Below are 142,380 nucleotides of genomic sequence, written 5' to 3' on the forward strand. Positions count from 1 at the left end.
TTGCGGCACATGCATGGAGTACTAAATATAGACGAAAAAAAACTAATTACACAGTTGGTCGAGAAATCGCGAGACGAAACTTTTGAACCTAATTAGTCCATAATTAGACATTAATTACCAAATACAAACGAAATGCTACAGTGAGCCAAAATCCAAAAATTTTTGGATCTAAACGCACCCTATGATGACATGCAGGGCTACGTCTCGGATCCGACTACAACATCAAGTCCACCACGTCGAGGAGAGCATTAAGACATGCAAACTACCAAAATTTGCATGTACTCACGAGGCGCACATGTACAAACAAGCTACAGCACCATGCGTGCTTCGTGATCCAGCGAGCAAGCAACGACCGACTACTCGGCCACCAAGGTCAAGATAACGCCCGGGGGCTTAACACTTTACATCACGTCGACTTCTTCACGTGGCCGTCAATCAAGCTAAGTCATGGTTTAATATTTTTTTAAATATTCTTTAATCATCATATATCTTCGAATATTATCCATATGCCTCCGCGGCTCTACTACAGTTGCATCCCCGACTACTAAAGTCTTCTCTTAATGGTTGTTAATTTACCTGGGTTGCTGAGGCCTTAATCCGTAAAGCCTACTCACCGGAAAGGTGCGAGAGGTGTTTAAACGTACCAGGCTACCTACCTAGAGAAATTACATAGCCTAGTAAGAGCAAGACACGAAAAAATTTAATATGCATTTTATAATGTCTTCTCTTAACGGTTGTTAATTTACCCGGGTTGCTAAGGCCTTAACCCGTGAAGCATACTCGCCGGAAAGGTGCGAGAGGTGTTTAAACGTAACAGGCTACCTACCTAGGGAAATTACATAGCCTAATAAGAGCAAGACGCGAAAAAATTTAATATGCATTTTATAATACTGGGACATACTTCCAACTTAATATCTTGTATATCAATTATTATATACTTTCGTATGATTACTTTGCAGGGAACTATTTTCTGGACCACGTCGTCAAATAAGGAGCTCGCCCACCGCTGGCTGTCTTACTTGGCAAGATCCTACATATCCTCAGAAGAGGTTTTCAGTTCTTTGAACAACTCAGATTCAAGACCCTTCAACTTTTTGTTTCAAATAGCAAGAGGCTCGGGGGCTACACTCAGTGAGTGCACTTTTTCTTCAAAAAGCGCACATCACTCTCAAAAAAGCACACACCATTTGAAGATCCCAAGAAGCGCTATATGGTTTCACTCAAGAAAGCACTCAGGCGACGCTTGTTCCTGCTCGGCAAGACCTGGAGGAACAAGACAAGACTTCCGGAGTTCAACCATGAAGTGCCCAGGGGCTTGTCGATGCGGGACCCACGGGATACACCGCAAGAAAGAGAGGAGATCTAGTTTGATTAGGATTCCTCCTATGTAATCCTAGTAGTAATACTACCCTGTAATTCTACTAGGACTCTACATTATAAATCGATTAGGACTCTGGCCTCCTGACTATATAAAGGAGGGCGGAGTTCCTAGACAGAAGCAACATAACACAAGGCAACATAACACATTACAATCAATCCAATGTAAAAGCTAACGCCGACTAGACGTAGGGCTATTACTCGATAACGATCGAGGACCCGAACCAGGATAAATCGACTGTCTCTTGCATTTACCGTCGAGTTCTGCATACGCTGAAACCCGAACAAACTGCCCCGGGTACCCCCGTGGTAGGCTATCGGTGGTGAAACATCGACAGCTGTGTAATTAGTTTCGTAATTAGATGGTGTTCGGATCCAGTGACTAAAATTTAGGAGGTGTGTCGGGAGGAGGTTGCATGGGATGTTCGGATACTAATAAAAAAATAAATTACATAATCCATCAGTACTCCACGAGACGAATTTTGTAAGCCTAATTAATCCATCATTAGCATATGTTTACTGTAGCACCACATTGTCAAATCATGGACTAATTAGGCTTAAAAGATTCGTCTCGTAAATTAGTCGTAAACTATGCAATTAGTTTCGTAATTAGTCTATATTTAATACTTCATATATATATATATATATATATATATATATATATATATATATATATATATATATATATATATATATATAGGGAGAGGCTATTCAGTAGCCGGCTACAAAATAAGTTATTCTGTAGCCACCTCCATTTACTATAATTTTATATACTAATTTACCATAATGTCAATACATATTTACGATAGTTGGGTTACTATAACACATGAGGATATTTACCATAACATTATATTAAAACACTTAGTAAGGAGTTACTATAATCTCGTAAATTAACATAGTAATTATCATAACTCAAAGTGGCTACAGAATAAGTTATTCTGTAGCCAGCTACATGATAGTAGTTCTATATATATATATATATATATATCCGATTAGACAGCGACTAAAATTTATAAGGAGAAAAAATACACCCCTAAGTTTGATGGCCAATCGGCGACCCCCCTCGACCCGTAGTAATTTCTGCAACTGCAACTGTGCAGGCTACACAAATGCCATCGCTGCTAGAAAATGAGCAAGCAAAGAATTGATGCGGCTGCAGGGCGGGTACAGCGTACAACCCGGTTCGCTCACTTCTGCACAAGAGCAGAGAAATGTGAGAGCCGTGTACTGAGCCGTTGGTACTTCGCCAAGTCGCCGGCAGCTGGACCTGGATGTCGTCACAGTCTGACCACTCTGCATCGGACTATCATCGGTCGATCGATCAGTGCCCAGAAGGTGGCGAAGCTTTAAACTCTTTCACCAAACAATCGCCAATGCTTCTAAAGTTCTCATTACTCAAGTCCTAGCAAGTACTGTACTTGCTAACGTGCAGCGTTACTGCATAGTTCGAGTAGGGCTCGCGTGCACCTATGTCACTGTCAGTGTGTCTTCGTGCTTGTTCAACTAACCGAACTGTTTCGTTGTTACAGAAAAATATTGCACCTTAACTAATAAGTCGTGCCTAGACCCCTCTATAAATCACACTGCCCCGGGGTGAGCATGGACGTGGAGCACAAGGATCACATCCTCGCGTTCAGGCGCCACGCGGCGCTGTACCTCGTCCCGGCCTGCGCGATGCTGCTGCTGTGGCGCTTCAACAGGCGCACCGCGGCGGCGGCGGCGGACGACGTTGGCCTCGTCGAGTTCTCGTGCCTGAGGCCGCCCCGGCGGCTGCGGATCCCGATCCCGGGCCTCCTCGAGCACCTCCGCCTCATCGGCTGCTTGGACGACGGCAGCGTGGAGTTCATGTCCCGGGTCATCGAGGCGTGCGGGATGGGCGAGGAGACCTACCTCCCGCCGTCGTGCACTACATCCCGCCGTCGGCGACGCACGCCGACGCCGTGGCCGAGGCGCGCGGCATGTACCTCCCCACGCTCGACGCGCTCTTCGCCAGGACGGGCGTGCCGCCGTCGGCCGTGGACGCGCTCGTCGTCAACTGCAGCGGGTTCTGCCCGGCCCCGTCGCTCGCGGCCCTGATCGCGGGGCACTACCGCATGCGCGCCGATGTCAGGACGTTCAGCCTCTCCGGCATGGGCTGCGCGGCGGGCGTCGTCGGCGTGGACGTCGCGCGGGGCGTGCTGAGCGCGCACGCCACCGTCAGGTACGCCCTGGTCGTCAGCGCGGAGATCGTCACGGTCGGGTGGTGCAGCGGCAGGGACCGCTGCAAGCTCCTCCTCAACTGCTTCTTCCGCACCGGGTGCGCCGCCGCGCTGCTGACGAGCACCGGCGGAGGCGGAGGCTCCGCCGCCGTCTCGGTGCCGGCCAATTACAAGTACCGGTTCGTCACGCTGGCGCGCACGAACCGGACGGCCGACGACCGCAGCTACGCGTCCGCGGTGCGGGAGGAGGACGGCGAGGGCATCACGGGGTTCTCCATCGGCCGCGGGCTCGGCGGCGTGGTGCGCGCCCACCTCCTCGCGCTCGGCCCCGCTATCCTGCCGTGGCACGAAAAGCTGCGGTACGCGGCGGCGCTGCTGCTGTTCCGACGTCGGCAGCAGAGGTTCAAGAAACTCCAGGACGACGGCGACGAGAGCACCGACGGCCCGAAACCGAACTTTTTAACCGCGGCGAGCCACTTCTGCCTGCCATCGTCGGGGAAGCCGATGATCCGGAGGCTGGCGGAGGGGCTCGGGCTTGTTGAGCGGGAGGCGGAGGTGGTCCTGATGACGTTCCACCGGTTTGGCAACCAGTCGGCAGCGTCGCCGTGGTACCAGCTCGCGTACCACGAGGCGACGGGGCGGGTCCGGCGCGGCGATCGGGCGTGGCAGCTCGGCATGGGGAGCGGGCCGAAGGCCAACAGCGTGGTGTGGGAGCGCGTCAGCGAAGACCCAGAGCCCGCAGCCGCGGACAATGGCCCCTGGGCCGACTGCATCGACCGATTCCCCGTCAGAGAATGAGAATCCTAGCAGCATTGCACATTTGCCATTGTTCAGCCTAAAGTTACTTCAGAATGTCTAAAATTGACGGATATTTCCGGCCGCGCGAGATTGACATTATTGATGCCATAACATAAACTACTGCATTTTAACCTCTGCACCGGTGCACAGGGGCGGAGCCAGGATTTGAGTATAGGGGGCAACGGATAAAGCAAAGTAGAACCGATAGCCATGCCGGCTTGTTTTAGTCACGTATAATAGTAGTATATTTGATGATAAGCAGCAAGATCATAGGTTATAATAATATCATCAGTACTATTTGATACAACCAATTCCTTCTCAGTATAAATTACCATGTACTATCGCGGAAATCCATCTCCAATTGTACATGGAAGGAGAACGATGATCGGCCTGTTCGCTGGTTGGTTTCTGGGCTGGTTTGGGCTGGCTGATGCTGGTTTATTGTGAGAGGAAAACACTGTTGGCTGGCTGGTTTGGGCTGGCTGAAACCAACAAGCGAACAGGCCAGATGATTGTTGACAGATAAGATGATAAGCAGGTTGATGAGGACATGACACCCATACGATCATGTTTGACGCATGGTATGGAGGGGTAGGAGGTCAGTAAGGATGTCCAAGTCAAGAAGGAGGTCCGAGGTTAATTCGGTTTGAGTCTCCGAGGTGGAGACCCAAAGCAACTCAAGTTCGAGCCTACCTCGGCCTCCAGGACCAGTCTGCCTTAAACTGGTCACTCAGGACACATACGGACTCCGTTTTCGACGATCTACATATGGTTGGAAAGCTAATTTGATAAGGAAGCCAATACAAGTAGTCTCACGTCAAAAGACCTTCAAAATCAACGGGAATCGTTGAAACAAGTCAGCGTCCAGAATCTGCCAGGGCGCTGCGACACCATCTTTTGATCCGTTGGACCGTGTATCGTGTTTGGGCCCATTAGGGGGCGCATCCAAGGTAGGTGACGACCCTAAGATCTTTATAATCATACGCCGCCGCCATCATTAGGTTTTGGGTTTTGCTTAGATTATTCTGTCAAGAACAGTTTCGCCGTTCATCGGTTTGTGAGACCCCAACTTTAAAAGATTAATCATTCATCTGTAATTTGGTTGCGTTCTTTCTTGTTCTTGCTTGTGTTCTTTGTTGCGCAGGTAGGGATTAGCCTTCTTGGCGAGGTCAACCTGGTCCGAGACGCGGTTGATAACCAGAGGAGCTATGGTGCTAAGATTACAGGGTTCGATCTTTCGATCTGAAGCCGGATCGATGTGTCATTTTCCGCCACAATGATAGTTACCACCACTGACGGAAGATCGGGATTCTCGTTCCCATTGCAGGTCGTCATTACCTCATTTACGTACTGCAGCGGGCCAGCGGGTAGTGGGCAACGACGGCGTCCGGCAACGGCAGGTCGGCAGGCGGCAGCGTCTCGCGTCCGGCGTCTGGCAGCGGCGTCGGTGGCGTGCCGGCATCTCCAGGAGTGAGCGAAGGAACAAGGTGTGAGGCCGCTATGGGAAGCTGAAGGGGCAAACACAGAACAGAATACGAGCAGGTCCAGCGATCGAGGGTGACGCTTCACATTCACGAGATTGTTTTTGGAGCCGCCGGAGGGGTCTAAATGGGCTGCTCCTAACTGAGTAACTGGACCTCAAGAATAGTTGACGTTTGGGCTAAATTAGGAGGGACAAAACAGCATTGAAGACATAAACTAATTATACTATATATCGGGGGGGGGGGGGGGGGGGGGGGGGGGCCGCCGGTGCATGAGTATAGATGTTGCTTCATTGCATCGATTTAATCCTTCTCACTGATAGGCATCGATGATATTGATCGACAATAAAGGAAAAACGATGAAACAATTCCTTGTGTGCCATTTAAAAAGACAGTCGGCATTGAAAAGTTCATTTCACGTACAGTATAACACCGTTTTAGCTCATCAAAACTAACGGAAGGGCCAAGAAATCAAATAAAATTCATTTTAGGCTAAATAAGCAAGTTCAAGAAAAAAGGGCCAAGAAACTAAGCAGCACTTTTTTTAGGGCAAAGAAAATAATTTCCTCTAATTTGATTCATTCACCATATTCACCGTTTGGCCAGACTTGAAGCGAACTAAGAGCCTGTTTGGATCGTAGCTACTAAAAATTAGCATTGTGTTCGATGCTAATTGGAAGGACTAAACGTGAACTAATTTTAAAACTAATTGCATAAATAGTGACTAATTGGCGAGCCAAATCTATTAATCCTAAGCCTCCTGTAGCACCATATAAGCTAATCATGACCTAATTAGAATTAATAGATTTATCTCGCTAATTAGTCACCGCTTATGCAATTAGTTTTGAAATTAGTTCACGTTTGATCCTTCTTTTTTTGCGAAAACACGTTTGATCTTTCTAATTAGCACCTAAACACAGTGTGCTAATTTTTAGTACTAAGGCCATGTTTGGTTCCTACAGGAAAATTTTAGTCCCTGTCCCATCGGATGTTTGGACACATGCATGAAGTATTAAATATAGACAAAAAAATAACTAATTGCACAGATTGTGGCTAATTTGCGAGACGAATTTTTTAAGCCTAATTAGTCTATGATTTGACAATGTGATGCTACAGTAAATATGTGCTAATGGTGAATTAATTAGGCTTAATAAATTCGTCTCGTAAATTAGTCTACATCTATGTAATTAGTTTTATAATTAACTCATATTTAGTTCTCCTAAATAGCATCCGAACGTCCAATATGACATGGACTAAAATTTAGTCCATGGAACCAAACACCCCCTAAAGATCCAAATAGACTCTAAAATGCACATTTGCTTAGAAATAAATGCCTTCAGCCGTCTTGCGGATCATTCGTCCACTACTTTGTTTCTGTTTGGTATGCTACCGCCCAAACCCCCTTCCCCAAATGGACAAGGACTTGAATCTTCGTGATTATATGAAAATCGAAATTAAAAATTATGTTCAATGTCATTTCCTCTGATTCGAAAAGTTTTGTTACTACCGAGTACAATGCCTAGGCATCATGACAGGGGAAATTCAGCGGAACCTACTTCTGAGAGATTACCGTAGGATTACAAGATGTGAAGAAATTTAACAAGTTTCATTCTAAAGTAATAAACTAGCACAATGCAGTGATGTATAAACCCGAACGTGTAAATCAATGTCCATCCAGTTAAAGATTCTGCAAAATTCACTAGTCTATAATATATTGGTAGTCTAGGAATAGGGTATGCCCAATATCTAGCCTATCTAAAGTGACCTTCACTTGCTACTCAAGAATGAGAAGGGGTCCGAGAATTAGCGGTGAGAGTTGATGGAGGAAATTAAGGTGGGGATTTGACTTTTAGTCCTAATCCCTAGTTTGGTTTGTAGAGGGAAACCAGAAGAGGAGTCGAAGAGAAAATTCATATCTCTTGCCACGGGTTTTTAGTGCGAAATTATATAACAAGTCATGATGGACGGTGATGATGCCGTCATCTTTCGTTAAAAATAACGTCCCGCCCAATTATCATCCCCTATGGAATTGATTGTAGATGTTGTGTCTCTAGACTCACATTCCCGTTCCAACCGAAACTCTCGCTCCCACTAAACAAACACAAGATTTCTAAACCTCCTAACTCTAAACCTCCGGTCCCTGCTTTCAGTTACCTTCTACCAAAATGTGCCGGAGATCAAGTTCAGATCAATGTAAAAAATATCGTTTTTAGAAGGGATGATTCCATAAATTCATACCCGTAACGAGTGATTTTTTGTAATTTTAACATTTTTTTTATAACTAATTTTAAATCTAACATTGCAAGTTTTTTTTAAACTAACACTTTTGGCCGCGCCTATTGCCCTAGCGCAGCTGAAAGCTCTAGTTTGGTTTTGGTAAATTGATGAGACCCTAAGTGCTAACCTAGTTTATCAAGTGATCATGAGATAGGTAGCACACTTCAAGTGGAGAAGCTAATGAAGATCATATCATGACAATGGTGATGGCATGGCGATGATCAAGGGCTTAAACTTGAAAAGAAGAAAGAGAAAAACAAAAAGCTCAGGGCAAAGGTATAACTTGTAGCAGCTATTTTGTTTTGGTGATCAAGACACTTAGAGAGTGTGATCACATTTAGGTTTGATAGCCGTACTATTAAGAGGGGTGAAACTCGTATTGGAATGCGGTTATTAAACTGCCACTAGATGTTCTAACTCATTGCATATGCATTTAGGATCTAGTGAAATGCTAACACCCTTGAAAATATTTGTGAAAATATGCTAACACATGTGCATAAGGTGATACACTTGGTGGTTAGCACATTTGAGCAAGGGTGGAGAAGTTAGAAGTGAAAAGGAGTTCGTTACGAAGACGCTGGCGTCGGTCAACTGACTGGACGCTAGGTCTGAAAGCACCGGACGTTGGCTACTTGCGTCCGGTCGAACTGATAAGACATCACAGTGCCTAGGGTTAACCACCAGACGCTGGACTGTGTCCGGTCGAGGTGGACCGGACGCGTCCGGTCAAAAAAATACGCCTCGGGGAGCTTACTGGAAACGACCGGATGCTGGGGCTTCAGCGTCCGGTCAGTTTTACCAGAGCGGCCGGTCAGCTTCGTAGCCGTTGAAATCTAACGAACAACGTTTGAAGCTGGTGACGCGTGGCGTCCATCGGGCGACAGGACGCTGAGGGCTAGCGTCCGGTCAGTCTGACCGGAGCGTCCGGTCACCCCGTGTTGTGCCCAGTGAAGGGAAACAACGGCTCTATTTCGTGGGGGCTTCTATTTAAGCCCCATGGCCGGCTATGGCTCATATCTTTGACTATTTTCATTGACATAGCAACCTTGTAAGCCTAGCCAAAGTCCTCCCACTCATCTTCATCATTGATTCATCATCATAGTGAGATTGGGAGTGATCCAAGTGCATTGCTTGAGTGATTGCATCTAGAGGCACTTGGTGTTCGTGTTTCACTGCGGATTTTGCTTGTTACTCTTGGTGGTTGCCGCCACCTAGATGGCTTGGAGCAGCAAGGATCGTTGAGCGGAGGGTGGTGATTGTCTCCGGCTTCGATCGTGGTGATTGTGAGGGGTTCTTGACCTTTCCCCGGTGGAGTGCCAAAAGGTACTCTAGTGGATTGCTCGTGGCTTGTGTGATCCTCATCTTGTGTTGGTTGTGCGGCACCCTATTGAGGGTTTGGCGTGTGAAGCCAATTAGCGCGTGAACCTTCAAGTGAGTGAATCGCCACAACGAGGACTAGCTTGTCAGCAAGCAAGTGAACCTCAGTAAAAATCATTGTGTTCATCATTGATTCCAAGGTGATTGGTCTTCTTTGTTATTCATCTTTGTGATTGATTGGTTCTTTCATCTACACGATGGTATAACCCTCTTGATCACTCTCTTTACTTTACCGTAAACTAGTTGACAAGCTCTTTAGTGTAGCTAGTTATGAGAGCTTGCATGCTTGGTTGGTGTGGCTCTTTAGTTAGCTTTTGAGAGCACACTAACATAGGGTAGTGTCATAGCTCTTGTGTGAATTGACACTATCTAAACTAGAATTGTGGTAGGTGGCTTGCTTTTTGAGTAGGCTAGTGCAACACTTGCTTTGCCTCATAATCGTCTAACCATTTGGTTAAGTGTTGTTGTAGAAATTTTTATTAGGCTATTCACCCCTTGTGGGGGTATTAACCCCTATACCCTTATGGCTAAGCTTGGGCCGGCCCGGATCGGTGGGTCCGGTCCACCAAAAGACGACATGCGGCCCGGCCAACCTGATCGGAGTCCCGCGCAAGGAGTCAAGGCGGATTTGGCGATCAATCAAGATCCTGGTCGGTTAGAATAGGAATCCTTATCCGGCCACATATGGCAATTGTAACTGGCTAGGATTAGTTTCCAGATCTGTAACCCTGCCCCCCGGACTATATAAGGCGGGCAGGGGACCCTTCTAAAAAACATCTCTCATTGACATAGAGCAATACAAATCAGACGCAGGACGTAGGTATTACGCCTTTTTGGCGGCCGAACCTAGATAAAACCTCGTGTCTGTCTTGCGTCATCGTCTTGTTTGTGGCTTGCGCATCTATCTGCCGACAATCTACTACCTTAGGCATACCCCTAGGTAGACTGCCGACCATATTTCGTCGACACCCCCCCCCTCTAGCCATTAGGACCTTTCAAGTGGTATCAGAGCCGAGGTCACCGTTATTTGAGGCTTAACAACCTTCGGTGTTAAAATGGCTCAAATCAACAACACTAAGAAGCCATCCCAATTCGATGGCTCTAACTATCCTTATTGAAAGGCTAAGATGACAACATATATCAAGTCAATCAATAGAAAGATTTAGAAGGTGGTAGAAATAAAAATTGAGATAGAAGATGAAGAGGCTCCCACCGCCGCTGAAGAATTGCTATTCCAAAACAATGACATTGCTCTTAGTGCCATCCATGATGCTTTGGATGAGAGAATATTTGAGCAAATCAAGAACATTGAGAGAGCTCATGAGGCATGGAAGAAATTGGAAGAATCATTTGAGGGCACCAAGGCAATCAAGGGTGCAAAGGCATACATTCTCAAGGATAAATTTGCTAGTTTCAAGATGAAAGAAGATGAGAGTGTGCCGGACATGTTCCATCGGATGGAAGTGATTGTAAATGATCTCAAGGCACTTGGTGAGAAGATAGAGGACAAGGAGTTCTCAAACAAGTTCTTGAGATGCCTACCCTCAAGATTTGGTACATTGGTCACTATTCTAGTAAGGAGTGGTTTGGACACCATGACACCAAACCAAGTCTTAGGAGATATCATGACCGATGATGCCTATAGAGATGATGATAAGAAGGAAGAAAAGAGGGAGAAGAAAGATGAGAAGAAGGAAGACAAGAAGAAGAGTGTGGCATTCAAGGCCACATCATCCAAGGGCAAAGCAAAGCAAGAAACATCAAGTGAGGATGATGATTCATGGGATGATAGTGATGATAAGAAGATGGCTCTCTTTGTCAAGAGGTTTGGCAAGTTCATGGTGAAGAAAGGCTACCATGCAAGAAGAAAGAAGTCTTCATCCAAAAACAAAGATGAGTCAAGAAGATGCTTCAAGTGTGGAAGCAAAGATCATCTTGTTGCTCAATGCCCATATAATAGCGACAATAATGATGACAAGAAGAACAAGAAAGAAATGAAGGAGAAGAAGGACAAGACATTCTTCAAAAAGAAGAAGGGTGGATCATATGTGGTCACTTGGGATAGTGATGCTTCCTCAAGTGATGATGATGATGATAGTGATGATCACAAGACCACCAAGAAGAAGGTTCTTGCAAGTATAGCAATCAATGAGAAGCCTTCTCTCTTTGACTCTCCATCATGCTTCATGGCTAAGGCCACTAAGGTACAAACTTGTGATGATGGAAGTGATAATGAACATGATAGTGATAGTGATAATGATGATGATGAACCTACTAAAGATGAATTAATTGACATGCTAGAAGATGCTAGAGAACACTTTGACATCTCAAGAAAGGAATACAAAAGCTTGCGTAAGGAACTAAAAGCCCTTAAGCAAGCATTTGATGAGCTCAATGCATCTCATGAGAGACAAGAGGATGCCCATAAGAAGCTTTGTAAGGCTCACAAAAAGCTTGAAAAGGCTCATTCCTCTCTACTTGATGAGCAAAATAAAAAGAAGCATGTTGAAACTTGCAATGTAGGTTTAACTTATGATCTAATTGGTACATCACTATCAATGCCTATCATTGTTGCTCCTACTAACCCTTCTTGTAGCACTTCCACTTCCACCTCATCTAGTAGTGCTGGTCTCACTTGTGATACCTCACTAGTGGTTGAGAATGAGAACCTCAAGAAGGAGGTAACTAAGCTCACTCACACCTTGGCTAAGGCTTATGGTGGTGAGGACTACTTGCTTATTGCCTTGGGTAGCCAAAGAGCTTCTCTCTACAAAGAGGGATTAGGCTATACCCCCAAGAAAGGCAAGGCGGCCTTTGCTCCTCACAAGACAAGTTTTGTGAAGAACAATGATCGGTTTTGCACTAGTTGCAAGTAAGTTGGTCATAGAGAGCATGAATGCACCAACAAAAGCAAAAATGCTAATGTATCCTCCATTAAGCTTAATTCTTTCTATATGCTTGTTAAGGGTACAAATGGTGTGAAGGCTAAGTTCATTGGCAAATCATGGATGGGCTCAAAGAAGAAAGCCATTTAGGTGCCAAAGAGCTTGGTTACTAACCTTCAAGGACCCAAGTAAGTTTGGGTACCTAAAAGAAATTGATCTTCTTTTGTAGGTCAATTACAAAGCCGGAGGAAGGCATTGGGTTCTTGATAGTGGGTGTACTCAACACATGACCGGTGATGCAAGAATGTTCAACTCAATCAACACCAATGGCAATGATGGTTATGATAGTATCACATTTGGTGATAATAGCAAAGGCAAGGTCAAAGGGCTTGGTAAGATTGCAATATTCAATGACTTGAGCATATCCAATGTGTTGCTAGTAGAGAGCTTGAACTTTAATTTGCTATCAGTGGCTCAATTATGTGATCTTGGATTCAAATGCATATTTGGGGTAGATGATGTAGAGATCATAAGTGTAGATGGCTCCAATTTGATCTTCAAAGGTTTTAGATATGAGAATCTATACTTGGTTGATTTCAATGCTAGTGAAGCTAGATTATCTATATGCTTGTTCACTAAGTCTAGCATGGGTTGGTTATGGCATAGAAGGCTTGGTCATGTTGGAATGAAACAATTGAATAGATTGATTAAGCATGACTTAGTTAAAGGCTTGAAAGATGTTGTGTTTGAAAAGGATAAGCTTTGTAGCTCTTGTCAAGCCAGCAAACAAGTTGGAAACACCCATCCTAAGAAAAGCATGATGAGCACTAGTAAAGCATTTGAGTTATTGCACATGGATTTGTTTGGGCCAACACAATACACTAGCATTGGTGGAAATAAATATGGCTTTATGATAGTGGATGACTACACTAAATACACTTGGGTATTCTTTCTAGTGGATAAAAGTGATGTATTTGGAACATTCAAATCATTTGTCAAAGGCATTCACAATGAGTTTGAAACAACCATCAAGAGAGTTAGAAGTGACAATGGTAGTGAGTTCAAGAACACTAGAATTGATGAATTATGTGATGAATTTGGAATTAGACATCAATTCTCGACCAAGTACACACCTCAATCAAATAGCCTTGTTGAGAGGAAAAATAGAACACTCATTGATATGGCAAGGTCTATGCTAGTGAGTACAATGTGAGTCAATCCTTTTGGGCCGAAGCTATCAACATGGCTTGCTATTGTAGCAACCGCCTCTATTGTCACCCATTGAAAGAGAAGACACCCTATGAGCTCTTGAATAGTAGAAAGCCCAACATTGCATATTTTTAGGTCTTTGGTTGCAAATGCTATATCTTGAAGAAAGGTATTAGATTGGGCAAGTTTGACAAGAAATGTGATGAAGGATTCCTACTTGGTTACTCTACTACAAGCAAAGCATATAGAGTTTGGAATTTGGATAGTGGTACTCTTAAGGAAGTTCATGATATTGAATTTGATGAAACTAAGGGTTCACAAGTAGAGAATGAAAACTTGGAAGATGTTAGAGGCATTCAACTTTCAAATGCCATGAAGAACATGGATATTAGTGAATTGAGGCCTAGGCAAGTAAATAATGATGAAGATGATCAAGTGCAAGTACTCTCTAACTCAAATGAGCAAGATGATACAAATCAAGCTAGTACAAGTGGCTCTCATGATATTAATCAAGATCAAGTGGTTAGTACATCATCTCAACTCAATGATCAAGCAAGTGCAAGCAATCAAGTTCCAATCCTCCAACCAACTAATGTTGCAAGAGAACATCCATTGGACACTATGATTGGTGATATTACAAGAGGTGTGCAAACAAGATCAAAATTGGCATTATTTTGTGAACACTTCTCATTTGTGTCATCCATTGAACCAAAGAAGATAGATGAAGCTTTGAAGGATGTTGATTGGGTGAATGCTATGCATGAAGAATTAAACAACTTCATAAGAAATTAAGTATGAGAATTAGTAGAAAGACCAAAAGGACACAATGTGATTGGGACCAAATGGGTCTTTAGAAACAAGCAAGATCAAGATGGGATAGTAGTAAGGAACAAAGCAAGATTGGTAGCACAAGGTGTGGGGGTATTAACCCCTATACCCTTACGGCTAAGCTTGGGCCAGCCCGGATTGGTGGGTCTGGTCCACCATAAGACGACGTGCGGCCCGACCAACCTGATCGGAGTCCCACGCAAGGAGTCAAGGCGGATTTGGCAATCAATCAAGATCCTGGTCAGTTAAAATAGGAATCCTTATCCGGCCACATATGGCAATTGTAACTAGCTAGGGTTAGTTTCCAGATCTATAACCCTGCCCCTCGGACTATATGAGGCGGGCAGGGGACCCCTCTAAAAAACATCTCTCATTGACATACAGCAATACAAATCAGACGCAGGACGTAGGTATTACGCCTTCTTAGCGGCCGAACCTGGATAAAACCTCGTGTATGTCTTGCGTCACTGTCTTATTTGTAGCTTGCGCATGTGTCTGCCGACAATCTACTACCTTGGGCATACCCCTAGGTAGACTGCCGACCATATTTCATCGACAGTGGCGTGCCAGGTAGGGGTGTGCGTACTGCTCTCCAAGCAAACAAGATGGTCATCATCTCTGGCTCCATGGCTACGCCGAACGGCCTCATGTTCACCGTTGGCTAGATCACCTAGACCACCGGCTCCAACGACTTCATCGCCATGACCCTGGAGGAGGCATGGATTCAGTCTGCACCGACCACTGCTTCACCTGCATCGGCTACGGCTCCGACCACGATGGATATGGCTCCGACCATGACGGATACGGCTCCGACCATGGTACATCTAGCTCCGACCATGGTACATCTGGCTCCGACCATGCCTGCATCACCTTCAGCCACGCCGACAACTCATCATCCGCTTCCCCGCTACAAAGGAAAGTAGATCGACAACACCGACCTGCTCGACTCCATTGATCGGGCCAGCACCAAACTCGCTGAAACCCTAGCTCTGGTAAGTACGATTCAAAGTCAACCTAATGAGTAGGTAACCGCTCCCCAAAATAGATCTACCCGACTAGCTTGGACCAGTCATCCTGCATGACTTGGTATAGATCTCGTGGTCACATCTACTCCTAAAGGGCGCTCTGCTCGTCGCCGGCCAGCCTTCGCGACGGATCTTCATCTCTCCGAGTATGAGGCCTCGATGGAGAACCACCAGGTCTAGCCCTATGGCCTGCTAAACGCTACCTCTAGCTACGTGTACAACCTACAATGCCGCTTGGACCTATGTTTTATGCACCGACCTCGGGCGAACCCACGCAACTTCGTCAACATGATCCGGATTGAAGATTATCAAGAAGGATCCGTCTACATAGTCCAAGAGGGCGACTCTAGCTCCTCATCTGGCACCACATCTAATGCATCTATCCACACCGTGCTTCAGCATCACGAAGATGAAGGCATCAAGTACGATCTGGATATCCCAGACCACGCCCTGGGGTTCTCACAATTCCCGTCTTTCCTGCCAAGATGAGGAGATTTGATCCATGTTGTCAGCAATGATGAACCACCAGCAGTTGGCGAAACAGAACAAGAAAGGACTGCACGCGAAGCATGCAATATTGACCGGTTTAATCGCCGACAAATCGAAGTCAAAGTAGACCAGGAGGCACGACGCATAAGAGTCCAGCCATGTGACCTCAACGATGCTTTCGATAGGGTGGGGGACAAACAGGTCTTCAGGACTCCAAGTGCCAACATAGCCGTCGCCATGGCGACAATGCAACGGCTACCCAACACCCCAGAAACCCAAGCAGTTCGCGATGAAATATAAGCCTATCTGATGGCTGCTATGGCCCAGACCACGAAGATTGTAAACCAAGCTCAGGCTCCATCTGTCTTAGTCGAGTCAAGCCACAGCCGCCAGCACCCAAGTCGCTCATAGCCACTCAACCAACGTGGCTCGCGCAACAACGACCCATCAAACAACCATCAAGGTGGAAACGGTGGCCATGATGGTGGCTAGGATGACAACCGCCGTCAGGACGACAACCGCCGCGACGTCCAGGATGATAACCACTAGGACAACTATGATAATCGTCGTGATAACCATGGTCGTAGGGCTAATCTAGATGACAATCGAGATCGCCACGATGGCAATAATGATCTCCGCCATTACCTTGGTGGACGCGATCTGCGCGCTCGCATCAACTAGAGAGCCGATGATCGAGCACCCCTTGAAAGTTATCGCCGTATGAAATATGACACTGCTCACAGCCCGCCAGGTTTGAAGCAGTTTACTCCACACCTTTGCCAAGTCATATGGCCCAAGAATTTAAAGCTCGAGAAACTTCAGAAGTACAACAGTAAGGAAAACCCCGAATTATGGGTCATGCTCTACGAGACTGCATGTAGATCAGCCATGGCTGACGAGCATGTCATGTCTAACTATTTCCCAGTCGCTGTTGGCCATGCAGGTCACCAATGGCTGGTTAGCTTGCCGGTGAACTACTTTGACTCTTGGTAGGAGCTCAAGCAAGCCTTCATCGACAACTTCATCACTACTTGTGAACAACCAGGCAACAAATACGATCTGCAATGGATTCGAGATCGAAAAGATGAGCCACTGCGTGAGTACATCCGGCGTTTCTCGGAGATGCGCATCAAGGGCATAAGGTGATCCAGCTGGTCGACGGTGATCCCAGCAAAACGGCCCTTATCGGGGCCAACCTGGATCCAAAATAGGAAGACATGCTCGTCAGGTTCTTGAGGAGCAACATGGATGTGTTCACATGAAAACTTGCTGACATGCCCGGTGTACCTCAGAACTTGATCGAGCACTCCTTGAATGTCAACGGCAAGGCCAAACCTATCAAGCAGAAGCTACGACGGTTCGCTCGCGACAAAAAGGAGGTGATTAGGGTAGAAGTTACATGGCTTTTGGCAGCCGGATTTATCAAAGAAGTGTATCATCCGGAGTGGTTAGCCAACCCAGTTCTTGTATGCAAAAAGAATAATGAATGGAGAATGTGCGTTGATTACACTGATCTCAACAAACACTGCCCTAAGGATCCCTTTGGCTTACCTTGCATAGACGAGGTCATAGATTCAACCGCCGGTTGCGAGCTCCTTTCCTTTCTCGATTGCTACTCTGGTTATCACCAGATCGCTCTCAAAAAGGACGATTAGATCAAGACATCTTTTATCATGCCCTTCGGTGCCTACTGCTACACGACCATGTCGTTCAAGCTCAAGAACGCCGGGGCTACCTACCAACATGCTATACAAGCTTGCCTCAAAGACGAGATAAAAGATGACCTCATCGAGGCTTATGTTGATGATATAGTTGTCAAAACCAAGGAAGCTCATACCCTTGTTGACAACCTGGAACGCACCTTTGCAGCCCTTAATACATTCCAGTGGAAGTTAAACCCAAAGAAGTGCATCTTTGGCGTTCCTTCTGGCATACTACTCGGCAACATCATCAGTCACGACGGCATATGCCCTAACCCGGAGAAAGTCAAAGCTGTCTTGGACATGAAGCCGCCCAAAAAGGTGAAGGATGTTTAGAAGCTTACCGGATGCATGGCCGCCCTCAGCCGTTTCATATCAAGATTAGGCAAAAAAGGATTACCGTTCTTTAAACTACTCAAAGCATTCGAAAAGTTTGTGTGGTCGAAGGAAGCAGACGCTGCCTTCACACAGCTAAAACAATACCTTACATCACCTCTGATCCTCACTGCTCCAAGAGAAGACGAAATACTCCTGCTATACATTGTGGCTACTAATCGAGTGGTCTCCACGGCCATGGTGGTCGAGCGAGACGGGCCTGGCCACATCTACAAGGTACAGCAACCAATCTATTTCATTAGTGAGGTACTCAATGAGTCCAAGACCAGGTACCCATAGATTTAGAAGTTGATCTACGCCATACTGATAACATCCTAAAAGTTGAAACACTACTTCGACGGATATCATGTGGTGGTCATGACTGAGTACCCTCTGTGAGACATCATTAGCAATAAGGATGCGAACGGGCGCATCGTCAAATGGGCAACGGAGCTATGCTCCTTTTCCTTGGAGTTCGCAAGCCGCACTACAATCAAGTCTTAGGCACTCGTCGATTTCATCGTCGAGTGGACAGACTTAAGCACGCATGCCTCTCCCGGATCCGATGAGTATTGGATGATGTACTTCAATGGCTCTCTCAACATTGATGGTGCGGGAGCAGGAGTCCTTTTCATGTCACCATCTAAGGAGCAGCTCCGGTACGTCCTCGGGATTTATTTCCCAGCATCTAATAATGCCGTCGAGTACGAAGCATGCCTACATGGTTTGCGCATTGTAGTTGAGCTTGGCATTAAACGTCTCTACGTCTATGGAGACTCTGCTCTGGTCATCAACCAACTCAACAAGGACTGGGACACAACCAGTGAAAAGATGGATGCATACTGCAAATTGATCAGAAAGCTGGAAGGCAGGTTCTATGGCATCGAGTACATACACGTGGTCCGGGACAAGAATCAAGCAGCGGATGCACTGTCAAAGTTAGGATCGTCCCGAGCAAAAATCCCACATGGCGTATTCGTCCAAGACCTGCTCATGCCTTCCATCGAAGAGGAAGATTCCACGGTAGACAAGCCTCCAGACTAGCAATTGGTGTCTACAGTTCTGGCGTCAAGCATCGCTGAGCCCCCTCCGACCACTCATGAGCCCGACTAGAGAATACCTTTCATCAAGTACCTAACAGATGGCAGCAGTTACACTGATTGGATAGAGAATGAGCGCCTGATGCGTCGCAGTCAGCAGTACCTACTTGTCGATGGCAAGCTATGGCGCAAGAACGCAAAGGAGGAAATCTTGATGAAGTGTATAATCTAGGAGGATGGCGAACATCTCCTAGACCAAATCCACTCTGGCTCCTGCGGCAACCACATGGCCTTAAGAACGCTGGTCGGCAAGGCTTTCTGAGCAGGGTTCTATTGGTCGTCAGCAGTAGCCGATGCAGAGAAGCTAGTTCGCCACTGTGAGGGTTGTCAGTTCTTTGCCAAGAGAATCCACGTACCAGCACATGAGATCCAGACAATATCAGCCTCCTAGCCTTTTGCATGCTGGGGACTAGATATGATCGGGCCCTTCAAACCAGCTCTAGGGAAATTTACATGCGTCTTTGTGCTGATCGACAAATTTTCTAAGTGGATAGAATACATGCCTTTGGTATAGGCATCCTCAGAAAAGGCTGTCATGTTCCTCGACCAGGTCATCCATCGTTTTGGCATACCCAATAGCATCATCACTGATCTAGGTACTTAGTTCATCGGGAATGCTTTTTGGGACTTCTACGATGAAAGGAGCATAGTAGTAAAATACGTCTCGGTGGCGCACCCTAGAGCTAATGGACAAGTTGAGCGGGCAAATGGCATGATCTTGGACGCGTTGAAGAAGAGGATGTATAGAGAAAATGACAAAGCTCCCGGAAGATGGCTCAAAGAGTTACCAGCCATGGTCTGGGGACTCAAAACTCAGCCCAGTCGTAACACCGGCGTCTCGCCATACTTTATGGTTTACGGCGCTGAGGCAGTCCTCCCTGCAGATATAGCTTTTAGATCAGCACGGGTAGAGAACTTCAACGAAGGCAAGGCTAATGAAGTACGGGAGCTAGAAGTGAATAGCGCAGAAGAGAAGTGGCTCGATTCTTGTGTACATATGGCCAAATACCTTACTGTTTTGCGTAGGTACTACAACAAGAATGTTAAAGAGTGGTTCTTTGTGGTTGGGGACCTGGTCCTGAAGTGGAAGACGAACTAGGCTAGTGTCCATAAACTCGCAACCCATGGGAGGGGCCCTTCATGATCAAGGAGGTCACACGACCAACGTCTTACAGGTTAGCTCACCTGGATGGTACGAACGTACCAAACTCATGGCACATCAACAAGCTTAGATGTTTCTATGCTTAACTACTAAGATATGTACCCCTCTTGTACTTTCAATTTACTTCAATAAAGCTATTATGATTTCTCTGATCACTCTAATGTGTCACTTCGACTTTTATGGTTATTCTAACTTAGCCAGTAAAAGCCGACCACCACTCCTTTCGGAGCAGGACCTATCTCTGGTTCCTCCCAACATGTGCATGGGATCTGCTCTCTACGTTATGGGTGATCAGCAGGTCCCCCTTAGTTTGACTTGTCCGCGTCTACGTGTGCACAGGTCACGCACCTCACACTCCGACCACATGGCAAACTAGGGCCACACAAACTTTTCGGGATGATGTGTTGAGCAAAATGGTACAACTAAACAGAACATTATCATGTTCTCACTTAGTTACACCAACATAAGTTTCAAGCTTAAATACGTTTTATACAAAGCAAACAAGCTTATAATGATATATAGTTACGTTATTACAAGCTTGCCAGAAGAGGCCCAGGTTTACAATAACACAACTATGTCCTCCTTCTACAGCTCTAAGCCTATTACATTGGCTGGTCAGGGCGCGCGGCACCTACTGCTCGCTGCTTCCGATATCCTACTCGAGTCTTGGGGACTCTTGTGCTAGTCGAGCTGAAGGGGATGGCCCCGCTGATGCCTGGCTAGTCGAGACCGCAGGTTTCATCGGTTGGCTTGCAACTGATGGCGTTTTTAGCTAACTTGTCGATGGCGTACCCTATATAGGTGCTGTCCCACCTCCACACAGGTTAATGTCGCCAATTATCTTTGATGACAGGTCCAGCTGGGCCATCCGAAGCTCCTCCACCTTGTCTGGGTCTACCTCCTTCGGGTATCCAGCCTCCAGGTGCTTGAGATCGATCAGGGGGTAGTGGGCACGCACCATGCTTAGCACATGGGCACCCGTGTACTCACCTGCCTCCTTCACGAACTCTTGGAACCATCCCCATTCTTGTCTGCATCTCTCGACCAGTCCGAGCTAGGGCGTCCTTGGCTCTTCCTCTGTGAGCGCCGGGTTGATAAGGTCGAGGACGGGCAAAATGCCAATTGCCACTTCCTGGCACCGGTTCTTCCATGTGTCCCGATCCTCGATGGCCTTGAGGCATCGTGCTTTCCAGCCATCACGCTCTTTCATCACGGCTTCTAGATGCCTCTTGGCATTGACTTTTAAAACTGCACACCATATAAGACATCAAATGTAATGGCACAACAAGATAAGGCGGGCAACAGAATGAGAAAGGTGGTCTAGAATACTTACTCTTCAGTTCCTCCTTCATTTTGGTGGTGTGGTCCTGGAGTTGAGACTGGTTGCGTGCCAGTTTTTCGTTGTCCTCCTTTAGACGACCACACTCTGCGGTCATGTGGCTATTCTCCTCTTGGAGGCGGGTTACTTCAGCTTCTAAGCCTGCACTACAGCTGTCACTACCAACAAAGCAACAACACGTGTCATACACTTGCTGTGATAAAATGACAACTTACTTGTTTTTTCCCGCTCTTTATTATTGAGCTAGCCAACCAGGTTTTGGTTCTGTGCCTCTCGCTCTGTCCTCTCCTAGTTGGTAGCTTCAAGTTGGCGGCGCAAGTGTTCCACCTCGGCCGCTAGTTCTCTATTGTTCGCCGTGATTCCCTCAATCTGGTCGAAGCACCTCTTTCGATACTTTGCGGTCTTCATCAAGTCCTGCATATAAACAAGCTAAGTCAGACAATTCAACTACATAACAGGGTCAAGTGGTCAAGCCAAACATACCTAGACTTCTGTCACCAGACGCTTTGCCACTCGTTCAACTTTTAGGGTCTCTTCAACCTCTAGGATTTCTTCATGCATAACCCACTCGTCGTTCCACCAGCGCGACACATATATATGTTGTTGTTTGTCTTGGGGACAGCTTAGGATCTCTTCGACTTCATCCTCTTCAGCCTCTTGTTCAGGGGGCAGCACTGGTCTAGAGTCTGTAGTCTCCGCGACCACTATGGCTTTCCCATGAGCCATAGCATCAGCAAGCGTGCTCTGTGCCAACTCCGATTGCTGCTCCTCGGCTTGGTCTAGTTCCCTTGGCGCCAAGGTATCTACCTTAGCAGGGTTAGTGCTCAGAGCACTTGTACTTTGCTCGGCTATCTTCTCGACCAGCTGCTCAGGGACTATCGTCTGGCTGATCGTCTGCTGAGGTTCTAGCGGAATTTCTTCTATAGGTTCCTCCACAGCCGGCTGCTGAGCAGTTCTTTCCATCGGTACTGGCAAAGCCGTGCCACACCCGGCTAGCTGGTCGGGATTTTCGGTGGACGCTGACCTAATATACCAGAGAAAAGTTCAAAAGACAATAGTATTCAATATAAATTATAAGCTTACATCAAAGTTACAGATACTTATAGCTTGGAAGCATGGAATGACATGGCGAAGGAGCGTCTCTTCGACCGCGCCAACTCCACGTGCTCGGTGGGTTCCACTGGGTCTTTTTCCACCATCGGTACTAGCGCTGGGGTTTGGTGCTCGACACTTCCCCCGCTTGTCCTTTATGTTGTAGTGGTCGGTGATGCGATCACTGCTGGCACAGAGGAGCCACCCTGCTCTATCGACCCCATTTGTCTCCTCCTCTTTTGAGGGACGAGTCAGAAGATGTCCGCATCCTCTATTTCATCGTCTGAAAGGGGGAAGATGGCCTGGCGACGTTTGTTGGCAGCCGGCCGCTTGCCAGCAGCTCTGGCCATTGCATCCTCCCCAACCCCAAGTACCACCTAGTCGACGTCTTCGGTCCTGGCACTGGTCTAGGCGGTTGGGCCGGCAATTTGCGGCCAATCCACACTAGGGGGTAGAGACACGAACACTGCCACCCGATCACAACCATTACTCTGGGAAACATAAAGGATACAATAGTAAATTTTTTGTTACAACATAATTCTACATGTACAAGGAAGCATCATTTACCTTTGGGGGAGGTCGGGCCAGCTTGAAGGCGTGCTGGATGTCATTTAACCTGACATAATTGGGATCGGCTAGGTTGAATAGCTCCCCAATCCTGGCCTTGACTTCTATCTTGTCGAGCGCCTCTTTTCTGGTCCCCGTTGGATCTGCGCTCCCCTGGTACTCAAAGCCAGGATGTACCCTCTTCTGGCAGGGCTGGATCCTTTGGCTGATGAAGTTCCCAACCATGCTTGGACCATCTAGCTTTCCCCACAGGATCATCCCGAGCAGTTCTGCGATCTGCTCCAAGTGCTCGGGCTTCTCCGACCAGCTGTTCTTCTTCTCCAGAATCAACCCCACGTCGCATAGGGTGATCGTGTTTGGATCTTCACGGATGTAGAACCACTTCTTGTACTATTCATCTAGTGAGGTGTTCCAGGGGCAGTGCAGGTACTGGGCCTTCATACCGTCACATAGATTGAGGTATACACCTCCGGCTATCTTCGAGCCACCGATCCCTTTCTTCCATAGACAGAACAGATGGCGAAAGAGGTCGAAATGGAGCTGGAAGCCACCATAAGTTTCGCAAAGATGGATGAAGGTGGAGACAAGAAGAATCGAGTTGGGATGTAGATTGCAAATCCCAATCTTGTAATACAAGCAGAGCCCCTAAAGGAAAGAGTGCACTGGAACCCCAAAACCCCACTTGAAGAAATCCTCAAAAACCACAATCTCACCTGGTTGTGGATCGGGGAAGCTTTCTCCTTTCGGCGCATGCCATCCCGCGAGTGCCTTGTTGTGGAGCACTCCCATGGCGACAAGGTCTTTGATGGTCTGCTCATTGCTCCTTGACTTCCATCACTCCTTCACCATGACTCCACCTTTCTTCTGGGCGTCTCTCTTCGCCATTAATCTACCCTTGCTAAGGGGGTGACTGTGGTGGAGGGGGGATTGGTGATGATTTTTGGAGGAATAGGGTTCAGCAAGAGGAAGAAGAAGGTTGCGGCGGCGAATGACAATGGGGATTGGTAAAAAGTAACTTACTAGTTCTATATTATAAATAACCAAGAGCTTCGTCATTTCGTCCACCCGAGATTCTTGGGAGATGTGCGCACACACTGCAGACAGTTGTTTTCACAACCTCGAGATCTATGCCAATAAACGCGCCCCTTCGTTTCTAGTGTACGTGCCTCTTCATTGATAATGTGAGAGGGCCTACACTGACGCACCTCCATACAGGTGCCAAGCGACTGTTTGCCAGAAAGAGTAAGAAGGCAGAGTGATGTGTTATATCCATCTGCTTTTTTGACCAGATGTGGCAGATTGGACTTGACAGAGTAAGGAGATAAATAAATACACCAAATAATAATACAAGCGGCATTCGTTTTTTTGCTGCATGTCTTGTGCTTAATGATGGACCAGACCACTGCCATGCTTGAGGACTGCCCAGACCACTGCTGTGCTCGGGGACTGCCCAGACCACTGTCGTGCTCAGGGACGGCCCAGACCACTGCCGTGCTCGGGACCGCCCAGACCACTACCGTGCTCAGGGACTGCTCCGACCACTGCCGTGCTCAGGGACTGCTCCGACCACTGCCGTGTTCGGGGACTGCTCTGGCTACTAATGTGCTCGGGGACTATCCTGACCACTGCTCAGAGATCGCTTTCCTCGGCTACATGTGATTTGTACTCACATACAGTTGAGAGACATTTATTTAGACCTTGCTACAAGGCTCATACTTCGCCTTCTAGCAAGCTCAGGGACTACATCGGTACGATGCACCTACCGGTGCATCTCGTATCGCCTGTACGACGATTGGATTCTTAACTTCAATGGAAATTCTTTTTTAGACCCTGGCACCATGTGCCTGCTTCACCTACTACCAGGCTCGGAGACTAAGTGGGCACACTTCACCTTGCGGTGAATGTGTTTGTTTAATCGACCCTTATGCTTTGACTGATTGTAAGAATTACTATCGTGCTCGGGGACTGTCCCGACCACTGCTCGGAGATCATTCTTCTCGGCTGCATGTGATTTGTACTCATATATAGTTGAGAGACATTTATTTAGACCTTGCTACAAGGCTCATACTTTGCCTTCCAGCAAGCTTGGGGACTACATCGGTACGATGCACCTGCCGGTGCATCTCGTATTGCTTGTACGACAATTAGGTTCTCAACTTAACTGGGAATTCTTTTCAGACCCTGGCACCATGTGCCTATGTCACCTACTACCAGGCTCAGGGACTAAGTGGGCACACTTCACCTTGCAGTGCATGTGTTTGTTTTTCGACCCCTACACCTCTGATGATCATGGACGCTATGCTTCAAGACGCACTTACATTTCTGTTTAGAAATACAAGTGGGCACACTTCCTAGGACGGAAATCTTTTTCTTTTTTCTTAAGAGCACCATACATTCTTCGAACAACCTACTACTTCGGCGACAATGGTGGTCAGAGATGTCAAGGACTCAAGCCTTACTTGTCGGAGAAGGTTAAAATGGCGTGTCGTAGCATAATACATGGTGCTCGGGGACTAGCTGTGGGGGTATTAACCCCTATACCCTTACGGCTAAGCTTGGGCCAGCCCAAATCGGTGGGTCCGGTCCACCAAAAGACGACGTGCGGCCCGGCCAACCTGATCGGAGTCCCGCGCAAGGAGTCAAGGCGGATTTGGCGATCAATCAAGATCCTGGTCGGTTAGAATAGGAATCCTTATCTGGCCACATATGACAATTGTAACTGGCTAGGATTAGTTTCCAGATCTGTAACCTTACCCCCCGGACTATATAAGGCGGGCAGGGGACCCCTCTAAAAAACATCTCTCATTGACATACAGCAGTACAAATCAGACGCAGGACGTAGGTATTACGCCTTCTTAGCGGCCGAACCTGGATAAAACCTCGTGTCTGTCTTGTGTCACCGTCTTGTTTGTGGCTTGCGCATCTGTTTGCTAACAATCTACTATCTTGGGCATACCCCTAGGTAGACTGCCGACCATATTTCATCGACACAAGGCTATACTCAAGTTGAAGGTCTTGACTTTGGAGAAACATATGCCCCAGTTGTTAGATTGGAAGCAATAAGAATCTTGCTATCCTATGCTTGTGCCCACAACATCAAGCTCTATCAAATGGATATTAAGAGTGCATTTCTCAATGGCTACCTCAATGAACAAGTTGTCGGGTACCTTAGAACGGGGTACCCCGAGCGAACATCAAAGGGGTCGCTAAAGTCCCATAAAAAATAAAGCTAGAAGGTAAGCCGTGGGCCCCTCACCCACCACGTCCAAGCCCACCAGGCCCTCCGCCTTGCCTTGAGCCTCACGCAGGAGGTCTTGGCATCCTAATGTAATCTCCGCCTCGTGCGAGGCTCTCCATGGGAGGCCTCGGCAGGGAACACGATCTCCGCCTCGCGCGAGGCCCTCCACGGAAGGCCTCAGCAGGGAGTCTGATCTCCGTCTCACAGGAGGCCTCATTCTCCATGTCATTCGAGGCCGATTCGTCTATAGCCCGTTGCCCCCCGCCTCGACCGACCCTCCCAATAGCGCGTCATGTCTCATTAATACTTCAACCACTCTCGCAATCTCAGCCGGACGATGGCTCGATGCCACAGAATGGCCGATGGGACCCGAGGTCGCATCAGCGCCATACCGGCTGGGACAGGGCACGGTGGGGATTACCGGCCACTGTGTTCTGACGCTGTGCCCACGATCAGCGCCCACACTACACTGTGTCCCACGATCCCTGCCTCGAAAACAACATCGCACAGACAACTTGGCCCGAGTCATCACCGCCTCCAAGGCGGCGCATCAGATCAGCCGCCCACTCAAGGCCTCGGCACTGTGCACCAAGGTCTCAGCTATCTCGGGGTTTGAGCCCGCCGAGACCCCCCACTGCGGTGCAGCCTCGACACCGACCAAGCCTCAGCCTCGCGCACAGTCCGTCCGTAGCGGCTTGCACATTCACCGCCGCACCCACTCCGAGGTAGCCTAGGGGCTCCCATGACGCATAGGGTCGGACGTGACCAGCACGTCGCCCCAATGCTCTAAGGACAGACCACTCCGACGACCACGCCGCCACAGGAACAGGCCATAGGGCTTGGACACACCGCCCCTATTGGCATGATGCCGTATAGTCAGCACATGTACTGTCCTTGTCCTCCCTTTAACTATAAAAGGAGAGGACTTGGGCCACTTAGAGGGGGGGAAGAAGAGGAGAACACCTTGTAACACACACACGCGCACATCCTAGTCGCCTGAGAGCAACGTCTCAAGCAGCCCACACGACACCTTGCCGAGACCTAGGACTAGCTCTCTCTCTCCCCTAGCTTGTAACCCCCTACTATAAGCATTTCGGTGCAAGGAATACAAGATCAATCTCTCAGACTGGACATAGGGCATCAATCGTCGGAACTAGTATAAACCTTGTGTCTCTTTGCATCACCATCCGGGATTAGGGGCACACAGTTCAAATTCACTGGTTGGTTGAGGACCCCCCGGTCCGAAACACCGACAGTTGTGTCGGTGTTTCGGACCGGGGGGTCCTCAATCGACTAGTGAATTTGTTCTGCGTGCTCCCGATTCCAGATGGTGATGCAAAGAGACACAAGGTTTATACTGGTTCAGGCAATCGGCGCCCTACATCCAGTCTGAGGGATAGAACTTGTATTCCTTGCACCAAAGTGCTCGTAGTAGGGGGTTACAAGCTAAGGGAGAGAGGGAACTTGTCCCAGGTCTCGGTAGGGTGTCGTGGGGCCGTCTGAGACGTTGCTCTCAAGCGGCTGGAAGGTGTGCATGTGTGTGTGTGTTCTCCGGGCGTCCCCTCTAAGTGGCCCAAGTCCTCTCCTTTTATAGTTAAAGGGGGGACAAGGGCAGTACATGTATTACTATGTGGCGTCGTGCCGCCAGGGACGGCATGTCCAAGCCCTGTGGCCTGTTCCTGTGGCAGCGTGGTCGTCGGAGTGGCCCATCCTTAGAGTACTAGGACGGCATGGTCGTCCCATCAGATCCTGTGCGTCGTGGGAGCCCCAGGAATGCCTCGGAGTGGACGTGGCGGCGACCATAAGCCGCTGGGGACGGACTATGCACGAGGCTAAAACTTGGTCGGGGCCAAGGCTGGTACTGCGGTGGGGGGTCTCGGCAGGCGCGGACCCCAATATTGTCGAGGCCCTGATGTACAGTGCCGAGGCCTTGGTGTATAGCGCCGAGGCCTTGAGCGGGCGGCTGATCGTGGACACAGTGGTAGGTCACAGTGGCTAGTAACCCCCGCCATATCCTGTCCCAGGCGCTGACGGCAGCTGATCATGGTCATAGTGTTTGGACACAGTGGCCGGTAATCCCCGCCATATCCTGTCCCAGGCGCTGACGGCGGCTGATCGTGGTCACAGTGTTTGGACACAGTGGCCGGTAATCCCCGCCGTGCCCTATCCTAGCCGGTATGGTGCTGATGCGACTTCGGGTCGCGTTGGTCTTTCTGTGACGTTGAGCCGCTGTCCAGCTGAGATCACAGGAGTGGTTGAAAGCATTAATGGGACGTGACCGGCTATCGGGAGGGTCGACCGAGGCGGGGGGCGACGGACCGTGGGCAAGCCAGCCTCGAGCGACATGGAGAATGGGGCCTCGCGCGAGACGGGGATCAGGCTCCTTGCCGAGGCTTCGCGTGAGAGGCCTCGCGCAATACGGAGAACGCGCCTCCTGCCGAGGCCCTCTGTGGAGAGCCTCGGGCGAGGCGGAGACGGCGTTCCCTGCCGAGGCCTTCCCTGGGGAGCCTCGCTAGGATGTCGAGACCTCCTTCTCGGGGCTCGAGGCGAGGAGGAAGAGGAGGACCCAGTGGGCCTGGTCGCGACGGGGATGGGCCCACGACTTACCTTTTTGCTTTTATCATCGTTATTTTTTATATGGGACTGGGGCAACCCATTTGATGTTTTGCTTGGGGTACCCCATTCTAAGGTACCCGACAGTAGCCCCCGAGCCTCGGGGGGAGTGCGCGCACTCCCCCTGAGGGTTTGCCGAGGCTTGGTTCATACCTGCCCCGTAGGAATTGAGGCTTGTTTTTTGAGGTTCTGGTGGGTGCGCGCGAGCGCACTCATCGGGTGTAGCCCCCGAGCCCCTGGGGGAGTGGAGTTACTCCTCCAGGGGCTTTCTTCATTTCCGTGTCTGAACGAGTAGTTCTTATTGCATTTGCCAAGCCCCCAAGCGCAAGTTCGGGTTGCGGGGGTCTCGGCGAGGCTGTAGGGAAAAAGGCCTCTAGCCTCTGCGCGGAGCAAGAGGTTCATCAGGGGCCCCCTGACTTTGGGTATGATCCTCATGCTTCCTTTCGCTCGGAAGGAGGGGTGAAACGTGCCATGCTACCCTCGATGGGCATGAGCGTGGACACTTTCGGTGAGCTGTTAGCGGGTAGTCCGAGTGGAGGCCCAAGCCCCGTTCGCTGGGGGATGGCTAGTGGTCCAGGGACGCACTCCAAGAGTACTAGGGGGTTTCTCTAGTGGGTGCCGAGGCTGTTCACGGGCCTCGGTGGCTTGGTGCCTCCCTACGGTGGGATCTCGTTCGGATACTTCCCCGCCGGTCTCGGACACGACTTAGGACGCCCCGAGCGACCGTTCGCTCGGGTCTGGGCCATTCGTAGGCTCGCCCCGATGTCGTCCCTGACTCTGTTGCCCTGGGGCAGCTGTCGAAACCTTTTGGAGGCCCAGCCTTTGAACCCCTAGACCATAACGGGCTCGGCGTCCTTTTATCGTGTTTGTAGCGAAACCTCTAGCGCGGTTTTGGACTGTTTGTCTTTGCCTTGGGTGTTCTGGCCCTTTTATCTGGTCTTCATGTGTCCTTTTCATTCGAACGGAGGGTTAGTTTGCCGAGCCCATTCTGGTCTCAGCAAGGTTGCAGGAAGAGCCCCTAGCCTCTGCGTGGGAGGGCCGTCGGGAGTTCTCCTGACTTTTTATACGCCCCTCGTGCGTGAGGGTTTGTTTACCGAGGCCCCTTTGGGCGCGAGCCCGGGTCATGAGGTCTCGGCATATTTGCAGGAGGAGCCCCCTAGCCTCCGCATAGGGCGAGAAGGCCGTCAGGGGTTCCCCTGACTTTTTATGTGACCCTCGCGCTTCCTTTTCACTCGGAAGGAGGGGTGGAACGTGCCTCGCTACCCTCGATGGGCACGAGCGGTGGCACTTCCGGTGAGCTGTTATCGGGTAGTCCGAGTGGAGGTCCGAACCCCATTCATTAGGGGACGGCTAGCGGTCCAGAGACACACTCCAAGAGTACTAGAGGATTTCTCTAGTGGGTGCCGAGGCCGTTTGTTGGGCCTCGGTGGCTCGGTGCCTCCCTACGGTGGGATCCCATTCGGATACATTCCTGCTGGTCTCGGACACAATTTTGGGCGTCCCAGGCATTTCGCTCGCTTGGGTCTCGGCCCCGTATAGGCTCACCCGCAGTTGCCCCTGACTCTGTTATCCTAGGGTGGCTGTCGAAACCCTTTGGGGTCCAGCCTTCGAACCCCTGGATCATAACAGGCTCAGAGCCCGATTCCTTCCTATGAAAGGAACAGGCCACGGGAAATGTCCTCCCTATTGGCTCGGCCGTGGGTGGCGCGCCTTTTGAGGCGGTTTCACGAGGAGGCAAAACGACGCCTGCTGCCATAGTGGGCGAGCGCGACGTGATGGACGGGATGTAACTGTTCACGCATTTAATGCGGGAGACGTGGGCGCGTGAGCCGCCGAAATCGGCTCGTGGTTAACCGCACCGGACGGGGAAAACCTCCCTGATTTCATCGCCCGTTCGTTTCACCTCCTCCCTGCATAAATACCCAAAGAGTCTCGCCCCTCTTTATCTTACCTTGCCTGCCACCTCCATCGAGCCGTCGCCAGAGCAGCGGGTGCCGGGAAGAAGAAGAGAGAAGAGCGAGTCTAGGGAGAAAGCGAGAAAAAAGCGAGAGCGTGGAGGGGGAGAGAAAAACTCACCGCCACGCCTGATTCCTCCATCGCATTCATGGCCGGCAATGTCGTCGTTGTTGAGGCGGACCCCTGGGATCCGTCGGACGTCACTGAGGAGATGCTCCAGTCGCTTGTCGACGGTGGACTCCTCCGCCCAGTGACAGACCCTAGCAGGCCGGAGTGGATTGCTCCGTACGGCGTGCTGGAGCCGAGGCCCCACGATGGCTACGTCGTGAGCTTCGTCTCCTTCCACAAGCGCGGCCTCGGCATTCTGGCGGACCGGTTCATGCAGGCGCTCCCGCATTACTACGGAGTGGAGCTCCACAATTTTAATCCCAACTCCATCGCTCAGGCGGCTATCTTTGTGGCCATCTGTGAGGGGTATTTGGGGATCGCTCCCCATTGGGATTTGTGGCTCCACCTGCTCCGGGCGGGGCATACTACCAAGCCGACGGGCACGTCGGGCAAGAGGAAGGCATCGAGGGCCGGAGGCTGCACTCTCCAAGTGCGTCAGGACCGCCTGCACCTCTACATCCTGGCCCAACTCGCGTCCTCCAACCGCCGATAGTACATGAGTTGGTTCTACCTCCGCAACGACGATGGGGGACTTCCCCCTTATACTGGGCGGATTGTGGGGAGTTGCCCGGAGAAATGGAAATGGGGCGTCCTGAAGGTCGACCAGCCCAAGCTGGAGCCGCTCCTGGAGGGGCTGGCAAGGCTGCAGAACCATGGCCTCACCGTCGCTGTGGTCGTGGCCGCCTTCCACCGCTGGAGGGTGCTGCCGCTGATGGGTCGATGGCGGCGGCTGTTCGAGATGAGGCCGGGTGAGCCCGTCGAAGGCACCCGGATGTCTTCCTCCGCCCTCTCCAACGAGGAAAGTCACCGTCGGGTGGGGGAGACGGTAGATGTGAAGTTGAGGGGCGGCAACCTGACCCCCTTCGCGATGCGACCGTTGCGAGGGTTTCTTTCGCTGGTAAGTCGAGTGCCGCTGCAGCCTCTGAGCCTCCTCAATCTCCCTTTATCCCTTGTTTCCTTATGCGCGTTTGTGGTTTGTTCAGGGGATGAGGGACGTGCGCTCCTCCCCGCCGCCCATTCCCGAGGACGCAGGGCAGCGGGCGATTAACCGTGCTCATGCCGACGTGTAGAAGAAGCGGAAGGATGCTAAGGCAGCGAAGCGCACGAAGCACATCCTTGCGCGCGAGGCATTGGATAAGCGCCGCCGTCAGCAACGGAAGGAAGGTCTCCCGTTGGAGGAGTCCCCGTCGATGTCGTTGTCGACGGAGGCCTCGGACGGGAATGACAAGGGCGAGGTGGGGCAAGGCCCCTTAGACCACCTTCCGGACATCAAGGAGGTGGTGCCCGGGGTGTCGGTAAGCAGCCCGGCACCCCCGGGAAGGGGAGAGGAAGTGGACCCGGGGCCGGCGGTGGCCCCCTCCGGGGCCGTGGCCGACACGCCCGAGGCGCGGGCGTTAGGCAAACGCGCCGTCAGCCCGGTAAGCTCGGTGGTCGCAGCGGAGCCGGTGGCGGTGGAGGCGACGCCACCGGCCCCGCAGAGGATCGAAGGGGCGCCGGGGTCCGCTGAGGACCGACCGACGCCGGTGGATACGGATGCGACGCCACTACCGCCGTCTCCGCCGTTGCGGAGGAGGTTTGCTGTGGCGAAGCTAGGGCTGCCCCATTCAAAGTAAGTGTGTTTTTGGTAGGGTTATGGTGTCTTCCATTCGCTTTTTTAGTCTCGTGCTGACCCTGTAGGTTGATTTTCTTTAGTCAGAAGCGGCCTACGGACGACCTCCCCTTGGCGCCCCTTAAAGCGCTTAAGGCGAGCCCCGGCTCCTCTGCCCACTGGGTGGCGGAGGCACAAGCCGCCATCCAGCGCGGCGCGGCGTCGGCGAGGGTTGACCCACAGGAACCAGCTGCCCAAGGAAGGGTTGCCGAGGCGGCCCCTACACGGTCGGATGGGGCCGTCGTGCCCTTTGTTGCCAAGGCTCCCGGGGCCTCCGGGGCTGAGGCGATGGGGGCCCCGGCGCCCATGACCATCGAGACCGCAGTGTCCGCAGCCGGCGCTTCTACGTCTGCCGAGGCCATAATGACGGAGGCCAGAGCCCCCGAGACTGCCGAGGCCATGACTGCAGAGGCCGGAGCCCCCGAGGTCACCACGGCCATCGTGATGGCAGCGAGGCCATCTGTGCAGGAGGCAGAGATGTCGACGGCGGAGGCCTCGGCCGTGCCCTTGGCTCAGGGCCCGCCGTTGTTGCGGGAGAGTGCCCAGGAGATGGAGGTCTATCCGATCTCCTCCGACGATACTTCTCAGGCACGGGAGGTGGTTGGCGCCGAGGAGACCGATGCCGTGGAGCAGCCGGCGCCGCTCTTAGACGAGGGAAGCTTGGCCCTTGTGCGGGTATGACCCGAGCCCCGCGGGTGGGATCACCCGTGGGTACTGTGGCGGAGCCGGGACGACCCTGAGGGGGAGCCTTTGTTCGCCCTCGAGGACACGGACGAGGGCGGGCACTGGAGTACCTTCGAGCAGTACCGTGAGCTGGTGGAATGGTCGCTACGGATGGCGCTGTCCATGGTGGCCGATGAACTGCCCGGAGTCGCTCAGGTTTGTGTTTTCCTTTCTCGCGCGACGTTGTTCTTTCCTTGGTTTTGTCACAATCGACGACCTCTGCTCTGCCTCCTTAGGAGCTCGAGACCTGGTCCCTCGGGAAGTTGGTCTTCCTCCGGCGGGAGAGGGGAATCTAGGACCAGCTTCAGAGGCAGAGGGGCCTTCTTGCCAATGCTAATGAGCTTCTATCGGCCCGAAGTGCGGAGGTGGAGGACCTCCGCCTTCGCTGTGCCGACGCGAAGGTCGAGGCGGCCACGGCCCAGATGCAGCTCGCCCCCTTGGCGGCGCGGATCATGGAGCTGGAGGAGGAGCTTACCCACGCTGTCAACGACCGGGATGCCTTCAGGTCCTGGGCTGAAGAAGCGATGACCTCGGGCAAGGCCCTCGCCGGGCAGCTGGGGGCAGAGGAGAGTGCGCACTGGCTAACCAAAGGCACTCTGAACGAGGCCCTTGCTGCGGCTGAGGCCTCGCAAATCGAGGCTATGGTTTTGAGGGGGACGGTCGAGGGTGAGTTTGAGTCCCCTTGTTTTGTTTTCTTCCCCTTATGTTCGCTTCCTAACTTCCTCGTATGACACAGAGCTGGGGAGTAAAGCCTCCAGGGTGGCCGAGGCCTCTCGAGTCGAGGCCCAGCGGTTGAAGGCGAAAGCCGAGGCCTGCCAGGCCGAGACCCGATGCTGGGAGCTGAAGGCCAAGGGTGAGCTCCGTGGGCTCCCATCCCTAACTTAGGTTGTTTTTTCTCTGGCTCGACCTTATTTCATTTTCCATGGTGTAGAGTCAGAGGCAGAGGTCGTTCGGGACCGAGGCTTCTAGCGCGGTGCAGACGGTGCTCGAGACCGAGATCGGGGAGCATGAGGCGCTAAAGCGTGCTGCCCTTTCTGCCTGCGAGGCCCTAGAAGTCAAGGGGGTTCAGTCGGGCAGCTCCCTAGGGAGCCGCTTGATTACGCTGAGCAGCCAGATGCGCAAGCGGCTTTGAGGGGCGCTGCACACGGGTGTCAAGTGGGCGATGGCCGTCATCTCCTCTCACTACCTTGGCGTCGACCTCCCAGCCATCAGTGATGGCTACGTTCTGCCTGATGATGACGAGGAGGCCCACGTGGCGGTCGCGAAGCTGCTGGAGGCGGCGAAAGGCCCTGGCACGGCGCTGGCGACGCTCTTTGAAGATGAGGTGGTTCCTCCCCTACCCTCTGCCGGTGCTGGGGGCCCTAAGCCTTAATCTGGGCCCCGGGGGCTATGTAAAGATAGAATAGGGGTTATTTTTGTATCATAATGTTTATGGCCGTTGAGGCTTTTATTTCTGATGTATTTGTGTTTCTTAGTTGTTTTTCTCATGTTTCCGAGCCTTTGCCCTCTGTTGCTCCTGATCCGATTTTGTTTGCAAAACACCCCTTTGGGGCCTAAGCCATCCCTTGAGCGAGAGGTAGTGAGGGAGTGCCGTAGCCCGGGGGCGTAGGCCGTCTCGCGACTCAGCCGGCCTCTTGCTTAGGAAACAGACCTTGGTCCGAGGAGTCTCTACAAATGATTCATCAGAGCCTGCTAGAGACTTGGCGTAGGAATTTTTTCGAAAAGCAACTAAAAATGGTGCGTGGGACCTAGGGGAAGTCCCCCATCTAGCCCCCGAGGGAGGCTTGGTTCTGCTAAGGCAGAGCCGAGTCTCTCTTATTGTGTTTATTGTACTACCGAGACCTACTATGGGCTCGGGGGGTTTCTCGAAAAGTAAAGACCAACTAAAGAGCGCTTTTTAATTGCATTTCGAGAAACGATATATACAACGCTTGGAAATTTAGGGATAAAAGTGACGTAGCTGTTCTATGTTCCAAGCGTTGGTGAAGATTTTGCCCTTCTCGTTGGCCAGCTTGTAGGTCCCGGGCTTCAGGACTTGGGCAATGATGTACGGTCCTTCCCATGGCGGGGTCAGCTTATGGCGACCCTTGTTGCTCTGTGCTAGCCTCAGCACTAGGTCGCCTACCTTCAGGTCTCAGCCTCAGACGCGTCGGGCCTAATAGCGCCGCAGGCTCTGCTGATACTTGGCCGAGTGTAGTAGCACGATGTCTCGGGCTTCCTCCAGCTGATCGAGGGCGTCCTCTCGGGTTGTGCGGTTGCTTTGTTCGTTATAGGCTTGCAGCCTCGGGGAACCATATTCCAGGTCGGTGGGGAGGATGGCCTCAGCCCCATAGACTAGGAAGAAAGGTGTGAACCCCGTGGCTCGGCTCAAAGTGTTCCTCAGGCTCCAGATGACCGATGGGAGCTCGACGAGCCATTTCTTGCCATACTTTTTCAACCGGTTGTGAATTCTTGGCTTGAGGCCTTGTAGGATCATGCCGTTGGCACGCTCTACTTGGCCGTTGGTCTTTGGGTGTCCTACGGTCGACCAGGCCACACGGATGTGGTGGTCGTTGCAAAACGTCAGGAACTTTTTGCCGGTGAACTACGTCCTGTTGTTGGTGATGATGGTGTTGGGGACCTCGAACCGGTGGATAATGTCAGTGAAGAACAGCACTGCCTGCTCGGATTTGATTCGATTGATCGGATGGGCCTCGATCCATTTGGAGAACTTGTCGATTGATACCAGTAGATGGGTGTAGCCCCCGGGGGCCTTTTGCAGAGGCCCGACCATGTCAAGCCCCCACATGGCGAACGGCCATATGATGGGGATGGTTTGCAAGGCCAGGGCTGGGAGATGTGTCTGCCGAGCGTAGTACTGGCATCCTTCGTAGGAGCGTATTAGCTTGGTAGCGTCGGCGACCACCGTCGGCCAGTAGAACCCTTGGCGGAAAGCGTTCCCTATGAGCGTCCGAGGCGCCGCATGGTGCCCGCAGGCGGCTGCGTGTAAGTCCCAAAGCAGGGCTTGGCCCGCCTCGGAACTGATGCATCGTTGAAGGACGCCTGAGGGACTTCGCCTATATAATTCGCCATTGTAGAGGGCATAGGTCTTGGCTCAGCACGCAAGCCGTCGTGCTTCAGTTCGGTCGTCGGGAACCTCCCCCCGGTCAAGCCAATCGAGGAACGGGACTCATCAATCCGTGTCCTGATCATTCTGTGGAGGCTCGGCGTTGACTTCCATGACCTCGGGCTTGGTCGAGGGGGTCTTGGCAGCAGAGGGGGTGTTTGGCTTTGCCATGGGTTCCCCAGGTGGGCCCTCCTCTGTTGTCAAGGTGCAGCCGATGGATGGTTTGTGGAGGTCTCTGGCGAAGACGTTTGGGGGGACCGGGGCCCGTGCTGAGGCCATCTTTGCCAGCTCGTCGGTGGCCTCATTGTACTTTCGCACGACGTGATTTAGTTCGAGACCGTCGAACTTGTCTTCTAGGCGTCGCACCATCTTGCAGTAAGCCTCCATTTTAGGGTCGAGGCAATTTGACTCCTTCATCACTTGGTCTATGACGAGCCGCGAGTCGCCTCGGATGTCGAGGCGCCGTGCCCCAAGCTCGATGGCAACTTGTAAGCCATTGATGAGGGCCTCGTATTCGGCCACGTTGTTGGAGGCAGCAAAGTGGAGCCGCACCATGTAGCGCATGTGTACTCCAAGGGGCGAAATGAAGAGCAGACCCGCGCCTGCCCCAGTCTTCATCAGGGATCCGTCGAAGTATAGGGTCCAGCACTCCGTCTGAATCTGAGCAGGTGGCAATTGAGTATCTGTCCATTCAGCCACGAAATCGGCCAAGACCTGAGACTTGATCGCTTTTCGAGGCACAAAGGTCAAGGTTTCCCCCATAAGCTCGATAGCCCACTTGGCTATCCTGCCCGAGGCCTCCCGGTTATGAACTATCTCGCCCAGGGGGAAGGATGATACCACAGTCACTGGGTGTGACTCGAAGTAGTGGCGCAGTTTGCGCCGGGCCAGGACCACGGCGTAGACTAGCTTCTGGATGTGGGGGTAGCGCGCTTTGGTCTTAGAGAGCACCTCGCTGATGAAATAGACCGGTCGCTGGGTAGGCAGAGTATGCCCTTCTTCCTGCCTCTCTACTACTATGGCGGCGCTGACCACTTGGGTTGTTGCGGCGACGTAGAGTAAGAGGGCCTCATCCAAGGTCAGGGGTATCAGAACGGGAGGATTGGTGAGTAGCCTCTTGAGTCTGTCGAGGGCTTCCTCGGCCTCAAGGGTCCAAGAAAAACGCTCAAACTTTCTCAAGAGTTGGTACAGAGGCAAACCTTTTTCTCCGAGGCGCGAGATGAAGCGGCTCAGGGCCACAAGGCATCCCATGACCCTCTGCACTCCCTTGAGGTCTCTGATTGGTCCCATGCTGGTTATAGCCGAGACCTTCTCTGGGTTGGCCTCAATGCCGCGTTCCGAGACTATGAATCCCAAGAGCATGCCTCGGGGGACCCCGAACACACACTTCTCGGAGTTGAGCTTGATGCCCTTCTCTCTAAGGCATTTGAAGGTCACCCTCAAGTCATTCACGAGATTTTCAGCCTTTCTAGTTTTGACCATGATGTCGTCTACATAGGCCTCGATGGTCTGCCCGATGTTGTCACCAAAGACCTGGGTCATGCACCGCTGGCACATGGCACCCGCGTTTCTAAGGCCAAAGGGCATCGTCACATAGCAGTACATGCCAAACGGTGTGATGAAAGAAGTCACGAGCTGGTCGGACTCTTTCATCTTGATCTGATGGTAACCAGAGTACACATCGAGGAAAGACAGGGTCTCACACCCTGCGGTGGAATCAATGATTTGATCGATTCGAGGTAATGGGAAGGGGACCTTTGGACAGGCTTTATTCAGACCGGTGTAGTCTACACACATCCTCCATTTCTCGTTTTTCTTCTTGACTAAAACGGGGTTAGCCAACCACTCTGGGTGGGATACTTCCTTGATGAACCCGGCTGCCAAGAGTTTCTGTACCTCCTCTCCGATGGCCCTGCGCTTTTCTTCGTCGAAGCGGCGCAGGCGTTGCCTCGCCGGTCTAGATCCAGCCCGGATGTCCAGGGCATGCTCGGCGACTTCCCTTGGTATGCCCGGTATGTCCGAGGGACTCCATGCGAATATGTCGGCATTCGCACGAAGAAAGTCGACGAGCATGGCTTCCTATTTGATGTCGAGGGTGGCGCTGATCCTCAGCGCTCGGTCGTCGGGGCATGCGGGGTCGACCGGGATGAGTTTGATGGTTTTAGCGGGCTCGAACGCCCCCACGCGACGCTTGGAGTTAGGCACCTCGCTGCTGAGTTGGTCGAGGTGGGCGATGAGGGTCTCGGCCTCCGCAAGAGCCTCGGCGTACTCTATGCACTCAACGTCGCAGTCGTATGCATGTTCGTACGTGGACTCGATTGTGATGACACCATTAGGGCCTGGCATCTTGAGCTTGAGGTAGGTATAGTTGGGCACTGCCATGAACTTGGCGTAGCACGGTCGCCCTAGAATGGCATGGTAGGCTCCCCCAAACCCGACCACCTTGAAGGTGAGGACTTCCTTGCGGTAGTTGGAAGGGGTGCCGAAGCAGACAGGAAGGTCGATGCGCCCGAGGGGTCGCGTGCGCTTCCCTGGCACGATGCCGTGGAAGGGTGCGACATCGCCTCGTAGCCTTGACCAGTCGATCTCCAAGAGCTCCAGGGTGTTGGCATAGAGGATGTTGAGGCTGCTGCCTCTGTCCATCAACACCTTGGAGAGTCGGGTGTTGCCGATGATCGGGTCGACGACCAGTGGGTACTGCCTGGGATTCGGAATACGGTCGGGGTGGTCACCTCGATCGAAGGTGATCGCCTCTCGAGACCAGTCGAGGTACTGGGGGGTGGCCACCTTGACCGAGAAGACTTCTCGGTGTTCCCTCTTGCGCTATCGCGCCGTAAGGCATGCCGAGGGCCCACCGAAGATCATGAAAGCATTGCGTACCTCGGGGAACCCATCGTCCTTATCTTCGTCCCGACCGCCGGCGCCTTTCTGCTTGGCGTCGTTGTTGGGGAGCCCGAGCCTGGCGTAGTAGCGCCGCAGCATGGTGCAATCCTTGAGAGCGTGCCTGACCGGGCCCTGGTGGTAAGGGCAGGGTTTCTTAAGCATGTCGTCGAAGGGCCTAGGGCCTTTGGGGCCTCGAGGATTCTTGCGCTCTGTGGTCGCGACCAGATTAGCCTCCAGGACCTCCTGCCTCCCCAGGCGCCCCTTTTTCTTTTTCTTAGGGAGGTGGGAGGCTGAGGCCTCAGGGGCCTCTTCCCTCCGCTTACCCTTGGTATCGGCGTCGGGGAAGATGGCTCCGATAGCCTCTTCTCCTGAGGCGAAGCTGGTGGCGATGTCGAGGAGCGCGGCAGCAGAGCGCGGGACGTTGCGACCTAACTCTCGGACCAAGTCCCGATAAGTGGTGCCGGAGAGGAAAGCCTGGATGATCTTTGAGTCGCCAACACTGGGTAGCTCGGTGCATTGTTTGGAGAAGCGCCGGATGAAGTCTCAAAGAGACTCGTCCGGCTTCTGGCGATAGCTCTTAAGATCCCAGGAATTCCCAGGGCGCACGTATGTGCCCTAGAAGTTCCTGACAAAGATCCTAACCAAATCGCGCCAGTCGTGGATTTGCGAGGGAGGGAGATGCTCGAGCCAGGCTCGTGCCGAGTCCGACAAGAGCAAAGGGAGATTGCAGATGATGAGTAGGTCATCATCTGCGCCACCTAGCTGGCAGGCCAGGCGGTAATCGGCAAGCCAGAGCTCCGGGTTGGTCTCACCGCTGTACTTCGTGAGATTGGCCGGCTGTCGGAACTGGGGGGGAAAGGAGCAGCACGGATGGCCCTACTGAAGACCCAAGGGCCTGGTGGCTCAGGGGAAGGACTACGGTCCTCACCGCTGTCGTAGCGACCGCCTCAGTGTGGGTGGTAGCCCCGAGCGGGCCCCTCGTTGTTGTGGCGTCGTCACCTGCTGACCACCTCATGGTCTCCCTGCACCTCACGTCGACTGCCGAGGCAGTCCAGAAGCACGGGGACCCTGTGGGCTATCGGCGCTCGGTCGGGGTCGGGATGAGCCGAGGCTTCCCTATCCTACCGCGGCGGTGCTGTGAGAAGGTTCGAGGCGCCCCCGCACCGTCGGGAGGCGGAACTCTCGGCCTGCTGAACCACAGCGGTCTCTAGGAGATCGCGGAGCTCGCCACGGACCCGCCGCCCCTCCGTGGTAGAAGGCTCGGGCATTGCGCGAACCAGCATTGCCATAGCCGCAACGTTCTGGCTGGCACGATTGAAGACTGGGGGTTGCTCGCTCCCCTCGTCGTCATGGATGTGGTGATACACATCGCGAGCTCTTCGTCGGGCTCCCCCACCTTTGCTGTGGCCTCGCTGTTCCTGTTCGAGAGAGTCTCAAAGCTGCTGCAGAAGGAGTTGGTCTTGCTCGACCTTGGCCTAGAGCTCACGGAGTTGCTCTAGGTCTGGGCGCTGAGGTCGTGCAAGAGCGACGTTCTTATTTCGTGCGGTCGGCAGGGCATTGTGTGGGGGCATGACGGCGCCCACCCCTAGATGAAGTGGGGAGCGGCTACCTGCCCCCTCATCCTCTTCACCTGCCCTCGGCATCCCGAGCCCGATGTGAAAACACTCGCAAGTGGGGTCGTAAGTGCCTTCGTCGTCGAAGTCGGAGTAACCGAAGCAGTAGTCGCTTGCGGCCAAGAACTGGCGCAAAGTCCCAGGGTCGTGGAGCCTGGAGAAATCCACTCCAGGCCATGCCTCGTCCTCATCCGAGGAGTCAGCGTGGGTGCTTAGGTCGAGACCGAAGCACTGGCAGTGTTCTGAGGGACCCTCACGAGCAGCAGCGTATGCGTAGGTGTAAGAAGCGACGGCATTTTTCAACCCAAAGGGGTATGGGGATGATGTCGTTGCCAGATTCTGCTCCGCCGGGGTCGATTCTTCAGGGAGTGGTGGAGCGGAGCTTGACGACTGGGCATCATCGCGAGCCACCGGCAATTTCCCTTTGTCCAAGCTCAGGCCAGACAGGTCCCTAGCCAGGGACCCCGTACCAACAGCTGGTCGTAGGATATCGGCGGGGAGTGGCGTGCCGCCCCGGGTTCGCGTAGCGTCGGGGTGGTCTTGCTCGTGTCGTGCCTGGCGAGCGCGGCGAGAGCGGCCACCCGGGCGCCGCCTACGCCTGGGCTGCCAGTGCGTAACTTCATCGTCGGGCGGTGGGGCTCGAGGAGCGAGGAGTACCATGTCGTACTCATGCCCTAGAGACATGAACTCTAGGCTCCCAAACCAAACTACGGTGCCGAGACGCAATGGTCGCACGGGGTCTGCCATCCGGAACCTGCTGGGATGACGAAACTGACACGCAGACGTCCCCTACCTGGCGCGCCAACTGTCGGTGTTTCGGACCGAGGGGTCCTCAATCGACTAGTGAATTTGTTCTGCGTGCTCCCGATTCCGGATGGTGATGCAAAGAGACACAAGGTTTATACTGGTTCAGGCAATCGGCACCCTACGTCCAGTCTGAGGGATAGAACTTGTATTCCTTGCACCAAAGTGCTCGTAGTAGGGGGTTACAAGCTAAGGGAGAGAGGGAACTTGTCCCAGGTCTCGGCAGGGTGTCGTGGGGCCGTCTGAGATGTTGCTCTCAAGCGGCTGGAAGGTGTGCGTGTGTGTGTGTGTTCTCCGGGCGTCCCCTCTAAGTGGCCCAAGTCCTCTCCTTTTATAGTTGAAGGGGGGACAAGGGCAGTACATGTATTACTATGTGGCGTCGTGCCGCTAGGGACGGCATGTCCAAGCCCTGTGGCCTGTTCCTATGGCGGCGTGGTCGTCGGAGTGGCCCATCCTTGGAGTACTGGGACAGCATGGTTGTCCCATCAGATCCTGTGTGTCGTGGGAGCCCCAGGAATGCCTCGGAGTGGATGTGGCGGTGACCATAAGCCGCTGGGGACGGACTATGCACGAGGCTGAAACTTGGTCGGGGCCGAGGCTGGTACTACGGTGGGGGGTCTCGGCAGGCGCGGACCCCAATATTACCGAGGCCCTGATGTACAGTGCTGAGGCCTTGGTGTACAGCGTTGGGGCCTTGAGCGGGTGGCTGATCATGGACACAGTGGTAGGTCATAGTGGCCAGTAACCCCCGCCATATCCTGTCCCAGGCGCTAACGGCGGCTGATCGTGGTCACAGTGTTTGGACACAGTGGCCGATAATCCCCACCATATCCTGTCCCAGGCGCTGACGGTGGCTGATCGTGGTCACAGTGTTTGGACACAGTGGCCGGTAATCCCCGCCATGCCCTGTCCTGGCCGGTATGGTGCTGATGCGACTTCGGGTCACGTCGGTCTTTCTGTGACGTTAAGCCGCTGTCCAGCTGAGATCACAGGAGTGGTTGAAAGTATTAATGGGACATGACCGACTGTCGGGAGGGTCGGCCGAGGCGGGGGGCGACGGACCGCGGGCGAGCCGGCCTCGAGCGACATGGAGAATGAGGCCTCGCGCGATACGGAGAACGCGCCTCATGCCGAGGCCCTCTATGGAGAGCCTCGGGCGAGGCGGAGATGACGTTCCCTGCCGAGGCCTTCCCTGGGGAGCCTCGCCAGGATGTCGAGACCTCCTTCTCGGGGCTCGAGGCGAGGAGGAGGAGGAGGACCCAGTGGGCCTAGTCGCGATGGGGAGGGGCCCACGACTTACCTTTTTGCTTTTATCATCGTTATTTTTTAGATGGGACTGGGGCAACCCATTTGATGTTTTGCTTGGGGTACCCCATTCTAAGGTACCCGACAAGTTGGCATGCTAGGTAGGGGCCTCTGCGTGTCAATTTCGTCATCCTAGCAAGTCCTGGATGGCAGACCCCATACGACCATTGCGCCTTGGCACGGTGGTTTGGTTTGGGAGCCTAGAGTTCATGTCTCTAGGGCATGAGTATGACATGGTACTCCTCACTCCCCGAGCCCTACCAACCAACGATGAAGTCACGCACCGGTAGCCTAGGCGCAGGCGACGCCTGGGTGGCCGCTCTCACTGCGCTCACCAGGCACGACGTGAGTAAGACCACCCTGATGCTACGCGAATCTAGGGCGGCACGCTGCTCCCTACCGATATCCTACAACCAGCTGTTGGCATAGGGTCCCTGGCTGTGGACCTGTCTAGCCTAAGCTTGGACAAAGGAAAATCACCGGTGACGCGCGGCGATACCCAGTCGTCAAGCTCCGCTCCACCACTCCCTGAGGAGCCGATCCCGGCGGAGCAGAATCTGACGACGGCACCATCCCCATACCCCTTTGGGTTGAGAAATGCCGCCACCTCTTATGCCTACGCTTATGCTACCGCTCACAAGGATCCCTTAGAACACCGCTAGCGCTTCATTCTCGACCTAAGCACCCACGCTGACTCCTTAGAGGAGGACGAGGCATGGCCCGGAGTGGATTTCTATAGACTCCACGACCCTAGGGCTATGCGCCAGTTCTTAGCCGCAAGCGACTACTTCTTAGGCTACTCCAACTCTAACGACGAAGGCACCTATGACCCCACTCACAAGTGTTTTCACGTCGGGCTTGGGATGCTGAGAGCGGGCGAGGAGGACGAGGGGGTAGGTAGCCGTTCCCCGCTTCGCCTAGGTACATGCGCCGCCACACCTCCACGCATTGTCCTATCGACTGCACGAAACGAGATCCCCGCCCTTGCGTGACCTCAACGCTCTGACCTGGAATAACTCCGTGAGCTCTAGGCCAAGATCGAACAAGACCAACTTCTTCTGCAGTAGCTTTGAGACTCTCTCGAACAGGAACAGCGAGGTTGCGGCGAAGGCGGAGGAGCCCGACGGAGGGCCCGCGATGTGCATCACCGCATCCATGACGACGAAGGGAGTGAGCAACCCCCAGTCTTCAATCGTGCTAGCTAGAACATCGTGGCTGCGGCAATGCTAGTCTGCGCAATGCCCAAGCCTTCTACCACGGAGGAGCGGTGGGTCCGCGGCAAGCTCCGGGATCTCCTAGAGACCACCGCGGTTCAGCAGGCCGAGAGTTCTGCCTCCTGACGGCACGGGGGTGTCTCGAACCTGCCCGTGGCACTGCCTTAGTAGGACAGGGAAGCCTTGGCTCATCCCAAGCCCGCTTGAGCACCGATAGCCCATGGGGTCCCCATACTTCTAGACGGCCTTGGCAATCGACGCGAGGTGTAGGGAGACCATGAGGTGGTCAGTAGGCGACGACGCCATGACAACGAGGGGCCCACTCAGGGCCACCACCCACACCGAGGCGGTCGCTACGATAGCGAGGAGGACCACAGTCCTTCTCTTGAACCGCCAGGCCCTCGGGTCTTCAGCAGGGCCATCCACGCTGCCCTTTTCCTGGCCTGGTTTTGGCAACCAGCCAATCTCATGAAATATAGTGGCGAGACCAACCCCAAACTCTGGCTTGCTGATTACTGCCTGGCCTGCCAGCTAGGTGGCATAGACGATGACCTGCTCATCATCTGCAACCTCCCCTTGCTCTTGTCAGACTCAGCATGAGCCTAGCTCGAGCACCTTCCTCCCTCACAAATCCACGACTGGCGCGACTTAGTAAGGATCTTCGTCGGGAACTTCCAAGGCATGTACGTGCGCCCTGGGAACTCCTGGGACCTTAAAAGCTATCACCAGAAGCCGGACGAGTCTCTCTGAGACTTCATCCGGTGCATCTCCAAACAGTGCACCGAGTTGCCCAGCGTCGGCGACTCAGAGATCGTCTAGGCTTTCCTCTTCGGCACCACCTGCCGAGACCTGGTTCGAGAGTTAGGTCGGAATGTACCATGCTCTGCTGCTGTGCTCCTCAACATTGCCACCAACTTCGCCTCGAGCGAGGAGGCTGTCGGAGCCATCTTCCCCGACAGCGACACCAAGGGAAAGCGGAGGGACGCGGCCCCTGAGGCCTCGGCCTCCTACCTCCCCAAGAGAAAGAAAAAGGGGCACCTAGGGAAGTAGGAGGTCCTGGAGGCCGATTTGGTCAGGGCCGCAGAATGCAAGAACCCCTGAGGCCCCAAAGGCCCTAGGCCTTTCGACGACATGCTCAAGAAACCATGCCCTTACCACCAAGGCCCGGTCAAGCACGCCCTCGAGGATTGCTTCATGCTGCGACATTACTATGCCAGGCTCGGGCTCCCCGACGATGACGCCAAGCAGAAGGGCACCGGCGATAGGGACGAGGACAAGGACGATGGGTTCCCCATGGTACGTAATGCCTTCATGATGTTCGGTGGACCCTCGGCGTGCCTTACGGTGCAGCAGCGTAAGAGGGAACGCCGAGAAGTCTTCTCAATCAAGGTGGCCACCCCCTAGTACCTCGACTGGTCTTGAGAGGCGATCACCTTCGATCGAGATGACCACCCTGACCATGTTCCGAATCCCGGGCAGTACCCACTAGTTGTCGACCCGATCATCGGCAACACCCGACACTCCAAGGTGTTGATGGATGGAGGCAGCGGCCTCAACATCCTCTACGTCAATACCCTAGAGCTCTTGGAAATCGACCGGTCGAGGCTCCAAGGCGACGTCGCCCCCTTCCACGGCATCGTGCCAGGGAAGCGCACGTGACCCATCGGGTGCATTGACCTTCCCGTCTGCTTCGGCACTCCCTCCAACTATCGCAAGGAAGTCCTTACCTTCGAGGTAGTCAGGTTCAGGGGAGCCTACCACGCCATCCTGGGGTAGCCGTGCTACGCCAAGTTCATGGCAGTCCCCAACTATACCTACCTCAAGCTCAAGATGCTAGGCCCCAGCGGTATCATCATGATTGAGTCCACGTACGAACATGCATACGACTGCGATGTTGAGTGCATCAAGTACGCCGAGGCTCTTGCGGAGGACAAGACCCTCATCGCCCACCTTGACCAACTCTATGGCGAGGCGCCTAACTCCAAGCATTGCGCGGGGGCGTTCGAGCCCGCGGAAGCCATCAAACTCATCCCAGTCAACCTCGCCTGCCCCGACGACCGAGCGCTGAGGATCAGCGCCACCCTCGACATCAAATAGGAAGCCGTGCTCGTCGACTTTCTCCGTGCAAACGCTGACATATTCGCATGGAGTCCCTCGGACATGCCGGGCATACCGAGGGAGGTCGCCGAGCACGCCCTGGACATCCAGGCCAGATCTAGGTCGCCGAGGCAATGCCTGTGCCGCTTCAACGAGGAAAAGCGTAGGGCCATCGGTGAGGAGATACAGAAACTTTTGGCGGCTGGATTCATCAAAGAAGTGTCCCACCCAGAGTGGTTGGCTAACCCCGTGTTAGTCAAGAAGAAAAATGGGAAATGGAGGATGTGCGTAGACTACACCGGTTTGAACAAAGCTTGTCCAAAAGTCCCCTTCCCATTACCCCAAATCAATCAAATCGTTGATTCCACTGCAGGATGCAAGACCCTGTCTTTCCTTGATGCGTATTCTGGTTACCATCAAATCAAGATGAAAGAGTCAGACCAGCTCGTGACTTCTTTCATCACACCATTTAGTATGTACTGCTACGTGACTATGCCTTTCGGCCTTAGAAATGCAGGTGCCACGTACCAGCGGTGCATGACCCAGGTCTTTGGCGACAAGATTGGGCAGACCATCGAGGCCTACGTGGACAACATCGTGGTCAGGACCAGAAAGGCCGAGGATCTCGTCGATGACTTGAGGATAACCTTCAAATGCCTTAGAGAGAAGGGCATCAAGCTCAATCTTGAGAAGTGTGTGTTTGGGGTCCCCTGAGGCATGCTCTTGGGGTTCATAGTCTCAAAACGCGGCATCAAAGCCAACCTAGAGAAGGTCTCAGCCATAACTAGCATGGGACCAACCAAAGACCTCAAGGGAGTACAGAGGGTCATGGGATGCCTTGCGGCCCTGAGCCGCTTCATCTTGTGCCTCGGCGAAAAAGGTTTGCCTCTGTACCGACTCTTGAGAAAATCTGAGCATTTTTCTTGGACCCCCGAGGCCGAAGAAGCCCTTAACAGACTCAAGAGGCTGCTCACAAATCCTCCCGTCCTGGTACCCCCAGCCAAGGATGAGGCCCTCTTACTCTACGTCGCCGCAACGACCCAAGTGGTCAGCGCTGCCATAGTGGTAGAGAGGCAAGAAGAGGGGCATGCTCTACCCACCCAACGTCCTGTTTATTTCATCAGCGAGGTGCTCTCTGAGACCAAAGCACGCTACCCTCACATCCAGAAGCTGGTCTACACCGTGGTCCTGGCCTGGTGCAAATTACGTCACTACTTCGAGTCACACCTAGTGACTGTGGTATCATCTTTCCCCCTGGGCAAGATAGTTCATAACCAGGAGGCCTCGGGTAGGATAGCCAAGTGGGCCATCGAGCTTATGGGGGAAACCTTGACTTTTGTGCCTCAAAAAGCGATCAAGTCTCAAGTCTTGGCCGATTTCGTGGCTGAGTGGACAGATACCCAACTGCCACTTGCTCAAATTCAGATGGAGTGCTGGACCCTGTACTTCGACGGATCCCTGATGAAGACCGGGGCAGGCATGGGTCTGCTCTTCATTTCACCCCTCGGAGTACACATGCGCTACATGGTGCGGCTCCACTTCGCCGCCTCCAACAACGTGGCCGAGTATGAGGCCCTCATCAATGGCTTGCAAGTTGCCATCAAACTTGGGGCACGACGCCTCGACATCCAAGGCAACTCGTGGCTCATTATAGATCAAGTGATGAAGGAGTCAAATTGCCTCGACCCCAAAATGGAGGCTTACTGCAAGTTGGTACGACGCCTAGAAGACAAGTTTGACGGTCTCGAACTAAAACACGTCGCATAGAAGTACAACGAGGCCACCGACGAGCTGGCAAAGATGGCCTCGGCATGGGCACCGGTCCCCCCGAACGTCTTTGCCAGAGACCTCCACAGGCCTTCCATTAACTACACCTTGATAACAGAGGAGGGCCCACCAGTGGAAACCACGGTGAAACTCGACGCCCCCTCCACTGTTGAGACCCCCTCGACCAAGCCCGAGGTCATGGAAGTCAACACTGAGCCTCCATAGACTGATCAGGACGCAGATTGGCGAATCCTGTTCCTCGGTTGGCTTGATCAGGGGGAGCTTCCTGGCGATAGAATCGAAGCACGACGGCTTGCGCGCCGAGCCAAGACCTACGCCCTCTACAAGGATGAATTGTATAGGCGAAGTCCCTCAGGTGTCCTCCAACGATGCATCACTGCCGAGGCGGGTCGAGCCCTGCTTTGGGACTTGCACGTAGGCGCCTATGGGCACCATGCGGCGCCTCGGTCGCTCGTGGGGAACGCTTTCCACTAAGGGTTCTACTGGCCGATGGCAGTCGCCGACGCTACCAAGCTAGTACGCTCCTGCGAAGGATGCCAGTACTATGCTTGGCAGACACATCTCCCAGCCCTGGCCCTACAAACCATCCCCATCACGTGGCCATTCGCTGTGTGGGGGCTCGACATGGTCAGGCCTCTGTAGAAGGCCCCCGGGGGCTACACCCATCTACTAGTATCAATCGACAAGTTCTCCAAATGGATTGAGGCTCGTCTGATCAATCGAATCAAATCCGAGCAGGCGGTGCTGTTCTTCACTGACATTATCCATAGATTTAGGGTCCCCAACACCATCATCACCGACAACGGGACGCAGTTCACCGGCAAAAAGTTCCTGACGTTTTGTGATGACCACCACATCCGTGTGGCCTGATCGGTCGTAGGACACCCAAGGACCAACGGCCAAGTAGAGCATGCCAACGGCATGATCCTACAAGGCCTCAAGCCAAGGATTCACAACCGGTTGAAAAAGTTTGGCAAGAAATGGCTCACTGAACTCCCGTCGGTCATCTAGAGCCTGAGGAACACTCCAAGCTGAGACATGGGGTTAACGCCTTTCTTCCTGGTCTATGGGGCCGAGGCCATCCTCCCCACCAACTTGGAATATGGTTCCCCAAGGCTACAAGCCTATAACAAACAAAGTAACCGCACCACCCGAGAGGACGCCCTTGATCAACTAGAGGAAGCCCAAGACGTCGCGCTACTACACTCGGCCAAATACCAGCAGAGCCTACGGCGCTATCAGGCCTGACGCGTCCGAGGCCAAGACTTGAAGGTAGGCGACCTGGTGTTGAGGCTAGCACAGAGCAACAAGGGCCGCCACAAGCTGACCCTATCATGGGAAGGACCATACATCATCGCCCAAGTACTGAAGCCCGGGACCTACAAGCTGGCCAACGAGAAGGGTGAAGTCTTCACCAACGCTTGGAACATAGAACAGCTACGTCACTTTTATCCCTAAATTTCCAAGTATTGTATATGTCATTTCTCGAAATACAATTAAAAAGCGTTCTTTAGTTGGTCTAATTTTATGAGAAACCCCCTGAGCCCATCGTAGGTCTCGACAATTTAGTAACACGGCAAGGGAGACTCGGCTCTGTCTCGGTAGAACCAAGCCTCCCTCGAGGGGCTAGATGGGGGACTCCCCCTAGGTCCCATGCACCATTCTTTAGTTGTTTTTCACAAAAATTCCTACGCCAAGACTCTAGCAGGCTCTGATGAATTAGTTGTAAAAACTCCTCGGACTAAGGTCTGTTTCCTAAGCAAGAGGCCTGTAGAGCCGCGAGACGGCCTACGCCTCTGGGCTACGGCACTCCCTCACTACCTCTCGCCCAAGGGATGGCTTAGGCCCCAAGGGGTGTTTTGCAAACGAAATCTGATCAGGAGCAACAGAGGGCAGAGGCTCGAAAACATAAGAAAACAACTAAGAAACACAAATACTTTAGAAATAAAGGCCTCGATGGCCACAAGCGTTACGATACAAAAATAACTCCTACTCTATTTTTACATAAGCCCCTAGGGCCCAGATCAAGGCTCAGGGCCTTTAGCACCGATAGATGGTAGGGGAGGAACCACCTCCTCTTCGAAGAGCATCGCCAGCGCCGTGCCAGGGCCTTTCGCCGCCTCCATCAGCTTCGTGACCGCCGCGTCAGCCTCCTCATCACCATCAGGCAGGACATACCCATCACTGATGGCCGGGAGGTCGACGCCAACATAGTGAGAAGAGATGATGGCCAATGCATGCTTGACACCCGTATGCAGCACTCCTCAGAGCCGCTCGCGCATCTGGTTGCTCAGCGTGATGAAACGGCTCCCTAGGGAGCTGCCTGACTGAACCCCTTCAACCTCTAGGGCCTCACAAGCAGAAAGGGCAGCACGCTTCAGTGCCTTGTGCTCCCCGATCTCGGTCTCGAGCATCATCTGCACCGCGCTGGAAGCCTCGACGGCCCGAGTAACCTCTGCCTCTGACTCTGCACCGTTGAAAATGGAATGAGGTCGAGCGAGGGAAAAAAATAACCTAAGTTAGGGGTAGAAGCCCACGGAACTCACCCTTGGCCTTCTGCTCCCAGCGTTGGGTCTCAACCTAATAGGCCTCGGCTTTCTCCTTCCAGCGTAGGGCCTCGGCCCGGGAAGCCTTGGCCTCCTCCTTCAAGCGCTGGGCCTTGACCCGAGAAGCCTCGGCCACCCTGGAAGCTTCACTCCCTAGCTCTGCGTCACACAAGGGAGTTAGGAAGTGAACATAAGGAAAAGAAAACAAAATGAGGGGACTAAAACTCACCCTCAACCGTCCCCCTCCAAACCATAGCCTTGGTTCGTGAGGCCTCAGCTACAGCAAGGGCCTCATCCAAGGCACCTTTCGTCAGCTAGTGCGACCCCTGTTCTGCCCCCAGCTGCCCCGCGAGAGCCGTGGCCGAGGCCAAGGCCGTAGCTTCAACGGCTCGGCCCCTGAAGGCATCCCGATTGCTGACTACGTGGGTGAGCTCCTCCTCCAACTCCTTCACCTGCGCTGCCAGAGGGGCGAGCTGCGTCTAGGCCATGGCCACCTCAACCTTCGCATCGGCACAACAAAGGCGGAGGTCCTCTACCTCCGCGCTCTGCGTCGATAGGAGCTTGTTGGCGCCGGCAAGAAGGCCCTTCTGCCACTGAAGCTAGTCCCAGGCGCCCCTCTCCCACCGAAGAAAGACCGACTTCCTAAGGGACCGGGTCTCGAGCTCCTAGGGAAGCAGAACAGGGGTCATTGATTGCAACAAAACCAGAAAAGGACAACATCGAGCGAGAAAGGAAAACGCGAACCTGGGCGACTCCGGGCAGTTTGTCGACCACCACGGACAGGGCCGTCCGTAGTGACCGCTCCGCTAGCTGGCGGTATTGCTCGAAGGTGCCCCAGCGCCCGCCCTCGGCTGCATCCTCAAGGGCGAACAGAGGCTCCCCCTCAGGGTCGTCCTGGCTTCGCCACAGTACTCGCAGGTGATCCCACCCACGAGGCTCGGGTCGCGCCCGCACGAGGGCCGAGCTTCCCTCGTCCAAGACTAGTGCTGGCTGTTCCATGGCACCGACATCCTCGCATCGACCACCTCCCGCGCCCGGGAAGTATCATCGGAGGAGATCGGATAGACCTCCGCCTCCCAGGCACTCTCTCGCAACAGCGGCGACCCCTGAACCAAGGGCGCCACCGAGGCCTCCATCGCCTTCTTCTCCGCCTCTTGGACAGACGGCCTCGCCGCCATTATGACAGCCTTGGTGGCCTCAGGGGCTCTAGCCTCCGCCATCGTGGCCTTAGAGGACGTAGAAACGCCGACCGTGGCCACTGCGGTCTCGGCGGTCTTGAGCGCCCTGTCCTCCATCGCCTCAGCCTCAGAGACCCCGGGGGCCTCGGCAACCAAGGGCACACTAGCCCCATCTGACTCATGAGCCTCGTCCCCATGGGGTGGAAGCGCTCCCTCCCTCATCTGTGTAGGGGTGGCCTCGACAACCCCTCCTTAGGCGGCCAGCTCCTTTGGGTTGACCCTCGCCAACACCGTGCTGCGTTGGCTAGCGGCTTGTGCCTCCACCACCCAGTGGGTGGAGGAGCTGGGGCTCGCCTTGACTAAGGAAAAATAACCTACAGGGTCAGCGCAAGACCAAAAAAGGGAACGGAAGGCACTATGACCCTGCCAAAAATACACTTACCTTGAACGGGGCGGCAATCGCTTCGCCACGGCAAACCTCGTCCGCAATGGTGGAGGCGGCGGCAGAGGCGTCGCCTCCGTATCCATCGGCACCGGTCGGTCCTCAATGGACCCCGGCGCCCCTTCGGTCCTCTGTGAGGGCGGTGGTGTCACCTCTACCGCCGCTTGTTCCACCACGGCCGCCGAGCCCACCGGGCTGACGACGCATTTGCCCAATGCCCGCGCCTCGGGTGTGTCGGCCTCGGCCCTAGAGCGGGCAACCGCCGACCCTGGGTCCACTTCTCCTCCTCCTCCCAGGAGTGCCGGGCTGCTTGCCAACTCCCCGGGCACCACCTCCACTACGTCAGGAAGGTGGTCTAGGGGACCTCGCCCCACCTCGCCCCCGTCATCCCCATTCGAGGCCTCCATCGACAGCGACGTCGATAGGGATTCCTCTAGCGGGAGACCATCCTTCCTTTGTTGACGGCGGCGCTTATCCAACTCCTCGCGCGCGAGGATTTGCTTCATGCGCTTCGCTGCCTTGGCCCTCATCCCCTGCAGGAACGACGGATGCGCATAAGGAAACACAGGGTAAGGAGAGATTGAGGAGGCTCGGAGGCTACAGCGGCACATGACTTACCAGCGAGAGGAACCCCCGCGATGGCCGCATCACGATAGGGGTCAAGTTGCCGCCCCTCAGCTTCGCCTCTACCGTCTCCCCCACCCGACAAAGAATTTCCTCGTCGAAAAGGGCAGAGGAGGACATCTGGGTGCCCTCAATGGGCTCACCTGGCTTCATCTTGAACAGCCGCCACCGCCGAGCCATCAGCGGCAACACCCTTCGGCGGTGGAAGGCGGCCACGATCATAGCCATGGTAAGACCGTGGCCCTGTAGCCTCGCCAGCCCCTCCAGAAGCAGCTGCAGCTTGGGCTGGTCATCCTTTGGGACACCGTACTTCCATCTCTCCAGGCAACTCCCCACAATCTACCCAGTATAGGGGGGGAAGTCCTCCATCATCATTACGAAGGTAGAACCAACTCGTGTACCACCGACGATTGGAGGACGTGAGTTGGGCCAAGATGTAGAGGTGCAGGTGGTCCTGGCACACTTGGAGAGTGCAGCCGCCGGCCCTCGTCGCCTTCCTCTTACCCGACATGCCCATTGGCTTGGTAGTGTGCCTCGCCCGGAATAGGTGGAGCCACAAGTCCCAATGGGGAGTGATCCCTAAATACCCCTCACAGACGGCAACAAAGATAGCCACCTGAGCGATGGAGTTGGGATTGAAGTTGTGGAGCTCCACGCCGTAGTAATGCGGGAGCGCCCACATGAACCGATCCGCCGGGACGCCGAGGCCATGCTCGTGAAAGGAGACGAAGCTCACGACGTAGCTGTCGTGAGGCCTCAGCTCTGGCTTGCCGTATGGAGCAATCCACTCTGGCTTGGTGGGGTCTGTCACCGGGCAAAGGAGTCCACCGTCGACAAGCAACTGAAGCATCTCCTCGGTGACGTCCGACGGATCCCAGGGGTCCGCCTTGACAACGATGATGTCACCGGCCATGGGTGCGATGGAGGAATCGGGTGTGGCGGTGAGTTTTTCTCTCTTTCTCCCATGCTCTCGCTTTCACCCTAGGCTCGCTCTTCTCTCCTCTTCTTCCTGGCACCCGCTGCTCTAGCGATGGCTCAGCGGAGGCAGTGCTAATGCAGGCAAGGTAAGACGAGGAGGGGCGAGACTCTTCAGGTATTTATGCAGGGAGGAAGGTGAAATGAACGGGTGATGAAATCAGGGAAGTTTCCCCCTCCCCTGATCCGGTGCAGTTAACCACGAGCCGATTTCGCTAGCCCACGCACCCACGTCTCCCTCATTAAATGCGGGAGTAGTTACGTCCCATCCACCACGTCACGCTCAGCCACTACGGCAGCAGGCGTTGTTTCGCCTCTCTAGGAAACTGCCTCAAAAGGCGCGCCACCCGTTGCCAAGCCAATAGGGAAGAAATTCCCCACGGCCTATTCCTTTCATATGAAGGAACTAGGCTCTCAGCCTATTATGGTCCAGAGGTTCGAAGGCTGGGCCCCAAAAGGTTTCGACAGCTGCCCTAGGATAACAGAGTCAGGGACGACCGTGGGTGAGCCTATATGGGGCCGAGACCCAAGCAAGCGAAACGCTTGGGACGCCCAAAGTCGTGTCCGAGACCGGCAGGAAGGTCTTCGAATGGGATCCATCGTAGGGAGGCGCCGAGCCACCGAGGCCCAGCGAACGGCCTCGGTACCCACTAGAGAAATCCTCTGGTACTCTTGGAGTGTGTCTCTAGACCGCTAGCCGTCCCCTAGCAAATGGGATTCGGGCCTCCACTCGGACTACCCGATAACAGCTCACCGGAAGTGCCACCGCTCATGCCCACCGAGGGTAGCGAGGCACATTCCACCCCTCCTTCCGAGCAAAAAGGAAGTGTGAGGGTCATACAAAAAGTCAGGGGAACCCCCGACGGCCTTCTTGCTCTATGCAGAGGCTAAGGGGCTCTTCCTACAACCTTGCCGAGACCTAGCGACCCCGGCTCACACTCCAAGGGGCTTGGCAAAACAAACCCTCCTTCCGAGCAAAAAGGAAGTGTGAGGGTTGTACAAAAAGATAGGGGAGCTCCTGACGGCCCTCTCACCCTGTGCAGAGGCTAGGGGGCTCTTTCTGCAGATACGCCGAGACCCCAAGACCCAGGCTCGCGCCCAAAGGGGCCTCGGCAAACAAACCCTCACGCGCGAGGGGTGTATAAAAAAGCTAGGGGAACTCCTGATGACCCTCTCACACAGAGGCTAGGGGCTCTTCCTGCAACCTTGCCGAGACCAGAATGGGCTCGGCTAACAAACCCTCCATTCGAATGAAAAGAATATGTGAGGGTCAGATGAAAAAGCCAAAGGACCCCTAACCGTCCTCCTGCTCCTGGCGGAGGCTCGGGGGCTCCTGCACCCAAGACAAAGACAAACGGTCTAAGTCCACGCTAGAGGTTTCATTACAAACATGATAAAGGGCACCGAGCCCATTACGGTCCAGGGGTTCGAAAGCTAGGCCTCCAAGAGGTTTCGACAGCCGCCCCAGGGCAACAGAGTTAGGGATGACTTTGGGGCGAGCCTACGAATGGCCAAGGCCCGAGCGAACAGTCGCTCGGGGCATCCTAAGTCGTGTCCGAGACTGGCAGGGAAGTCTCCAAATAGTATCCCACCGTAGGGAGGCACCAAGCCACCGAGGCCCAGCGAACGGCCTCGGCACCCACTAGAGAAACCCTCTAGTACTCTTGGAGTGCGTCTCTGGACCACCAGCCGTCCCCTAGCAAACGGGGTACGGGCCTCCACTTGGACTCACCCGATAACAGCTCACCGGAAGTGTCCACGCTCATGCCCATCGAGGGTAGCCTGGCACATTCCACCCCTCCTTCCGAGCAAAAAGGAAGCGTGAGGGTCGTACCCGAAGTCAGGGAGACCCCTAACGAACCTCTCGCTCCATGTGGAGGCTAGAGGGCTTTTCCTACAGCCTCACCGAGACCCCCGCAACCCAAACTTGCGCTTATGGGCTCGGCAAATGCGATAAAAACTACTCACTCAAATGCGAAAATGAAAAAAGCCCCTAGAGGAGTAACTCCACTCCTCCAGGGCCTCAGGGGCTACACCCGGCGGGTGCGCTCGCGCGCACCCACTAGAACATCAAGAAACAAAACCCAATTCCTACGGAGCGGGTATAAACCAAGCCTCAGTAAACCCTCAGGGAGAGTGCACGCACTCCCCCGGAGGCTCGGGGGCTACTGTCGGGTACCTTAGAATGGGGTACCCCGAGCGAACATCAAAGGGGTCGCTAAAGTCCCATCAAAAAATAAAGCTAGAAGGTAAGCCGTGGGCCCCTCACCCGCCACAACCAAGCCCACCAGGCCCTCCGCCTCGCTTTGAGCCTCACGCAGGAGGTCTCGGCGTCCTGACGCAATCTCCACCTCGCGCGAGGCTCTCCACGGGAGGCCTCGGCAGGGAACACGATCTCTGCCTCACACGAGGCCCTCCACAGAAGGCCTCGACAGGGGGTGCATTCTTCGTATCGTGCAAGGACTCTCGCGGAAGGCCTCGACAAGGAGTCCGATCTCCGTCTCGCACGAGGCCTCATTCTCCGTGTCGTTCGAGGCTGATTCATCCGCAGCCCGTCGCCCCCCGCCTCGACCGACCCTCTCGACAGCACATCATGTCTCATTAATACTTCAACCACTCCCGCAATCTCAGCTGGACAATGGCTCGATGCCACAGAATGGCCGACGAGACCTGAGGTCGCATCAGCGCCATACCGGCTGGGACAGGGCATGGCGAGGATTACTGGCCACTATGTTCTGACGCTGTGCCCACGATCAGCGCCCACACTACACTGTGTCCCATGATCCCCGCCTCGAAAACAACATCGCATGGACAACTTGGCCCGGGTCATCTCCGCCTCCAAGCCGGCGCATCAGATCAGCCGCCCACTCGGGGCCTTAGCACTGTGCACCAAGGTCTCGGCTATCTCGAGGTTTGTGCCTGCCAAGACCCCCCACTGCGGTGCAGCCTTGGCATCGACCAAGCCTCGGCCTTGCGCACAGTCCATCCACAGTGGCTTGCATGTTCACCGCCGCACCCACTCCGAGGCAGCCCAGGGGCTCCCATGACGCACAGGGTCGGACATGACCAGCATGTTGCCCCAATGCTCCAAGGACGGACCACTCCGATGACCATGCCGCCACAGGAATAAGCCATAGGGCTTGTACACACCGCCCCTATTGGCACGACACCGTATAGTCAGCACATGTACTGTCATTGTCCTCCCTTCAACTATAAAAGGAGAGGACTTGGGCCACTTCAAGGGGGGAAGAAGAGGAGAACACCTTGTAACACACACACGCACACATCCCAGCCACCTAAGAGCAACATCTCAAGCGGCCCACACGACACCTTGCCGAGACCTAGGACTAGCTCCCTCTCTCCCCTAGCTTGTAACCCCCTACTACAAGCATTTTGGTGCAAGGAATACAAGATCGATCTCTCAGACTGGACGTAGGGCATCGATCGCCTGAACTAGTATAAACCTTGTGTCTTTTTCCATCACCATCCGGAATTAGGGGCATGCAGTTCAAATTCACTGGTTGGTTGAGGACCCCCCGGTCCAAAACACCGACACAAGTATATGTTGAGCAACCTCCCGGTTTTGAAGATGATAAAAAGCCCAACCATGTATACAAGTTGAAGAAAGTTTTGTATGGTTTGAAGCAAGCACCTAGAGCTTGGTATGAGAGATTGAGGGACTTCCTCCTCTCTAAAGGGTTCACAATAGGCAAGGTTGACACCACTCTTTTCATCAAGAAGATTGGAAAAGATCTATTTGTGTTGCAAATCTATGTTGATGACATCATATTTGGATCAACAAATCAAGATTTTTGTGATGAGTTCAGAAAGATGATGGCTAATGAGTTTGAGATGTCTATGATTGGAGAGTTAAGTTACTTCCTTGGTCTTTAAATCAAGCAATTGAAGAATGGTACATTTGTAAGTCAAGGCAAGTATATCAAGGACATGATCAAGAAGTTTGGCATGAGTGATAGCAAAGTCATTAGCACACCAGTGGGAACCAATGGTAACTTGGATAGTGATGCAAGTGGAAATATGGTGGATCAAAAGTTGTATCGGTCTATGATTGGAAGCCTACTCTATGTGACCACATCAAGGCCAGATGTCATGTTTAGTGTATGCATGTGTGCAAGATTTCAAGCCTCACCAAGAGAAAGTCATTTGAAGGCTACAAAGAGGATATTGAGGTACTTGAAGCATGCATCAAATGTTGGTTTATGGTATCCCAAAGGAGCAAAGTTTGAGCTAGTTGGTTACTCTAACTCGGACTATGCAGGATGCAAGGTTAAAAGGAAGAGCACCTCAGGCACATGTCAATTGCTGGGAAGATCACTTATTTCATGGTCATCAAAGAAGTAAAATAGTGTTACATTATCAACCACCGAAGTCAAATACATATTCGCTGGTAGTTGTTGTGCACAAATACTTTGGATGAAGGCCACTTTGAGTGACTTTAGAATCAAGTTCAAGAAAGTGCCATTGCTATGTGACAATGAGAGTGCAATCAAGCTAACCAACAATCCAGTTCAACATACAAGAACAAAGCACATTGATGTCCGCCACCATTTCATAAGAGATCACCAACAAAAAGGGGACATTTGCATTGAGAGTGTAGGCACTGAAGATCAACTTGCCGACATATTCACCAAGCCATTGGATGAGAAAAGGTTTTGCAAGCTAAGGAATAAGTTGAACATATTGGATTTCTTAAATATGTGTTAAAGCACCCCCACTCATATGACATGCCTCTCCTTCGAGCAATCCAAGGTAAGAGTTGATTGGCATGACATGCATCTTTGCTAAGGACATAATTAGTGCATCTAGTCACATTTTCAATTTTATTAGGACCTTTCAAGTGGTTCTATTTGATTAGGCTCATTCATGAAAATCAAATGAATTTAATGTTTATATGATATCACTATTGCTTCTATACTTGATTTGATCTAGTGATAGCATATAAAATGTTTGTGGGCTTGTAAACCTAGTGTTTAATCTAGAAAATGAATTATAAGTGTTTAACTCAACATGGTACAAGATAACCCTTATTTGGAGGTGTGAAGAAGCTTGTCCTTAGATCAAACCAAGTTAAATATCTTTGGCAAATAATCTAGATTGGACCAAATTTGGGAAAATGATTCTCACCCCATTGATTGACATTGATAATCTCGACCCTACAAGTAATACTATCTATATTTAGAACCTTTGTGGTCATTGATGACAAAGGGGGAGAGAAACAAAGATAGTAGCAAAGATAGTGAAAAAGGGGAAGAAATATCATAAAGGAAGTGAAACATAAAGATATCTTGATATATGACATAGGGGGAGAGATATGACAAAGGAAAGGGATCAACTAAAATTTTTGAGCACACAAGTAGGGGGAGTAAGCTCATGAACTTGTATGGTGCATTTGAATGTACATTTCATATGTTTACTTGCATGGCACAAGTATTAAATTTAAACATCCATGCTTGTGTGATGTATGTTAGTTGTAAGATTAAATGATGAAATAAAATCACTAGATAACTTTCATTTCCAAGAAAGTCTTTACAAGTGGTATCTTTCTAAAGTATGTTTCCAAGTGATATTAAGCTAACCATGGTGCTAAGGATGGTATATTGGTGCACTCCAATTGGTATCATGCTTCAAAGGTCCATCTTTTATACCTTAGCATCATGTGGTAGACATTGACTCCTATATTTCCTATCTAAGCATATGTGCAAGCTACAATCCAAACTCTTAGCACATATGTAGGGGGAGCAAATTGCTACCATTTGGGGTTCATGAAACTTGTCCATATCCATTTACACATGGTAAATATGCTTGGGCAAGCAACATGGATTCAATTGAATTTTATTTCATATCTTTGTATCAGGGTTGTCATCAATTACCAAAAAGGGGGAGATTGAAAGCTCTATTTTGATTTTGGTTAATTGATGAAACCCTAAGTGCTAACCTAGTTTATCAAGTGATCATGAGATAGGTAGCACACTTCAAGTGGAGAAGCTAATGAAGATCATATCATGACAATGGTGATGGCATGACGATGATCAAGGGCTTAAACTTGAAAAGAAGAAAGAGAAAAACAAAAAGCTCAAGGCAAAGGTATAACTTGTAGGAGCTATTTTATTTTGGTGATCAAGACACTTAGAGAGTGTGATTATATTTAGGTTTGATAGCCGTACTATTAAGAGGGGTGAAACTCGTATTGGAATGCAGTTATCAAACAGCCACTAGATGCTCTAACTCATTGCATATGCATTTAGGATCTAGTAAAATGCTAACACCCTTGAAAATGTTTGTGAAAATATGCTAACACATGTGCATAAGGTGATACACTTGGTGGTTAGCACATTTGAGCAAGGGTGGAGAAGTTAGAAGTGAAAAGGAGTTCATCGCAAAGACGCTGGCGTCGGTCAACTGACCGGACGCTGGGTCTGAAAGCACCGGACGCTGGCTGCTTGCGTCCGGTCGAACTGGTAAGACATCACAGTGCCTAGGGTTAACTACCGGACGCTGGACTATGTCCGGTCGAGGTGGACCGGACGCGTCCGATCGAAGAAATACGCCTCAGGGAGCTTACTAGAAATGATCGGACGTTGGGGCTTCAGCGTCCGGTCAGTTTTACCAGAGCGTCCTGTCAGCTTCGTAGCCGTTGAAATCTAACAAACGGCGTTTGAAGCTAGTGACGCATGACATCCATCAGGCGACCGGACGCTGAGGGCTAGCGTCCGATCAGTCTGACCGGAGCGTCCTATCACCCCATGTTGTGCCCAGTGAAGGAGAGCAACGGCTCTATTTTGTGGGGGCTTCTATGTAAAACCCATGGCCGGCTATGGCTCATATCTTTGGCCATTTTTATTGACATAGCAACCTTGTGAGCCTAGCCAAAGTCCTCCCACTCATCTTCATTATTGATTCATCATCATAGTGAGATTGGGAGTGATCCAAGTGCATTGCTTGAGTGATTGCATCTAGAGGCACTTGGTGTTCGTGTTTCGCTACGGATTTCACTTGTTACTCTTGGTGGTTTCCGCCACCTAGACGACTTGGAGCAATGAGGATCGTTGAGCGGAGGGTGGTGATTGTCTCTGGCTCCGATCGTGGTGATTGTGAGGGATTCTTGACCTTTACCCGGTGGAGTGCCAAAAGGTACTCTAATGGATTGCTTGTGGCTTGTGTGATCCTCATCTTGTGTTGGTTGTGTGGCACCCTATTGAGGGTTTGGCGTGTGAAGCCAATTAGCGTGTGAACCTCCAAGTGAGTGAATCGCCACAACGAGGACTAGCTTGTCGGCAAGCAAGTGAACCTCGGTAAAAATCATTGTGTTCATCATTGATTCCAAGGTGATTGGTATTCTTTGTTATTCATCTTTGTGATTGATTGGTTCTTTTATCTACACGGTAGTATAACCCTCTTGATCACTCTCTTTACTTTACCGTAAACTAGTTGATAAGCTCTTTAGTGTAGCTAGTTGTGAGAGCTTACATGCTTGGTTGGTGTGGCTCTTTAGTTAGCTTTTGAGAGCACACTAACATAGGGTAGTGTCATAGCTCTTGTGTGAATTGACACTATCTAAACTAGAATTATGGTAGGTGGCTTGCTTTTTTAGTAGACTATCGCAATATTTGCTTCGCCTCATAATCGTCTAACCATTTGGTTAAGTGTTGTTATAGAAATTTTTATTAGGCTATTCACCCCTCTCTAGCCATTAGGATCTTTCAGCGGCCAAATGCCTGTGCCGCGCCATGCATGGTGGCGCGGCAGAGGTCTGACGTGGCGACGATCGATTTCGGTGACCGTTGACGTGGTAGCTCTTGCCGCGCCACCGACCTTGGCACGGCAGTGTCGCGCCCTGATCCATGACGCGGCAGAGCCGAATAAATATCGTGTGGCCGGCCGCCCGCACGCACACACCCTGCCCGCCAGCCTGTCGCCAACGCTCGCACTCGCCCATCCGCCGCCAGCCGCCACGCCGTGCCCGACGCCAGCACCCGTCCGACCACGCCGCGCCCGGCCACTCCGGCCGCGCAGCGCCCGCGTCGGCCGCGCCATGAACACCGGCGCGTCAAGGCCGCCCACTCCTAAGGTACCTCCTCTCGATTTCATTTTTTTTTGCTTATTATTGATTTAGGATAATTAGTGATTTAGAATAGTTAGGGTTAATTTCATTTTTTTATTATTGATTTAGGATAATTAGTAATTTAGTATAGTTAGTAATCTAGGATAGTTAGGGTTTTATGATTGATATTGATTTATGATAGTTAGTGATTTAGGATAGTTAGGTTAGTGAATTTGTTTATGATTTACGTAGGTTTGAGGTTGTGTGTTCTAGTATAGTTAGGATTTTAGGTTTAGAAATTGTTTATGTATTTATTATTTAGTTTATAGTTAGTTATTTAGTTAGGGATTTTGGGCATAGATACTAGTTTACTCTAAACCCAAAAGGGTTTAGGTATTTTAGGGATTGATTATGTATTTATTATCTATTATAGTTAGGATTTTAGGTTTAGGGATTTAGGATAGTTAGGTTAGTGATTTGTTTGTGAACTTACTAATGTTAATTTAAATTTTGTTAATTTGAATACTCTAACATTTTGTTTATCAATTCGTAACAGGATGGCTCCTCCCACGCAGCACCCGTTGTACCCCATTCTTGAGGTGGAGTACGACGACCAGCACCGAGCACACATCTTGAGTGACAATGACGTAGAGGTGGCCTTGCCTCCTTTGAGGCCCCGCACGCACACCAGGGCGCACCAGTGGGACGAGCGTTATGCGCCGTATATACGGCGCGCCGGCTTCCTCGAGCTTGTCTGTGTTGTCAACTATGGTCTTCCGTCCCTTGACCCAGCACTACTTACTGCAGCTGTAGACAGGTGCGAGTGCATTCTTTGTACGTAAACTTTCTTCTAACAAATTTGAGGCAACTAACAGTCGTTCTATTCTTATAACAGGTGGAGGCCTGAGACCAACACGTTTCACCTACCTTGTAGCGAGATGACCTTGACGTTGCAGGACGTGAAGACTATTTTAGGCCTTCGGTTGGGGGACTTCCAGTGATAGGAATAGTTGACAGCGATCACTGGAGGGTGTTGGTGGCTCAGTTTACTGGCTTTCTTCCACCAGACGACGATGCTTCCAAGAAAAATAAGTGAGTAATTCAAGCCTATTTAATACTTACATTGCTTTCCTGCAGCCATGGGGTCTCATTTTCTTTGGTCAATTTTAGGAAAAGTTCCGAGGTTTCGTCGTCCTGGATCACGGAGCGCTTTGATTACTTGGACCCACAGGCTGAGGAGGCTCTGATCGACAGGTTCGCTCGTGTGTGGCTCTGGCACTTTCTTGGTGTTTTCCTCTTCCCAGACGCCTCGGGCAACACGATCAGCTGGATATTTTGCTTGGTACCTAAGGACGACCAGTGGGACGATTGGCCGCAGGACGAGATCGGCATGTCTCAGCTAGGTGGTGCCCCGCTTGGTACCCAAGGAGCCTCACAGGTACTATCAAAGATAGTTTATTTAAATACGTAGGCTACATGAACTAACGATCATAAAGAATTATAAGTAATCGTGCGTATCATATACTTGCAGGGTACGAGCCGTATGCACCGTCGACCCGACCATACCGACGTTGGCTACACTCCCAATGTGTTGCCAATAAATCCGAAGAGACAGAGGCGTCCGAGTGATCCTTACACTCCTAGGTCTTAGTTTGTTAGGTCAAACAAATATTGACGTCCGAAACTTGAGGGATTATTTGGTTATATTATGTCAAACTTATGTCAAAATAATAAAAATATTATGTGGCAGCTTATCAACTTGCGCACGAACTTCATTTATCTATTTTATATTCGTTTCTTTACGTCGCGACAGCACTGCCCGCGAGATTAAGTACCAACTAGTTTGGAAACCGGTAGTCCCGGCATATCTCAACGCCAATGGCAATTTTTTATAATCGATTAGTTAAATTAGTGGTTAACCGTATTATGAAAGACGGAAAATAAATCATTGGCTTATCAAATTCTCTATTCGGCCATTAAAAAATTCAATAAAAGGCATAAACAAATCTACTATTGATTTTACGTCAAGCAATACTTAGAATAACTCCCACTATCGCGCGCGACGCATTCGGATTAAACCGTTCAGGTACCGCCGACCGGGAGGTGGGCGCGGCGGCCAGGCGGACTTGCTGCTCGGGCAGGTGGGACTGGGCGCGATATTTATTCGGCTCTGCCGCGTCACGGATCAGGGCGCGACAAGAGCTGCCACGTCAATGGTCACCGAAACCGGTCGTCGCCACATCAGACCTCTGCCGCGCCACCATACATGGCGCGGCACAGGCATTTGGCCGTGCCAGGACAATAGACACGGCCAAAAATATTAGTTTAAAAAACTTAGAATATTATATTCAAAATTAGTTATCAAAAAGTGTTAAAATTAAAAAAAAAATTCTAACGAGTAGTACAAACTACTGCAAAACTGGAACCTGATAAAGATTACATCATCTGTGCTACCAAAGGCCACGTGTCATCAACACTCCTGGTCATCTCGATCGCCACGGCCATGCTAGGACGAATGAATTGAATGGAAGGGTGTGTTTAGTTGGCAGGAAAGTTGAAATTTGGCTAGTGTAGTATTTTCGTTTTTATTTGGTAATTAGTGTTTAATTATGAACTAATTAGGCTTAAAATGTTTGCCTCACGATTTCCAATCAAACTATGCAATTAGTTTTTTTTCGTCTATATTTAATACTCCATGTACGTATCGCAAGATTCGATGTGATAACTACTGTAGCACTTTTTGAAAATTTTTTTTTTGAACTAAACACATTGACAAGGCAGGGGCTATCATAGTTTTTGGAGCCCGAGCGGCACCTCAAAGCCTAGAGACGTTAAGACCACTGAATGAACAAGGCGACCTCGCCAAATATAGGATAGAATAAACCTTTTCTTCTTAGAAGGAAATATATAAGCAATGGTAGCACTATGCACCAACAAGGCCAAATTGGCGGGCCAGAGAAGAACCATAGCCAGGAGAACAGATCGACTACCAATGATGATTAGAGAAAGCAAATCATACCTTCATACCCCACTACCGCTTCGTTGAAAAAGATCGTAGGAGACACATTCTCACCCTGTAGCAGATGACGGGAGCAGAAATTCCACGGAGCGCTGTATTTACACTGCCATAGACAAAACTTACATAAAACTCCTCCATCCAACCAGAAAAATGCACATATTGTTTTTTAGTAAGTTTGACTAACTTTATATAAAATAACATCAATATTATATCTTTAAATAAGATTATTATAAAAAATATATACTACGATTAATATGCTAATACTTATTAAATATCGCAAATATTGGTATTTTTTATTATATACTTAGTTAATTTTTTTAAAAAAAATCTTGACTTCTCGAATAACAAGATGTGCACTTACCTTAGGATGGAAGAAGAAATTATTAGGTGGGATATAAATAACCACACTTCATATCATCGGTTCTCGCACCACTAGAATCAGCAAGGTCACCGGAGTCGAGTGCATTTTAACAGGAGTGTCATGACGATAGTGATGGCACAAATGCTCTGACTAGAGTCTCTGCATGGTTGTCGATATCGAGGTAGCCGATGTCGTAATAGCTGAGGCCGATGTAGCCGCTCGTAGACGAGGTTAGTACATGTTATTAATATGCAATCAAAATTTAAATTATATTTCTAACACCCTTGAGAAGACAATGCTACTCTAAACGTAAACTACATGTCACATGTTATTAATAGGCAATCAAAATTTGAATTATATTTTCTATTTGGAATTTTCCTTGCATGTCTTGATGGTTAAGCGAGACGTTGCGCGACGGGGTGCGTGGTGTTCACGCTTGTGGTTTTGCAAGGGTTTGTCTCAGCCTACATCTCCTGCTTTATATTGGCCTAGTTTATGTTTGTGACACCATATAAGACTCAAATAATTATAAGCAAGGAACATAAACTCAGAGCATGACTTTTGAAGAAAAAAAAATAGTTTCATATTTTTCTGGAGTTTAAAATTTCTTCTAAAAATAAATCAGTTTTTACTATAAAAAAGTATGATTTAAATTGCTGACGTGATGTCACATAGGGCAACTAAGTGATGCGTCGCCAAAACGCTTTCAAAACCACTCAAATGTACTTCTCTTGCACCACCAAAAATTCGAGTTTTCAATTAAAAGAAGCAAATTGAACTTTTGTATTAGTTATGCGGAAGTTCACGTTGGCCAAAACGCTTTGAAAACTGTTCAGAAAGGCAGATTAGATGATTTATTTTATTAAAGAAAGTATATAAAAATTCGGTTTTCAATTAAAAGAAGCAAATAAACCTTTCGTAAGAGTGGAGGTAGAGGATAGAGTAGATTAGTGGGCAAGTGGGCGTAACCGTAATCTTCACCCTGCGCCCCTCCCTCTTGTTCTCCGGTTCCCCGCGGCATGCTCTTTCCTGCTCTCTGTCTTATCTCTCTCTCGGTTCTCCCGGGTCCCTCGCGTGCGCGCTGTCTCTGGTGGCGCCGCGTCCGCCGCCCTGCGCCAGGTACCCAGACCTTCGCCGGCGACGTGCGTGCGCCCACCCCTTCTCTTCCGTTCCTGCTGTGCGAAACGGAGCACCCAAACCCAAGCTATATGCATTCGGATCTGATCTGATCCAGTTACAAGTGTAGTAGTAGTATACATGTATTATGCACACAAACTTTTTTTCGTTTTTTTTTTTGAAAAATTGGGTGTACAGGTGTACATCCATGTCCCTTACTGGGTCCGCCTGAGTGTCTCGTCAATTGTGTTGCTTAGATTAGATTGTCCCCGCTTTTGAGACCTTCTCTGGCTAGAATTTGATTGTTGACAGCGAGTCGATGGGTCATTGGTGTATGCTTATCTGGTAGTTGTGGTGTACTGGTAATTTAATCATCTCAGTTTGGTTCAGAAGTGTGAATATTGCTCCGTCTTCAGTGTTTACCCCTTGTTGAATCACTGTATGAATCCCCGTTTTCTGTTTCCTAGTGGCAATTCTTTTGTGCTGGACCTTGCTAGGTGATCAAGTGTTGTTTGCCTGATGTGTATGTGATAGCATCATTTTGCGGTTACCTTGGTTGCTGAAATTGGTTCTTGGAAAATGGCAGATCAGATTCGTGGATATGGCTGATAATGAGAAAGAGGTGGGGGAGGGAACCACCCCCCGAGGGGCGGACTGGGAAGTTGTGACTCTCACAGCATCTGCGTATGAAGCGGCGCCAGGGCCTGTCGGAATGGAAGTAAAGCCTGTTAATGAAGATCAAGAGTGTAGTTCATCCAATGAACTGCTCAGGTCTGACCACTTTGTGTTTCCGCCGAGTGAGCACGAAAACCTGCCAATACAAGCCAGTTTTGATGAGATACAGCCTGAGAAGGATGTGCAGAAGCCTAGTACCAGTGTGGAGGATTATAGTGTCAAGAATGATGTTGGGTCTGAGAGTGTTCAGTTAGATGATGAAGGGAAACACCTCTCAGATGATGATGTGGAGATGAGAGATGACACGCCTGGGTACGGTTCATCTCACGCTGAAGATGATGCACATGGTTTTGTTTCCCATGACGATGGCAATGAGTCTGGTGAAGATTTTGATGAAAAATCAGGCCACCCTTCAGAGCCCGCAGACAGCAAGAGCTGTGATACTGGTGCCTCGTGCAAATGTTGGTTGAAGAAGCATATGACATGCCTGTATAACCAAGCAAAAGAAACAAATGCTATCTGGTCTGTGGTGGTTGCAGCTGCACTAGTTGGGATTGTGATTTTGGGACGTTGGCACAAAAATAAATTGCACCTTAACCAGCTTAAGTGGCGCTCTGGCTCAACAGTAAGGTATGTTAACCTATTGTTTCCTACAATTGTACACATTATTTCATAGGTCTCAAGTATTTAGTCAACTTGTTCGCCTTTTTATAGTGTTCTGCAATTTATTGGCTCAATATGTGCACACAAGCGCATGTGGTTCCTCTTGTGGACATCTGCAGTTTGGCCTAGAGTATTTGCATAGTGTATAGTATATTTCGTTTGGTAATTGTCAAATTGATCTTGCAGTTCTGGCTGATATTATCTGTCTCATCCTCTTAGTTTCTAGTGTAGTAGTAACTAGTAAGGTGGCAGTATATTCTGAAACTGATGGTTGGATGCTTTATCTGCATTTCAATGGTCGTTAGTCGTGCTCATTTTATGGATGTGATTTTGGAATTCAATTTGATTGGATAGCAGTTATACCAAATTGCATCCATTGCCTAAAGAAGATTTGGATCATATTCATTCATCTGATGTATATGGACTAGTAACTAAGGAATAGTACTCATCTAGTTCAAGATTCTTTTCTGAATTCAAATTGAACTATCCCTCGTATTAATCTTATGTTTTTGACACTGCTAAGTGAAGGCACAGGATCACATGCTCATATTAAATCTGTCTATTACTTAAGTAATTTTATTTTTATCTCCGAGATCACCTATCTTCATGGCCTATGAGCAAAGCAATTGGACCTTGCAAAAGTTTGTAGTATATATGACATTTGAGTTAGGGCTATTTCTAGAAGATATAGGTGGGTCCCTCTCTAAATCCTATAACATGAACAAAAGGACATCTTGCACGTACATCAGATTTTTTTTTTGAATTTTACGGGTTAAGTTCTACATGTGATTGTATCTATTTTTGTTGATAAATGATAATGCAAAGGATACACCAATCAAATTTCCTAATTAGACATGGTGCAGCTATCTTCAAGTATTTTTCAATCTGTATTAAATCTGGATTTGTGCTAGAACCTAGGATATTTTGTTATATTACTCCCCCAGTTTCTAATTATAGTTCACTTTGGCTTTGTCCTAAATCAAACCTCGGACCACGTTTTTTAGAAAAAACATATTGATATCTACAAGATCAAGTAAATTCTATATCAAAATATATTTGCATGAAGAATCTGATGAAACGAATTTGATGTCTAGGTGACTAGGTGTTGGTGATTTTTTCTATAAACTTGGTCAAAGTTAAAGAAGTTTGACTTAGAATAAAACCAAAGTGAACTACAATTTGGAACGGAGTGAGTACTTGGTTTAGGTTCTGATATTGAACTCAAACTCTTACATTCTTACTTGGATAGTGTTGAAAAACATTGCCTGTTTGAAAACTACATTTGATATCAAAGTCTTGTGCTCTTGTTATATTTGGTACGTAGCTTGGATGAAACCATTTCTGTATTCTATGTCTCTATATTCTGCATAAAGACATTCTTTTAACTTCTGTTTTTGGTTGTTGGAGGGAGAACAAGCATCAAATCTTTGTTTGCATATCACCAGACTAGTTCTGTTCTAGTCAGTTTTCATATTATTATGTGAACTTTGCATCATTCTCGCCTATTTTATTATGTGAATAGTCACTCTGAAAAGTGTGTTGGATTATTTACGTTTTAGAAATTAGAATTAAGGTTCTTGATTGACATATTTTTGTGAATTTGTTTACATGGTTGCTATCACGTTTGTGTTTTTTTTTTCAATTCACTACTTTGTGAATCCATTTTGTTAATGTAGCCTACAATTTTTTCTTCCTAGCACCATCCCAGAATTTGGAAAGCTAATTTCAAACTCTCTCTCTCTCTCTCTCTGTTTGCATCTCATCATTTTGCTAATCCTTCAACTTGGATCTATAGCAATGACCTATCATGCTGACTTCGTTCTGCATATGTTACAAATCGATTTTATTTGCCTTCAAATGTCTAATAAAGTGATCATGACAAGGATTTCGATGTAAGGTTACTCAATGGTTTAGAAGTTGAAATATTGGTTGTCTATTGAAACACATCAGGGAATGGTTAATTGGTTTAACCCTTTCCAAGCAATGTGATTTTACTGATATCTGTACTACTTGGCAAATATTTTGTGTCATTTACCGAAATATGATCCTGCTCTTTCTCATATGTTGGTGCATACCATGCATCCATCAGTAATCAGTAAGTACTACTCCCTCCGTTCCAAATTATAAGTGGCTTTGACTTTTCAGGAATTATTTCAAACATGGCTGAAACCATGGACCTGTTGCTATCTCTGTGAAGCAGCAACTGCTGGATTATTAACTACTCCCTCCGTTCCAAATTATAAGTCGCTTTGACTTTTTTGGTTCATCCATTTTGCTATGTATGTAGACATATTATTATATCTAGATGCATAGCAAAATGAATGTACCAAAAAAGTCAAAGCGACTTATAATTTGGAACGGAGGGAGTAGTTAATAATCCAGCAGTTGCTGCTTCACAGAGATAGCAACAGGTCCATGGTTTCAGCCATGTTTGAAATAATTCCTGCAACTTTTTATACTTTATTCTTGGGTGATGATTAAATTTCTCGTTGTGTCTTGTAGTAATGCTATTAGCGAACTGAGTTTTTTCTTTTCCTGTAGTGCTGAGTACACAATGCTCGATTCTTGAAGCATTTTCCCCTGCTATAGCTCCATCACCTTTTGCATTTTTACCCTGTTCAGTTTTATTTGACAACTACTTTATATGCGGCTCAAAAAAAAAAACTCGCCCGGGGGGGGGGGTTTAAGACTGCCCCCGCAGCATTACAAATAAGAAGAAGGACCTTCTCACCTGGCCGAGAAAACCCCTGAACCCCCGCCCCCACCCTTACACGGTGGCTTTCCGTCGCCCAAGTGAGAATTGGGCCGGTGCCCCCCAGTGCTTTGGTTACGGGGACGGACGAGGGGATTTTTTTAACCTCAGCCTGAAATTCGCTCCCACGGGGAGTCGAACCCAGGACCTGAGGAGTGCCACTGGGTCACCTAACCGTTTGAGCTAGGCGCCCTTTGGCTTATATGCGGCTCATGTTGGGTTTCATTTCTAGCCTGCTCAAATTTTCTTGGGATTAAAAGCTTGCTTGCTTGTTGTTGAGTATAGCTTCAGCTCTTTGAGGACTTGCTTCTTTGTGCTATATAAATGGAACTGCTGGTCCCACTGATAGGGATGCAAGTCCCAATGGTATTTCTTGGTCAGCTAATCTTTGTTCATTTACCCCCTTAAAGTTTGGAAGTCCTAAAGCCCCCAACAGGTCACCCAGAACAAACTCTCACCAAAATACACACGAAAACAGTTGTATGGTGCTGCTCAAAGGCTTGCAGCTTTTCTGGTTTTCTCCTCTCTTATACACAACCGAGAGCTACAATTGTGTCTGAGATAGCCTCCTAGTTATTGCAGACAATTATTTACTCAATCAGCCTATTATTATCTTTTACTACCTGCTAGAATGCTGCTAGCACTAAATCCTGAACCTGGACACAATTTTGCACCTGGAACTAATCTGGACTGACACGATAATTTGATAACAAATTTGTTACATAGTATGCCATTCTAGTTCATTTTAGCAAGTTTCTGATTGACCAGATGACCCAAAACAAGTGGAACTTGCATCCCTACCCACAGGCAGACAGGCCCTCTGTGCTGACTATTGACGTACCTGGAACTTACTGAGAGGGTTACCTAACAAGGGCCTTCTAGATTCTAGTGAAGTTCTGGGAAATCTATGGAGTGGTTGCACCAGTTATCTTTTTTTTTCTCGAATAACGTACCTGCGTGTCATTTCATTAAGGAAAAAGATGCAAACTGCATACAGAAAAGGGAGAGGCTAAAAGAAGCGCCTCCCGGACACACCGATGCACACGAGACTACAAAAAGATGTGCCAAGCTAAGGACATAACACAACCACTAACCAGCACACCTCCAACCACCCTCGAGGCTCGGGGCCTAGCGACCTAAGGAGGAGCTCATGGAGGGCCGAGGCGCCAGCCAAACACCACATGCTGCTTTCATTAGCCACTGTGAGGAGAGTCTGAATGTTTGGTCTAGCACCTTCAAAGACAAATGGAGTTCCTCATTGCCACTGTGAGGAGAGCACAAGAAATTTGCCATATTTAGGGGGTGTTTGGGACTGCTCCACAAACTCCACCGTGGAGCAGCTCCACAAAAAACTGGAGTTCGTGGAGCACCTCTTTAGGTGCTCTCACAACTCCACCATTTTTCCTCGAACAGAGTGCGTGGAGCTGAAACCGTTTGGCTAAAAAACGTGGAGCGGAGTAGTCCCAAACACCCCTTTACTCTTAAAATATTCGAGGAAAATTCCCTCATTGCCACTGGAATATATATGCATTCCCTTGGTTGCCATTCCCATTAAAATCTGTTTCTGTTAAGTTGGGTCTGTCCCCTAAGGCACCGTGCCGCGCAGCGCAGGCTCCAGCCCTGGCAGCTGCTGCTCTGCATTGGCCCCGATCCCGCCGCTGCAGCCGAGCTGGGCCTCCGCCTCATGCACATCAACAACAACTGTACCAAGAAATTCGCCTCGTTCACCAGCAGCCTAGCTGTTGCAGCAGATGCACATTCGTGCGGGAGGGGCGGGACGGCTGATGCGCACCCGCATGGGAGGGCGGAGGTAGGTGAACACAAGGGAGTGGTGAGAGAAGAATACACGCAGCAAGGGCAGGCCTAGGCAGCGCATGCGCACTGCACCCTGCATCCTCCGCACACTCTCGCCAGGTGCTGTTGCGCGCACATCCTGCCGCTGCCGATTCGCCTCCGTGGACAGGTCCAGTCGTGGTCAGGTGGCATTTGCCCAGGCGCATGCATGTGGCTCCCCTCATCCCCTGCGCCCTCCATGGGCACCCGCAGACACACAGGTCCGCTCCTGCCAATTCGCCTCGGCTGACGAGTGGAGTCATTCGGTCTGCTCCACCAGCTGGCCAGAGGTACTCCTAGCTGTGATGGACCAGCTCAGGGACATGCCTGGTGGAGGCTGAGGCCATGGTGGCATGTAATGGCTGGTCTATAGCATCCATGGTGTTAGCGAACAAGGTTCACGTGAGCACCCATGCCAGCCAGAGGAGTAGTGTTGTGAGCGTCCACACCACGGCATTGGTACTGCTGGCCCGTCACCCGTTCGAACTCATGGAGGCAGAGGAACAGCAGCAGAAGTGCCGCGTCAGCAGAGGGAGAGCAGCACGAACATGACAGAGCCTGCGTCTCCCCAGGAGTTGTACATGGCAGCGCTGAGTTGCATGCCCCTGTGGCTGCATGCGCCCAGGTGACTGGCACCTGCCCTAGCAGCCGTGTGCTGATGTGCTCGCCCAGATGCGGCCACGTGGTTGGCCCTCCAAGCTCATGCTCGCCCTGTCGCCGGACACTTCTCCTCAGGCCAGTTTGTCACCGAATTGGGTGGGTGCGTCCTTGGGAAAGGATAACAGAGGGGGCGGTTGTGGGCCCAAGCTGTCAGCGAGTGCAACTTAACAGATTTTAACGGGAATTGCATACAAGGAAATGCAAACTTAGCATAGTTAGTTCAGGGAAGTTGGAAATTTTGATGGCATTGAGGGGATAAATTCCAGTGGCAAGGAGGGAATTTACTCATATTCTAGCCTGAGGATTACTGGATTAGGCTTTCACTTTTCACCAAGGACTAAGGTTACACCAGGAAGAAAAGCATATATGGTGCACTTCATATATTCATCTCTCCTTAGCAGCACTGCAAATTGTTGCATTGCTTTTTCAATGCTCTTTGATATCAAAGATTGCTACTGTATCTTTAAGGCACAGATAAATGATGCAAGACATAGTGATAAGTTAATGCTATTTTGCTAACATAAACATAATTAAAATAATAATGAAACCAACTATCTCTTTACTGCTGAATTGTAAGGGTACCTTCTAATTACTATGCCGATTTACTGATATGTGTCGATATTTGGAGCTGCACGTTTTGCTACATTATTACTATAGAAAGCATACATTCCTGTTACAGTTTTACCCTGTATCTACCTTTCCTTAAAACTGTATACTTTTTTTGCTCTGGCAGAGGATGATCAACAAGTGGTTTGTGCTGATACAAAACTCTGATGAGTCAATTCAACTGAAGTCATAACGAAGATGGTTGTTGCAGTATTATTGTGACGATGACGAAAAGGAGTATGTTCAATGTAATAATATGATGTTCGACTGGAATTTCACTTGCCGCCTACAATGAGTGCCTCGTGGGCTTCTAAGATGTCAAATTCACTTCTGCTATACACATTATCTTACAGCTTTACTTGCGACCTGGCACGTGATTTTTGGTTCCTGCTACTTTCGTTGTGATATATCATATATGTTGACTGATGGCTGTAGAACATAGTAGAGTTGCATACTGCAAAGTCTGTTAAAAACTTGTTCCGCGAGAGCAACTCACGTGTGATTGTGAAAATTGAGAAGGAGGGAAGTTTTGTTTGGCTTCCATTTTTGTTATTACTCCAGAGTGGTGAAATATTGTTTGGTATCGTACTGTTGTCGTCAAGAGGTTAGGGTTGGTTATGTTCAGTCCAGAAGTGAGTTTTTGACTCTGATTTTCTATAGTGACTGTGTGTAGAGTGAATCAAGAGAAGCTGTTTTTTAAGCTTCTAGCTCCTAATTTATCCTAGAGAATCACTTCACAAAATAAAGATACAGTTACTTCTCATTGAAAAATTGTTTGGCAGAGCTCCTCCTGGATTCAGCCTAAAAACTACACTGGGAGCTTTGCGAAAAAGCCTAGAAACTACACCGGGAGCTCCACTAGGTTTTGATCTGACGGCCAGCAACTACAGGTGTTCAGAAAACATTTTTTTCACCCTGCTAATACTGTGTCTGTTCAGAAAACACAATTCACTGAAAAGTACCGCTGAAGTAGTTCAAATGAACACGTCGGTGTTTCTATTTCCGAGTGGCATGAACCTTCATCGGTCAGTATATTGATTTCTACATGCCGAGGGACCTCTGTCATCACTAAGGCCTTATTTAAATTCAGGGCGTAAAGTTTTATGGTGTCACGTCGGATGTCATATGGGGGTGTCGCATGGGGTGTTTAGATACTAATAAAAAAACAAATTGCAGAATCCGTCAGTAATCCGCGAGACGAATTTATTTAGCCTAATTAACCCATCATTAGCGCATGTATGTACTGTAGCACCACATTGTCAAATCATGGACTAATTAGGTTTAAAAGATTCGTTTCGTAAATTAGTCGTAAACTTTATAATTAGTTATTTTTTAGTCTATATTTAATACTCTATATATTCGATAGGATGAGAAGTAAACTTTAGGTGAAGGATCTAACCAAGGCCTAAACACAGCTGCGCATGATGCATGTGTCGCGTAACTCATGTACTTGGACGGTGGTGATACGGCCGTAGCCCCGTGGGTAAGGTGCACTGTATTCTCTGGAGTTTACGTTGCTGGTCCATGCTTGATTCATAGATACGATGGCCCCTTCATACATTTAACCGAAGCAGCTCATTAGAGCTGGCGAAGTTAATTTGCTGTAATTGCTGCAGCCTGCAGGATAGACGACACCTGTGTTGAGAAAGCCCGAAATCGGTATCGCACATCACTCTGAGGAGTAGTATATTTGTCCGTCGTTGTGGTCTGTCTCCTCTAATTAACCTGAGCACCGCGCCCGTCGCTTAAGGTGATGATAGCCGCCGAGGCCCGCGAACACATGTATGAAGGTCAATTTCGAGCCGCTGCTGACGCAGTGACGACCAGACCGGCCCGATGCGATGGTGTACATGAATGAACAACACTCGCACCGGGCAAAGCCACGGCCGCCGCCAAGACCGTCGCTCATGCATGGCTCACCGTAGCTCGATCGGCGCTTGCTATCTTGCGTACGCAAGCGAGGGAGGGAGACAAGAATGGACAGCTCCGCGCGACGCAAGATCTTTGTCGAATTGAAGCTGGGACATGGCCTCAACCTGCTTGATTTTACCACCAAAGGTAGTGGTTCGTTTGTATTGAAGATCTTCTGTTCTTCCATCTTGGTTACTGGACGTACGTCCAGGTGGGAAGGCTGGTGGCCATGGGAACGTTCCTTCCTTGGCACATCCTGGAACCATACCCTTCTTGACATGTAGGCTACTGCTCTACCTGCCAACCGCACGATATTCACTGTTTCACCAAGCATTTGGTGCTGCTGCTGCCTTCTGCTATTCTGCTTTCTGATCGTCCAGACTCCAAACCCTCTACAAAACCTCACAGAGCCACAGGCACAGGCACATAGGAGTAGCCAGCAACGGCGTGGTGACCATGGGCATGGACATAGCTCACCGAGACTACCTCCTAGCCACGCTCCACACCCTCCTCGACGTCGCCACCCTCCTGCTCTGCGTCCTCGCCGAGCTCTCCATTTTCGCCTTCCGGTGCCACGCGGCGCTGTATCTCGTCCCCGTGGCAGCACTGTTTCTCTTCAACCGGCGCCGTGCCGCCGCGGCCACGGACGACATCGGGCTGGTGGACTTCTCGTGCCTGAAGCCGCCCCGCCGGCTGCGCCTCCCGGTGGCGGGGCTGCTGGAGCACCTGAGGCTCATCGGCTGCTTCGACGACGGGAGCGTGGAGTTCATGGCCAAGGTCATCGAGGCCAGCGGGCATGGGCAACGAGACCTACTTCCCGCCCTCGCTGCACTACATCCCGCCGGCGGCGACGCACGCCGACGCTGTCCAGGAGGCGCGCGCGCTCTTCTTCCCCACGCTCGACGACCTCTTCGCACTGCGCGTCGTCAACTGCAGCGGGTTCTGCCAGGCCCCGTCGCTCGCCGCCATCATCGCCAGTCGCTACCGCATGCGCGCCGACGTCAGGACCTTCAACCTCTCCGGCATGGGCTGCGCCGCTGGCGTCGTCGGCGTGGATGGCGCGCGGAGACTCCTGCTCACGCACGCCATCTCCTACGCCGTCGTCGTCAGCGCCGAGATCGTCACCGTCGGGTGGTACAGCGGCAAGGACCAGGGCAAGCTGCTCCTCAACTGCTACTTCCGCACCGGCTGCTCCGCCGCGCTAGTCACCAGCATCCGCGGCGGCGCGGCGACGGTGCCGGTCAAGTGACGCGCACGAACCAGATCGCCAACGACAGGAGCTACCGCTCGGGGGTACCGCGACGAGGACGACGAGGGCATCACCGGCTTCACCCTCGGGCGGCCAGGGCGTGGGCCGCATGGTGAGCGAGCTGCTGCGCGCGCACCTCGTGACGCTCAGCCTGTCCATCCTCCCGTGGCGCGAGAAGCTGCGCTACGTGCTGGCACTGCTCCTGTCGTCCCGCTCCCGCCGGCGCCGCCTAGCAGGCGGCGGCGACAACAAGCTCGCCCGCCCCGCCGCGCCGCCGCGCCGCCGCTTCCCGACTTCCGCGAGGCCGCGGACCACTTCTGCCTCCCGTCGTCGGGCAGGCCGATGATCTGGCGCCTGGGCCAGGGCCTCGGGCTCGGCGAGCGAGAGATGGAGGCGGCGCTGATGACGTTCCACCGGTTCGGCAACCAGTCGGCGGCGTCGCTGTGGTACCAGCTCGCGTACCGTCAATCAACGACGTTCCATTTCCAACCGGATCAAGTGATCGATCGATGTTCTTGAAGAAGAAAGCACTTTATTAATGTCCTAGCTACGTGAAGTGAACTCGATCGTGTTTAGTCAATATACTACTAGTATAACCAGTCCAAATATATGCCTTGCAAATTGCAATGGGTTTGTGGTTTGCGATCGATCAAGTTGTGATATGTATTTTTCCCATGAGAACTACGGAGTACTCCAAGTTTCGGTGTGTGCACACGTACGAGGGTCGAAAATATCTAGCTGGCTGGCTCACCTGCATTTGCATAGCTGCGTGCCTGCATTTGTGCTTCACAGCTTGGCTCGAGCAGGGTATACATTTTATTTTATTGTACATTTGGAGTAGTACAGTACTACAGAACATGGCAAGGACAAGAAGCCAAGAACTGTGTCGATGGCTCCTGGCCTCCTGCGTCCTGCCGCAGTAGCAGTAGCAGTAGCTAGTAAATGTGCGGCAGGTAGGCTTGCCTAACGTTCGTTCTTCGGCTGATGACGACGGGGGTGAAGGAAGACGACGCACGTTGCGAAGAGTTATGACTGCCTATCCTTACCAGTCCACCACAGACGCAGTAAAATGTCGTAGTAGCCGTGGTACAAAATGGTCGGTTCCCGTCGGTGTGGCTATACTCCGCTATTTATTACATTATATACAATGGTGTTTGTAGCGGTAGTGAAATGCTATACTGCCTTCAAAACCCTCTATATAGAACACTGATTCTAGTTATAATCTACCATAACTATCTTTAAATAAGTTTGGTTCCAAACTTTAGCTAAACTTTGCTATATCTAAAGCCCTTTTGGCACGACTCATCCAAAACGGCTTCACCGGTGAAGTCAAAGCCGGTGAAGCCAGAAAAACTGGTTTTTCTCGGCTTCTAGTTCATTTTAACCCTGGCTTAGAAAATGGCTTCCCGCTACAGTGCCTCAATTTGCGTAAAATAGATGAAGCCGAAGCCGGCATAAGCCATGCCAAAAAGACCCTAAGAACATCTTCTCACACTTTTTGTCTAAGGAAACCTTGATATACTTCTTTATTCTATAACATACGGAGTCCAAAAGAGTCTTATCTAAGCACTCACGAACTTAATAAAATTTATATAAAGTAAAATATAGCTAACAACTGAACACCGCTAAAGGTTTCACCCCCTGACTCGATCTGTAGAGCCAGGCAGCCAGCGACGCCGACTTGAGGTCAAACTGTGCACACCTAGGGCTTATTTGCACCCTGTTTTCGATGGCTTATAAGTCAGCTGATGTTGTTTTATTGTGAGAGAAAATCATGGCCGATAAACATGACAGATCCGATAAAGCGAACATGGTTTTGGATGGTGGCATGGAAAACATGTCCGATCCTGGCAGTCATCCCAGACGTCTGATTTCGAACGTCTATGGCCAGATAAGGGGGCGTTTGGATTCATCTACTAAAATTTAGGAGGTATGTTGGGAGAATATTGTATGGGATGTTCGGATACTAATAAAAAAACAAATTATATAATCCGTCAGTACTCCACGAGACGATTTTTTTAAGCCTAATTAATCAGTCATTAGCACATGTTTACTGTAGCAAAACATTGTCAAATCGTGGACTAATTAGGCTCAAAAGATTCGTCTAGCAAATTAGTCGCAAACTATGTAATTAGTTTCGTAATTAGTCTATATTTAATACTTCATGCATGTGTCCAAATATCTGACAGGACAGCGACTAAAATTTAGAAGGGGCAACCAAATATTATTATATCTAGATGCATAGCAAAATGAATGTACCAAAAAAGTCAAAGCGACTTATAATTTGGAACGGAGGGAGTAGTTAATAATCCAGCAGTTGCTGCTTCACAGAGATAGCAACAGGTCCATGGTTTCAGCCATGTTTGAAATAATTCCTGCAACTTTTTATACTTTATTCTTGGGTGATGATTAAATTTCTCGTTGTGTCTTGTAGTAATGCTATTAGCGAACTGAGTTTTTTCTTTTCCTGTAGTGCTGAGTACACAATGCTCGATTCTTGAAGCATTTTCCCCTGCTATAGCTCCATCACCTTTTGCATTTTTACCCTGTTCAGTTTTATTTGACAACTACTTTATATGCGGCTCAAAAAAAAAAACTCGCCCGGGGGGGGGGGTTTAAGACTGCCCCCGCAGCATTACAAATAAGAAGAAGGACCTTCTCACCTGGCCGAGAAAACCCCTGAACCCCCGCCCCCACCCTTACACGGTGGCTTTCCGTCGCCCAAGTGAGAATTGGGCCGGTGCCCCCCAGTGCTTTGGTTACGGGGACGGACGAGGGGATTTTTTTAACCTCAGCCTGAAATTCGCTCCCACGGGGAGTCGAACCCAGGACCTGAGGAGTGCCACTGGGTCACCTAACCGTTTGAGCTAGGCGCCCTTTGGCTTATATGCGGCTCATGTTGGGTTTCATTTCTAGCCTGCTCAAATTTTCTTGGGATTAAAAGCTTGCTTGCTTGTTGTTGAGTATAGCTTCAGCTCTTTGAGGACTTGCTTCTTTGTGCTATATAAATGGAACTGCTGGTCCCACTGATAGGGATGCAAGTCCCAATGGTATTTCTTGGTCAGCTAATCTTTGTTCATTTACCCCCTTAAAGTTTGGAAGTCCTAAAGCCCCCAACAGGTCACCCAGAACAAACTCTCACCAAAATACACACGAAAACAGTTGTATGGTGCTGCTCAAAGGCTTGCAGCTTTTCTGGTTTTCTCCTCTCTTATACACAACCGAGAGCTACAATTGTGTCTGAGATAGCCTCCTAGTTATTGCAGACAATTATTTACTCAATCAGCCTATTATTATCTTTTACTACCTGCTAGAATGCTGCTAGCACTAAATCCTGAACCTGGACACAATTTTGCACCTGGAACTAATCTGGACTGACACGATAATTTGATAACAAATTTGTTACATAGTATGCCATTCTAGTTCATTTTAGCAAGTTTCTGATTGACCAGATGACCCAAAACAAGTGGAACTTGCATCCCTACCCACAGGCAGACAGGCCCTCTGTGCTGACTATTGACGTACCTGGAACTTACTGAGAGGGTTACCTAACAAGGGCCTTCTAGATTCTAGTGAAGTTCTGGGAAATCTATGGAGTGGTTGCACCAGTTATCTTTTTTTTTCTCGAATAACGTACCTGCGTGTCATTTCATTAAGGAAAAAGATGCAAACTGCATACAGAAAAGGGAGAGGCTAAAAGAAGCGCCTCCCGGACACACCGATGCACACGAGACTACAAAAAGATGTGCCAAGCTAAGGACATAACACAACCACTAACCAGCACACCTCCAACCACCCTCGAGGCTCGGGGCCTAGCGACCTAAGGAGGAGCTCATGGAGGGCCGAGGCGCCAGCCAAACACCACATGCTGCTTTCATTAGCCACTGTGAGGAGAGTCTGAATGTTTGGTCTAGCACCTTCAAAGACAAATGGAGTTCCTCATTGCCACTGTGAGGAGAGCACAAGAAATTTGCCATATTTAGGGGGTGTTTGGGACTGCTCCACAAACTCCACCGTGGAGCAGCTCCACAAAAAACTGGAGTTCGTGGAGCACCTCTTTAGGTGCTCTCACAACTCCACCATTTTTCCTCGAACAGAGTGCGTGGAGCTGAAACCGTTTGGCTAAAAAACGTGGAGCGGAGTAGTCCCAAACACCCCTTTACTCTTAAAATATTCGAGGAAAATTCCCTCATTGCCACTGGAATATATATGCATTCCCTTGGTTGCCATTCCCATTAAAATCTGTTTCTGTTAAGTTGGGTCTGTCCCCTAAGGCACCGTGCCGCGCAGCGCAGGCTCCAGCCCTGGCAGCTGCTGCTCTGCATTGGCCCCGATCCCGCCGCTGCAGCCGAGCTGGGCCTCCGCCTCATGCACATCAACAACAACTGTACCAAGAAATTCGCCTCGTTCACCAGCAGCCTAGCTGTTGCAGCAGATGCACATTCGTGCGGGAGGGGCGGGACGGCTGATGCGCACCCGCATGGGAGGGCGGAGGTAGGTGAACACAAGGGAGTGGTGAGAGAAGAATACACGCAGCAAGGGCAGGCCTAGGCAGCGCATGCGCACTGCACCCTGCATCCTCCGCACACTCTCGCCAGGTGCTGTTGCGCGCACATCCTGCCGCTGCCGATTCGCCTCCGTGGACAGGTCCAGTCGTGGTCAGGTGGCATTTGCCCAGGCGCATGCATGTGGCTCCCCTCATCCCCTGCGCCCTCCATGGGCACCCGCAGACACACAGGTCCGCTCCTGCCAATTCGCCTCGGCTGACGAGTGGAGTCATTCGGTCTGCTCCACCAGCTGGCCAGAGGTACTCCTAGCTGTGATGGACCAGCTCAGGGACATGCCTGGTGGAGGCTGAGGCCATGGTGGCATGTAATGGCTGGTCTATAGCATCCATGGTGTTAGCGAACAAGGTTCACGTGAGCACCCATGCCAGCCAGAGGAGTAGTGTTGTGAGCGTCCACACCACGGCATTGGTACTGCTGGCCCGTCACCCGTTCGAACTCATGGAGGCAGAGGAACAGCAGCAGAAGTGCCGCGTCAGCAGAGGGAGAGCAGCACGAACATGACAGAGCCTGCGTCTCCCCAGGAGTTGTACATGGCAGCGCTGAGTTGCATGCCCCTGTGGCTGCATGCGCCCAGGTGACTGGCACCTGCCCTAGCAGCCGTGTGCTGATGTGCTCGCCCAGATGCGGCCACGTGGTTGGCCCTCCAAGCTCATGCTCGCCCTGTCGCCGGACACTTCTCCTCAGGCCAGTTTGTCACCGAATTGGGTGGGTGCGTCCTTGGGAAAGGATAACAGAGGGGGCGGTTGTGGGCCCAAGCTGTCAGCGAGTGCAACTTAACAGATTTTAACGGGAATTGCATACAAGGAAATGCAAACTTAGCATAGTTAGTTCAGGGAAGTTGGAAATTTTGATGGCATTGAGGGGATAAATTCCAGTGGCAAGGAGGGAATTTACTCATATTCTAGCCTGAGGATTACTGGATTAGGCTTTCACTTTTCACCAAGGACTAAGGTTACACCAGGAAGAAAAGCATATATGGTGCACTTCATATATTCATCTCTCCTTAGCAGCACTGCAAATTGTTGCATTGCTTTTTCAATGCTCTTTGATATCAAAGATTGCTACTGTATCTTTAAGGCACAGATAAATGATGCAAGACATAGTGATAAGTTAATGCTATTTTGCTAACATAAACATAATTAAAATAATAATGAAACCAACTATCTCTTTACTGCTGAATTGTAAGGGTACCTTCTAATTACTATGCCGATTTACTGATATGTGTCGATATTTGGAGCTGCACGTTTTGCTACATTATTACTATAGAAAGCATACATTCCTGTTACAGTTTTACCCTGTATCTACCTTTCCTTAAAACTGTATACTTTTTTTGCTCTGGCAGAGGATGATCAACAAGTGGTTTGTGCTGATACAAAACTCTGATGAGTCAATTCAACTGAAGTCATAACGAAGATGGTTGTTGCAGTATTATTGTGACGATGACGAAAAGGAGTATGTTCAATGTAATAATATGATGTTCGACTGGAATTTCACTTGCCGCCTACAATGAGTGCCTCGTGGGCTTCTAAGATGTCAAATTCACTTCTGCTATACACATTATCTTACAGCTTTACTTGCGACCTGGCACGTGATTTTTGGTTCCTGCTACTTTCGTTGTGATATATCATATATGTTGACTGATGGCTGTAGAACATAGTAGAGTTGCATACTGCAAAGTCTGTTAAAAACTTGTTCCGCGAGAGCAACTCACGTGTGATTGTGAAAATTGAGAAGGAGGGAAGTTTTGTTTGGCTTCCATTTTTGTTATTACTCCAGAGTGGTGAAATATTGTTTGGTATCGTACTGTTGTCGTCAAGAGGTTAGGGTTGGTTATGTTCAGTCCAGAAGTGAGTTTTTGACTCTGATTTTCTATAGTGACTGTGTGTAGAGTGAATCAAGAGAAGCTGTTTTTTAAGCTTCTAGCTCCTAATTTATCCTAGAGAATCACTTCACAAAATAAAGATACAGTTACTTCTCATTGAAAAATTGTTTGGCAGAGCTCCTCCTGGATTCAGCCTAAAAACTACACTGGGAGCTTTGCGAAAAAGCCTAGAAACTACACCGGGAGCTCCACTAGGTTTTGATCTGACGGCCAGCAACTACAGGTGTTCAGAAAACATTTTTTTCACCCTGCTAATACTGTGTCTGTTCAGAAAACACAATTCACTGAAAAGTACCGCTGAAGTAGTTCAAATGAACACGTCGGTGTTTCTATTTCCGAGTGGCATGAACCTTCATCGGTCAGTATATTGATTTCTACATGCCGAGGGACCTCTGTCATCACTAAGGCCTTATTTAAATTCAGGGCGTAAAGTTTTATGGTGTCACGTCGGATGTCATATGGGGGTGTCGCATGGGGTGTTTAGATACTAATAAAAAAACAAATTGCAGAATCCGTCAGTAATCCGCGAGACGAATTTATTTAGCCTAATTAACCCATCATTAGCGCATGTATGTACTGTAGCACCACATTGTCAAATCATGGACTAATTAGGTTTAAAAGATTCGTTTCGTAAATTAGTCGTAAACTTTATAATTAGTTATTTTTTAGTCTATATTTAATACTCTATATATTCGATAGGATGAGAAGTAAACTTTAGGTGAAGGATCTAACCAAGGCCTAAACACAGCTGCGCATGATGCATGTGTCGCGTAACTCATGTACTTGGACGGTGGTGATACGGCCGTAGCCCCGTGGGTAAGGTGCACTGTATTCTCTGGAGTTTACGTTGCTGGTCCATGCTTGATTCATAGATACGATGGCCCCTTCATACATTTAACCGAAGCAGCTCATTAGAGCTGGCGAAGTTAATTTGCTGTAATTGCTGCAGCCTGCAGGATAGACGACACCTGTGTTGAGAAAGCCCGAAATCGGTATCGCACATCACTCTGAGGAGTAGTATATTTGTCCGTCGTTGTGGTCTGTCTCCTCTAATTAACCTGAGCACCGCGCCCGTCGCTTAAGGTGATGATAGCCGCCGAGGCCCGCGAACACATGTATGAAGGTCAATTTCGAGCCGCTGCTGACGCAGTGACGACCAGACCGGCCCGATGCGATGGTGTACATGAATGAACAACACTCGCACCGGGCAAAGCCACGGCCGCCGCCAAGACCGTCGCTCATGCATGGCTCACCGTAGCTCGATCGGCGCTTGCTATCTTGCGTACGCAAGCGAGGGAGGGAGACAAGAATGGACAGCTCCGCGCGACGCAAGATCTTTGTCGAATTGAAGCTGGGACATGGCCTCAACCTGCTTGATTTTACCACCAAAGGTAGTGGTTCGTTTGTATTGAAGATCTTCTGTTCTTCCATCTTGGTTACTGGACGTACGTCCAGGTGGGAAGGCTGGTGGCCATGGGAACGTTCCTTCCTTGGCACATCCTGGAACCATACCCTTCTTGACATGTAGGCTACTGCTCTACCTGCCAACCGCACGATATTCACTGTTTCACCAAGCATTTGGTGCTGCTGCTGCCTTCTGCTATTCTGCTTTCTGATCGTCCAGACTCCAAACCCTCTACAAAACCTCACAGAGCCACAGGCACAGGCACATAGGAGTAGCCAGCAACGGCGTGGTGACCATGGGCATGGACATAGCTCACCGAGACTACCTCCTAGCCACGCTCCACACCCTCCTCGACGTCGCCACCCTCCTGCTCTGCGTCCTCGCCGAGCTCTCCATTTTCGCCTTCCGGTGCCACGCGGCGCTGTATCTCGTCCCCGTGGCAGCACTGTTTCTCTTCAACCGGCGCCGTGCCGCCGCGGCCACGGACGACATCGGGCTGGTGGACTTCTCGTGCCTGAAGCCGCCCCGCCGGCTGCGCCTCCCGGTGGCGGGGCTGCTGGAGCACCTGAGGCTCATCGGCTGCTTCGACGACGGGAGCGTGGAGTTCATGGCCAAGGTCATCGAGGCCAGCGGGCATGGGCAACGAGACCTACTTCCCGCCCTCGCTGCACTACATCCCGCCGGCGGCGACGCACGCCGACGCTGTCCAGGAGGCGCGCGCGCTCTTCTTCCCCACGCTCGACGACCTCTTCGCACTGCGCGTCGTCAACTGCAGCGGGTTCTGCCAGGCCCCGTCGCTCGCCGCCATCATCGCCAGTCGCTACCGCATGCGCGCCGACGTCAGGACCTTCAACCTCTCCGGCATGGGCTGCGCCGCTGGCGTCGTCGGCGTGGATGGCGCGCGGAGACTCCTGCTCACGCACGCCATCTCCTACGCCGTCGTCGTCAGCGCCGAGATCGTCACCGTCGGGTGGTACAGCGGCAAGGACCAGGGCAAGCTGCTCCTCAACTGCTACTTCCGCACCGGCTGCTCCGCCGCGCTAGTCACCAGCATCCGCGGCGGCGCGGCGACGGTGCCGGTCAAGTGACGCGCACGAACCAGATCGCCAACGACAGGAGCTACCGCTCGGGGGTACCGCGACGAGGACGACGAGGGCATCACCGGCTTCACCCTCGGGCGGCCAGGGCGTGGGCCGCATGGTGAGCGAGCTGCTGCGCGCGCACCTCGTGACGCTCAGCCTGTCCATCCTCCCGTGGCGCGAGAAGCTGCGCTACGTGCTGGCACTGCTCCTGTCGTCCCGCTCCCGCCGGCGCCGCCTAGCAGGCGGCGGCGACAACAAGCTCGCCCGCCCCGCCGCGCCGCCGCGCCGCCGCTTCCCGACTTCCGCGAGGCCGCGGACCACTTCTGCCTCCCGTCGTCGGGCAGGCCGATGATCTGGCGCCTGGGCCAGGGCCTCGGGCTCGGCGAGCGAGAGATGGAGGCGGCGCTGATGACGTTCCACCGGTTCGGCAACCAGTCGGCGGCGTCGCTGTGGTACCAGCTCGCGTACCGTCAATCAACGACGTTCCATTTCCAACCGGATCAAGTGATCGATCGATGTTCTTGAAGAAGAAAGCACTTTATTAATGTCCTAGCTACGTGAAGTGAACTCGATCGTGTTTAGTCAATATACTACTAGTATAACCAGTCCAAATATATGCCTTGCAAATTGCAATGGGTTTGTGGTTTGCGATCGATCAAGTTGTGATATGTATTTTTCCCATGAGAACTACGGAGTACTCCAAGTTTCGGTGTGTGCACACGTACGAGGGTCGAAAATATCTAGCTGGCTGGCTCACCTGCATTTGCATAGCTGCGTGCCTGCATTTGTGCTTCACAGCTTGGCTCGAGCAGGGTATACATTTTATTTTATTGTACATTTGGAGTAGTACAGTACTACAGAACATGGCAAGGACAAGAAGCCAAGAACTGTGTCGATGGCTCCTGGCCTCCTGCGTCCTGCCGCAGTAGCAGTAGCAGTAGCTAGTAAATGTGCGGCAGGTAGGCTTGCCTAACGTTCGTTCTTCGGCTGATGACGACGGGGGTGAAGGAAGACGACGCACGTTGCGAAGAGTTATGACTGCCTATCCTTACCAGTCCACCACAGACGCAGTAAAATGTCGTAGTAGCCGTGGTACAAAATGGTCGGTTCCCGTCGGTGTGGCTATACTCCGCTATTTATTACATTATATACAATGGTGTTTGTAGCGGTAGTGAAATGCTATACTGCCTTCAAAACCCTCTATATAGAACACTGATTCTAGTTATAATCTACCATAACTATCTTTAAATAAGTTTGGTTCCAAACTTTAGCTAAACTTTGCTATATCTAAAGCCCTTTTGGCACGACTCATCCAAAACGGCTTCACCGGTGAAGTCAAAGCCGGTGAAGCCAGAAAAACTGGTTTTTCTCGGCTTCTAGTTCATTTTAACCCTGGCTTAGAAAATGGCTTCCCGCTACAGTGCCTCAATTTGCGTAAAATAGATGAAGCCGAAGCCGGCATAAGCCATGCCAAAAAGACCCTAAGAACATCTTCTCACACTTTTTGTCTAAGGAAACCTTGATATACTTCTTTATTCTATAACATACGGAGTCCAAAAGAGTCTTATCTAAGCACTCACGAACTTAATAAAATTTATATAAAGTAAAATATAGCTAACAACTGAACACCGCTAAAGGTTTCACCCCCTGACTCGATCTGTAGAGCCAGGCAGCCAGCGACGCCGACTTGAGGTCAAACTGTGCACACCTAGGGCTTATTTGCACCCTGTTTTCGATGGCTTATAAGTCAGCTGATGTTGTTTTATTGTGAGAGAAAATCATGGCCGATAAACATGACAGATCCGATAAAGCGAACATGGTTTTGGATGGTGGCATGGAAAACATGTCCGATCCTGGCAGTCATCCCAGACGTCTGATTTCGAACGTCTATGGCCAGATAAGGGGGCGTTTGGATTCATCTACTAAAATTTAGGAGGTATGTTGGGAGAATATTGTATGGGATGTTCGGATACTAATAAAAAAACAAATTATATAATCCGTCAGTACTCCACGAGACGATTTTTTTAAGCCTAATTAATCAGTCATTAGCACATGTTTACTGTAGCAAAACATTGTCAAATCGTGGACTAATTAGGCTCAAAAGATTCGTCTAGCAAATTAGTCGCAAACTATGTAATTAGTTTCGTAATTAGTCTATATTTAATACTTCATGCATGTGTCCAAATATCTGACAGGACAGCGACTAAAATTTAGAAGGGGCAACCAAGGCCCAGTTTAGTTCCCAAAAATTTTGCAAAATTTTTCACATTCCCCATCACATCGAATCTTTGGACGCATGCATGAAGCATTAAATATAAATAAAAAATAAAACTAATTACACAGTTTAGACGAAATCCACGAGACGAATCTTTTAAACCTAATTAAACTATGATTGGACACTAATTACCAAATAACAACGAAACTGCTACAGTGCTTCATTTTGCAAAATGAAGTCATCTAAACAAGGCCCAAACACCCCCAAGCTGCCTGGCCACAGCTCCTAGGCCAGAACGACAACCAAACACGCCTTTATTAACGTCTAACGTTAACAGAACGTTGATAGTCCGAGGAGTCCAGCAACCAGCACTAAATGCTCCTCGTGGAGTCGAAGAGTCACTAACTGTTTGTTTCCGCGATGATTAATCACGCCGCGATTAGAGAAGGCTATTCTCTCAGCCCACTTATATAGTAGTTGACTCTTTACAGTTAATACATGGTCCACTTGTCTCTCTCACAGGCTTTCTTAGTTCTTATGCCTAAACCGGCTGTAAGCTTACAGTCCACTTCTCCTCTCTCTGCTCCACCTCAGCATTTAGTCGGCTTTATAGCCTATTAGCTCTTAAGCGAACGCGGCCTCGAAGCCGCGTTTTGGGAATCGTCCACCATAGTTCATTTTCTTGCGTTCCACACCGTGGGCGACTGCTAGACGCGCGTTCTCCACCGTGCGTTCCACAAAATTATTCTCCAATAGCTCTGTTGGCTTATTGGCCTGGCTTCTCAAACCTGACTGCCCGAGAGCCTGAAATGAATATCATTGCCGCGGATTTCATTTTCCTTTGCTGATGGTTAGGCTCGTAATCTGCTTTTGTTTTGGCAGGGGCCCTTGTCCAGCGGACCTCTCCATTCTCCCAACACAGTTCCAATACATATCGAATTTGCTAATTTGATGTCGGGAAAAAAAAGTCAAAGCAATTTGTAATTTAGAGCTGAGGAACTAGGGCAAAAGAGAAAAAGAGTCAGACTGATAATTTTACCTACTCTTTGGATTGGAAACATGGGATTAGGCAGTTGACTTCAGAATTGCGCCACTAGACCACTACTACTGCTGGTTGACTTCTCAATGCTACTCTTCCGAAGAGGAATCAGTCACGGCAATCTCTTCGTCCTCCCCCTCGCCTTGCTGGTAACCGCCGGTCTGCTGGCCTTGTGATTCTCCGTCGCCAACAAGCTGCTCCACATCGTAGACGGCTTGCTGCTGGAAATTGAGGAAATCAGGATTGGTCGGGAAAGCCCAATAGTGAGTCGGCTGGTTGGCCGCGCCGGCCTGCTGCGGAACCATCCACATAGCCGCCGCCGGCGGAATCATCTGTTTGCCTTCGCCCGTCGCGCCGGGGCTAGGCGCCGGGATGGCGATGAAAGGAATGGCGCCGGCGGGCGCCGCCACGGGGGCAGAGGCCGGAGCAAGGCCGCTGGACAACGAAATCGCGCCGCCGCCGTTGGCCTGGAGGAGGGGGTCGGCGACGACGGGGTAGTACGCCGCCGTGGGGGCAGGTGCCGCGGGTCCCGGTCCCGCCCCCGCGCCGCGCGTCGGCTGGAGCTTGCGCCGGCGCTTGGCGGCCGGTTCCTGTTGCTGCTGCTGCTCGCCACCGGCGTCCGCGGGGGCCGGCTCGGCGGGGAGGCGGAGGACGCCGTCGGCGCCCGTGACGGCGATTGCGGGGACCGTGCCCGTGCCCGTGGCGGCGATGATGGCCGGCTCCGACTGCTGCAGCAGCCAGCGGATGGTCTCGCCGTCGGACTTGTGCCCTAGGTCCCGCGTGAGGCGGGCCACCCTATCCGCGCACGCCGCCGCCATGCGTATGCGCCGCCCGCGGCCCTCCACCTTGGTGTGCCGGTCACGGTAACCCGGTGCGGGGCGCGGGTTGGATACCTGGAGTCCGCCGCCGCCCAGGAACTCCACCGGTACGGGCTCCGGCTTCGGCAGGCCGGACCCGCCCGCCTGGACCGAGACCATCGCGTTTACCGCCACGGCCCCCGCCGCAGCACCGTTGCCGATCACCTGGGGTGCGAGGTAGAGCGCCTTCGTGCCCTCCTCACCCCTGCCCGGCGCCCGGGACTCCATTGAGAGATCGGATTCGCCTTCGCTTGGGCTCCCCGTCTTCGCGTGGCGTGGGGCCTGTCTCTCTTTTGATTTGGCGGCGACGCCGTCTTTATAGAGAGACTCGCCCTGGAGTTTTTATTTAATCTCTCTGGATCATGGGTCCCGCCCCGCATATAGGGTTACTGGTCCACCGCTGAACGGGGCCGAACTTGCGGGGACATTGGAATGGGACGATTCGGCCCACCACCGCCCACGGCAGGTGCAGGGAAGAGAAAATCTTTTTTATTTTTCATTTTTATATATTGTTTAAATGTCTTTTTGACATAAATAAATGCCTGGGAAAAAGTAGCAGAAATATATTTATGCAAACAAGTTTAACGAGCGAAATCTAAATACACCCGTTCCAACCGGCAAAATTCAAATATGGCCAAATGAACTAAGGGCCGTTTGGATCCTTTCGTTTGTTGGAGGAATTAAAATCTACTTAATAAATTAGGCTATTTGGTTTGGAATTTGATATTCCACCACTTTCTAAAATTCACATATAAGCCTATCTTAAATTCATAGGGTGGGAGATGGAAATTGACTCTATATATTACTATTCTATATATTTCTGCTTTGCAACTTACACGCTCCTCAACTCATGAGTATCTCCATTCTATGTTTCTTGTTTGCAACTTCAAATATTTGGAACACTATGAAAGTTATAGTTCTCAAGAGAGTGCGTTGAAAATTTGGGACTTTTATGTAGTCATATAGTCCCAAATATTTGCAACTTCAAATAAGAAACTTATAGTTCTCAACACACTCCATTCTATATATCATCATTCTATGTTTCTACTTTGTAACTTATAACATGCTTTTCACCGCATTCTCTACGGTAGAAATGCAACACATAAATATCTCTCTCATATAGTCAACAATAATATACAAATATAATCCATATACAACCATACTAGATTAATTAATATGTGTCTAAATTATAATTATTAAAATAAATTCAATTCCAAGGATCTAAACGGGGCCTAATAGAAAATTGACATAGCACCTGAACTAGCGCATGTCCTATTTTAAGGTGTGTTTGGTTTAGGAGTGGGATAAGGGTCCACTTTGGCCCCGTTCGCGTGCCCTTAAACCCGGCTTGATCCGCTTCTTTTTTCATCTGGAACATTGTTTTTCTCTCACAAATTCCTCCATATTCATCCAGATTCCTCCAGATTCCTCCAGAATTCCTCCAAGCGAACGGATGTTTGGTTGTGAGATAAGTGAGTGAACCATTCCCAAAAGAAACTATTCTTCAAAGATATTGTCCCTTGATGTCCCTCAAAATTTGAGGTATCATGCCATTCCCTTCTGATGGTGTTGATTTTTCGTCTGCTCCTCTTCTCTTCGTCTCAACGTCTCCTTGCCTCTAGATGTTAGACCGGCCATGCCCCCACACCGTCCCTCATGCATGCCGTGGGGCGTATCACCTTATTGGGGAGCACAGAGTCTGCACCGTCAAGCAAGCGACCCTTGGGTTGCAGCACCGCCAGGAGGCCACGCATGAACCCTTTTTGTGTAATTTGTGTTTTTGTATGGATTATAATTTATCTATACTATTCCACCTATGTGTATTTATGCTGCGAGGAATTTGCAGTCCTTTATGCTTATTTTGAATATATGTTGAGGCGCGATCATTAGTAGGTAGTAAAGATAACTCTTAGGGCTTCTCCAACAATTGTCTACATCGCTACCTAGGAATGTCATGGAGGGGCAGAATAAGTAAAATACTACTCGCTAGCGAGCCACTTGTGGCTAGCTCGAAGCCCTGAATGTGAGCACATGAGTGGTCTCATCTTCATGTTCTGTACGTATAGTCCATATCTGAATCCAAACATTTAATAATATCTGTAACATATTGAATCCGCATATATATATATATGAGATAGATATCAATATTCCCTATGATCCGTACCCGATTTTGAGATCCAAGAAATTAGGACAAACTCAAACCCTTTATATCTGAGGACCGAGGAAGTATCTTATTATTAGTAGTACTAGTTAGGACAAACTCAAACCCTTTATATCTGAGGACCGAGGAAGTATCTTATTATTAGTAGTACTAGTTAGGACAAACTCAAACCCTTTACATCCTCGTCCCTAAAATAAATAATACTCCCTCCGTCCCTCAATAGAGGACATCCAAGCATTCAAAAGGAGTATCAGAATAGATGTCGTTTTAGCTCCTACTACCCTATACTGAGTACTGCAACCGTCCATCCATTACATTCCTGTCTCCCACTCCACGAATAAAAAAGTAAAAAAAAGGAAACAACCGATGGGAAGGAAAAAATATCTCTAGAGGCTTATCCTCTCGGTCACGGACGGAGGAAGCACACCCATCCGCATCCACCTCTCCATCTCTGTCGGCTCCCATCCCCGTCTCCTCCGCATGCCAGTGCCGCATCCCTATCTCCTTCGCCTCCCCATCTCCCCGTCTTCCTTCTCCTCTGCATCCCAGTGCCGCGTCCCCATCTCCTCTGCCTCCCCATCTCCTCGTCTTCCATCTCCTCTGCATCCCAGTGCTGCATCCCTGTCTTCCATCTCCTCCCCATCAGGCATGGCTGGCGCTGGGCGGCGCCGCCCTAAACCCGACCGCCTGGCCTAGATCCGCCGCCGTACTTGGTCAAAGCAGCGTGGTGCAAAGCTGAGAGGCAGCAGCAGCGAAAGCGATGGGAACCTCAAGCCCGTTGTCAAGCTGGCGGTCCATGATGGCGATGTGGCCTCCAAGCATGCCCTGAAGCTGGGGGGCAGCGGTGGCAACGTGTGCGGGCGTCGCAATAGACGTGGTCGGCTACGTGTGGACTGCGAGGGATAGTTGTGCGTTCTCGACTCAGAGGCTGAAGACGGTGCCTTGGAGGAGAGCTGCCGTCCAATGCGTATAGCTTCAAGAAGTTTTGATATCATATAAGATCTCATTGTTTGTCTGTCAAACTTCATTGTCTTCATGATAGGTGTGCCCCTAGGCCTATTGCCACTTCTTCTTTGTGTCGGTTCCTGAAAATGCAAAGATTCTTATGAGAAATAATAAAATAGTGATTCTTATGTAGCAAAATAAGAATAAAACATGACCAAGATTGCTACCTCATGGACAAAAGGCCATAGACCTAACTTGCCATCAAAATAACATCTACCTTCAGCATCAAACCTAGGCTGTGTAACTCCAGAATAAAACATGACTTTGTGAATGGCATTCTTGTTTTGCACTGTCCTGTGTGGGTCTTCTTCATCTGGATGCATGTACATAGTCTTATTCTTTCTTGTCCCATTGAACCACTTCTCATATGTGTGGATAATGTTTTTCATTTCTTTGAACTTGGGATTATTTGAGCAGTGTACTTGGTTCTAGCATAGAGACACCGAAAGCATCTAGGCCCCTTGTTGGGTTTCGGTGATTAATGACAATACAAGATTACTATGACTAATGTGTGTTTTGTAGAGGCAATTAAGTTAGGTCATGGTAATAGAGATCAATTGGGCAATTAAGGTTGTCATGCCTCTACGATGGAAATCATTTTGGTTTTCAAAGAATGGACGACAAGGTTAAGGACGATTAGTTCTAAGTGTCGATTGGAGTTGGAGAGACACTTAGAGTAGTTTAGGACTTTGTTTTTTCTTTGGTCATACTATTAAGGGGGGTATGGATGGGTAGCTTGACCTAGGTGGGTCTAGTGAGTTAGGTGTGGTGCACACTTGTTAAAACTAGCACTAGGTAGCTCCACAACAGCCCTATGATCCTATGGAGCAAACTTCATTCATATATGTTCGAGAGTTGGAAGTGAATGGAGGGTCAAATGCTAACCGGACGTTGGCTCCGGTGCGACCGGACGCTAGCCGCAGGGTCCGATCAGTTCATTTGATCAAGAGACTATGTTCGGTGCGATCGGACGCTGGAGTGGTCAAGTGATCGGACGCTGAGAGGCAGCGTCCGATCAACTCCAGTAAGGTTCCAGAGAAGGAAATCTACGACCGGACGTGTCCGGTCACTACTAACCGGACCCTGAGGATCCAGCGTCTGGTCAAGTACAGTAAGCATCCAGTGAGGGTTTAATGCGACCGAACACGTCCGGTCAGTGGTGATCGGACCCTGTCAGCGTCCGGTCAACACTTAAACACTGGTGTGCGGGTTGAACTGGTCGGAGCGTTCGATCAGCATGACCGGAGCGTCCGGTCACCCTGTAGAGGCACATAACGGTTCGTTTTTTAGGCTGCCTTATAAATAGAAGCTCCACTCGTGTGTGGAGTTACTTTTGCTCATTCCAACAGCTAAGAAATATGTTTATGAGTGCCAAGAAGAGCAAGGTCCTAGTGAGATGATTGAGATTCGTGAATCCAAGAGAGTAGCCTCATTAGTGAATCAAGAGTAGCAAAGTGTGTATCCACCGTTCTCATTAGGCTTCGCGTGGTCAAGTGAGAGTTCGTGCTTGTTACTCTTGGTGATCGCCATCACCTAGACGGCTTGGTGGTGATTGGGAGCTTGGTGATCACCTGGCGGAGCTTGTGGGTGACCCAACTCAAGTTGTGAGCAGTTTTGGATGATTTGCCACGATGGAGTGTCGAAGAATCAACTCGTAGAGAGCACTTGATCCTTGCGCGGATCAAGGGGAGCTACACCCTTGTGCGAGTGCTCTAATGAGGACTAGTGGAGAGTGGCGACTCTCCGATACCTTGGCAAAATATCGTCGCGTTCCTCTCTCTCCATTTATTTTGAGCATTTATTTTGAGCAATTCAATACTTGTCTTTACATTTATAGAATTGCCATGCTAGAGTAAGTTTGGAACATAGGTTGCAAGTCTGTTGTGCGTTAGATTAATAGAAACACTTTTCTAGGCACAAGGGGTTAATTGGGCTAATCGTAGGATTTAATTATTGCAAGAAAATTTAGAATTAGCCCAATTCACCCCCCCTCTTGGGCATCTTGATCCTTTCAGACACACCACTGCAGCCTAGACTTTTTATTTGCTTCCTTCAAATAGGGCTTCAGTGAGTTAGAGTGTCGTCGTAGCAATCCTTGTTTGAATGACCTACGCAGACTGCTTTTATTGACACCTAGAGCATTTACAAGTGATCTTATAGTACCCCTTCTGTTTAGGGGAATATCTAGAACTATAGACAGGTCCACTTGATTTTTTTTACGGCCGTAGTTCTTAGGTTTCAAACCATTGACATCTACTGGTATGCCTTGTGCCCAACACTTTTTTACTCTCTTTCGTACACATTGTATGGTACGTATACAGACATTGTACTTTGTTGCAATAATAGTTGTACTGTTTCTTTTTAATTTTCCATTCTTACTGCTCTGAAGCAAATCTTCAAATATGTCTTGTCTTTGTCTATCTGTTAACTCCTTCGGCCTATGTTGGGACTGATCATGATGTCCTTGGTCATCGTCTACATCATCATGTGCTTGCTCATCCTCTTCATCATCATGTGCTTGGGCATTCTCTTGCTCATCATGTGTTTGCTGATCCTCTTCACCAACTGAGTCCGACAACTCCTCTTGATCAAAGGCAATGTCAACTCTTTCGGTGTACACGCCAAACTCCTCTATGAGATCCTCCAAGGCATCTTGTTCGACATGCAAGGCTATGCCATCGTCTATAGAAAAATATAACTGATCAATACAGATTATTTTGGACTTGGAGCTAATAAATGTGTTTTGCCTAGGATGTGCACAAATGCATTAAATCTGTTTTTTCAGTAAACATAGGTCTATGCTTGAGTCACTGATTGGAAATAATCACCTGTCAGCAGGTTTTCTTGTTCACTGTCCTGTTGAGGATGATTCAAATCAAAGGGATGGCAAACATTGCGAACTGCTGCATCATCAAAGAGGGCAGGTAAGGCATCTTGTTCATGTTGTGAAGCTTTGTCATTGACTGCGCCAAAATTTACAATGTTTGTATGTATTGTCAATACATAGATGATGACACTTTTATCATGCAGATTTTTGTGGTACTAATGGAAATACTCATCTGTCAGCAGGTTTCCTTGGTCTCTTTCATGTTGATGATCACTCAGATCAAATGGATGCCCAAGGTTCTGACCTGCTATAGTAACAAGTTTTAGGAGAAAGTACACACTTATTCTAGGAGAAATTAAACGAGTACAAACTGATCTTAGGAGAGAGGGGGAGATGGGGGGGAGAGATAGAGAGGGAGAAGGGGGGGGGGGGGGAGAGACAGAGGGAGAGAGGAAGAGGGGGAGAGAGAGGGAGAGAGAGATGGATGTGCTAACCTTTATGAAATGCTTGTTCACTAGTTTGATCTGCTAATCTTGGAAGGGATCATCATCATCTTGAGCTTCAGCAGGATTGCTGTTGAGATCTGGCAACTTCTTTCCTCCATCCTCTGGTGGTGCGTTCAAATCCACTAGGGGCATGGCCATGTGAACGACCGGTGAATGTTTGAAATGAAACAGGCAAGGCAAGATAAGCTAGCTGGCTTTATTGGCGCGTTGTTTTAAATTTTTATTTTCGTGTCTCTGTAAAAAAAAGCGCGAACTGTAATTTTTGGCGCTAAGTGTGTTTACCGAATGTGCAGTGCCTTTTGTGTAAGGTTAAAAAATACCGGTGCATGACTTTAGCTTTGGTTATACTATTTTTTTAATGCAAAAGTGGTGCATGTCTTTTAATCTGACACCATGAGCAATGATTATATTATAAAAGTGCTGTGGTCTTTTAGCTCTTGCTTTGAGCTCTACTGAGGGACGGAGGGAGTAGAACGTTTAGACGGTTTGGTTTGAGGAACTACCTCATTTTAGATATGACAGTATATCAGACCTAGAATTGTTTTTTCTAACGGAGGGAGCAAGAAATAGTAGGTTATTACTGTAGTTGCCTAAAAAATTGGTAAAAACAATAGGCGCCTCGAGCCGTTTGTCGTGTCTGTGTCTCTGAGCCTCTCACGTGCCGTGCCAGAATCTCGCAGCCATCGATCGGTCCAGCAGATGTGATAGCCGCCGCGCCGAGCCCAAGCTGAGCTGACGACGCTGACGCGGCAGAAAATTTCCACGAACAGATAGATCCGCATCGTCGACCCATCCGTCCTCCTCCTCCTCCGACGGTACGCAGCCTGCCAGAGTCCGACGCAGGCGTAGCTCCCGGCCACAGCAGAGCCCACGCCTTGACGCGCTCCGTGTACGGGCGCCGGCCGGCGGCCAGAGAGGAAGCGGATCTAGGAGGCTCGGCTGAGTGGAGGAGATGGACCGCAAGGATGTCGGGATCCTCGCCATGGACATCTACTTCCCGCCCTCCTGCGTGCAGCAGGTAAAATTCTTTCCCCTCACTCCGAACTGTGCGCGTTACTGTTTCTGTTCTGCTCTTATCCGATCCGCGTCTCTGGGACCTTCCCCATTGGCGCATGCAGTGTGGGGGAGATGGGGCTTCTCTCTCTGTGTCGAAGGATTGTGTTTGTTTAGGAATTGACGGAAGTGTTTGGCTAGATGGGTCTCATGGGTGGGAATTGTCGCCACTTTCTGTCCAAACCTTAGATTTTCGTGATTGCCGTGCAGTGTAATGCCGCTGAAGATCAAATCGATAGTTAGATATGTGGTTTTTAAGATTATATTCAAATATTTGAAACTCCAGTAAATTTGGAGAGTTTGACCTGCAAAGATCCGTGTAAATACGGGAAAGTGGGCATTTGAAGTGAAACGCGAGGAGATCCGGCTAGCTGGTGTTTGTTTAGTGAGCGAGAATTAGGCTCATTGTTTTTCATTTTAAAATCTCATAGCTGATGACTTTAATGTAGGAAACACTTGAGGCCCATGATGGGGCGAGCAAAGGAAAGTACACCATTGGGCTCGGGCAAGATTGCATGGCCTTTTGCAGCGAGGTGGAGGATGTCATCTCAATGAGGTATGTTCTTTTTAATAGCCTAAGTTAAGCAAGACTGTTGTTCACATAGATCCCTTTCCCCATCTAGTTCAGTAAAAGGGGAAAAAAAACTTCCCGATGCATAATTGTGTTGTGCAGGAGATGCATATAGTTGGTATTCTAAGGGAGTATATAGTTGCTATTTTGGATATAGGTTTACATTCTGATTTGAATCCTCATGGAAGAGCTAATTGCTTGCAGTTTGACGGTTGTCAATTCCCTGCTGAAAAAATACAACATCGATCCCAAGTTAATCGGTCGCTTGGAGGTTGGAAGTGAAACAGTTATAGACAAAAGTAAATCCATCAAAACTTGGCTGATGCAGATTTTTGAGGTTTGTTCATCTAACTTTGTAAAATCTCCCAAGTGGCATCAACACACATGTACAAACACAGTATTTTCATGCCAACTACACCTTTTTAGTAAAACGTCTTCATTTGCTTTTACTCATTTATTTAGTTTTCCCAAAAAGTTAATTTTTGTTAGCATCTGTTCACAAAACGCAGGAAAGTGGTAATACTGACATTGAAGGCGTTGACTCCAGCAATGCATGCTATGGTGGGACAGCAGCCCTACTGAATTGTGTGAATTGGGTCGAAAGTAACTCCTGGGACGGCCGTTATGGCCTTGTCGTTTGCACGGATAGCGCGGTTTGTCATCCAGCCTTCCCTTTAAGCATCAGTTTTGTAATTGGTTTCCCTTTTAGAACAAACAATCACTTTCTGCCATCTCTATTGACTATTGTCATGTTCAGGTTTATGCGGAAGGGCCAGCTCGTCCAACAGGAGGTGCTGCTGCTATAGCAATGCTCATTGGTCCTAATGCTCCAATTTCCTTCGAGAGCAAATATAGAGCTTCTCACATGGCTCATGTTTACGATTTCTACAAGCCTGATCTTTCAAGTGAATATCCGGTTAGTTTTCGATTCATAAAATGAAGGGCGGGCCTGGTGCAAGCGGTAGAGTCTTACCGCCTGTGACCGGAAGGTCCCGGGTTTGAGTCGCGGTCTCCTCGCATTGCACATGCGAGGGTAAGGCTTGCCACTGACACCCGTCCCCACACCCCGCACAGAGCGGGAGCTCTCTGTGCTGGGTACGCCCTTTTCGATTCATAAAACGATTTATACTATTTTATATGCATTCCCCTGACCTTCAGAGTCCAGACCCTAGTGAATGTTTCTGGTTATCCCACCTTAGAGTTCAGCATTTTTTACAACAGCACATTCATTCCAGGTTGTTGATGGTAAACTATCCCAAACCTGCTACCTGATGGCTCTAGACTCATGCTACAGACAGTTCTGCAACAAGTGAGCTGCTGCCCCTTTTCCCCTCTCTTCCTTTTAATAATAATTAGATTAGATTTGCTTAAAATTTCCCCTATGTCCTACTGCAATTTCTGAAACTAGGTATGAGAAGATTGCGGGTAAACAATTCTCAATTTCTGATGCAGAATATTTTGTGTTCCATTCTCCATACAACAAGGTAAGATACAAATAACCAAGGGCTTTAAATGAAGATCAATAACTGCTCTGAAAGTTTTCCCTTTTTGTTGTTTACAGTTTCCTTAATTCTCTACTTCTGTTATTACAGCTCGTGCAGAAGAGTTTCGCTCGACTTTACTACAATGACTTCATGCGCAACTGCTGGTTTGTACTCTTTTATTGAGCTTCCTCCTTTTCTGAGAAAGTTGAGTTTCACTTCACGATTTGTCTTAGGTCAAATAGTATATAGCAATCAGTTCTGGAGGATCTTACAATGTCAGATGGAGGGTACTCTTTTTTTTTTTTTGACACATCAAGTCCAAGTTGATCTTTTAACTGAACTTCTATACTTTTGCCAGCTCTGTTGATGATGATGATAAAGAGAAGCTCCAGTCTTTTTCAAATTTGACTGGTGAAGAGAGCTACCAGAGTCGCGACTTGGAAAAGGTATTTTATCATTTTGTGAGGAAATTCTATCATGTAGGAAATTTGTGGTCTGATGATTTTTTTCTGCCAACTTTCCAGGCCTCACAACAAGTCGCGAAGCACCTCTATGACATCAAAGTTCAGCCATCGACTCTGCTTCCGAAACAAATTGGTAACATGTATACTGCATCCCTTTATGCTGCATTGGCATCTGTGATATATAACAAGCATGATAGTCTGGTGAGCCCTGAACTATAAACTATTTATTGGATCGCTCTGTAACCATCGTTCTTGAATGCTGATAATTAGCTGTGTATTTCCTTACAGAATGGACAAAGAATTGTGATGTTCTCTTACGGCAGTGGCTTGACATCCACTATGTTCTCATTGAGGCTAAACAATGGCCAGCATCCCTTCAGTCTATCAAACATTGCTTCAGTTCTTGATGTCACCGAGAAGCTTCAGTCAAGACACGAGGTAAGCCCCCATTCATGCTTATCGTCCACAGTTTCTAATTGACACATGCCCTTCAGTATCTATCCTTGCACTGCGCTTGACATGCTATCTCCTACCTCTTGCAACCAGACCTTGCCTGAGAAATTCGTTGAGACACTGAAGCTGATGGAACACCGATACGGCGCAAAGGACTTCGAGACGAGCAGAGACACGAGCCAGCTGCAGCCAGGCACATTCTACCTCACCAAGGTCGACTCCATGTACCGGAGGTTCTATTCCCAGAAGCTGGCCGAGGAAACATGCAGCGGCAAAACCAAGTGCTGCAACGGCTTCGCAAATGGCCACTAGCGGTGCCCGTGCCGTGAATTGCTAGGTCGCCCTGCACCGTTGCTCATCATTCTCCGTATTTTGATAATGCTCGTGGTTAGCGCTTAGTCTAGCGTGCTTCTGAAATAATATTGTTGTTCTTTGAAGCTGTTCCCCTTAGATCAGCTAGTTTTTGTATTTTATTCATCTGACCAATAAGATTCATCAGTCTCGACATTGTTTCTTCTTTCACTTGCAAGAGTTCTTAAAATTAGTCTGAGAAAAGTACATACTCCCTTTCAAATTCTAAATTATAAGACGTCTTGGCTTTTCTTATGTAGCTAAATATATCGTAAAAACAATATCTAAATACATAGCCATCTAGAAAAGAAAAATACAAAATGCCTTATAATTTGGAACGGACTGAGTATAAATTATAAGACCCATAGGTTTTGTGACGAAGTGACGCAGATGTGGCTAGGGAAGCCTTCTGAGTGCCCTGGGAACTGGGACTGGGAGGCATGTAGCTCAAGTTTACAGTTTGGCAGAGGGCAATAAGAGTGTTCCAAAAGTTTCCAAAACCAACTCACAATCTTGATTTTTTAGAAAGATTGAGAAAAACCCGCTCTCCAATAAGTCTAAATTAGCTATAACCAGTCCAAACAAGGGTGCTAATAGATGGGCTAATTTTTTAGCCAAACCATCAACTAGTTATTAACCAACTAGCCAACCTTAACTAATTTGGACTAATTCTTAGCCCAACAACTAGTCCTAGTTCATTCAAACATGCAGCAAAAAGAGTGTTTGGTAGAACTGATCCAGAGTTTCTCCAAAAATCCATCCCTTGACCAAACAGTACAAGGGGGAATGTTTGGTAGAACTGATCTCCAGTGTGAAGACACCCGAATAAGCAGCAAAAAGAATGGATCTATATATCTTGTGTGAATCAAACACTTCTCTGCCGATAGCTATTACAAATCTAAACATTTCGATGAGGAAACATGATAGTGAAATCAACAAGAGTGTAATGACACGAAAAATTTGAGCGTCTCTCTCTAACTCTGTTTTCTTCGTAGCTTCTGTCAGGTTTTACACACCTTGACCTGTGAAAAAAAGGATCACGCTGACTGCTTCCCTTTCCTAACCCTATCTAATTCTGCCTCAGCTTCTTGCAGTGCAGATTTTAATAAAGTTATTCTCTCTTCGAGCTCCTCGACGGTGCCCCTTTTAAGAGCAGACTTGTATGGTGTAAGGAAGTGCTGGGAAAAGTTTTGTAGAGCTTGAACACCACAAACCTGGAAAATGCATCTATAAGCACTTACAAACATTGTAAGCTTGAACAAGAAATGCGGTGGGATAGCAAATTACTTACCTCTTCTGAAAGCAAGGGAAGCTTGGTGATGTTGAAGTCATCGTATAACATATGGAACTGATCAATATATTTCTGTTGCATTTTTATCCGTGCTTTTAGCAGTTTTGACTCGACAGCTGCAAGAATGAAAAAAATGAGTAGATTAAAACAACCGGACAACTGGAGATATTGATATACAAAGGAAAGGTCCCTAAAAGTACATTCCTTTTCTGCTCCTATCATTGACGAATAGATTATTCGAAAGATGTTTTGTGCTGCCTTTTAGAATTTTCCTTTTCCTTTTTTCTCGTTTGAAATAAAGAACCTCTAGGTTTTTTCAGCCATACTACCAGAGCTCATGAGAACAATTTTCTTTACTTGAGGAATAGGTCCTAATGAAATTTTAACTGAATGCGGTGGATTTAATTTTCCAAGAAAGCTTGAGGTCAGTGAAATTGACAAAGCTGATTTTTGTACTTACCTTCCTCATCAAATATAACTTGATTAATAATAATATTGTGTGAATCAATCTCAAACTTTGCTAACTCTTGCACCAATCTCTCTGTTTCATACAATGAAAGAAATTCCGGGATACAGACACATACAAAAGTTGTCAAGTCCTGGGAAGAAAACAAAAATGGAAGTCAGAAGGGGGTACAATCAACAGTAGGTGCCTAAAGAATTTAGAGCATGCTTGGTCAGTTCATGTTCACCCAGCAGTGATCTTGTGTGCTTAAATTGGACAGGTGCAGACACTATCCTAGAATGCCTTAAGCAGAAAGCAACAAGCATCTGGCGTGCTGTTAAAAATTGGTTTGTACTATACAAACTGTAAGTTTTGAGCATGTAGTGTGAGTCAAGTTTACAATTAAACTTTTGGTTTTAAGCAAGAAGAGCAATCAACTGAAATCTTAAGAGCACTAATGCTTTATTTAGTTCCAAGTTTCACTATCATGGGTTTCCCATGTGTGTTCTCACTATATCTTTTAACTAGTGCTAATTTTTTGACACCAGGTAATAGCATAATCTGTTACTAGTAGATTAAGGAGCATATCTGCTTCCATACAAGGTAGGGAGTCTTACTGGATCTTTAAATTGCCTGTTCACTTGTTCGATCACGTCCTTCATACCCTCAAGTTTCCCAAGCATTGCATCCTCGTTCAGCTCATCGCCAAGACCAAACAACCGACTGGCCTGCCAAATGCATTCATTATTATATTAGCTATACATGTGTGTTCCCATCTGGGTAGGTCCAATGAAGAATCTGCACATGCAAAAGTTCGCCATGTACATATTACCATTTAACCTCAGTATGAACAAAGGTATGTCATCAAGTCAATATTTCTTTCTTTTATTTGCTTTTTTCCCCAAGGTGAACTCATGATATCATAGTATTTGCAATACTGAAACATCAGAAATTTTCTTTGGGATAAGCTTGGCGGTTCAGGCTCTGCTGAGCACATCACAAGATATCTCTATCATTTATTTGGTTACGATTTAAAGGTGCAACCTAGTCCCCTTAATTAATTGATATGAATAGCGTGTTATTTAGAGAAGCAAATAACGAATCAAACACATGCCCTAGCAACTTAAAAAAAAGGTTTTCCAGTATATTGAAATGTATATAAAGTACCTGATTCAACAGACCACCAAATCTATTTTTCAATTCCATCATTTTCTCAAGACCCTTCTCCAGGGTTGCTGGGAACTGAAGCAACCGTAATGTATGCCCTGTAGGAGCAGTATCAAAAACTACAACGGAGTAATCCATTGTTTGGACTAATCTGCAGTGAGGAAAATATCATATTCAGAAAGTTGCTGGAAGCCAAGAAGTACCATTTCTGGGAATAACAATGATAGTCAAAATATAACTGCCTTGACATATTGGAGACATTGAACAGGTGGAATTAGAAATGGTAGCAAATAAGCAAATGAAATATAAAATGGATGGTAATGGAAGTAACTGGTCATATTGGGAAGAATGGCAAACAACTGAACGGAACAAAACCTTACTTTAGCATTTCAGCAAAACTCATAGCTTCGTCTACTCCTGGAATCGCATTTGTCAGTTCTGAAAGGAATCCCTCCATTCCTTCATTGGATAAACCATCATTTTCTACCTTTGGGTCAATTTCCTGCAAATAAAGTTATGAAATGAGACTATTCAGCCAAATACCAACTCTAATAACATGAATCAAGCTACCTTTTGGAAAAAGAATAAAATTAATGAAATGGCAGATTACTCTTAAAAAATAGAACTCATAGGACAATAAATGAAACCTGTTTTACTTTGTATATCATTTGTGAGAATACAAAGAAATGACTAAATGGATTTTGTATCAGTATCATGCTTGATGTGGATGAAAATACAAAGAAAAGGAGGCAAATGCTAAAATCTGGTGCTTAGTCAATGGTCATACATTTTTTTTAATACCCAAGTGGAACATGTTCTAAATGAAACTGAAATAGAATGGAAGCCAACCACTTAATTTGTTATTAACCTCTTCTTAGCATAAAAAAAAAAGTTGCTAAAGATTAGGTACTTCTTTTGTACAAGTCTGCTACCTATTCTTCAACTTCCGTAATCAACTCAAGAAATAATGTGGAAATCATCACCATATTATTCAAGGAGCCTAATCACCACTTGGGATGGTTCATGAAGATGCAGGCCCCATCACTGAGCAACAATCCTGTGACTGTGACCCACATGCCCCAAAGTACAAGCACAAACCCAAACCAACCCCGAATTGGTAACTTTGCATCTCGTATAGCCTGGCCTAGGTAAATGCCTATGACTTCCATACATGGAAAATTAAGGGCAGCATGCGACTTTTCAATCTGCATACTGCCTCTCTCCTCAGACAACCCTGCTGACATCCCTTCCCAAAAATTCGGTGAGGTCCAATTTAATCAGGCAATCACCATGCGCCAGGACACGCAGCCTGCCCATCCAATCCTCACAAGCACCACTGAATTGGGTGGGGTCAAGTGAAGACGACCCCGCGAGAAGAGTGGATTGGAGCCGTAAGACGGAGAAAAGAATTAGGGGAATTTTGCTATTCTTTTTTGTGTTTATTTATTACCATGGCGTAGAGGTTGGTGAATCCGCGGACGAGGGTGGGGAACTTGGTGAAGCGCTGCTGGAAGGCGTCGCTGAGGTTGTGTGCAGGGTCGGTGGAGATAACTAGCACGGACTGGCGGACCCCGGCGAGGAGGACGGAGAGGATGGAGCTGCAGGTGGTCTTGCCGACGCCGCCCTTGCCGCCGACGAAGACCCACTTGAGGGACTCCTGGTCCAGGAGGTTCCGCACCGTGGGCTCCGGCGCGTCGCCGGCGTCCACTACCGCCGCAGACGCCATGCTCCGATACCCGCGCGGTGATCGGGGTGGGCGAGAAGGGGATGAGATCTGGTGGAGTGGAGAGGAGGCGATCGGCGGTGGCGCGCCTGCTGGGGGCAGAAGCGGTACAGGAATTGTTTAGGTGGAAAATACCTTTCCTCTTCTGGACGTTTTCAACTTTTCATCGTTTTTTATCGTTTAATTAACATTTCTCCTCGGTCCAACAAGGTAAAATTTCTCCGATCAAAAAAGAAAAACAAGGTAAAATTTCTCACTTAAATTCTTTTTAAATACTACTGTCGCATTTAGGGTGCTGTTTCAGAGTACGTACCACATAGCATCCTTCGAGAGTACTCTACTTTTTTTCTTTTTGGCCGGGAGGATCTCATAATCCAATTTAATTGCCTTCGTTTAGTCCTGCTTGCTAAGTTTCTGCATGTAAAAAGCAACTTCGGAAAACATATCCTCATTTTGTAGGTTTAGATTAAAGATAACAAACTACGTGTAGGATTAGAGCCAGTTTGGATCCCCTCCTCTAAAAGCTTTATAACACTTTAGCTCATCTTCAAGCTCTAAAGCTCTAATGTGAGGTGATCTAAAGTTTAGAGCTAACTTTATATCACTTGTTCGGAGCTTTAGCTCTAAAGTTTAGAGGAGAAAACCTAAACAGGCAATAAATTGAAGTGATATTTTTTTTGGAGAATTTAAATTGAAGTGATATGTCTTATGAGCACGCGTGTAACTATCATTCGGACATATGCATGGCAAAATTATAGTCCCCATATCTCTAATGAGTTTTCACTAAACATAACTAACACCATTCCAACCATTATTAAGGTACAATAATGGTACAGACATACCTTAGAGCATCTCCAAGAGACTCTCCACGTCCTTCCTAAATGCTAGGAATAGAAATTTTGGTGAAAAACTACTCTCCAACAGCTTTTCTAAATGATCATTCAAATATAGTTATCTTCTATTCCGGATTTTTCGCTAGCCAAATATAGAAGACGAGAATAGCTCTCTAGAGTGCGCATGGAATATAGAAAAACTGTTGGAGAGTGAAAAGATACAGAAAACGATATTTATGCAAATGACTCTCCAAATAATGATTTAGATAATGAAATTTAAAAAGGCTCTTGGAGATGCTCTTACAACAATAGCAAAACTAGTCTTTGTTATACATGTAGATATCCACAAAAGATGGAAATCATGACTAGGACCGCGGTTCAAATTCACATACTTTCTCTCCACGTCTTCTGAAAAGTTTAAACTAACGGGAGAGGTGCACATATTCATTTTATGTTTCAATATTCCTCTTCAAGTGGAGATGAGTGGTTGTTTTTTTTATTTAATTGCGCTAGTAGAATTCAAACCCGAGATGTTTGGTTCTAATATCATATTGAGTTATATATGCTGGTCGTTTTAAATCTGAATTAACAGGGAAGCGGTGAATTCATTTTATTCATCAGTCGTTGCAGTCCCGTGTACCTAGGGAAAGATTCTGGAGGATTCTCTTTCATGGGTGATTTTAGTCATTATAACTTGTAAGAGCTAGTAATTCCTTACTAGCTAATCTTAGGGCGCTTTGGGTAGGGATTCGGATTCTCGTAGAAATGTTTCGGATCCGAATTCTCTAAAGAAACATTTCAGGAGAGAAATCATTTTTTAAACCGTTTGGCTAGTAGGCTGGATTTTGATTCGAAAGAAAATATTTTTTTATTAAAAAATTATATAAATAAAAATATGTTGCACATATTTTATTTGTTGAAATATATATAATAGAGTTATCCGAATAATAAAAGAAAATTGCACATATTCTTTGTTCAAATAAGTTGGAAAATTAATCTTGATATGGACAGTAGGACATCAATGATATTTCCCTCCTGAAATAGAATAAAAGCTGTGCAAATTTAATGTTTGACTTTTGAGTTATTGTATTATATAGGTTTGCGATAATTGTGAGCCTGAAATCCTTAGCTGATAGGAGCATAATACAACACAGCAAAAGCAGTTTTTGTTGCCAAAGAACTTGCCTGCTTCAAACTTTCGGGCCCACATTACTCTTTGAATTTGTCAATATGAGTTCCTGATAACACATTTTTCAAGCTTATTTTCTTGTCGAACATCAGCGGCAGCCACCAGCTCATCCGCATTCATATGCATGTTTGTTGCAACACAGCAACAGTAAAAACTGAAACCAAACCATTTTTAAAGAGTTAATAGGCAGTCTGTTCTGTTTTCCTGAAAAAACACCGTATCATTACGACAATAAGTATAGGGTCTGTCTAACGTTCTGTATGATTTCGTTGAACGGTCATCAAGAAGCTGGAAGATAAGTGAAGAACTCTTATTTTTATCTGAATAAAAGTACAGATATGTGGAGGACTATGCTTTTATTTAGAGTTGACCTCAGAGAGGTGTGTACTTTTTAGGAGGGAAAAACAAGAGTCAGAGTTCCTAAGTACTCGTATTTGTACCCTGTTTTCATTGTTTTAATAATATAATATAAGGTCCTTATAAAAAAACTAATGAACAGAGGAATAAAGGCAGAGTACTGGTTTGGGTGATCCATCCATTCAACGATTACCAGCTGGTTCCACAGATTATCCAGTTTTGGCACACCAGCGCAGCTGCCATTACCTTGAGAGGAAAAAAAAACAATTGTGCAGTTTTCTATTCCCAAATCCCAATTGCAGAAGTCAAAGAATGGTTATTTCTGTTAAGATTTATTATTTAGTGATCAATTAGAAATTAATTTAAGAGGTGTCTTTTCACCCCTCTTTCTTTCACGCTTGTAACCGCCATCTATTCATTGAAAATACAACAGCTAATCATTTGCATCTCTCTCTACTTTCTAATACGTTATCAGCGACGTTTGCTCTCCGCTGGTTTTGGGCCGGAAAGGAAAAGGATTCGACGTCGATGATGCAGCGCCGTCCGTCCTCGAAGGAACAGTGCCGGCGTCATGCTCCTTCACCATTGTTTTTTTTTTTTTTTGAGCCTCTTCACCATTGTTTTTGCGTCAGAACAAGGAGGCAGAACTGGATCCTGCCGGCCTCCATGTTCGATGCAAGCACAGAGGGCACGCAGGCCTTCATCGTTCAAGACCGGAAAAGAAACGAAGATCTGTTCTTCATCTTAGGCCCTGTTTAGATCCCACTCAAAAACAAAAAATTTTTAAGATTTCCCGTCACATCAAATCTTACGGCACATGTATAGAGCATTAAATGTAGATAAAAAGAATAACTAATTGCACAGTTTGCCTGTAATTGGCGAGACGAATCTTTTAAGCCTAAATAGTCCATAATTAAACAATTTTTACCAAATACAAATAAAAGTGCTACAGTTGCCAAAAGCCAAAAATTTTCGGAACTAAACGCGCCCTTACCCATAGGAAACTGATGCGTACAAGATGATGGATGGCCGAGCAGTCACCATCAAGATGGACCGACAAAGAAATCGATGACCGTTTTCATCGCAACACCGTGATCGTCCTCCACATCGAAAGAAAGAAGATGAAGGACGCACTCAGAACAAAAGACGGTAACCACCGGCTATGGTTTTTCTTCAGTTTATCATGTTCTTACCTATCTACGGCAATGGCCGCGAGTACGCGCGTCCGACCGATCGTGGTGGGCCTGCTCGCTACACCAGCAGCGGCGCTCGCGTGTGCCAGACCAGAGACGGGGTTGCGTCCCAATCCTGCGGCGGTGCCTGTGCACTTGGCCGGCGGCAGTTGCCGCGTGCCTGCCCGTACAGCAGGGCTGCGCGCCAGGCCGGCCGCAGAGCCCGCACGCGCTAGGCCGGCAGCAGCGGCGCTCGCCCTTGCCAGTCCGGCAGCAGCGGCGCCCACAAGCAAGGTCCTAGGCTGGACCGCGCGCCTGACTGGCCACGGCGGTGGCGGTGGCGGGCTCCAGCGCTTGGCTTTCCGTCAGCGGCGGAGACCCTGTCGACCATCACGTCCGCGGCGGTGGCCACGCGCACCTAGCGCTCTCGACGGCGGCGTTTCCTACACGCCCGGCCTGCCGCGGTGTAGGCCGCTCCGTCGGACAGCCCGGGCCGGTTGCCCCACGGCCGACGGCTCCTCGCGGCCCCAGCGACCGGCAGCGCCCCTCCCGTGGCTGCGGCCTTGCACCCGGCAACTGGCAGCCGCGCCCGGCGGCCAGGCCCTCGCGTGCTTCCCACGCCCAAGGCCAGGCCGGCGGCTGAGGGCCCGACCCGCGGCGGTGGTGGCTGGCTGACCGGCGGTCGCGTACGCGCGGCCACCAGGCCAAGGGACGTCGGTTCCCAAGCGACGCCATCCAGAAACGTCCGTTCCTCTTCCTGGTGGATGGGGATAAGATTGTGTAGATTTGCACATAAGCCCTTGTACTTTATGTGAATTACATAATTATTCTAATTGAATATTGATAGTAAATTTCATTCCTATATGTTTTAGCCTTCGGATTTTTAATGTATCACCACTGCAATATTGCATTTATTTTTGGTATAAATGTTTGTTTTAGACTTTGAGTTTAAAAAAATTATAATGCACGTTATTTAGTAGTGTAAATAGATTCTTTTTCAAGATCTACGAGTCTTTACAAATTGCATCATGATATTATATTGCAGTTGAATTTACTATGATAATGTTTAGACATCTATTTCTATGTCTATGATCTTCTGTTTAGTCATAGACTCTAACATTATTAGTATGGTAGAGATTGTACTCCTATACATTGTTTAAGACCAGAAAAAATGTCCATATCTAAACATACATAGTTTGCCGATTTTATTGTTTGGCAATTAATTTTGGTTGCAATAAAATCAACTCCACTTAATTAATTCATAGTTAATTAAAGATAGATGGATTTGGGCTCATCTGAGCCTAATCTAGAAAAGCAAAATGGCAGCCAAACCATTTTTGCTAGCGAGGCTGACATAGGAAGTGGATTTTTGCTTTGATCCTACGGGATTTTACATAAATTATACCACTACCCAACTATAGCATTATATGCTTAGTAAATTTCATGTACTTTGTTACCCTTGTTAATTTGATAATTTTTCTATAAATTATATTTTAACAATGGTAAATCCTCTTAATTAAGCATTTCTTAATTAATGATGGATTAAATACAAAATCGTTCAATGCATATCTTAGATATATTGAGGATCATAACACAAGTAGAGTCCTAGGCATTGGCTACGCTTAATTTATCTTGAATTATTTGGCCCGGAGACCGTGCCTATGGTAGCGATTATTCGTTCATTACTGAGAGATCTACATCATGTTTATTTTAAACTTGATAATTACCTATATTGTGTTGTCCCAAATAAGTGTTTTGAAAATATGAGAATAGTACACTTTTATGGTGACTACCATCATTCATTATTAAATGCTATACACAGATGGTAGAGTCTTAGGCATTGGCTGTAGTATATTCCTACGAATATATTAGCCTAGAGACCATGACTATAGTAGCAATTTATTTGCCTATTACTGAGAGATCTACTCTATGTTTCTATAACACCTCGGTGTTACCGTTTAAACAACTTGCTAAACTATGTCATGAGCATTATATTGATGTGTTAATGCATGTGATAAAGTGTGTAGATCAATTTTCATAACTCAAAATGATCAACAAAAATGCTAAACGTAAGTTGATTCAATAGTCATGTTATATCAGTTAGGGTTTAAAATAATTTTTTATTAAGCAAAAATACTATAGAACATGTATGTGACACTTAAATAAAGTTAGAAGTACAAACTTGGTAGATGACAATGCAACTTTAACTTTTAAAAAATAGATGTTATTAACTAGTGTTTTGGGAGCTCTAAAATTAAACTTGATGTTAAGATAAGCTCTTTTCGTTAAGTCGGCAAACACTTGAATTTATGTTTAAAGTATCATTTTGGTGAATTATATTGAGCAAAATAGTTAAATAATGCTTTAATATTTTATTCCTACGAGTTAGTACAAAATATGAACTAGGCCATGTTATGTTAGTTAGTTGAAATTAACAAGGTTTAGACCCTTTGAAAATTACGGCTAAAGTGTTAAAAGTTGTGGATCAAACTGAACCTTAACTTTTCTAAATCAGAAATGATAGACAATGGCATTTTTGGCATTTAAATTTCAACAAAATTGGTTAAGCGACACACCTATATTTTTGCACGATTGGGTGCATCAAGGTGTGAACTTGAGCGTGGTGAAGGTTGTGGTTACGTTTGAGTTGCGATGTTCACGCAAGAAGTGTCCGAACTACGTCGGAATAGCTATGTCGTTGTCGCTCTGTTCGTGAACTACCGTTCGGCGCGACAAACCTACCTTGGTGCCTCTCCAACTTCCTCTTGGGACATCCAGTGGCGACGACAATTACTTCGTTAGCAAGTCAGATAGTGCCAATTTGGGGTTCATGGACTTGGTGGAGTTTTTATCGAGCTAGTAAGTGAACTTTGGGCTGCTTTAAGAAGCGTGAAAGACATCGTTCTAGGCTCTCGGCCTGAGTACCCCTGGTCACCATGCGAGCACGTCGTCGTGGGCTGGCCGCTCCTAGCCGTGGCCGCTGCTCCGCTGGCCTCTCTCGCTGGCTCTGGCTACATGCCGCGCCGCGGGCTATCACTGTTACTGCCTCTCTCAGTGCTATGCCATGTCCATGCTCGAGCCATGTGTGCTAGGTCATGCTGCTGCACTGCTGGTGCCACTGCACAGTGCACTAGCCGCACTCCAGGCCAATGGCTACTACCAGCCAAGAGCCACAGCTTTAGCCAACGTTGCGCCCGTCTCAACCACTTGATCCACCTACTACCGAGCCACTGCCTGTCTCTGTTGTCCCATCACGTTGCTGCCTTTATCATAGAGCCATTGCCCACTTGCCATCGCCACCGACGGAACCGCACCGCTCCGCGAGTTAAATTCACGCTCCACGGGATATCGCACCTCGATTCAATGCCCCAGTAGCTAGGTGTGGAGGTTAGCTAACAGCCCATCCCGCACCAAGGCACAGCCAAGCTTTATTGCCAGCCAATTTCAAGTTTTGCTCGCCACTGGTCCGTTTTCACCATCGTGTCTTGGTTTGGTTTACGGTGAGTCTCTTGTCACCACTGTAGTTAAATTGATGGCCGTACTAACTCACCATTGACCCCTCTATCTGGTGCTCACCTCGGCTTGGCTAGAACCTTCACCGGTGATGGGCTAATGCGTTGATGCCACGCTCGGAGTGCCGCCACATGGTGCAGGCGCACGTGGTCGATCACCTCGTCGCTTCCTCGTCTTATCCATCACCGTAGCTAGCCTCGGGGTAAGCTCCTATTTCTCTCGCCTGATCCATTATACTCATCGTAGACCTAGTTCATCGGAGAAGGCGCATCGCCATGGGGTTTGCCCACCTATGTGGGCAGCACACTAGGGGTCATCGTTTAGCTTCAAATCACCGCTCTAGGTTTTGTCTTGGCCCCGCGGTGCTCGTAGGCCTGCTCGTAGTGCGGGTGCTTCGCTCTGATGACCGGCGAGGGGGCGCTGCGATGGCCAGAGCCGCACCGCCATGCGTGGGGTGTCGAGGACTAGCTTGTTATGAAGATGGGTTTGTTGGGGGTGCTCTCTGCAAAGGGTTTCTCTAGTGCAATAGTACTCGAAGGCACCGCATAATATTCAGGTAGGCTAGGGGCTATTTTGCAAAAAGCACGGTGCGGGCACGAGCTTCCCCGCCTTGGGTCGCTGCTGGGCCAGCTGCCGCGTGCATCGCGTCTGCGTGGGCCACTGGGGCCGATATGGTTTCTACCGGCTTCTTTTTCTTTTCTAGGTATTTTCTAATTTAGTTTCTAAAGTAACTTGTAAATTCAATATAAATTTATGTAGTCGGCCAAAAATTGTGAAACTAATTTTGTCAGGTTCCTAAAATCATGATCTATCTGCTATTATATTTTGTTCACATAATTTTATAACATTCTTAGGAGCTATATAATTAATTTGAGATATTTAATATTATTAAAATATAAATTTGTAGGAATTGTTGTGATAAATTGGTAGTAGTATTGACTCTAAAATTTTTACAGTAGATTTCTAACATTATTAGGTGCTCACTGTAATTTTTGTAGCTCCATAGGAATTAGTTTGTTAAGGTAACTAAATGAGCCCTACTACGAAAATATATATTTAATCAATCAAATATCAAAATAATTGGGGGTTTGTAGAACGAAAACATTTTCCAAAAACGAGCCTCACTTGACAACATGGATACATGACTATGTATGTTAGTCATTAGAGCTAGCTCATTAGCTTGCGAGACATAATCGTATTTTAGAGTTGCGGTTGTCGTTGATTATTTACGTCCCTGAGTTGCATCCACGTATTTCATGATAGGAGCGATATTGGATCATGGAGTCATCTAGAGTAGCGGAAGCAGATGGTGACTTGATGATCATGCCACCATGATAAAAAGCTAACTTGGTTATATTTTATCTAGGCAAGCTCCGGTGCATAACCCCTATTATTCTGCACTTTATTTTATGCTGGTGCATTAAGTTTAAGGAGTTGAATAAAACCCACTTGCATATATATATCCTTATCCTATGAGTCTTACTAATGTGACAGGATCATGTAGATTGCTGTGCTACAGAACTTCGGTAGAAGTCGAGTGATTGCTTGTCACTCGTGAGAAATAGAAAAGATATTATTGTTGTTATTATATTACTGTCACATAGAATATATATATATATATATATATATATATATATATATATATGAATGATAATTGGAGACCAGGCGGAATGATACTTTAGATCTAGACTTGGTTGGACATTCGAGCGAGGCTCGTATTGCACTTGTTCCGCCTGTGTCGGTTAAGGACCAGTAGTTGCATTGAATTCTAGTCAGGTCATAGACTTATTATCCTAAGTACATACTTGCTTATGTGGGTGAGAAGGCTTATTGCTCTTTTGTCATGGGTTTTGGCTCTTTTTGGACCGACTGATTGAAGGCGGGGATGATAAAGGTCTAAGCACCACACTGAGTCCGGGACTCACGTGTGGGGGCTTAGAGTTCAAGTTTGGACAGGGACCTAGACCCCTTGATAGGAGAGTGGTGGGTTGATCCTGCTTGTGCCTGGGGTACAAGCGGTGTGTGTGTTTCGAGTTACTCAGCTGTGATACATTGGTTCACAAAAAGTCATGTGATATGGTATGACTTGGCTACGATCTAGCACCGTAGTAAGAACTAGAATACGAAAGATGGTAAAATGGTTATGATTGCTTACCACCTACTTAAAAGTAGCACAGGTGCTTATATAGAATGATTAGTAATGGACTAATGATGACTGCTAATAAAATTTAATATAAGGACGCAAGTTTAGTAATGCTTTCGCAGATGCAATAACCCATAAGCTAGATAGCCTTACATATCTTTAGAGTCTTTTATTTCCTCCTTACGAGTAAGCCTTGCAGAGTACAATTGAGTACTTAGGGTTTATTCTACCCTATTGTAGGTGATAGGAACATGTGGAGCTGACACTTATGTGTGGAAACCTCCTGGTGGGCTCAGCGAGGATTTCCTTAACGTTGCAGACATAGAGTTTATTTGAAACTTTCATCCAAAATATTTTACAACTGGAAAAATTTATAACATGTTATGGTGTATATAACGGATCATCATGTTAATAGTTTAACTTGTCATTAAATGATTTTATTTCCTCTAAAACTCTGATAACATGGTTATATTCTGCTGTTATAAATAATAAATATTATACTCTGATGTTGCACGGAAAGTGATGTAAGAAATGACTAAAGTGTTGTAAGCTTTATTCTCCCATTTATGATCCTGTTGAAAAATGTAGATTTTCAGGGTTCTCCTATGGGGTGTGCACGATAGAACTACCTGATGTAGCTCACCTTTAGGGTGCTTAGTGTCTAGTGGAAGACAAACGCCTCCGTAAGTGTGTTATTTTCAGACGGTTCTGCCACAATTTCAGACATAGAGATTATCTACTATATGTGTGCCAACATTAATAATGATTGTTCGTAAGGTCTACATATCTTGTGATTACCTCTAATTGTTGAAAAGTTTACAGTTTTATTGACTATCTCCAACAATCCAAAACTAAGTGACAAGATATGGAACCCCTAAATTTTTGCATTAGATACAACATCACCATAGTGATTTTTAATTTACCTTAGGTGTAAATTAATTAAATCAATGGTCTGTCACATGTTGAGGATACTGATTTCAGAGAAGTTTGATGAACTCGCTCTAGATGGCATCACTATCCCACATGGACAATGGACATCAACTTTTTTACCCCATAGGCTATTGGAAGAATTTAATGAACCTCAATTAGGGGTTGTTTGTTATGGATCGAAGAACATTATGCCTTACTGTTGTTAAGGTACTACACGTTCATAGATATTTTTGATAAGATTATCTTGTGCAAAGAAATGCACATTCTTCGTGGCTCACTCTTTAGGAGTTTTATAAACAATAAATAAACTCATATAGCTTGAGGCTAATCATGAGTGAATCATGTCTCTAGTTTTTCAAACTATTGAAGACTGATCATATTGTTCATACAATTTGCTTCCACTAGTAAAAGCAAAAGGCCTAATGTGCAATATGAGTGATGGCAATGTAAACCCAAGAATGACAAAGAGTAATGTCATATATGTGGTTGTGTTTAGCATAGCGCTAAACAATGTCATACTCTTAAATTTGTAGTTGATCTATATCAACATTCTCTAAAGGATGAAACAGGAGCTACGGAAATAAGATATGAAGGGTGCTACAATCTTAAAGTCTGAAGCTACAAAGGAGGTTGGTTGTTTATGCTAGATCTTATGAGATCACATAACAACACTTCTCCTTTTCTCGTAAAGAGAACATCACATAGATGGACACCATGATCATCGAATATGCTTCGAATGATTTGTTTTGAGATTTGGGATAATCTCATGGTCCATTGATAATATGTGATAATGTTCATCGAAGATGTTGTAATACTTGTGTTGTCAATGCATAACTATTGTGGGTATCATATTAATGTATTTGATACTCGACAATATTTATGGATTTCTATATATTAGATGAGAATTTTATTGAATTCTTGTCATATATAGGTTCCTAGTGGATATTTGTACCACAAACTCTATAATTAGGGAAGCAAAATATTCCTGATTCTTATGACAAGAAGAGGGAATATTTTGGCCATCGATGATGCTATGCAATGATAGTTTGCCATGTTTTGCTACTATCATTCTTCCTATGTATACTGAGTTAGTGATTGAGGATACTTAATTATGTCCTAATTACACTCGTATCTTACCAAATTATAGAGATATCCAAATATGTTTTCATATGGAAACACAAAAAGACAACATTGGATATGGCATATAAGTAATTATGATAAGTCTCGTTTTGGTTGTATTATGCATACAACCATCCCCGTACAACATATTGCGTATAAGATATTTTTTCACACTGTTGATGCATTTTGGATTTGGAATGAACAAGCTTGGTCATCATATGGGATGAGATAAAAAATTATTAGCAATTCTTTTGATCAAGATTTTTCCAAAGTGTGGCTACAATAAGTGCCACAAGGAAAATAGATTTTAAGACCCTCTTATCTTAAAATCAGATTAAGTGCCTGTTTGGAACGCAGGAATTTCACAGGAATCTCGCAGGAAATTTCATAGGAATTAGTTCAATTTTACAGGAAAAACACTAGGAACATGATTTTTTTCCCGCAATCCAAATAGGCCCTAAATGTCTTAGATTCCTTGATCATATCCAAGAGAATATGTATGGGTCCGATACAAAGGTTGTATGGATAGTTTAGGCATTTCATGATTATGAAGATACATCTATAAGATGATCTACAATGTGTGAAGTATCCACACTCGGCCATGCATTTGGTAAATAATGGCTCATGTTGTGAGCTCATTATCCTAAACACTACTGAATTTTTTATACCTACAATGATGATTGCTTGGTATAATAAGAATTTAGTTACATATCGAAAAGGATAAACAGAATCTATGATGGTCATAGCAGGACCATTGCTAGTGAATTGCTATTTGCCAACTTCGTGTTGATCAGGTAGATTTACACACTCCTAACTTAAGATTAACTGTATATCCCCTATATGCATTTAGTATGTGGAAATCCATGAAGATTTCATATTTATGTAAGATTGGGTTATGTTGTATACGTACCAATCTCACCACCGCAGCGTACATTTATGGGCACACACATGTAACTAGGAATCAATGTGAGATTTTAATCTTTGTCGATTGTTAAGTATTTAGGACCTCTTATGGAGGATCTATTTACGGCCTCGTACGCGGGTTGTAGTTATATAATGAGCATTTCCAAGCATTAGTGGAAGATTTGATGTGCCATATATAATGCCAGGAAATTATTTGGAATGCATAAGACATTTCAAGCTCAGGATCACGTACTAAATGAACTAAATTTTGAGTTTAAAGAATTATTGATTTACATAATATTGCAAATAAACTATCAAATGCATTTACTGATTATTAAGGTGTCTTTTAAACTTATTAATCCGTTGCAAGTATATGCCAAAAAGTGTGATGGTACCATGTAAACCCACTCATCTCCCAATTGTAAATAAGAGGGGGAGAAGTATGACCATAAAGCAGGACTATTCATGCTAGCAATAGAAGGTTTCCTTCTAAAAAAGTAAATACAGGTCAACATATGGTTGGCGACACCTTTTGGGTAAATATTGATTATTACCTAGTGGATGGAGGTCATCCACAAACCTAGCTCAGAGGTGCACCTAAATACTGATGTTAGGATATCGGAAAGCCTTGACTCTCGTTTCGGGAAGTCACAATGAGTCATTCAGGGTACTTTAAGTTTTGATAACCGGAGAATTATATCATAGAAAAGGCTACATGTGTCGACACGTACTTCTCTGTATAAGTTGTATACAACATTCTAAGTCATCCAGTCAATAAGACCATGGCAGAGTGCTTTGCCCACTCTTATTGGAACTTGTTGAATGATGTAATACATGCAGAGATAGTCTTGCTCACCAGAAAAGAGGTGTTTTGGGCTATGATTCCAACACCTCAGAGTACTTTTACTATGGGTACAAAAGTGCTTTCGTCCTAGAATGGATTGAAAATAATATGGTGGTGAGAAAAAAGCAAGACTAGTAGCATAAGGGGTTTACACAAAGCCCAAGCATCGATTTTTAATGCAAATTGTTCTCTATAGTAAGTTATAAATTTCTGATACTATCTTTTGATAGATAGTACAAAAGCATCTATTATTGCAGTTGATAGTTGATAGATGTAGTGATTGTGTATATTTATATGATCACTTGATTTGGTGTATTTGTGAAGCTTCTAGGAAGGAGTTCATATACTCAACCCTCATACATAAAATCGCAACACATATTGTGTATTGCTTAAGTCAATATGGCTTAAAGCAGTTAAGTCAAATTTGGTACAATCGACTTTGTGTGTATTCCCTAAACTGAAGGGATACAAGATTGATTACACATGGTGTTCATTTTTTAAGTCCTTGATTGGATTTCATAGTGTTATATGATAGTCAATAGTCTTGACATCATTAGTGATGAAAACATGTTAATAGCACGTTGTAATCTAAAGACGGAGTTTGAGATGGAAGATATGAACTAAACCAAAATTTATTTTGTGTTTATGATCATGCATCTTCTCTCAGGATTTTATACAAAAGCTATCGATATCCAGATTATATTGAGTGATTCAATATGAAGGTATCCTATGGTTGTTCTACCTCATGATAGAGAAAATTTATTTTATGCCATAGTGATGAGATATCGGGACATGTGGTCCATTATTTCCGTGCTATTGACGTGCTAACATATCTTGTAAAAGTTCCTGGCCGAATATTAGTTCTACAATGATTTGCAATCTATTAGCAGTGCTACTTCCTAACAAATGTTGGTGGATTAAAATTAAGAATATCTTTTGACATCTTAATAGCATAAGTGATCTTGGTGTGTTCATTTGGAAGAACCCATGATATAGTTGGATATAATGATTTTGGTTATCTATTGGATCCCCAATTCTAGATCGTTAAAAAGGCTTAATGTATATGTGGAAAGACCATTTTGTGGTAGTCTTTAAATAGACACCAGTGGTCATTTTCACCAATCATTTTGATATTGTATTTTATAAGGCTTCACATGAATGTGTGTAGCTTGACAGAATGATATATCACATACTGAAGTTATGTGGTGGTGATTCTATTGAATCAATGGTCATTATCTATAAAAGGTAATGCAACTTGTGTTGCGTAGATGGAGACAAGTTATACTTAATGCAATATTTGTGCATTAAGATGGTTCTGTTCCATAGGTTATGTGGACATATGAACATTTGTAAACTAAATCTTGTGATAATCTTGCAGAGATATTCACAAAATCAATCATACTCCACATTTCTTTTGTGTTGAATGTATTGGTATGAATTTACTTTGAGGTTTGCTAGTATCAGGGGAGAGTCTCTCTGATTAATAATTTGTTGCAAACATCATATTGCACTCTTTTCTTTGTATGAGTTTTCTCCTTTGGGTTTCTCATATAATTTTTTTAATGAAGCAATATCAACACAAGGTTATGTTATATCATTCATTTTTCTTCATAGGTGTTTTTGGTGAATGATACTAGAACATAAGATGCATTGCACTCTTTTCTTTATATGAGTTTTCCCTTTGAGATTTCTCATATAAAGTTTTTGATGAGGCAATGTGAACACAAAGGTATATGCTATATCATCTAGTTTTCCCCGCCGTGGTTTTTGGAAGATGATATTTGAAGCATATTGACCCTACGGTCAATGTGTTTTTAGACTAAGGCTTTGGGTTTATCTCAAAGGGTCTAATAACATTCGTGATTGTATATCATGGTGTTTTTTCCTTATTTTTTCATTGGGTTTTAAAGAGTTTTGCCTGGTATACTGATATTACTTTGGTTTTTCCTATAGGGTTTTCCAAAGATTCATAAAAATATATAATAGACGAACAATGAAGACTATAAGGAGTTAATTGATCAAGGGGGTGTTAAGAATTATTATTTAGTGATCAATTAGGGATTAATCCAAGGAGTGTCTTTTTACCCTCTCTCTCTTTCACATTTGTAACCACCCACATGGGCCTTATATATATGTACATACTGTTTATTAGGAATACAATAGAGAATCATTTGCATCACTCACTTGTCTCTGGCTCTCTACTTTCTAATAATTTCTCCATCATCCAAAAGAAAAGGCGAAAAGAAAGGGAAAGTGAGAAAAAAGCGAAGGAGGGAAGAAAACGGCCAGGCCCACCTGCATCGGCACGGGGGGCCCGCGCGCTAACGGGAGACCGAGAGAACCCACAACGGCAAAGAGGCAGCCCAGCCACAGAGGCCAGAAGCCGCGCCCCGAGCCCCGCAAGTTGCCAAGGCCTCTCCTTGAATTCAACCTCCGCCACGGCGGCGGCCGGCGCAAGTCTGACCTCCCCGACCCTTGAATTCAACCTCCGCCACGGCCGACGGGCCGAGCCCGACCGACGCCGGCGGAAGAGGCAGAGACGGAGAGAAAGAGATGGGCGTGGGGGGCAGCTTCTGGGACCTGCTGAAGCCCTACGCGCGGCACGAGGGCGCGGGGTACCTACGCGGGCGCCGCGTCGCCGTCGACCTCTCCTTCTGGGTCGTCTCCCACAGCACCGCCATCCGGGCGCGCTTGCCGCGGGCGCGGAGCCCGCACCTCCGGACTACCTTCTTCCGCACCCTCTCCCTCTTCGCCAAGGTCCGGTGCCACTGGTGGTGTTCCCACGCTTTCCCACCTCTCCCCTCCCTCGGCCTCCTTCGCTCGGTTCTCGTCCTTCCCCACTTATTGTCTCTGACTTCCGCCCGTTTCTTGATCTCACCGAATGTGTAGTGTCCTGACCTGTGCTTGGGCGCTTCTGCATTCTGCAGTTGCTGCCTTTTGCTTTCCAAGATTTAATCTTGCCGGGGTCTAATTACTGCATTGCTCGATTTTTTTGGTTCCCGGATTCACCTGTTTCCGCTGGATTGTGTCTGCAATTCCTGCAGATGGGCGCGTTCCCTGTGTTCGTGGTGGACGGCGAGCCGTCACCGCTCAAGTCGCAGGCGAGGGCGGCGCGCTTCTTCCGAGGCTCCGGGATGGACCTGGCCGCGTTGCCGAGCACAGAGGCGGACTCCAGTGCGGCCGCGGCACCGGTCAAAAGGAGGAATGCTGCATTCACGCGATGCGTTGAGGAGTGCGTGGTGAGTTCCCGTGTCTCGGCAATGTCTGTGATTAGGGATGAAAACGGATTGGATATGGACGGATATCACCGATATTATATTTGTTTTCATATTTTTGTCCGGATTCGGATTCGAATACGGATATTGTCAACTATGTCGGATAGAATACGATTGGATATCGACATCATAAATATGCGATTTGAGTATTCGGATACGGATGCGGTATCGGATGTTAGATATCCGGACTCGGATACGGACAGATCTCAACCCCTCTAAACGAATTCGGTTTCGAATATGGTCGGAAAATATCCGTACCATTTTCATCCATATCTGTGATCCTTTGTTCAATCTAGGGTTTAATTAGGGCTTGCAGAGCAGTCTGTGTTGTTTAACTGTTCATCACGAGATTGTGTGATTCACAGCCACTGTAGTGTAGATTCCTCATCCGACACCACGACATCTTTACACTAGCTTCTTGCTGCTTAAATGGTCAGCAACAATGATGAATATGCAGATGATACCTGCTCATGTAAATATATGCATTGTTTTAAATGTTGGTTAATATTCCGTAATTTTTAGGAACTGCTTGAATATCTTGGAATGCCTGTGTTGAGGGCAAAGGGTGAAGCTGAAGCCCTTTGCGCACAGCTGAATAATGAAGGTCATGTAGATGCTTGCATCACTGCAGACAGTGATGCTTTCCTCTTCGGGGCTAAGACTGTCGTAAAGGTCCTCAGATCGAATTGCAAGGTAAGGATTCCTCTGTAATTCTATGTCCACAGCAGGTGATTTGTTTTGTTTTCCATGTGCAATAGTTTCAAGACCATCAACTTTTATTCAGGAACCTTTTGAGTGCTACCACATAGCAGACATTGAGTCTGGCCTTGGATTAAAGAGGAAGCAAATGGTGGCCATGGCACTCCTTATTGGCAGTGACCATGATTTGCATGGGGTGCCTGGTTTTGGCCTGGAGACTGCACTTCGTTTTGTGCAGTTATTTGATGAGGATGAAATTTTAGATAAGTATGTGTCGTACTTCCTTGTTTTTTTTTTCCCGGCAGAATAATCACTCCTCCAATGCTGCATTCATGGAGCTAGTCATCTTATTTATACTTCTCCAGGTTACATGAAATTGGTAGAGGGGTGTATCCATTCCTAGAAGGATTTGACAATGCACATATTGATGATCTCCCATCATCGTCCACGAAAAGCCCAGTTGTAAAATCGCCACACTGCTCACATTGTGGTCACCCGGGCAGCAAGAAAAATCATAGGCAAGGATGGGTGCAATTATTGCTTGGTGGATTCTTTAGAGAACTGCGTGGAAAAACCAGCTGGATTCAAATGTGAATGTCCTAGTTGTGATGAGGTTGGATTTGTATTCATTTAAATATCCGAATCCTGTTGATTCTGATGCCTTACAGTATGTTTCACCTTCTCTTTTACCCTTGAATGGTTTTTGATGAACAATTATCGCTATATTAACTGTACTTTTGTTATGACTGTTAGGCACGTGATCTAAAGGAACAAAGACGGCATGAAAATTGGCAAATCAAGGTCTGCAAAAGAATAGCTGCTGAGACAAATTTTCCTAATGAGGAGATCATTAAATTGTATCTAAGTGATAACAATCTGGTTGAAGGTAAGACAAAAAAAGTATGGCCCAACGCATTAGAAAACAGCATTATGCTTATTTAAGTGCTTATTGAGTTGTAGTTTTTCTTTGATCAAGGTTTCGAATTAGCATTTGTTTATAGTAAAAACCCAAATTTGTAACCTGTTTGCAGAAAAGGGTGTTCCCTTGCTTAGTTGGAGTAAGCCTGATGTTGAAGCTTTGGTTGACTTATTAAGTTATAAGCAGAATTGGGAGCCATCTTATATTCGCCAAAGGATGCTTCCTATGTTATCAACCATATATTTACGAGAGGTGGCATCATCTCCATCTACACCATTGCTTCTTTGTGATCAATATGAATTTGATTCAATTCAACGGATTAAAATAAGTCATGGTCACCCTTATTACTTGGTGAAATGGAAGAGAGCTACCGGTGGTATGAATTCTAATATGTCTAGCAAGAAGCCAGTAATGGAGGGAGAGACAAGTAGCGAGGTAATGGTGTTGGATGAAGATGACGATGAGGATGCAGTGGGTTGCGAGTCTCCTGAGTTATTAGATGAACCTGATGTTCCACAAGTGCTTATTGATGATGGCTGCTCCTTTCTATTGACGGATGAAGACATTCAACTTGTTGGTGCTGCTTTTCCTAAGGAAACAGCAAGGTTTCAGGAAGAACAGGTAGGCATTGGTTGCTTTCTTCCTATGATAATTTGAAATATGCATGACTCTTAGTCACATACAGGACAATTTTAAGACTCTTCGTCTAGCAATATTTTCTCGTGAAGAGGTCTGCATTTAGTTTATCATAAAACATAGAACAAGTTTCAGTTCAATCTTCGTGCATTTAATTTTGTAGATGATTATACCACCTGAAGAAATATCTTATATCAGATAGCTGCATTCCTCACATTTATGTTATGTGGCACAACATTACGTCTTCGCTATATAGGTAGGTTAGTAGTGACGCCAAACAAAATGGAAGCACACATTTATTTAGTTAATGCATGCTTCTAGTTTAGGCTCTGAATTGTCATTTTTGTGTGTAATGCGGTGTTTCATCGTTTATTTGTGGCTGTTTAATTGAAGAAACATCCTCTGCAATGATTTTGTTCACTCCAGTTCACACATCCTCATAATTGTCGCAGAGGCTGAAAGAAGCAAGATCAAGATCACGAAAATCCAAATCAAGCCTAGCGGATGGTGCATGCGAGACACCTAAAGGTCCGAGACCTAGCGGGGTGCAGCTTAGCATCACAGAGTTCTACCGCTTGAAGAAAACACAGAACGTAGAATCTGGGAAGAAGCCGGCTGGAGAAGGGCAAGCCGCGAAGGAAGGCTCAAGAAAATCCTCTGACAGGGACCTCAACAAGAACCTGCCAAAGTCTGTTCGACGCCGCCTCCTCTTCGATTATTGAGGACTAGCAGCCTGGCTTTTGGTGACCACTGTAATCTTGCTGCCACTGTTGTACATGACCTAGAGAATGCCTTAACCTATTACTATTAGCCGGTGTAGATTCCACGGCTCATTTTGTACAGGGAACAGAGCATCGTCTTTGTCATAGGAAATGAAGCAGGTCTTAGTTCAGAATGATCATCTGGACCTCATCTTTGTCTTGCCATAGTTTCAGTGCTTTGTGACTCGCCTTCAATTCTAGAAATGGGTAGCGTGCCGCTGCTAGAGTAATAGTAGCTTTTCTATGGCTGCTTTTAGACCGGACAATAGCTGACAGATTTGATGTCATACTACACTATGCAGTACTAGTACTCTAGATTTTAGACTGCAGAGGACCAGAAATGTAATGATATTTTCATCGAGACGTTGGCTCAACCTTGTCCGTCTCTGCGACATGATCTGGCGGCCATGAGCACTCAGATGAAGCTTGTGCAGTGACGTCTGATGATAACATGAAGGCGACAGACGTATCCGTTGTTCGCGTGTGGTGTGTGAGACGTCCTCTTGGGCTCTTGGCAAACTGCAAGGACCCGGCGTTGACGGCCGCGACATCTCATCCCCACAATCCACCCATCGGCATTCATCACCCTACCCGGCGTCGGCGGTCAGGTCGTCACCATTCAAAACACTCCTGCCGTAGCCCACCACTGGTCTTTTGCTGCCTTGTCGGGCAGTGTCCTTGCCGGCACCGCCAAGCCCGCCTGTCATCGCCTCGATCATTATGTCATGAAGGTAAGCTGACTGAAATCACCAGCCACGTTTGCAGCAGGCCAACTGCCCAATGTGCAGGAAATGTTACTAGACAGCCGTAACAACAACTCTTTACAACGTGCATTGTTCTTCACTTCCCTCATCAGATGCCACTGACAGACGTAGTGCCGGGCCACCAAATTTGCCTAGACGAATGACGCCAGCGCACGACAAAGCGCGAACGAACAGCGGTCAAGTGCACGCGTCCAAGGAAATGGCAGTGCATGTGCAGTCTGCCAGTCACCATCGTCTTCGGGTGTCAATTATGTGGTTCTCCACTTCACCGCTCCATAAAAAAATTATCCAGTAGTACGTTGGAGGCGTTGCACTGCACCAAACGATCACTGGGGTTGTTCAGCTCATTCAGCAGTTCCATCGCATCGCACCAAGATCAACGATTCTGGGAGAAGTGTTGTAAAAGAAAACGATTCTGGGAGAAGGAAAAGAAGGCTCAGCAAAAAGGAAAATCCTCAGCTATGGACCTGAACAAGAGCCAGCCCAAGCCCAAGTCTGTGTCGGATTTCGGCGGCGTCTCCTTCGAGGTCCACGCACAACCTTACAAGGCTCACAGACTTGCTTGACCTCAGGGCCCACGGGTGTAATCATTCGGCCTTTTCTTAACTGGGCTGTGCGCAAGCCTCTAGTGCAGCTAGAACCACGTAGCCTCCGGTGAGGTGGATCCGCAGCCACGCCGGCGGCGCTGTTTCCACCTGCTGCCGCCCCAGGAGCGGATAGTTCTTGATGCCGTGGTGCCGACGTGGTAGTCGAAGTCCGCTAGGAACGACGCGTACCCACCAGCGGTGCTCCTGGCGACGTCGAAACTGTCGTCCAAAAAAAACGGCCTGCAAGAGCACAATGCAATAACTTGATAGCTCTCATCATTACCAACAGTAGGTTTGTAACTTGTTAACAATATTTTCTATTAATGAAAAACGTGCTATGGCACGGTCACCAAATAAAAAGAGCATCATGCAATAATTAAGCATCTCTCTTCGTCATATCATTCTCCGTCATCCGAGAAGAGCGCGCCAGGGTACCAGCGGCTCTTGTACCAGTCCTATTGTTGATCGCTGGAAACAACTCGTTCAGAGTTATAACTTGGCTCGATGTCAAGTTCCCTGTGAAGATGGCATTGTACGCTCTCTTGGACGAGATGAAGTTGGTGTCACATGTGACAGAGTGTCCATTCTTTTCATGAGGAGTACCTCGCCCCGCTTGAAAGTCGGTATATGCGTCAGCGGTTGAGCAACAATCCTCCTGCTTCTGGGACAGGGGCCTTTTGGTTGTCGCCTTCTGTTGAGTGGCGATTAGGAGCAACCGATTCTAAGGGAAGTAAAAGAAGGCTCAGCAGATTTGGATGTGAACAAGAACCAGCCCAAGCCCAAGTCTGTGTCGGATTTGTGCGGCATCTCCTTCGAGGTCCACGGCTCGACGCAAAACCTTACAGGGCTCACAGACATGCTTGACGTCTCAGCCTACGGGTGTAATCACGCGGCACTTTCTTAACAGAAAGTCCTTGGTCCTTGCTGATACATCAAGTTGATTGGTCTTTTGGCCAAATAATGATATGGCAAACTCTTTGAGTTGTAGCTGGGTTCGTTGGTCTTGTTTCCTAGCTCCGATCACACGTGCGCGTCCGATTGACGGGGTACCAAGACCACCCCGCCTGGTGTGAACCTTCCCGGCCGGCGAAACAAGACAAATATAGCCTTTTTAGCAAGCCTTGTGTTCGATTGATACTTGCGAGGAGTCGTTGGAAGTAATCTACTAGCTGCAAGAAACTCCCAGAAATTCTATCCACACGATGGAGCCGGCCACTGGGACGATTACGACGACGGCGCATAGGGAACGAGCACGACAATGGCTTGTCCCCGGTGGCTCGGTCGCTGTTTGCGCATCCAAGTGGCCGAGAGAGCCTTGGACTCCGTCGCCCGCCGCGTCGGGGCCGATGGATCGATCGAACCGCGACGGCAAGAGCTTCCTCCTCCCTGCGGCGTCGGCGCTGCACTGTTCTACGTCTGTACGCATGCCGTGACCGTGCTGCTGCTCCTGCTCCTGCTCCTGCTCCTGCCGTCAAGTGGAAGTGGGGAGCGGAGCACGCCCACCAACCTGTCACTGTTGGGCTGCTTAATTACATTTGGACTCTGGACTCATCACTGATGAGAAAGGACAAAAAAAAAATCACCCTTGGAAGTTGGAACAGCCACTTTTGTCAACGGAGTAGCCTCTTCGTTTGGCTCTAACTTGTCGTAAACAATCGTAAATTTTCAGTCGAAATAATATTTTTCTCTCACACAAACCAGTCAGCAGTACTTCTTCACGAACCAGCAACGATACGAACCAGCTAACCGAACAAGCCGCTTTGTCCTTGGCTAACCAAGTACTCCGTACTAGAATGCTCTACTTCTACTTCTAGTGCATGCAGGTGGCTTCAAGTTGAACTAGTCCTGGCCGTTGTTGTCGTCGCAGACTGATTGGTCGCTGTAACAGTAACACACACGTTTTAAGCAGGCAGGGAGTTGCCGATCAAGTTGGGGCTTGGCCTCCCTCTCAGCTGTCGATGACTAGATAATGCTGCCGATGCACATGCGTCCGCTTGACCACATCACCGGACCAATCGCTTTCTGGAGCTGTAGCCGACGAACAACGTTAGCCAGCAACACAGCTCCCGTCACTCCGTCAGCGTGTTCGCGGTGTTCCCGTATCATATGAGTTGCACAATCTTGCGAATGGTTGGGCCGCCGACGATGTGTTGGCCTGGCCTTTTGAATCTTCCAATGCCTCTACATCTCTATTCCTATAGTATCAACAAGTACTGCTATCAGATTGCATGGGTTACGTCACGTGTAATTGGGTATTTAGGTCGACTCTCAAGTTGCCTGGAAATCTATCTGTTGCTTTGAACAGGACTTCTGCAGTTTCTGCCTCAAGTTGTGTGTTGCGCCCACCTGTAGGAAGTACGGAGTACATCTACCGGATGTGGAGACTCCAGCCGCCGGGTTTCAGACCACAAAAGGCCACGAATATGTATCACCTTTTCAGCATCGTTGCGCGCTCCAACTGTATTGACGCTGGAATTTATATTTTGATGGACTTTGCTCCGGTACTCCGGAGCGACTATAAACCATCCATTTAGTTAGATCTACATTGGCAACATATCTTGTAAAAATGGAAAAATATCTTATCTTTCAATTAGATCCAACTTACAAACTAACGTTCGTATCCAGTTAGATGTAACATGGCAAGCTTAACTTAATTTTCTTTGGCTACCGTACGTGACGAATTTTGTGTCCTCTAGTTAAGTTTTTCTAATTGTAACATATTTTGGTGAACATGGCTTGTAAAAACAACACATAAAAAAAATATAATTTTTCTATGTTATGAGCGGACGAAGAAATAAGCAAGCAAACATATTATGAGAGTTATGCTTGGGTTGACGGGCCATGAGTCATGCCTGTGCCAAAGCAAAGACCTATTAGTCGTACCGGCCTAGAAGTCAACTCGAAGCTGCATGAATCATGAGACGACCGGGCTAGGCCAGCATGGCGTGACCTAAGTTCCACCTCTAATAACGACTAACCAACGAGAATGTTTGACATTACTCCATTTGCAGTTGCTGACTTACCATGTCTAAGCATGGCATTGTCCAAGTCCCACCTCTAGTAAAAAATAACGAATGTGAATGCTTGACGTTACTCCGTTTTGATCAAACTGCTGACTTACCATGTATGAACATAATTAACCGAACACCCGAAATTTGCCAAGTTAACCAAGTAGGCTTAGCACCGTGACACTTAAGTATTTTTCAAATTTCAGTTTGTATATTTTTAGCAGCTGAAATTACTATAATTCAAATATTTTGATCAAAAGTAAAAATAAGTAAGTTGACTTTATTGTGTTCAGATTTCACAAAAGAAAAAAAATGGCTAACGATTTGATCCCTACACCTCCTAGAATGTGGAGCTGAAAACTTTCCACTAGGCTAGATGTTAACACATTTTTTTTTGGTTGACATGGATTCATGAATTTGCTAGAATTTCACCGAAATTTTGAAGTCTTCTTAAGTATATCTTAGATTTTTTTTTTCAAACGTAGTGTAAACAGAAGACATTTATAACTCAACCCTACAAATACACATATGCATAATATATCTTTCATGATGGGTTTTAATTTTTTTTCGAGATCGGACATATGCATACTATATCTATATGAACGCCTACATGAGACCAGGTGATCTTGAGAATTATGTGGTGAAGCCATCACAGGCAGTAGCCATGAGTACATTCCCGTATGCATAGTTGCATACTATATCCATATGCAAAACTAATGTGACGAACTATAGCTATGAGTACGGCCTTTACGGCCTCGTTCGCTTCTCTTATAATCCGTCTTTTTCAGCTTGTTTTTTCGGCCGGAATAATATTTTTCTCTCACAACAAATCAGCCGGAACAGTGTTTCGACTTATTTTTTCAGTGAAGCGAACGAGACCTAAAAGAGTACATCGAGCACTACAAGGAATAGCCACAACATAGAAGGCGCCAAACCTAAGTTTCAAATAGCCAATCTACCAATGTCAAGACCTTTCAAATAGTCCCGCGCTATTCTTCTTCATTTCTAAAACAAACACATTTACATATTATAATGTCCAGAATTATAGGAACAGGAATAAGCATGAGCAACAACAGTACGATGCTGAATCTAAAATTGCAAAATCCATCACAGGCGTCTGAAATTTGTCAGAAGCATATTACTAGTGCGCTAGTGGCTCCACAGTGCAATGTCAGTGGTGCCATGCTCGACGTCCTCCCGCCACGCGCCGGCGGCGTCCGGCGGGTCTACGAGCAGCCCCTGCGCCAGGCTCGCGTAGTACGATCCGGCATCAGACATGCCACCGAACCTGAACACGTCCTCGAACTCGAACACGGCCTCGTTCGAAGGCACCGCGCCAGGCGAGGAATCAACATCGTCCTCCTCCAGCTCGTCGTCGGCAGTATCCTTCGCCCGCAACGACAGCGTCGATTCGGCCACCGAGGGCCGCCGGAACGCCTCGACGGCCTCGGCCACGGCGTCCTTGAGCTCCCGCGCGCTGGCCAGCTCTGGCGCCGACAGCGCGGCAGGCATCAGCGGCCGGAGCAGCCACGCTGAGTTCGTGAAGTTGAGGCAGGCGCCGCGGCGTGACAGCGCGATGGCGGCGGCGTCGTGCGCGCGCGCCGCCAGCTCTGGCGTCGCGAAGGTGCCGAGCCAGAGCCTTGACCCGCGCTCCCCGGGGACGCGCACCTCGCACACCCACCGCCCCAGTGTGCCGCATCTCCCGGAACTTGGTCCGTCCCGCCGGCTTCTTGGGCGGCGCCGACCACACCGTCCTGTACTCCTTGTGCTCCGCAGACGACGACGGCGATGGCGAGGGTGTGTGTGTGTCCATTGCAGACTCGCTGAAGATCAGCAGCTTGGTAGTAGTATCTAGTATGTGTGGTAGCCCTGGTCGTGGTCGAGCTGGGATCGATGGAGCAGTGGAGCTCGGACTTGGATGGAGGGAGCGGAAGGCGGCCGGGAAAGTATATATAGCCATGGGCAAGTGGCAAGTTGGTGACGATTGGCCGTCAGTGCCGCGGGGAGTGAGAGGCAGGCGATTAGCTGGAAGTGGAAAACGAGACAGCTTGGAGGGACGGCGTGCGCGCGTGGCGGTCCGAGTCAGCCACCATGGCGGTGGCGGGGCCCGGCGGTCAGCGACTGTTAGCAGTTGCATGGCGTGTGGTCTGCAGGTCTCCGTTTACTTTTCAAAGGTGTTCGCCTGGGACCTGGGTGCAATTCGCGTACAGCATCTCTTTGCTGGGTTTACCACCATGTTGCGGTTTCTCGGTTGACTGAGAGAAGATCTTGAAGGTCCGAGGCTTCGATGACCATCTAGATGTGAACGTCCATGCCACCGTAGTTTCTTTCCGTGTCCATGAGTAGAGATGAGGACAAAAAGTTTATGCATGGGTGATGCAGATGAGGACCTAGCACCTTATCACTGCCATATTAAAATATGGAGGTGATCCAGCTTCGGCTGTTGGCCACATAGGATCGAGGAAAGAGGCGACGAGAGCTGAGAATTGAGAAGTGCTTGTTGAGTCGTTGGCCCCGTTTGTTTCCGCTTATAAGCGGTTTGTCGGTGGAAATAAGCGAGAATCCCGTCAAACGCTTTGCTTATTTCCACCGATTCTCGTTTATGTGGTAAGCCGTTTCAGAGATTTGAACTACGAGAAGCGAAAAGCGAGAAGCGAGAAAATCTTCGCTTAGATTATAATCCAAGCGTGGCTAGGAGAGGTGGAAACAAACGGGCCTGTTGTCAGTTTGTCAAGTTACCGCGTTGTGAAAGAAAAAAAAAAGAGCGTGGCTGCTTTCCATTCGCCCATTGAAGCGACAGCTCGCGCAACTGGAAGTTCGCCTCCGCAGCGTTGCATTTGCGCTTCAACCAGCGGAGCCCATGACCAGACTCGGTCGGAAGTGCCAGAGTATACAGCAGCCACTGGGACCGGACAGCCGCTAGCTGCGTGAAAGACATCTACCGCTTGCTCGTTACTTGGACCATCACATGTTACAGTCAAAACTCACAAACGAGCAGCCCTTCCGCTAGGCTGGCGTAGTACACATCCAATTCCAAGTCCATATCGCCGAACCAGTCGACGGGCTCGAACACGTCGCCGTCCAACGCCGCAGCCGTTTCACCGGCCTTCGCAGATACCTGCTCAAGCTCCGTCGCCGGCGCCGGCGAGACGGAGGAAATGCCCTGCAGTGACGACGACGATGGAGGAGACACGCCCGAGGTCGCTTCCGTCGACGACGGACCCACCGGCTGCTGCCCCGAAGCGGCGCTGGAACTCCGCGACGGCCCGAGAGCGCGGACGGCGGCGGCACGGCGAGCAGCCACGCGGAGTCCGGGAAGTTGAGGCGCCCCGCGCCGGCGCCGCGGCCCAGCAGGGCGAGCATCGCGGCATCGTGCGCACGCGCCGCGGACTCGGCGGCGAGGTAGGTCCCCAGCCACAGCCGCGCGCCGCGCTTCCCCGGGACGCGCACTTCGCACACCCACCGGCGCCGCACGCCGCGGAACACCGGGTGCCGCGTCTCCCGGAACTTGGTGCGCCCCGCGGGGCGCTTCTTGAGCGGCTGCGGCGGGGAGGACGAGGACGACGGCGACCAGACCGCCTTGATGTTCTGCTCGGACGAGGACGACGACGCCGAGGTCGAGGTGGAGGACGAGGAGGTCGCGTGCTGCTGGAGCTGGCCCATGATGTCCATGGCTGCAGCTGCTGATCCCTGCTGGTGGCTGCTTGCTTGAGCTTGCTGTGGGAGGGGAGGCGGAGTGAGCTGGTTCCTAGTCTCGAGCTTGAGCTGAGTGCTAGCTGTGTGGAGCGTGTGGTTTTGTGAGGCGTATTTATAGGTATGCCTGCGATGTTGGTGTTCCCACGCGGAGAAGCCATGGTGACGAACGGCGACGGGGCGGGGATCGGGCGGCTGGCCGCGGCAAAGGAAACAGCTGGTGCCAGTAGATTCTTTGGGAGCGTGTGGTTATGTTTCAGCTGCTGGGACGCTTTTTTTAATCTGATATCTGATGCTGGGGCCGTGTGGGGCTGGCCGGCTGGGGGAATATGCTGTGCAGCCCTATGCTTGACAGTGTTTTTTTAGGGGGTGTTTAGTTCCCCAAACTCCTAAAGTACTAAATGTATGAAATCAAAAACTAATTGCACAGTTTGACTGTACTTTGCGAGATTAACGTTTTGAGCCTAATTAGTCAATGGTTGAACAATTATTACTAAATACAAACGAAATGATACAGTACGCTACCTCATCACTACAGTAATTTGGCGGCGCCGATTCCGGCCAACTAAACAAGGGCCAGGAGTGCTGCACTGCAGTGGAGTGGACAGTGGAAGCTGGAGAAGACAAACCGGACCCTGATGGGAAGTGAGTGATGGTTTTCTTTCTCTTCTATTCTGCCTTTCTTTCTTTTTCCCTGTGATGATGAGTGTGAGAGTACAGCCGTACAGCGGATTCAGGGAACGATGGGTCTTGCCATCTTGGCACTGAAAGAAACCTAAATAAATAAATAAATATACAGTACCATTTATAAAGCCATCTTATAGCTTAGAGTAAAATTGAAAATAGATCACTTACTTTATATATAGCATCTTACGATTTTGTGTTTGTAATATTTTGTACTTTCAGAGTCCATGAATCTAAATACAAAATTTTATCAAATTCAAACGTTCGAAGATAAGGAAGCTAAAACTACTAGGGACACGGTATCAGTTTATCGATCGTAACACCTCAATTAATCTTCGATTTCAAGCCTAGAGGAACCATCGGTACCTCCGCGTCATCGTGACGTAAAAATCAGCGCGTACAATACAAGTCTAAGTAGCACAGACCTCTGAGTAAAGTAATGGAACCAGCTCCAAACAAACTGGATCCAGTGAGCCTAAGCTAACGCACATGCTGAATCTCTCAAATCTCCATACCGGGGGAGCTCCCTCATAGAAAAAAACCAGCGACAGTTGTTTCCTTAACCGTATCCAGCCCGCAGGCCGCAGACGTTTCCAGTTTCCGCACGCCTTCCTTCCCTGTCTCCGGAGGACCAGCTGCTAAGCACGACACGAATCCTCGACCAGATAGATGCGGATACGGAACCCGTCCCGTCATAGCGCCCGCTGACGATGGGCGGCGACCCGAGTGAGCCACAGCAGCGGAAATACAAAATTTTGTCAAATTCAAGCGTTCAAAGATAAGGAAGCTAAAACTACCAGGGACACGATATCAGTTTATCGATCGTAACACCTCAGTTAATCTCCGATTTCAAGCCTAGAGGAACCATCGGTACCTCCACGTCATTGTGACATAAAAATCAGCGCGTACAACACAAGTCTACTAGTAGCACAGACTTCTGAGTAAAGTAATGAAACCAGCTCCAAACAAACCGGATCCAGTGAGCCTAAGCTAACGCACATGCTGAATCTCTCCAAACTCCATATCGGGGGAGCTCCCTGATAGAAAAAAAACCAGCGACAGTCGTTTCCTTAACCGTATCCAGCCCGTAGGCCGCATGCGTTTCAAGTTTCTGCACGCCTCCCTTCCCTGTCTCCGGGGGGCCAGCTGCTAAGCACGACGCGAATCCTCGACCGGATAGATGCGGATACGGAATCCGTCCCGTCGTAGTGCCCGCTGACGAGGGGTGGCAACCCGAGTGAGCCACAGCCGCGGAAATACAAAATTTTGTCAAATTCAAGCGTTCGAAGATAAGGAAGCTAAAACTATCAGGGACACAATATTAATTTATCGATCGTAACACCTCAGTTAATCTCCGATTTCAAGCTTAGAGTAACCATCGGTACCTCCGCGTCATCGTTACGTAAAAATCAACGCGTACAATACAAGTCTACTAGTAGCACATACTTCTGAGTAAAGTAATGGAATCAGCTCCAAACAAATTGGATCCAGTGAGCCTAAGCTAACGCACATGCTGAATCTCTCCGATCTCCATATTGGGGGAGCTCCCTGATAGAAAAAAAAACAGCGACAGTCGTTTTCTCAACCATATCCAGCCTGCAGCCAAAAAAAAAAAAAAAAAAAAAAACTCGCGACAGTCGTTTCCTTAACCGTATCCAGCCCGCAGACTGCAGGCGTTTTCAGTTTCCGCGCGCCTTTCTTCCCTATATCCGGGGACCAGCTGCTAAGCACAACGTGAATCCTCGACCGGATAGATGCGGATAATGAACCTGTCGCGTCGTAGCGCCCGCTGACGAGGGGCGGCGACCCGAGTGAGCCACAGCCGCGGAAATATCTGCCCGAGTGATGGGACCGCCTGATTTTTCTCCGCCCCGTACGGCTTTCCGGCCGCCGTTTTCGCGTTGCCTTTCGCGGTTTTGCCCCTTGGTCCGGAGGCCGATTTTTTTGTGGCTGGGGAGGCGCCGCGGCAGGCAGGCAGCTTCCGTGCAGTGGGTTTTTGGCTGCTGGCCGTTGTTGTCGCGCGGTAGCTAGCGTGCTCCAGCTAACCGCTGCCGCTTGCTCAAGGCCATGTTTAGTTCATCAAAAATCCAAACTTTGGCACTATATAAAAAGAAGATTTCTTATCACATTAAATTTGCGGTACATACATGGAGTACTAAATGTTGATGAAATCAAAAACTAATTGCACAGTTTAGTTGTACTTTGCGAGATGAACATTTTAAGCCTAATTAGTCAACGATTGGACAATTATTACCAAATAAAAACAAAACGCTACAGTGTTAGTGTTTTGTTTTTATTTGGTAATAATTGTCCAATCGTTGACTAATTAGGCTCAAAACGTTCGTCTCGCAAAGTACAACCAAACTGTGTAATTAGTTTTTGATTTCGTCAACATTTATTACTCCATACATATACCGCAAATTTGATATAACGAGAAATCTTCTTTTTGTATAGTGCCAAATTCTAAAATTTGGGGCAACTAAACATGGCCTAAACGCGGCCCAACTTGATTTTTTTTTCACGTACTACTCCGTACAGGATAGACATGGACGATAACAGTTGTCTCGACGTCTTGATGGCGACATGCATACTGTTTTTTGAAATAGTAAATTATTAGTGGCTCGGGATTCGTCCTTGCATTTTGGAGAACCCTGCTCGGAAGTGAATCGGAACCCCCAGAACTGTGGACTGAACGTGGCATCGAAATCTGAATCCGCTACTAAAATAAATTAAATGTATGCGGAGGAGTATCTCACTCGTTCATGAGTCAAATATTTTTAAATTTATTTAAATATATAGAAAAACACTAGTATTTATTATGTATAAAAAGACATCAACATTTTGATCATGAAATATACCTTTATAATAAAGTTATTTAAAGCTAAATATCTATATAACTAGTCAAATTTAAAAGAGTTTAACTATTTGATGCACATAATGTAACAATCTGTTCGTTTGGTCGTATTTGGCTTATAAGCCATGGCTTATCAGCCAACGAACGGTATTTTTCTCTCACACCAAACTGGCCAATAATACTTTTAGCCATGGATTATAAGGCAAACCAGACCAAACGAATAGGTCGTAAATTTATTTTGGGGGCAGATGGGTACTTTGCTGTGGGGAAGACCGAATGAAACCTAACTTGTTAAACGGACTATAGTACATTCGGGAAACAGGTAACGCTTCTCATGAACACAGTTACACGATCATTTGATTTAAGGTGCTCTTTGTCTTTGGTTCGGCCTTCATGGCCTGTAATCAGTTTACAACGGTAATGGGTCTCGTTGCTTCTTGTTTGGTTGCTTCGGCCTGTAACCGATCACGACGTTATCAGATGACGGCCTGTAACCGATCACGACGTTATCGCTTCCCGCCCGGCTGCAAGGCACTAAAAAACTGATCACGTCGTTAGTGGGAAATGGGAATAGGTTCAGGCTACCAACTTCCTCTGTTTCGTGCTCTGTTTTGGGGAGTCAGGGGCATGCTCTGTTTTTGCTTTTCCGAACTTGCTCCGTTTTCATTACCAACCACTACAGTCCCAAAATTTGGCATAGATAGCCAACAGAAAATAAAAATCAGGAAATTTATAAGATGTCAACGTCCTCAATTCTAGTAGCTCCACAGTGGCACGTCGGCGACATTGGCGTAGCCGTCGTCACCAAACGCCGGAACTGCGGACGGCAGCTCCATGAGCATCCCCTGCGCCATGCTCGCGTAGTACAGATCCCAGCTCATGTCATTGAATACGTCCAGCTGGAACGGCGACAAGTCCTCCGTGGCCGGCAACGACTCCTCACCGTCCGTGGCAGCGTCGTCGTCCTCGTTGTCCGATGAGGTGGACGGCGCCGCCGCCGACGTGGCCGAGCGCGTGTCGTCGTCCCCGGCGGCCGCCGCCTCGAGGTCGCGGCGCTGGAAGTCCTCCACGGCCTCGGCGACCGCGTGGCGGACCTCGGCGAGGCTTGCGTACGAGGCCGGCACCGTGAGGAGCCAAGCCGAGTCGGCGAAGTTGAGGCACGCGCCGGCGCCGGCGATGGCGAGCATGGCGGCGTCGTGCGCGCGGGCCGCCGCCTCGGCGGTGTCGAATGTGCCGAGCCAGAGCCTGCACCCGCGCTTCCCCTGCACGCGCACCTCGCACACCCACCGCCCGGCGTTGCCGCGGCGCCGGACGCCACGGAACACGGGGTGCCGCGTCTCGCGGAACTTGGTCCGCCCCGCCGGCCGCTTCGGCGGCGACGTCCACACGGTCTGGTGCTCCGACGAGGTCGAGGTCGAGGGCGAGGCTGAAGCCCAGCTGCTCGCCGAGCCCGACGACTCGGCGCTCATCTCCTTCTTGATCGGGCACATCTTGCTCTGGATCGCCTGTGGAACGATTGCTTAGCTAGCTCCCGAGTGGATGTTGTTGTGGTGACTGGTTACCTCTGCAGCTGCTTGAATTGTGTTCGAGTGAGTGGTTTTGCGATGCGATGGTGGATTTGCGGGCGCATATTTATAGGCGGTGGCGGATGCAGGGGATAAAACGCGGGAAGGGAGCACCCAGCTGTAGAAAGCTAGCAGAGGAAAGGGGGGACGCATCTGGGTAAGGCCGAGGACGCAACTTGCAGCAGCTTCGAGAGTGACCTGATGTTTTCATTATATATCTATCGGTATGGCGCGAGTACAACCACAAGACTGCTTTTGCTTCCGCTAACGGTTTCCGTCTCTCGTAAACCTACAACGTTTTTGTGGGCTTGTCAAATCCCACTCTTGTTCTTTCTTTTTTTAGAATAAATAATGGTAAGATTGCTGCACCGCACAAATATACAGCAGCGGCTGCAGCCACTGTAGAATAACAGCCGAGCACAACCAATATTGCTCTTGCTTGTGGATAAAGAAAACAACTTGTTGCAGTTAGCAATTTGTGCCCTTCACTTCAAAGCGGAAAGGCCTAAAGGAGAGTGGAGTATTATAGTCCAGTTGCGGCTTGGGGGCGCGGCGTCGCGGGAGGTGCGTACTATACGCCGTAGCAGGCAGCGACGCGACGTGCACACGCGCTTCTGGCCTGGATCCGGACGGGACGGCTGGAAGATTTCTTTGCAGATGTCTGATAGACAGACAGCTGAAGAAGAAACGTGCAGAACTGAACACCCTACGGAGTCGCGAAAGAAACAATCACCTTAGGCGTAAGCTGTGATTAGAGGTGTTACAGCTGTGCCGATCGACTCAACGGATTGTCACACTGAATTTGAACAGATCTTGATTTCCTTGTCACACTGCCACTTGAGGATTTCAACGGGTTAATCGTTCCTTCGTCACGCTGCATCACTGCAACCGAGGAAAAGAACTCAGTGGACATTCCGTTGGGTGCTGAAATTACCGTTTTTACGAATATGGCATTGTTCGTGACTCTGTCAGTCTGCGTGCCTTGACGCAACTGACTGCGTAATATTGTTGTCACCGAGTTTACTCTGTCAACGGTTGACGTGCTATTGCCCCTGTGTGCAGCATCATTGCTGACATGCGGGTGTTCTGACTGACTGTCAACGGAGCACGGCTGCACGGGCGAGGGTCGTCCCCTGTTTCCATTGAGAGAAAATTCCTTCGTTGCCACTTAAAACTATAACCATCCCTTCATTACCATCCAAAAATATATTATCCCTTGATTGCCATCCATTTAGATTTTTTTCCCTTGGTTGCCATTCCCGTCCATTCAAACGTAACGACGTCAACTACCTAGTCAATCGGCTGTAGGCACCACCGTTAGTCCCTGACCCCTCACGAATCGAAGCCGACGGCAGGGAAATCTGCGCCCGCGGCATCACGTTCGGTGCCACACGGAGGCTCCTGACAACGGGGGCGGCAAAGGGCTCGCCGGACTCCCGCACATGCATCGGGATCTGCCCACAGCTGCGGCGAGTCAGCATGGCAATGCGCTAGAAAAGCCCCTTGGCCGCAGTAAGTCCGCCTAGGCTGCTCCGAGCCACCACAGTCACCGCTGGCGACGTCGCGGCCGCCGCCGCCCGTGTCCTCACCCGCGTCCGACGCCCCGCGGTTGCAGGGCCTTGGCCGCCGCCGTCGACGCCGCGGCCACCACCGTCTGCGTCCTCATCGTGGGTCCGTAGACGCTCGCTCGTGGAAAGATGCATGCCGCCTCGCCGTCAACCACAGGAGCTCCCAGCGCCGCCTCTGCTGGCCGCGAGCACCGCTCAGCCACCCCTCGTGCCGTCCCGGTCGAGTCCGCCGTCGCCCTTCTGCAGCTTGTACCTCCCCTCGGGCGTCGCCTCCGCGCGTCCTTGCGTGTCGCCGCGTTGGCCACCGTGGCCCGTCGCCTCCGCGCCAGCCTACGCGATCTTGCGCCTATACGCCCGATCCGGCGACTGCAGCCCGCGTCCGTGCGGCCAACTCCCGATGTCCCCGCACACCCTGCTGCAGCCACCCGAGCCGAAGAATCGTGCGCCGCCGCTGCGGCCCCGGGCTCCACGCGCCTCCGCATCTCCACGCGAGCCGCCGCACCGGCCGCCGCGGCCCCACCGGCTCTGCGCCCTTCTGCGCGGCCCCACTGCCTCGCGCCGCCCTGCGCCGGCCACTTGCCTGACTCCCACCGGCGGCGGCGGCTCCCTGGTGTTGGGCGTGGGGAAGAAGAGGAGTCGGCGAGGCGGATCCGCGGCTGCGCCTCGCCGTCGACCACAGGAGCTCCCAGCGCCGCCGGTGCCGCCCGGCCTTCACCCGCGTAGATCACGCTCTGGGCTGCAGCTGGCCGGCTGGGCCATCCCTGCCCTCGCCGGTGAAGGCGGCAGGGAGCGCAGCACGAACTCCACTCCGGTCGCTTTGAGCCGCCACGGCCGCGCGCCGGGGCGAGCTCAGCCTCCGCTGCGGCGGGCACATAGCCACCACACAAGGAGGGGAAGGTGAGAAGATGGTGGGAGGAAGGGGATGATCGTGTGGGCCCGCATGTCATTGAGTGGGGGAGAGGGAATTTGACACCGTGATCCAGAAATTTGTCAGAATGGCAACTAGGGGAAGAAGGAACGTAAACGAATGGCAATAAAGGAAAGAGGTATTTTTGGATGGCAATTAAAGGATTGCTATAAGTTACAGTGGCAACCAAGGAATTTTCTCTTCCATTGAATAGGCGGGCGCTCACTTGAAGCCATAGAAGAAAGAAGTCGACAAGTTGAGCGTCAAACACTAGTATAACCACCATTGGGTGATAGTGGAGTCCCAGTTGCATGCTTCCCAAGGCTCAAATAATTCTGGTCTCCACATATTTAGTTTAGTTTAATAACTAGTTGTAAGCATCTATTGATTATCTAAATAGGATTCATGGACCAAAACTAAAATTATCTATTTACTTCGAAATCAAAATCTACTCCTACTTATTTCTATACCACTTCGTTTGCTACTCCTTCTGGCAACGTGTGAAGTGGACTCTCCCAACTCTCTTTCAACTTGGAACAGTCAACGAAGACCCTCGTGGCTTTTGTCCCGTTCGCTTGGTTAATAAGCCATGACTAAAAGTACTGTTGGTTGATTTATTGTGAGAGAAAAATATTGTGTTCGCTTGGTTTATAAGCCGTACTTTTTCAATCAACGAATAATATTTTTCTCTCACAACAAATCAGCCAACAGTATTTTCAGCCATGGCTTATCAGCCTAGCGAATGATCATGTCTCATGCATAATACGGAAAGCCACGAGGGTCTTCCTAGCAGTATGTTCCGGCGTGGTGACTTTTCATCACCTGGATGTCATCTATTTCCCATCCAATAGTTGGAAAGCTCTTCACTTTATTAGTGCTAGCCAGGATGCAAATAATAGCCCACATCTAAAGCCCAGTTTCTGGACAGAGTAGGGATAGTTGGCAAATTTTACTTTTTCCTGTGCAGCTTATCTTTTCAAAAATTTTACTACCTCCGTCACTAAAAGAATACAATTCTAGCACAACATAACGTTTTATTACCTTAAGTTTGACTAATTATAGATAAAAAATATCCATGTTTATGATACCAAATAAATACCATCGGATTAATTACGAAATTTATTTTCACAATAAATTAATTTAAAGACATAACTGTGAATATTATTCACTAAAAATTGGGTCAAACGTGAACCACTTTTCGTGACGCACAACACATAGTTGCATTCTTTTTAGGATGGAGGTAATACATATGAGCTTGGATAAATATAAAATTATATGAAAATTGTAGTCTTAAAAATATTAGTAACTATAGTATACAACTTTTTCATTTAAAATCATTTTGTGTGAATAAATTTCCTCAAATTATCTACCCTTACCAAAAAATACATTTTTTATGTAATCTCGGATGTAGATAAAATTTATAAAATAATCTTACTTCTCAATAATATATATAACCTTTTAGTTTCATAATATATTGCTTTACAAATACTTTTGTGACATCCTAAAAAGTCAAATTCAAAATCACCCGTACTCAAAATTATTTTAAAATTTATTTCGAAAACTATAAATCATTTTAGCTGTATTTTAATCTGCTTTTCAACTCATGTCCACCTCATATATCCGTCCTGGTCCTCTCACCCAGACATATATCCTGCACACTGTAGCGATAGTACCCTACTTGTGGGAAGAGTGGTACAACCTCTACACAGTATATAGTCTATCTGGGATAGCCGTGTCTGCGGTCTCAGACGAGTTATGATTTGGTTTCAGCAACTAGTTGGTTGTAGATGTTATGTGAACT

At 48.5% G+C, this 142,380-nt stretch overlaps 7 protein-coding genes and 5 pseudogenes across 8 annotated transcripts; 7 read left to right on the plus strand and 5 right to left on the minus strand.

Annotated features, from left to right (window-relative positions):
* The first annotated feature begins 2,976 nt into the window (after nucleotides 1-2,976).
* LOC136548831 (3-ketoacyl-CoA synthase 6-like) lies at nucleotides 2,977-4,446 on the plus strand (annotated as a pseudogene).
* Nucleotides 4,447-66,628: 62,182 nt separating this feature from the next.
* LOC136550030 (ATG8-interacting protein 1-like) lies at nucleotides 66,629-74,373 on the plus strand. The gene is made up of 3 exons (XM_066541466.1): nucleotides 66,629-66,761; nucleotides 67,345-68,063; nucleotides 74,075-74,373. Exons 2-3 carry the CDS (start codon nucleotides 67,360-67,362, stop codon nucleotides 74,079-74,081), a joined length of 711 nt encoding a protein of 236 aa, XP_066397563.1. The 5' UTR covers nucleotides 66,629-66,761; nucleotides 67,345-67,359; the 3' UTR covers nucleotides 74,082-74,373.
* A 1,819-nt stretch (nucleotides 74,374-76,192) lies between these two features.
* LOC136552149 (3-ketoacyl-CoA synthase 4-like) lies at nucleotides 76,193-77,844 on the plus strand (annotated as a pseudogene).
* A 7,291-nt stretch (nucleotides 77,845-85,135) lies between these two features.
* Nucleotides 85,136-86,787, plus strand: LOC136552150 (3-ketoacyl-CoA synthase 4-like; annotated as a pseudogene).
* A 1,887-nt stretch (nucleotides 86,788-88,674) lies between these two features.
* LOC136552151 (transcription factor PCF2-like) lies at nucleotides 88,675-90,461 on the minus strand. 2 transcript variants are annotated; one of them, XM_066543687.1, is made up of 2 exons: nucleotides 89,299-90,461; nucleotides 88,675-89,202 (listed from the first exon to the last, which is right to left on the minus strand). In XM_066543687.1, the coding sequence occupies exon 1, from the start codon at nucleotides 90,381-90,383 to the stop codon at nucleotides 89,388-89,390; it is 996 nt and encodes a 331-aa protein (XP_066399784.1). In that variant the 5' UTR covers nucleotides 90,384-90,461; the 3' UTR covers nucleotides 88,675-89,202; nucleotides 89,299-89,387. The 2 variants fall into 2 exon arrangements, with proteins under 2 accessions (XP_066399784.1, XP_066399785.1); XM_066543688.1 differs by having other exon boundaries at nucleotides 89,163-89,202; nucleotides 89,303-90,461.
* A 7,033-nt stretch (nucleotides 90,462-97,494) lies between these two features.
* On the plus strand, nucleotides 97,495-101,201 carry LOC136552152 (hydroxymethylglutaryl-CoA synthase-like). The gene is made up of 12 exons (XM_066543689.1): nucleotides 97,495-97,672; nucleotides 98,157-98,263; nucleotides 98,483-98,615; nucleotides 98,788-98,931; nucleotides 99,036-99,194; nucleotides 99,514-99,587; nucleotides 99,687-99,762; nucleotides 99,871-99,926; nucleotides 100,121-100,208; nucleotides 100,287-100,427; nucleotides 100,515-100,664; nucleotides 100,773-101,201. The coding sequence occupies exons 1-12, from the start codon at nucleotides 97,607-97,609 to the stop codon at nucleotides 100,989-100,991; spliced, it is 1,413 nt and encodes a 470-aa protein (XP_066399786.1). The 5' UTR covers nucleotides 97,495-97,606; the 3' UTR covers nucleotides 100,992-101,201.
* Nucleotides 101,202-101,856: 655 nt separating this feature from the next.
* Nucleotides 101,857-105,804, minus strand: LOC136552153 (ATPase GET3A). Its single transcript, XM_066543690.1, has 7 exons — nucleotides 105,384-105,804; nucleotides 104,314-104,435; nucleotides 103,934-104,084; nucleotides 103,384-103,494; nucleotides 102,782-102,920; nucleotides 102,322-102,437; nucleotides 101,857-102,244 (listed from the first exon to the last, which is right to left on the minus strand). Exons 1-7 carry the CDS (start codon nucleotides 105,657-105,659, stop codon nucleotides 102,068-102,070), a joined length of 1,092 nt encoding a protein of 363 aa, XP_066399787.1. The 5' UTR covers nucleotides 105,660-105,804; the 3' UTR covers nucleotides 101,857-102,067.
* Nucleotides 105,805-121,044: 15,240 nt separating this feature from the next.
* On the plus strand, nucleotides 121,045-125,266 carry LOC136552154 (flap endonuclease GEN-like 1). The gene is given in 9 exon segments (XM_066543691.1): nucleotides 121,045-121,416; nucleotides 121,704-121,898; nucleotides 122,457-122,627; nucleotides 122,719-122,900; nucleotides 122,999-123,149; nucleotides 123,151-123,246; nucleotides 123,387-123,519; nucleotides 123,665-124,173; nucleotides 124,641-125,266. Coding segments are annotated over 9 exon segments (1,911 nt in total). The 5' UTR covers nucleotides 121,045-121,212; the 3' UTR covers nucleotides 124,911-125,266.
* A 5,106-nt stretch (nucleotides 125,267-130,372) lies between these two features.
* LOC136550031 (dehydration-responsive element-binding protein 1B-like) lies at nucleotides 130,373-131,399 on the minus strand (annotated as a pseudogene).
* Nucleotides 131,400-132,232: 833 nt separating this feature from the next.
* LOC136550034 (dehydration-responsive element-binding protein 1H-like) lies at nucleotides 132,233-133,399 on the minus strand (annotated as a pseudogene).
* Nucleotides 133,400-137,174: 3,775 nt separating this feature from the next.
* LOC136550032 (dehydration-responsive element-binding protein 1A-like) lies at nucleotides 137,175-138,160 on the minus strand. The gene has a single exon (XM_066541467.1). The coding sequence runs from the start codon at nucleotides 138,027-138,029 to the stop codon at nucleotides 137,295-137,297; it is 735 nt and encodes a 244-aa protein (XP_066397564.1). The 5' UTR covers nucleotides 138,030-138,160; the 3' UTR covers nucleotides 137,175-137,294.
* A 1,641-nt stretch (nucleotides 138,161-139,801) lies between these two features.
* Nucleotides 139,802-140,395, plus strand: LOC136548832 (uncharacterized). The gene has a single exon (XM_066540213.1). The coding sequence runs from the start codon at nucleotides 139,802-139,804 to the stop codon at nucleotides 140,393-140,395; it is 594 nt and encodes a 197-aa protein (XP_066396310.1).
* The last annotated feature ends 1,985 nt before the right edge of the window (nucleotides 140,396-142,380 follow it).

The sequence above is a fragment of the Miscanthus floridulus genome, chromosome 4, assembly GCF_019320115.1.
Source record: "Miscanthus floridulus cultivar M001 chromosome 4, ASM1932011v1, whole genome shotgun sequence".
Lineage (NCBI taxonomy): Eukaryota > Viridiplantae > Streptophyta > Magnoliopsida > Poales > Poaceae > Miscanthus > Miscanthus floridulus.

Excerpts from the sequence above, each read along its gene's own strand:
- LOC136552152 (XM_066543689.1), top strand. The coding sequence starts at position 97,607 with ATGGACCGCAAGGATGTCGGGATCCTCGCCATGGACATCTACTTCCCG. Across the intron at positions 98,264-98,482 it reads GAGGATGTCATCTCAATGAG|TTTGACGGTTGTCAATTCCC; the intron begins GTATGTTCTTTT and ends AATTGCTTGCAG. Across the intron at positions 98,616-98,787 it reads GGCTGATGCAGATTTTTGAG|GAAAGTGGTAATACTGACAT; the intron begins GTTTGTTCATCT and ends CACAAAACGCAG.
- LOC136552151 (XM_066543687.1), bottom strand. The coding sequence starts at position 90,383 with ATGGAGTCCCGGGCGCCGGGCAGGGGTGAGGAGGGCACGAAGGCGCTC.
- LOC136550030 (XM_066541466.1), top strand. The coding sequence starts at position 67,360 with ATGGCTGATAATGAGAAAGAGGTGGGGGAGGGAACCACCCCCCGAGGG.
- LOC136548832 (XM_066540213.1), top strand. The coding sequence starts at position 139,802 with ATGCATGCCGCCTCGCCGTCAACCACAGGAGCTCCCAGCGCCGCCTCT.
- LOC136550032 (XM_066541467.1), bottom strand. The coding sequence starts at position 138,029 with ATGTGCCCGATCAAGAAGGAGATGAGCGCCGAGTCGTCGGGCTCGGCG.
- LOC136552153 (XM_066543690.1), bottom strand. The coding sequence starts at position 105,659 with ATGGCGTCTGCGGCGGTAGTGGACGCCGGCGACGCGCCGGAGCCCACG. Across the intron at positions 104,436-105,383 it reads TCACCAACCTCTACGCCATG|GAAATTGACCCAAAGGTAGA; the intron begins GTAATAAATAAA and ends CTTTATTTGCAG. Across the intron at positions 102,438-102,781 it reads AGTTATATTTGATGAGGAAG|CTGTCGAGTCAAAACTGCTA; the intron begins GTAAGTACAAAA and ends TCATTCTTGCAG.